Consider the following 144,179-nt stretch of genomic DNA (forward strand, 5'->3'; position numbering starts at 1 on the left):
GTTACTGTAATGCCTATTTCTCTCCTCAAATGTTCTCAGAATCATCTTGTAGTGTACGGTTTAGCTGTAAAATGAGAAAGTTTGTGATCTGGCAGCCATGTTGAGATCTCTTGAGGAAATACCAAGCAACGCCCACCAACCAGAGCACAGCCAATAGGAACGCTCTCTCTCTGAAATGACCTGTGATTGGTCAAAGTCTCCCGTCATGGGCTAGATTTTCTAAAGCGTGAAAACAGAGCCATGAGGAGGTGCAGAAGTTTAGTTTTCTCTCAGAACACTTGAATTACAATATGATGAAAGGTTATTATGGAATTTTTTGCGCAATGATGCCAAATAATTGTTGCCTACTGAAGCTTTAAGTGTGTCATGTAGTCTTTGTTGCTCTGCTTTTATCCTGAAGACTACAGACAGGGACAGGGAGCTGAATAATAATAGACATTTTGCTTGTCCTGATCCCCACATCACCACTACCACCATGTGATGGCAGATTTTCCTCCTCTTTGTTGAAGTAACACCAGGCCTTGTTTGTTTATGTCATTATGTCTGCGGATCATGTGACTGATGGCTTTCTGAGTGGCTCTATGCGTTTGTCCCCAGCACCAGAGTTAGCTGGGCCACTGAGCCCCTGCAGGCCCCTCATTGGCTGTGAAGGAGCCTTTGAGAGGAACAAGGGGCCGGTAGAGGTGAGATGCGAGGAGAGATTGACAGGAGTTGATGGCAGCCCTTGTGGTGGTCACAGCCAGGTGAGAGGGCAGCGTGTGTTCATCCACAACACTTGACTCAGTCACTGAGCAACAACTGTATTACCATGTATGACCATTCTTCTTATCATATTGTAAACAATATGTACAAAACACAATGCAACAAATGCAAACAAATGCATGCAAGCACACATCATCGAGACAAATGCTAAAATAATTGTCATCGTAATGAGTTGTCCTCATTGTGTAATAAAGCACTGTGCAGTGTTATGGTGTCAGAAAAGCCTTCAAACTCATGGATCTGTTACTGAAACGGAACAGCCCTTCTTTGATTGTATTTCATCATCTCACCCATACCTGAAAAAACACGCTCCCACCAATGCAGCCCCTTGTGTTTTTTAACACACTGCTGTTTTTTACCTGAACGCCAGTCAGACCTGTAAGGTCTTCTTGCACTACGATGCCACGATTGGATCCTGGAGGCTGAACTTCAGTCACATTGGAAAAGTTGTGAAGCTTATCATACAAAGATTTTCACATTAAACTTTTGAACAGTTTTTCCTTCATCATGTCCCACCTAACGTCCTGTAACAATCAGAACAAATCCTCAAACCTTAAAAAACCCAAATGACCATTACAAAATTATTCATATGCATTTTTTTTTTCTTTTTTAATCCCCCATCTCCAGATTGAGGTTTGGTTAAGGTAGTGCAACTAAAACTATGTGGCTATGGTTAAGGGAAGATGATGGTCATGGTTAAAAGAAACCAACAATAACTTTTGTGAGAAAATGGGACGCAAACAGCAGTCTGCAATGTCTAAAGCAATATGAACTCCGGACATTGACCAGAGAATCAGGTTGGTGGCTGGTGCGGTGTCGCTGTCGCCACCAAGTTGTAGGGCACCACTTGTCTTGCCGTTGGTCTGGGGGGCTGTTGTGTGGCGGCGGGGGTGGTGGTGAGCTGTGGAGGGTGACAGAAAATAGAAAATGGAAAATTCCTGTGTGAAGTGCAGTCATTGTTGATCAGGTGTGAACTGCAGAGCAGAGATCAGAGCAGGAAGGGGCGGAGGGAGCAGACAGCTGCTGCAGCTCCACATCAAGCCCTTCCACTACAGCACACCAGCTGGAACTGGGGCCCAGCGCTCACTACCGGGGGCCCCGGCTCTAAGCAGACCAGCCAGGGTTGCCATGCTGGGGACTACAGCAATTCACTCGTTTTTAATGATACAACAACCAGATGTTTCATGAGCAACTAAAACAGCCTGAGTGTGAGGAGAAAGTTTTGAAGGAAAGCGTTACAATATCTGAATGTGAAATCAATGAGTCAAACTCTCAAATTTGAAGACCACGTTCTTGAAGAAAGATAGGAAAAAAGTTCCCTAATTGGTATCAGTGTCTCGGTCAAGGACACTTTAACATGCGGACAGGAGAAGCCAGGGATTTAACCGCCAACTTATGATTAAAGGGCAACCCTCTCTACCCCCCTGAGCCACAGCCGTTCTTGATTTTTAATAATCAATTATAATTCAAGTTTGTAAATTGTGAGAATTTGCTGCTCATGTGAAAGTAAACTGTGGTACAGTATCTGTGGGCTTTGGACTGTAGGTCTAACAAAAAAGTCTTATATTTGATAGAGCAGAACTACTAATGTCAACGTAGCTTTGAAGCTTAGGGGGGCTGTCAACCCAAAAATCACTTTCACCAAATTCAGACTAGACAAATTCACCCTGGGATGTAGTATATAAAATGAAATGAAAAGCACGTATTTGTTTTGTGCAGTATGTCTAACGCCGGTATAAAGTTTGATATAACCTTTCACAAGCAGCCATAAAATATGTCTGACGGGGTAAATCTGCACCCAGACATCAGAGCCACTGCCCATTCTGACGGTGGAGCTCAGATGCTGTTTACTCATCATGTTCGCCAATTTATGGCTCTGAGTGACTTTTCATAATAAAAGTGTCAATAAAGAAGCATATTCATGATAAAAAGTTCATTATCCCCCCCCCCCCCTCCCCCCCCAAAAAAGTAGTTTGCGCTGCTAACCTTTCAATTTTGGAGGCCTTCTGTGACATTACCCACCACACGGGTCGGGGTCATCACTCCTCAGCCTCCAGGAATTTTAGTTCAGCAGCCAAATTCTCAATTTTAAAACGTTCACAGATGAAAAGCCAAGTCAGTAATCATGGTCAGTGATGATTAAGTATGGTTGATCAGCACAACTGACAACCTCCAGACATCATAGGCCTAAAGGATGCTGATTAATCACCCCTAGTTCACTTAAAAAGTTGAAACCAGCCAAGGGTGAAAACACCCTTAAATTTAACTTCTTACTAAACAGTCATATGAATAATCAGTTCCCCTTTTTCAGTAAAACGTGTCTGTATGCTAACACGCTGAATTCTGTTTGGTGGTTTATGATGCTTTTCCATCATTTCTATTTCACAATTTCTATTTGATGAAATGGATTCCTGATATGGCACATGTTGTTATAGCTACATGAAACATGAATTTGAAAACATGAATTATTTTGGTAATATGTTTAATTTATTTAATTGTTGTGACACCAACAATAACTTTACTCTACAACATGATAATGCTGATTTTTCAACCAGATGTTAATGCCAGCTTGGTAGAATAAAGCTCTGTCTGTCATGACAGTTAGTAGTACGATACTGAACTGGTGACTCTCTTCACAGCCATCTGATGGCAGCAGGTATCTGTTTCATGAAGTCTCTTACTGGAGTAGTGTTGCACACTGGCAAGTCACATTTACGCAAGGCAGATCCACTGGTTACATTTTGTGCAACCAGCATCAGACTTATCAAACATTGTCATGTTTTGATTAATTATTCTACACAGTTTCTTCTGCACACCAACAAGCGTGTAAGAGACATGGAAAACATTTCACACAGCGCCACGAAAAATTGTGAATCACTTAAAACTTATAACTCTCTCAGGGCCATTCTTTCTGATCCCACCCCGTGCCCAAGTGCACCACAGGCAAGCCAAGGAAGCCTGGCCATGAAACTGACAAAAGTGCTTTTGGCAAGCTCCAGACGCACTGTGCCGGGCACACTTGACTCTCGATCTGGCCGTACCACTGGGTTCATAGGAATAGAGCCTGTGGTGTCCTCTTATAGCAGCAACAAACCATCGACTTGTGGAGGTGAGAGATAAAAACAAATGCTCTGTGCCAGAGAAAGTATAGTGACAGCTCAGCTGCTGATTCTGGGGACAGACAGTATTGTCATCTGAAACATGAGGCATCATTATAATATGAATAAAACACCACAAGCAGTAATCAGCCCGAAGCCTAGTTGTCTTAATGTTTAATAATTTGCTGTAATATTAATTCCACACAAGTTTCAAATTTGTCAGCTGTTTATTCCAAATATTAATGTGGGTGCATGTGAGCTGTCGCATGTACATATCCAGTGTAGATATTGTTAAGTAATCAGTTACACATTTGTTTTTCTCTGTAGCATCCATAAATGTTGCATTACTCAATATTGGAGAGTGATAGGTCTTCCCTGCACTTGTACATTTTGTGTGACACACAACTACATGAGGGGGCTGGAGCTGATCCCAGCTGACATTGGGCGAAGGCAGGTACACCCTGGACAGGTCACCAGCCTATCACAGGGCTGACACATAGAGACAGACAACCATTCACGCTCACATTCACACCTACGGGCAATTTAGAGTCAACAATTAACCTAACCTGCATGTCTTTGGACTGTGGGAGGAAATCGGAGAACCTGGAGAAAACCCACGCTAACGCTGCTGTGAAGCAACAGTGCTAACCACTCCACCACCGTGCCGCCCTGTTTTAACAGCATAGATGGCTCTATCTCTCACTCTGCTGACAATTATTGTTTTTATAGGCATTTATGTTGGAAATCAATTACCATTCCTATTATGGTTGAAAATTATAAACATGGGACTGACATTAGCCCCTGATTTAAAATGAGATATGGTCTAGTCAATGGTATCCAGATGGACAAGATGCAGATTACATAATGTATTTGTTTTTTGTATAACTGAGCAAAATGACACTACTTAAAGACCTCAACCTGAATTGAGCCTAATGAGACATTCTGATCAGATTATTTCGATATTGTTTTTGCAATTTGCGTATCAATGAGCTGTTTCCACAGTGACAAGAATAATATTTAGTAAGAAAAAGGTTTCACCACAAAAATAGTCAAAAACGATTTTGTATATCAGCTATCTTCAATCCCAAAGTATTAATGTTGGCCTAAGGGGACGGTAAAGCTACACTAGATTGTTAACAGAAAGTCATGCACATTTGTAATCTTTTGTGACATTTAAAATGTATGTTTGGTGCCCTTTTATGCCTCACTCTACATAGGATTATCATTACCATCGTGCTGTTGACTACTCCTATGGGGTAAATGGGACTTCAGTCGTAAACATACTTTTTTCCCTTATTTTGAAAGGATTTCTCTGAAGAATTGCTTCGACATGTTTTCACTGCGAGGCCCGGTAACATCAACGACATATGTCTGTATCTTGCCGTCAACTGATGACAGAATAGATCTTGAAAATGGCCATCAATGAGTCCTTGAAATCCCAAACCAGTCAAATATAATAGCCTGATGTGTCCTCTGGGAGCAGGAGGTCACGTGTTTTTCCATCCATAACTAATTTCTAATAAATGGCCAGTTTCCCGATGCTAGTGTTCAGAGGTCAAATTGTTTGCATGCTTTTTTTTCTCTTGCTACAGATTCTCAAGAGTACTCTTTGGCTTTCGTGAGGACATTGTAGGTCGCAACTAATATAGCATATTCAACGTAAAACATGTTTAAATATTGGACCTTTATTTACTTTGATATCTTATAGCTTATTTGTGCAGCAAATAATTCTACATTAGTAATAAATTAGGACATACTATCAGAAACAGAGAGGCATCCAGAGATACATACACCTTTGAAATATTACATTCCGAAATTATAACATCATGTAATTTGTTAAAAATTTACTTTTTAACTTTCAATGCAGGAAAGCTGTTTTACCAAAAAACGGCATAACCAATTCACTTCTTCAAGTCAGTTCATAGTCAGCTCACCAAAATAAATGAAAAAATAAATGTAACTGAACAGTTTGGGAAATACACTTGTTTACTTTCTTCCTAGTGCTTAGATGAGAGGATCGATAGCAATAACTCTTCTAGGCATTCAGTAGAGAGATTGGGTCACATAGTGTTTAGCCTATTTTAGCTAAAAGAATTGGTTTCGAAATTATTTCGAAATGCAAATAGCCAAATAGCCTAATATAAAAATTGTATTTTTTGGTGATTGGATGGCGAACACTTCTGTTATGTAAACTGCCCAGAAACCCCTTTATTATCAACATACCTCAATGCCCTATGTCTCTAGTTTGTTGCTGTAAAATATCATGAGGCTGTGATTATCCTAGAGGTCACCACAGGTCATTTTAAACAATAAGGTAAGGTTTAAAAAATGGTCTCACTAGAATGAAATGGCTACTATGGGGACTAACATCATCACACATGAATACAGTTGGGCTCATTGGATCCACAAGAGCCTCAGCTTTCCAGTCATACCCAATTTATGCAACCGATTTATGTTTAGGGACCCCAGTATGCAGAAATATTCAAATACACCATTTTTAGAATAGGCGAAAATAACTGCATGGTTTTTGCCCAAAACTGCATGTGATTATCATAAAGTGGGCATGTCTGTGAAGGGGAGACTTGTGGATACCTATAGAACCCATTTTCATTCACATATCTGGAGGTCAGAGGTCAAGGGACCCCTTTGAAAATATCCATGCCAGTTTTTCCTCACCAAAATTTAGCCTAACTTTGTCATCCTTCCTGACAAGCTAGCATGACATAGTTAGTTCCAATGGATTCCATCCTAGGTTTTCTAGTTTCATATGATAGCTGTACCTTCACTCTAACTCTAAAACCTGCTGTAGCCTCTGAATGACAGTGAAGTCGGTAGGGATCGTGGGGTCTCAAGAGGTGAGTGTATGGTGTAGTTTGTTAGCTAAAGAACCTAACTACCTGTACATCCTCAAATCACCTCCATTTGTACAAACAAAATTCACGAGTGGTCTAGACCTGCTGTACGAGTCATATACAGACAACCTGCATTTCCCTTAAGAACAAAAACACTTTGACCTGAAATCAACAGACTTAATGCAGCATTAGCATTCTGTTCACCAGATAATCATCATGGCTTGTCAATTTATTGGGAGTTTTTTTGGATTTCATAATTGTTTTTGGCATATTTGGCAGAGCAGCTTATACAGTTCAGTAGCTCACAACAGACATGTACGGATTAATCTCTCTGATGCTTACTCTAACGGAGAAAATAGCGTCCAGAATTTCTCAATGAGGGAGAAAGAATAGATGTGCTCTCACTTTTTTTGTTTACTTTTTATGTAGGAAAACCACGTTAAAAGAAATATATGCTTGTTATCTCTTGCCAGAGTCAAAGTTCCCCAAATCTCTACAACAAAGGTTAACAAGTTATCATGAGCAATAGTCAAAATGGATGAAAAATTGAGAATGACACTCAGGTTAACAAATACCAGAATTAATCTTTAATATATCCTCATAACTTACTGATATCAAAAGCACTGAAAAAAGTGAACTAAAAGACAGCATTAAGGTAAACGGGCTTTGAATATCTGTTGAGTATATCCATGAATATATGATAGAAATAGTTTATTTTTTTCAGCAAACAACTGAGAGAGTGCACATGTGCACATACCAGTGCAATTAATTAAAAGCTAACAATGAATTTCTCAACAGCTTTGGTTACGCCTTCAAAGCAGTAGCATGTGTGTCACTACCATTTACAACAGCGTCTGTCTTCAGAAAGCGATCTGGCTTTGGCGTGACCTTGCATCTAACCCTGTTAGATATGCGCCTTGAGCATGTTCATTGCTCAGTGACATTTTGCTCCTTAAAAATAACACAGATGCTGAGCCCTGTCTGACTCTGCCCCTGTAGCCTCGGTGTAGCTGGACGTCCGGCTATTTTCATTACCACTGCCCCTCGTAACCCCCCCACACACACACCCGACCCTCCCTCTCTCTCAGTGTCAGTGGCTCTGAGAAGGGCAGTTGTGTGAGTCATTTTATTAGTTTTGTAGTCTGACATGTTCCCAGCTTCTTGGCCCGTAGATGAAGCAGTCAGAGCCTGTCGTCTGCAAGTGGCGAGTGTTAATCACGGATCAGCAACTTGGGTTTCACCTGTCGGACATCGCAGCGTTCAGGGACTCGGGGATTTGCACAGTCTGGACACCCTGACAATGTTGTCTGTCACCCATTAGCTCTTTTATATAGTTATTCCCATCTATCAGTCCGACCTGCGATGTTACATTTTAAGACATCACAACACATTTTCACACTCAACGATTTTGCAGATTTGCTTGTGTCTTTCGTCATATAATACAATTTTATTCCATGATAATCACGTTAGGATTGCTGGTATGTGTTCATGAGTGTGTTTGTGTGTGCCTGTTCAAAGGCTTTCCAGGGCAGCACTCATTATGGATAAAGGGGGTGGGGAAACTAGTTCAAATTTATTGCCTGCGTCAGCTGTGTCAAATTTGGCAAGCTCAAATGGTCAGCTTGCAAATGGCAGGGCGATACCTAAGGGTCAGCAGCCTTTGTAATAAGCGCAGAGTTGTACATTTTCACCTCTCAGTGTATAAACCGAGTGTTCATCTGCATAAAAAAAAGTGCCCAAGTACATTCACAGATGACTGTTGTGTTCACATTTTGACATTCCCAGGCTGCTGAATCAGTCAACTGAGGGCGGTGAAGACTGACCTGATTTTGGGTTCGTGTGGCGTGAAGGACAAGAAGAGCCCCGCTGCTGCTGATGAAGAGCAGGCTGCTCGTCCAAGTGAATCCGTCAGTCTTTTTTTTTTTTTTTTTTTTTTTTACTTTTTCTCTTCTTTTGATCATTCATAAAGGGGACCACCCACTTTCTGAACCCTTGCCTCTATTTTTGCAGGGTCAGAAAGAGTGGCCAGTTGCTCTTTATGGCGGAGATTTTTACGATGTGGTCAGAGCTGTTTGGAGACCACCAGTTCTCCTTTCACTTGTCACTGGAGCTACAGTAGCCCCGAGGAAAGCCCGAGCTCTATGGGAAATGGATTTTTGAGCTGTTTTGAAGTCTTGTTTTGAAAATTTGGCAACTGCTCAAAAGTCTGAAAATAATTCTTTTCCCCCCCCTGTATTAAGACTATAATGTATTTGTATAATTGTATCCCTCATATAATTTAATTTCATAAATATTTATTGTGATGAATAGTTTGAAATTGCTATACTGCACTATTTGTTTCCATCAGAACTTGGGATAGCACCCAATATGGTTATCGATATGAAGAAAAATTAATTGCACATCGTAATTTCGTCACATTTTACTACTCACAGTAAATGTAAACTAAGAAATTACTTCAAGAAATGTCAGGTGTATTTGCCTCATGCCACATCTTTCAAGCGAACATAAACTAAAATTAATTCACAAAACTAACTTTAAAGTGATGATGCTTTGAGCCACAAAGAGGCTCTGGGGCAAAAATAAGCTGCAATTTGCAATTAATCAAATAACCACAAAGTTCTGGCCTTATGGACAAACTTGGACATTCAGGAGCAATTTCCTGCTTTGTCTGCTTGGTAATCCATTCTTTCCTTTATCCAGACACCAGTGCAAGGATTTATTTATATCCAAGACGGTTCTGATGTTATGATTCAATATATTGCAATGTAAGCAAGCTGTAAGCAAGGCGATATATTGATATTTTTTAAATCTTATTTTAGGAAAACTGTCAATACAAAGAACACACCCGTATGCATAAAATATGAGTAAAAGAAAGTTTACTTTTTAGTACAATCAGAACACATTGGATCTGCATTTGCATTTATCACAGTCCCTGTAACATCCCACATCACAACACTACTTTTTGAGCAGTCTGAGCTACTGTCTGCCACGTAAACTATTAATTAAAAATATAAACATTTTTGAGAATCGATGCAGGATCACAAAACATAATATTGCGATGCTCAAGTGTATTGGTATTTTCTCACACCCCTATCATAGGCACCACAATCATGGGTAAAAGTGGCTGACATGAGCTATCTTCATATCTGGCATTGAGGAAGCATTAGATCAGGATGTCCCCTGAACGCCTTGATCTGGAGATATTATGAAGGACATCCCGGGGAAGACTCAGAACACCGGAGGGATTACATATTTCATCTGGCCTGATAACTTCTCGGGATCCCCCAGGAGGAGCTGGAGGACATCTAGGCAACCTTGCTGAGCCGGCTGTCAGTATGGATAAGCAGTGGAAAATGGATGGATGGATGGATGGATGCAAAACAACAGAGGGACAATTTGGAGTTTCCAATTCACCTGACCCTTTGGAGTTTAGGCAAAAACAGGAGCACTCAGAGAAAACCCACAGTAAACAAACCCCTGCTCTTGGCTTTAGCTGAAAGACAGGCCTGCAGGTCTGAGTTGTGCGCCTGTTCTCCTGCACCACCTCTGCAACTGAGCTGTCTTGACCTAGCCTGTGCCATTGGGCTTCTCCACTCTGCACTTGTCGAGATGCCTGTACGTGTAAATAAAGGACAGCCATATCCTAATACTGGACACAGATTACAAACAGGGATAAAAAAAAATAAAAGGGCTACAGGAAAATATTCATATGCTAGAAAAGGAAAGTTGATTGGTTTTGCTCCTTGTAAAAGAACAGTATTTCACTCTTGTACCCTAACTGATAAATAAGTGTCTGATCCAGCCCCGGTTGCACGAAAAGGCGTATCAATGACACAATAATTCGCGAGGCATTTAGTGTGCAAAAAGGACGCTTCTTGCTTTCGGCGTGTCATTTGTACGCCATGTAGTCTGTACTTAATGCAATGCCAAAAATATAAATGCTACGCTCAGAGCGAATGAAGTAGAATAAAAATCGAGAAAGATTGCTTCTGGTGGATGGGAGGGGAGGTTGATGGGTTTATGTACTTATTTTAAGCCCAACCACATAAGGGGTTTTGTTGCCTAAACCTAATTGCGGACAAATGACAAACAAAAAGCCTAAAAATGTGTCTTCATGACAGGCGCAACGTCCTTGTAATGTCGTGCTATTTATACGCCTTCCCTTGAGATCGGGTTGGTCTGGTCACAGTGTATTTATGTGCTTGAAGTTGGCGGTAGAAGAGCTAGACAAGCGTCATTTCTTGAGGCCCTATCTCCGCTTATTCTTCTTTCCATATCCCATTACCTAAACATCTTGCTGACAACACAGCACAGCCAGAGATATGTGAATTCCACAGTGATGACAGCAGCTACTGCAAAAGTACTCCACACCCACATCCAACCCTACCCTCAAATAAAAAAAAATATCCTTGTTAGCTCCTGTGACAGCAGGCTGAAGAAGTAATTACCTCTGCAAGGCCAAAGGCCTGGGAAGGAGGTTATGTTTGCACTGGCGTTGGTTTGTTAGTTTGTTGGTTTGTTGGTTTGTTGGTTTGTCCATTTGCAGGATTATTCCAAAAGACCGCGATGGATTTGAATGACATTTTTTGGAGGTGTGGGGTGTGACACAATGAACAATCCAATAGATTTTGGTGGCGATTCGGATCATGATCCGGCTTCGGGAATTTTTTTTAATAACTCCGCTCAGCCTGTGCATTAACACCACAGGCTTTAAGACATGCGCAGTGTAACTGATGACTGATTAAATTCTGTGAAATTACTGTTGAGTTCGACCAAAGCACACTTGGTGATTGTTGGAAAGAGTAATAAAGACGGTTTAGGTGAGTTTTACTTTGCTTCTGTCCAGTTTCAATGAAGTGTTTTACTCTGTTCCGCTACGTACAGCTGATCTCAACATAAACAAAAATGACACGTGGATGATGGCGCAAGCTGCACGGAGAGGGGGGACAATCGTACTCGGGCTGCTTGGCGGAGGTCTGCGCTCTCCGAGTGCCATTTAGCAGAATTCACTCATTATACATCACTGGAGTCTTCCACAAGCTGCTTGACAGCTGTGAGTACTAACAATAGCCATCTTCGCCGTTCACGTTCATCAGTGAGGCTTGAAGTGACGGACTGTCAGTGTTGCCATCTTGGCAACTTTCTCTCTAGATTAAGGGAGTTTTAGTTAGCAGCTAATGCTGCTAGCTACTTTCATAGGAAAAGAGTTGGCAACACTGGGCTCGTTTTTTCGACTGGATAATTTTTAAAAATCTTGTCTACTCTTGCCAGTTGCTCAAAATCACCCACCCTACATTTAATAACATCAATCATGACTGTACTCGGATTAGGTGAGCCAGTTCCAGGACTTTTTAGGTATCCGGGTTCAATGACGGTTACATCGCCTTCGTTAACGAGACCTGTGCTTTTCCTGCTAAGACGTGTTAAAATGTGTGCTGAGGAAAAGGCCTACTGGTGGTGGTGTTGTTCTGAAGTTGCAACTCAGTATGATATACATTAGTGCACACCTTTCATAATTTCCTGTAAGCACAAAGAAATACAATAATATATTGCACACCAGGTGCCAAAATAGTAAAATATGAGGATTAAGATATTGTACATTTTTCAATTTCGTCATTGTTATAATTTCTTTTAATTTCTCTGTTTTCATTATTATTTATTTTAAAGTGTTTGTCAATTCGCCTTTAACTGTGCAGATAGATTACAATGAATCAGATTTGACCATGGTCATCATGTTCTCTTTGGACAGCAAATACTACAGATGATTTTACTGCTTCATCATATAGTGACATATGGATATTGTGGGCCAGCTAATATGCACCCTCATGTAAATAAAAACACAAACACTATGCTGTTAAAGCACGACCTGGCTCTCTCGGTACAGCACAAGAGGGGAACTGGTTGGTGATGTACTGGAAGTGTGTAAGAAGTGACATCAACATGACTGACCCAGTTGCTGTTGCTGCCTCCTGTCAGCCAGTCAAAGGCAGATCAACATGTCAGAAATGCCTAACTGCTGCATTTTACCACTTTATTGCCCTGGAAGGGGGCAATGGTGGCGGTGGTGGGGTCAAGAGAACGTGAGAAGGGTTCGATGGGAAGGCACTTGAAGCTTCAGGTTACACAAAAACTATGCCTCATCTGGACTCAGCAGCTACCACAATAGAGACAGATTTGTGTATAGCCTAATAATATCTATTGTTTCTCTTATAGTATCTTCTTTTCTCTTCACTTCTCTTCTTTTGTTTTCTCTCTGCTTCTGTTCTCTTTTCCTCTCCTCTCCTTGCTTATCTTCTCCTCTCTTCTATGTAAATGAATTGATCTGAGAGGAAAGACAGTATATCCTGCTCATCTTTGGGATGTTGATTGCTTATTAAGTATAGATGAAACAGGCCTTTTGTCTGCATGATTTGTTTTGGCCTCCTTTAACATGAGCTGGAAGTGTGACCAGTTAACATAAGATAAAAGGTGGGGGGTGGGGGGGGTGGAGCAATGGTCTCTTTAACACATCATTGCCACACCCATAAGGTGCCATTAGGAACTCACTTTTAAATACAATGCTGCAGTAATGATCTACATTATAAGGGCAGACAAGAGGGATAGTCTTGAATGAAATTTGAGCTCTCACTTTCGTTTTCTTTTTAACTTTAGGATGTGGAATTTTTTCTTTTGCTAATCTTAAACATATTTTCAGATATCTATTTACTGTCCCACTACAGTAAATCATCATTAGGTGTCCTGTTGCTGTGCCCACCCACAATAGAAAAGATTTCAGGGAGGGACTTTGCCTTTCAACATTTAACCAGTGAGCAGCCTGATCCCGCTGAGACAGAGGGCTTTTCAAAACCTGGATTTAACCCAAGCAGACCTGCTCCGAGCCGAGGATCCCTCACATGTTACCCCCACCACCACCCAGTGATGTCCAGAACAACCTAAAACCAGGAGCGCGTTATAATGGATGGATCCGCTGGTGATACGTTATTGCGCGGATCTTTTGAAGAACTCTCCAACACTCAGTCCGCTGGATCAGGTTTTTGATAAATGTCTGAGGTGAAATAACTCCGAGGTGGTTGTATCACAGAGACTGTTGTTGTTGTGGATGGACAGGTCAGGAGCGCATATGCAACACTGTTGGATGAGCTCTGTTGGATTTATTTACCTCATCCTCCTCCTGGGACGCATCTGATCGGATCTGATCGGATGAAATAAAAAGGAGAATGTATGGAATAAACCAGCGCTGTATTTACATGTAAGACGACAGTATGTAAAGACTATGATTGTAAGATTGCCACATAATGACTTCTTTATTATAACAACTCTTCATTTATTGTTACTTCTGCAGATCATTTCATTTCTTCGTGCTGTGGTGTCATGCTCAGGTAAGCGCACTTTACATTACAATATGAAGAAGTTAACAACAAAAAGTTGTAATAAATCACTTCTAAATATACTTCTGAATATGAATATAACAGATAGGCCTTCATCACTAACCTTCTAATCATAGGGGGAAATTGGATTTGTCCAACCTGTTAAAGTGGTTATACAATTGGCTATATGTCTTTATCCCAGATTCCCCAGATTAGAAAAAAATTATGTATATCCTAATACTGGACACATATTACGAACAGGGATTTCTATCAGATATGTCTTTTTAGCATTTCATGTCTTTCATGTAAATATATCTGAACCATCATGCAGTGGTTTGACAATCATAAAAAGGCTACAGGAAAATATTCACATGCTAGAAAAGGAATATGAATATAACAGATAGGCCTTTATCACTAACCTTCTAATCATACGGGGAAATTAAATTTGTCCAACCTGTTAAAGTGGTTATACAATTGGCTATATATGTCTTTATCCCAGATTCCCCAGATTAGAAAAAATTATGTATTTCATTTTTCCCTTTTACATTAAAAAAGGGGGAGAATCACCCGTCTCCTAATTTTAAGCAGTATGTGAGGACGCAGGGCGCAGTGACGGACCAGCTCAGCCGCAGACAGGTCCGGGTCTACCAGCTCTACAGCCGCACCAGCGGGAAACACGTCCAGATTCAGGGCAAAAGGGTCACCGCCACAGCTGAGGAGGGAAATGTGTACGGTAAGTGCTGACCCGAGACCTGATGGTAACCTTCTAGCACATTTGGATATGTTTTTTTTTTTTGCTATCCAGGGAGGGTTTTCCTTATTTCAACACTGCAGGTCTGCTTCACTTGCATCCTTTACAACCAAAGAAAGACAACAAAAGATACAGTCAGTTTTTTTTTTATTTGGGACAAAAGCATGTTTACACTATCCCTAGATTGTGTCTCTCATGTATTACCATTAAACTGCAGTCACACAGCATCCTATTTTTCTGAATAAATAAATAGGCCTAATTTTGATCTTTGACAAACCTTAAGAGGGTTGTTGCTGCTCTGGAGGTATTTCCAGAATCCTCAAAAGCTCCTGTTTAGCCTTTTAGATTAAACAATATTTTAAAGATTTTTTTAACCTGTTTCTCAAGATGCAACAGCAGGTATAGCTTGATATGGCATGTCCTTGCTCTTTTTCCACAACACAAAAAAAAGGTGAAAATTTTGAATAAAAATAGCCTATAAAATATTGGCAAGTAAAGTCAACATTGTACCAATATAAGTGATAACATACATTGTACATTTTGGTTCACGTCATAGGCCTACAAATTGAGTAAGATGATATGACATTTCCAGCCACTATCTTTGTCTGGATTTGGAAAAAGTTACAATTTAGGGAACTGGTTAAAAAATGTTATATTAAACATGCAGTAAACTCATATTTCTTCATCCTGATAGTTAGAGGAGTATTGTGGAAATGTCTTTAGAACAGTTGTTCTTCAAAAGTTGTTTATTGACCTTCAGAGATTTTTAAAAATCACAGGGTAATTAAAAAATAAATAAAAATCAGAAAATCAGGTGCTTAGCTCTTTGAACCTGCTGCTGGTTTGGACTGATATTTACATTATTGTTTTTATTTTAATCTGCCAGTCAGCACCCTCAGTATAACAAAACTCACAATAATTCAGTCTCAAACTGTCAGCAAGTAAAATCTGCAGGGAAAACTGTCATTTTTTGCCTGACAATACTGATGTGTTTTTGTACAAATATTGGTAAACAAAGATTGGCCTGCTATAAATGGCAAAAACATGTTAACAGATTCTTCACATGACTTAAGTGAAACTCTCTGAAGGATATTTGGTCCCTGACATTAGCATGTAGCCTGAAAGCCCCTGCTGGGGACTGATGTCCTGAGGCAGAAACCAGCAGTTTCTCCTCCAGCCTGCTCGTCCCTCCCTCTGAGATGTGTTTTCAGGCTTATATGTTAATTCAGCCACCCTGCTGTATCCATGAAGCCATCGTCTGACGAATTAGCGGCTGATTAGGACAAGTCCTTTGTCTCTATTGCCCCAATACACAAGGCTGTTGTAATGCCAAATGGCCATAATTGACTGCAGGACGAATTCAATTGAGAATGTATATTCTGCTTCCAATACAGCTCTTTAACGTTGGGTGATAACATTTGTTTAATCATTTGTTCGAGGTATAATTTCAGGAGGGTTACCTGCAGTGGGTGTCTAAAGGATCTTATTGATTCAAGAGTTTCTACTGTTCAACAGAGATATCGTCCACTGAGAAAAAAAAAATCACATATGAAATTATAGCCTACTAGAAAGTAAAAGCAAATTCTTATATTAACAGGTAACATAATGACTCAACTGACAAAAATGTAACATAGACTGCATTGTCTAAATTTTAGATATATTAAATGCAGACCACGAGCTTTAATGAACAAATAGCAGACAATAAATGCTGTTCATCTATGTGTGATATTGCGCAGTAAAGTAGAAATTGCAGTTCTTCATATTTGAGCATCAGTATCAATGCAAAAAGATTTGAGTCTAGTCGGAATAATATTTGCTATTCATCAAGGGACATGCATGGTTGTCTGTGCATGTTTATATGAAAATTATCTTGAAAATACAAAAACATATTTAAAGGACCGGTGTGTGGGATTTAGGGGGATTTATTGGCAGAAACAGAATATAATATTCATAATTATGTTTCATATTTATGTGCTCATTCCTGTGTTTTCGTTAGCTTAGAATGAGCCCATCATATCTACATCGGGAGCGGGTCCTCTTCATAGAGTCTGCCATGTTGCACCGCCATGTTTCTACAGTAGCCCGGAGTGGACAAACCAAACACTGGCTTTAGAGAGAGCTTGCACATTTTGCGTTACCTGAAGGCCACTCTGGGTTTTCCGACCCGCTTGGAAAGGGAAGGGTGAGTGGAGGGGTATTCAGTTGGTTGCAATCTGCAACCTCACTGCTAGATGCCACTAAATCCTACACACTGGTTCTTTCAAAATAAAGCCAAACAAATGAGTCTCTGGGTTGGTTGTGTCACTATGTTCTTGTCTTGTTTGTCCTTGGAGATTTTCTGACTTTCTCCTCTCTTTTTCTGGCAGCTCGTCTTTTCGTGGAGACGGATACCTTTGGCAGTCGAGTGAGAATTAGAGGTGCGGAAAGTGGGCGCTACCTCTGCATGAACCGGAAGGGGAAACTTGTTGGAAAGGTACAATATACATTTCTGGATGTCTTTTATTTGAAAGCAAGGCGAGCGGAATCAGTGCTGTGACAAAATTAAGTAAAAAGCAAATTGAAGTTATAGTATGGTAGTATTAAGCAGACAAATTATAGTTCAACCCAATATCATGCCATAGCGGGTTAGTTTCACGTTTTGACTCGCGGAGACCTGAATATTACATGACTGTATTAACGTGCAGTACCAGCAGGGGGCACCGAAGAGACTTATTTATGATTAGGCAACAAAACCACTTAATTAGGTTAAGGGAAAACATCATGTTTGGGCTTAAAATAAGTATGTAAACAAAGTAAAACACGAACGGTAACAACGTAATGTCAGTACGGAAAACACGTAACAACCGTCAATACAAAACACTTGATAAACGTCGCTGATGTAATTTGCAAAACAAAACTCCGGTCTCGAACACAGGTCTCCTGCTTGAAAGTGCTGTGTTTGTTCGTGTAATATTCACATCTCTGCGACACAAAATATGACACTGACATGCTGTCTTCCAAGGGACAGGCGGGTCTGTTATAGGAATTGCATCAAGTAATCTTCGCATACTAAAGCTGGGGGAGGCAGTTTAATTTTGGCGTTATTGGGCAGAAATTCAATAATAACCTTTCAGCATATTGTGATTCAAGTGGTCGCCCAGGGTAAGCAGTTTCCTGAAATAACCTGTGATTGGCCAAAGTCACGGGCTAGATTTTCTAAAGCTTGAAAAACAGATCCATGAGGAGGTGCAGAAGTATAGTTTTCTCTCAGAACACTTGAATTGCAATACGCAGAAAGGTTATTATGGAATTTTTGCCCAATGAATAAAAATATATTCTGCCTACCCTACTTTAAGGAAACATTTGATTCACAATGTAGCATTTTAAATATGCACTCTTTGCCAAACATACAGTTGAAATGTACTCAGAGGGTGTAAAAATCAGTACAGTGTTTCTGTCAGTCAGTTAATTTAACACATGAGGTAAATTTAAATCCATATATGAGTTTGGTCATCTTACAATCCGTGCCTGGCCTCACCTTATCAGATCTCTCTCACAACACACACTGTAGCTCCAAACACTAAAGCTTCAATCCATTGTCATTGTAGTCTCATAGCTTGTCAGTCAGCCCAGGACATGATGTGCTGGAAAAAAGGAATTCTCAGAGGACCGAGTGATAGTCGCTCAGTCTTATTGGCCGTGGCTGACGGCGATGAGAGGAAAGTACCCTCCCATCATGCACTGCCTGTGAATTTGGTCATAAGTCAACTCTCCACTTCCTTCATGGAAATGGAAAAGATGGATTCACATGTCTGGCTGACATGACAAGTCATAATATTTCTCATCATGGTTCAAAAGTGTAGAAACTGTGGCTGATGTAATGTATGTTTATAGATTTTAAACAGGCTCCCACTGAGGGATAGAGTCAAGATGAAATAAATCATTTTTTAGAAGGACATTAATTTTTTAGCACTTCTGCGCAATAAGAACTAATGAGCCCATTTAAGTTTGCTTTAAAGTTTGCAACTCCAAAACAATGAAATTTGTAGATCCAAATGTGACAAAATTAATCTATCACATTGTCTAAGTTGTAAAAAGAAAAAAAACAGGAAAATTATAAGCCAAACTACTTCCGTTAAACAATTTTTTTCTAAATGCAGCACTTGAAGCAGTTCAGCCTATTTGCTGAACTTGCATGCTTTTTTGCAATTTTGGGGTTTTATCCACATGTTGTAAGTCACTTTGGATAAAAGCCTCAGCTAAATGAATGTAATGTAAAAAAAAATCATATAACGTGTTAGCTAGTGAGTTGTAGACATGCTGGTAGGCAGATTTCACCTCTGGAAAGAGCCAGGCTACTAAGCTAGCTGCGGCTTCATATTTAATGGGCTGAAATGATAGTGTTATCGATCTTCTCATCTAATGCAAAAAAAGCTAATTAATGCATTTTCCAAAATGTGTATTTCCCCCAAAAAATATTCCTTAAACAGAAGTTAACTCAAGAAACAAACAGTTTTATAGTTTGTGTTGCAATAAAAAAGTCCAGATATTTACACAAGTTTAAAACTTTAAAAAACGACCTAAAGGGTCCATTACACTGCAATAGCTATGTTTGCAGGTTTGCTAACGTTAGCTAACATTAGCTTCTGGTCTTACCAGACCAAGTAAGACTGTAGCACCAAAACCCCTGAGGGGGTTATCGCTTATAACTTCAACTACTCATTTGTAACAGAAAACGTGTTATTTCCTCTTTCTAAAGTCACATAGCCTCACTTCCAGAAGGCTTTGATATAAAAAATAAAAAACCCAGTGTGAACTGGCTTATTTGAGATCATATGACTGTTTGATCTAGCAGTTTTCTGTTTGATAAATGAATGAATCAGAATGTATGCAGTCCGTCCAGTTCTAACATAAGAACCCTTTTCTGTCTTCTCACGCAGCCCAACGGCCGGAGCAGGGATTGTATCTTCACAGAGATCGTACTGGAGAACAATTACACGGCCTTCCAGAATGCCAAGTATGAGGGCTGGTATGTGGCTTTCACCAGGAAAGGGAGGCCCATCAAAGCGTCCAGGACGAGGGAGAACCAGAGGGAGGTTCATTTCATCAAGAGGCTACACACGGGCCCGCCTCCCTTCCCCAACACCGACCAAAGCAAACACTTTGAGTTCATCCGATTTCCGGCCACACGTCGAGCGAAGCGAAACAGGAAATCACGTACCTCTTCCTAACACGCAGCAAAAGAAATGGACTGATGACAGTTGTGATATAGGAAGAAACAGATGCAATTTTATTTTTGTATATTTTTGATAGGCAAAAGAAATGGGTAAAATACCATAAATCTAAAGTAATATGGCTGTAAAATGATCATGTGTAAATACTGAAAGAGAGTAAAGAAGATGGATTATATTTAATGGTCCTGTGTGTATGTGTTGACTGGTGGAGAGCTGCGAGGGATGGAGGAACATTTTTAATAGGGTGGGTGGTTTGTAACAAACTTTAGCATGACTTGTTATGATACGGGCCAACTACATTTTCAACTATGTTAAAAAAAACTGCTCAAAAGATTTATCATGCTGCATGAACATAACCAAAATACACTGATAACACAAAACACATCCAATTACATTTAGCTTCATATAATGCTGTATATGCTAAACAGGATTCCCATTATTCCCCTAGTATTTCACATTATTTAATGAAGTGGGTGAACAAAATAATGCTCAAACCTCATGGAAAATTGAAGAAGTGACTTAAAAGCAGTTTGCTACGTTTGTTAAATGCAACATGGAACGACTAAAAGAGCTCCGAAGAGGCCAAATCTTCTGAGCTCAAACTGCAGGAGCATCAGTCAGAGAAATCTACATCAGTGAATTTGTGAAAGGAAAAAGTTTGGAAAATCCTATTACTGTATGTCAAACACATACAACTTGCACTGACAACAAGGGACATGTCTTTGTTCCATCAAGTTTTTACATATGTTAATTTGTCTATGCCCTGTCTAATATTTATGATGACTTAAAATGCCTTATGATAAAGTAGAAAGTAGCGACAAATCTTGAACAGTATCGGGTGCCCAGTAGTAGTAAGAACAGAAGAAACAAATCACAGATAACACGGTCTTTCTTAGTTTATTCTGGGGAAAAAAACAAAAAACTGTTTCAGCGATAAACCTGTCTCCTGATGTGTCTCCAGTGGTGTCTTTGAGGTAAGAAGGAAGCTGATGAATCAATTGTTTGACGTGTAAATCAATAAATTGTGATATAGGTTCTGTAAGGGACTGGTCTCGTGCTACTGCAGGGCGCCCAGGGACTGGCTCAATGGTTGATTTTCTAATTTTAGAGAGTGTGTAAAAAATGGGTCGTATGCTATTGGGTGTTGCTGCAACATATAATCAAAATCATTTTTTGATATCAGTTGATGCTCCAAAGCATTGCTAAGAAAACTTTTAATCTCCTGAGCAAATTGCAGAGTGGGATCACAACAGAATAGTTTCCAAGACAGATCAAAATGTTATTTGGAGTTCAGCCGAACAACGCAGCTCTTTTAATGAACTTGGCAAAGAAGGAAGACATGAGTCTTAGACTGAATTAACATTGATAGTAGAAAATATTGCAGTGTTTATGTAAATGTAATGAGAGCTATTTTTGCAGTGATGATGATAAGAAAACATTTGATAACAGATTGATGGGAGTACACCACTTTCTGCTCTAGCCTTAAAGTATTACATGCCACAGACTCACTGAGACATATTTTCATTTGGGGAAATTTGTTACCCTCGCTTTTGCCAAATTGCTTTTGGTGGGCTTCTTTCTTTCTTTCTTTCTTTATATATATGTGTATCCCATAAGAATACTGTAAAAGTGCTGATGACAGTTTCAACACAATATAAAGTATATATAAAATGTAGTAATAATTATATATTCTTTTTAAGTAGGTAAATAGATACATTAATAAAAAACAACAATAACATATTCTCAAGATGTGTTACATATATTGTCATAGTAACAAATGTGAGTTACATATTAAAAAAACTTCAGAATTATTCTACCCTGAAAAAAACAATTGTGTTTTATCAGCATTACCACAAATCAAGCAGGAGTTATCTACTTCCACACATCTGGAGATGACAGGCTTCAATGGATGGACTTTATATTGAGTTTTGAATTGAACTTCCCTGACATTATCAAGGCCTATTGAGAGCTGGGACACGGTCTTGAACTATGGGGTATGAAACGTGCGCAGTGTAACTACATTGCTATTTGCTCAACTTCGGCGCGTTGATGATGTGCGACATCTCCTCTTTTCACCCTCCTCAGACCTTATTAGCACTGCACAATTTATGAGGCAAAACCCAGGCTCTTTTCTTCTCCTTCTTTCATTCCAAATAAGATAAGATATTCCTTTATTAGTCCCGCAGTGGGGAAATTTGCAGTGTACAGCAGTAAAGGGGATAGTGCAAAAAACAAGAAGCATCATCAAAATATGAACCATTTAAATAGAAGGAAGTATAAAAATAGGAGCAGTATATACAGTATTAACAATAAACAGACTATTATCAAAGGGCCTATTGAAAGCTGGGACATGTGAGTTCCAATAGAAATTGCATTATAGTTTATTTTATTTATTATTTATTTATTTATTTATTTTCCTTTGTTTATGCCATTTAGGCTTCATTTTTGCAAGTATTCTTTATTGCAAAAGTCTCTCCTGCTTTAAACCCCTCTGTGAGGTCAAAGGTTAGGGTTGCCTACAGGGCAGCATCCCCTGACAGTGTGAGTCTCTGAGTCTCTGAGTCTGTGTCGCCCCCCAGTGGCAGCTGCAGCTCACTGAACTGGGATCAGGTGGAGAATCAGCTGACTCCCCCACAAACAGGAAGAGGAACTCACAGCTCAACAACACTAGTCATGTCAAAATAGCATCTGTGCACTTGTTTTATTGAATAAAAAGAGGCTTCAGACTCAGAATATGTTCGCCGGAGACGATGAGGACGGGGACTTCTTGTCTCCATCAGGAGGGTGAGTCTGTCTGTCCCCACTGAGCTAACACTGTTAGCCTGGGAGCTAACTAGCTCAACAGCAGTTAGCCTCGGCTAGCTGCTGTCGTGTATGAGACACATTTCATTAATCTATTGCGACCTTGTTCGTAGGTAATACACCTTTTAGAGAACAGCATGAAGCCGAGGGGATATTTCTAAAAGGTTGTTCTCTTATTCGGCTCACATATTTCACCAGATAAATAACAATACATGTTTATAAATGATGTTTTATTGTGTCTATAATCCTCACCAAGGACATCAGGGTGAGCACCTCAACAACAACATGAATCAAGTTCTTTCACAAGAACATGTGTGTGAAGAATTAGTGAATGACCTCTGATATTCATTAACATCCTGCCACTGATAACGTTTGATATGTGATGAGATGTTTCTATCTACAAATCAGAGAGCTGAACATTCATAAAGCTCAGAGTGACCTCACCAGGTAAAGGTCAGCAGCTACAGAGCATCTTCAACCTGTGGAGAAGTATAAATAATGCACCTGTAACAAACTAATCATGCAGGCCTAGTTCATGGAGAACTATAGCAAGTTATATTACATACTCCTATATTATATATAATATGTATATATAATATAATATGTATAGATAGATAGATAGAGTTAACTTTATTGATCCCGAGGGAAATTCAAGTTTCCAGCATCACAGTTCCATAGTGCAAAACATGTTAGTAAAAAGGCAGTAAAAAAGTAAGTAGTGGAAAGTACAAAGTACAAAACAATATACCAGATATAAAAATACAAGGAGATGAAGAAAACTGTTAAAACTGAATATAGTGCAGGGTAACAGCTGTGATACACGACTATTAAACAAGTGAATATAGTGCAGAAGAGACTGTTAAAAGTGAGTATAGTGCATTATTCGACCACTCGAACATGCAGGCCAAAACTGACAGGCTCAACAACTTTGCCAGACAGGTTGGACTAAACATCAACACCTCCAAAACTCAAGTGATGTGTGTAAACTCCACCCCTGCAGCACCCATTCTTGTAAATGGGGCACCACTTGAGTTTGTGGAAGAGTTCACATACCTGGGCAGCCTCATCAGTAAAGATAGTGCAGTGCAGAAAGACATTAAAACAAGGCTGGGAAAGGCTCAGGGTGCCTTCTCCCAACTCCGTTCCATCTGGAGGTCCAAGCAATACAGCCTTAAAACTAAGATGCTTTTGTACAACAGCAATGTCAAGTCTGTTCTGCTATATGGCTCAGAGAGTTGGCGAGTGATCAAAAGTGATATGAGGAGAGTGGAAGTTTTTCACAATGGATGCCTCCGACGAATATGCCAGATCTTTTGGCTAAACAAAATCTCCAACCACCAACTGTACAAAAAAAACGGTAGCCGTAGCATCATCAAGGAAATTACACACAGACGTCTGAGATGGCTAGGCCATGTGCTGAGAATGGAGCAGGACCGGATCCCGAGAGTCGCCTTAAGATGGACACCACCAGGCAAAAGAAAACCTGGGAGGCCCAAATCCACCTGGCGTAGAACTGTGACACAGGAGCTGGACAAGATGAACCTGTCATGGGGAGAGGCCCAACATGCTGCCAAGGACCGAATACAATGGAGAGAGCTCATTGAAGCCTTATGTCCCATAGGGGATGAAGAGGAATGATGATAGTGCATTATTATCTGTCCTGCAGACCGTCCTCCTTTGTCCACCCCCCTCCCTAGAGAGGTGTTGTACAGTTTGATTTCTCGGGGGACAAAAGGATTTCCTGAGTCTGTCTGTGGAGAACTTGGGGAGCAGCAGCCTGCTGCTAAACGAGCTCCTCTGTTTGGTGATGACGGCGTGCAGAGGATGGCTGGCGTTGTCCAGTATGGCCAGCAGTCTGTTGAGTGTTCTTTCCTCTGCCACCGTCATCAGAGAGTCGAGCTCTATGCCGAACACAGAGCCAGTATATGTATACATATTCCAGTGGTTTCATATTGACTGTATCTCTGGTGGTCCCATTGCTGGTCTGATGATTAATCACATGCCTTTATATCTCCACTGACTTTTGTCGTGTGTTTATTCAGCCAGGTATATATATATATTTTTTTATCATTTGTATGAATGAAGCTTCTCATACTGTCTGGTGTATTCAGGTCTGCGATGACATTTGATTTCCCTGGTTCCTGTTCTGCAGACAATGACTTCTTCATGTTGTGACTTACCAAAGTCATTTTTATAACCTTGTGACTCTCATAAGTCTTTTGAGGTTTGAAATAACTGTCTGATAAACCAAACCCCTATTATCAAACGCAGTGTTTGAGATCTTGCTCAAAGTACTCAAAGAATGAAGAACACGTTTTTACATGTGTAACATTAGATTATGTATTTTCTATGTTTATGTCCACTTATAATGGAGGTTGTGATATTGACAAACAAAATAAATATTTCAGGAATCCAAGCTGTTAACGTTCTGTTAACTAACTTACTATTAATATACCTTGTCTCTCAGTTATGAGGCATTGAGTTACAGCTTTGCCACGTTCTCAAACTGACAACCCTGTTGTGCTTTCTGGCACTGAATGTGTGACCATTGTGTGATAGCGGCACAGTGTGGAGGCACTGGTGGAATAAGCAGCCAGTGTAGGGCATGATCTAGAGGGTTATGGCGGCTAATTCCTATCACATGCTGCTTGTTAGAGGAGTGAGGTGAGGCCTTTTGGCCACAGCCCATCTCAGCTCGGTGGAGACCCAGCACTAAGTCGGAGCTCCTCGGTTTCTTTCTCTGCTATGCTGTTGAATCTGCCACAGTGGTGTGACCGCAACCGGGGAATGAGAGCTTAGGGGTAGCCCGGGACTGGTGCGTTGGAACGTACGCAGGAAGGAGTTTGACTCACACATGCAAACAGGCTGGCCCTTCTCATCCCTGTTCCTTACCATCGGAGATGAGGGCCTCAAGGCTTTCAACATGTCTGCTCGGGGAGATACCAATGATTACCAGTGGAAGGAGTTCCAGGGGTCAGTACGAGTTAGCTGGGCAGTTTTTTCCGAGGCTCGTCTTGTTTTGAAAACACAGAAACTTCGTAGAAGTGTTGGTCTAGTCGAGCAGGTTTGATCCTGACTGTTGGAAATAAGGAGATTGGTGCTTATGATTGAGGTAGTAGTTATAATGATGATGTAATAATATCATTTTTGTGCTACGATTGTTGTTGATTTGTTGATCATCAGAAGATTATCAATTTTGATATCTGATTAATTGTCATTTGTAAACAAAAAATGTCAAACGTTTGCTGTTTTGGTTCCTCAGACATAAGGATTTGCTGCTTCTCTCTTTTTTTTTTTTTTTTAACATCAGTGCACAATGACATCAAAATTTAGGATGACCTGAGAGTCCGTAGTTTGACCAAAAATGTAGTTCCATGCTGCTGAGCAAACTTAATCCGCTGAAGAAGAAAAGATAGTATGTGGACTTTTGCGCACTTGCGTCTCCACAATGGATGTATTCCACTATTCCACCGCTGTCTTCCGGCATCACTTCACCTCGCCAGATTTCAATTCTTGAGCGAGACTCTTTCCATAATGTCAGACACTTATAATAACAATCTGAGCCTGTCGGTGGCAAAAACAAGCACTTTTAGTGGATGTAAATGACGGTGTCAGCTTGCCCCAATAGCACCATATTGCAGCCCGTGAGCAGCTGCCGTCTGCAGCGCTCTCCCTCAATACTGGACCAATTTTAGAAATTGTTATCCCTAGTAGTCAGTTAGACACTAAATCATGAGCAAATAGGTTCCAGGTTGAAAAATACCAAAGTTACCCTTTAAGAGCTGTTGAAGTGTGGCAGCAGGCCGCTAAAGTAACCCCTGAAATGAAGATGAAAGGCTTGTATGAGCAGCTTTACTTGCGCGACTGCACAGTCGGGCCATATCTTATATCTGAGGAAAGGATATTTTATACTATAAGTGTAACCATAGAGCGGATCACACACTTCATGGCAAATATAATCATGTCTAGATGATCTTTACACTTGTTCTCCTTGCAGGGCCAAGTTGGCCTCCCTGTTCGGACTAAACCAGGAAGGCACTCAGGGGAACGAGTCCTTCCAGTACACAGCACCGAAACAGCCCAGAAAGAACTCCAATGCAGGTAAGACGATTAGAAATAGAGACATCAGTGACTTCAGATTCAGCTGGATGTGGAATCTGGAATTAATATGTTTTTTTGTCCGTTCACAGCGTCAGCCACCCAGAAACCAGCTCCACCACCTGGAGCTCCTGCAGTGTTATTCGCCACAGCAGTCCAAGCCTTCAGATAGTGAGGACACAGTTTTTAATATTTTATAACCATTTGAATGTAGCTTGAAGTACTTATGGGAATATTTCTGTTTTTTTTTTCATGTATTTTCTAAACGTAAAAAAGTCTATTCCCACAAGAATTTATTTTTGCAAAACTTAAAAACTGTAACTATAAAATGGATTTCCATAATAAACTGTCAAGTGAAAAGCTTTTCTGCCACTTTTGTCCCATGTGCAGTATTAACGGACAGTATGCGAAGCAGGGGAAGCTGGGAGCAGCCGTACTGGGCAACCACGCAACAAAAGAGGTTGAGCGGTTTGCTAATTGGTCACTTGTTTGAGATTATTGGTGTGACTTTTGATTTTTTATGAATAATGCACCTCTTTTTTTTGCTGCAGTACAAGCTGCTTCTTTACTTGAGCCAACAGAAACAAGTGACCGCTGCCAAGATTCATGTGGGCTTTGTTTTCACAGTAAGTAGAGACGTACAGCATGTTGATTACATATGGACAGATAATGTGATTCATTAGAGGAATATCACACTTTGCACATGGTGGGGAAGTCTAAAAATATATGGAAACACATTTGAATCATTTCTAGGTCTGAAAATGTTTCCTAACTGGTGGAAGTCCAAAGCTTTATCATATACTCTTTTTTAAATTTGTCATAAATAATCTTTAAAATAATGTTACTTATCTGATTGTTGTATTTTGACCTATTGTCAATATACAGTACACTAGGAGAGACACTGATATTTAAAACATATTATAGGGTTAATCCAATGTCTCTCTTCTTTTCTGAGTAACTCATGTACAATACACTATACTGTGATAATATGAATTGGTAAAAGTCAAATAATTACAAATTTGTGTGGGATAAATGTAGGAATCCTTTATCAGAAGTATGTGGGGCATTGTATTGTCAAGACTGCATCAGTCTGGAGTGTTTCACTGGAATATTTACGGAAATCTTTATTGTTTAATTCAAATCAGTTCACAAGATGATGAATTTTAAAAATCTATTATAAATGGATTAAAATGTAATACAGCAACACAGTTCAAAAAATCTCCCAGCCGTCTGCCCCAAAAAAGGGTGTGATGTCACGTTTCCGATGCGGGTAATAAATACTTATTGATAAGAGCGATCACAAACTATTAGCAGCGTATGAGAACGGAGCTTTAGTTTGTAGTCTAGTATAGAGAGACAGAGCGCAATGTAATGTGACCATGCCTTGACTCCTGCCAGCGCATAACAGCTGGCCAATCAGAGTTCCTGTTTCCTGGGTGTGGGTTGGACATGGAAGTGCTTACATGTCTTTGAGTTAAAGTGAAATCGCGAAATGGAAACTGTAGAAATAAAGCAAGAGACAAATGAATTGTAATATAGAATAATGAAATGATATTTCAAATTTATTTTAAGATTCAATTATTCATTCGGACAGAATTACATTATCTGCAAATTTAATGATCATTTTATTATTCTATTGTTGTTTTGAGTTTTTAAATACATCCTTGAAATGCAAATTGGAAGAGTCTAGCAGTTACTTCTTCCCACTGATTCAAAAGTCTTTCAATATTATGTCCATCACAGCTCTGCAAGCTGTTATAAAAATATGAAGTAAATCTTCATTACTGAAGAATTTTTCGGTCAAATTAACAATTAATATTTGATATACTGTATATCAACTGACAAACATTAATAAAGACACCCCAGACTCGATATTAGTCACTATGTAAATAAATAATTGCAAATACAATACAATACATCAAAGTTCATGACACTACGGATTCCCCAGAGTGTGTAACTGTGGAGCAGGTTGCTGCTCAAATGAGCTGATTGTTGATGAAAAATGATGGAAGTGTTCCTCGTCTTGTGCCTGACCACATGTTCTTTCTCTCCTGCAGGTACAGCCAAACAATTACTTCACTTTTTATGACGAGCAGAGGCAGAACTGGTCCCTGATGTTTGAAACAGAGAAAGCTTCATCGGACTTCTGCAAAGAGGTGAGTGACGCAGGAGGAGACCTATTGTTTGACCAACAGAGTGAGTAACTAAGCAGACAGGCTGTGTTGACAGCACAAGATCCACAAGTATCAGGATTGATCTTCAAAACCCCTGTTATATTTCTGCTTTCATTTGATACACGCTTTAGCCAAATCGCACGAGTTATGTTGTTTGTCAGATGATGACTTCTTTCTGTCTATGTACATCAGGTGTGTTTGGCGAAAGCAAACAGCGCAGTCTCCTTAGATGATGTGGTGGTTCAGGATCTGAGTATTGGTGAGGGCCAGGCGGTGGAGAATGGAGACTCTTTGGAGGTGGTGTACACAGGCTGGCTCCTGCAGAACAACGCCATCGGCCAGGTCGCCGCGCACTTCCACCATTATTTAATCAATTGCGTCATTTTGTCTCCAGATCCTGGGGATTTAACTCCTATCATAGCACACTAGTTATTGAATCTTAAATATCATTTCAGATGTTTGACTCCAACCAGAACAAGGACAAGTTGCTACGACTGAAACTTGGAGCTGGAAAAGTGATCAAAGTAAGTCAAAACGTACTGTACAAAATAAGAATAGCAGCTTAAGTTCAATCTCCACAAAAAAAACTTTTAACCACTTTTTTTTTTAGAGATGTAGGGGTGGGGTGGGGAACAGGGGATGTTCAGGGGTAGATCGCAGGTCGACAGTAGATGCCACATAGAAGTGGTGTACATCACCTGAAAGTTGGGAACCTAGATTAGTATTTACTGCAGGAGCATGTAGTGTAAGCCAGCCCGGAGAACGGGTGTTATAAGTATAATGTCTTAGGCACAGTGACAAGTTTAGCTTTAAAAGCCAAGGCCAGCCTAAACTGTGACTGCATCATGTTCGTCATCATATTATCATTTTTTGTTTTATTACATGCATTTGTTGCAATATTATTACTGTGTATCATTACCTTCTCTGTGTTAACAGGGCTGGGAGGAAGGGATGCTTGGGTTGAAGAAGGCAGGCCGTCGTCTCATTATCATCCCAGCCAACCAAGCTTACGGATCCAAGGGAGTCCCCAACCGCGTCCCGGCTAACAGCACTCTTATTTTTGAAGCAGAGATTCGAAGGGTAAATTTTCAACATCATCTGCTCCTGTATTTGACCTTTCCTAACATACCTGATCATTCTAATGTCACATGAATACTAGTTAGGTCTGTGTTTAAGGAGCTGCAACTTCTGATATGACCTCTTTACTAATAGTTGCTTGTAATGTTGGTGAAGTGAAGTGAAGCTTTTTCTGCCTTTTTGCGCCTTAGGTGAAGTTTTCCAAGGACAATGGGTCTGTTAGTGGCAGCTCCAGAGGCTCTGCTGCTCCCTCCCCTGTTCCTTCCTCAGCTTCCAGTGTGGAGAATCTGGCGCCAGAGCACCCAGTTCAAACGACCGCCTCCGGTCCAGGCAGACCAGGGTGAGATTTAAGCCTTGGAAAATAGTTACCAGCACTGTCCTTAACCCTTTTGTCACTTAAAATGATTTATTTCCGACCTTTTCTTTTTTTTATTGCAGGGAGCCACCACTTCGTGCAAAGTCAAACTCCCTCAGTGAACAGTTGGCAGTAAGCACCCTGCTATCACTGCTTCTTTTCTTATTAACAACGTACTGTGATATTGATTGTACTCAGTTATTTTGCAGCTGTATTGATGAAAGCTTTCTTTTTCAAACTTCAGAATCCTGATGCCTCAAAAGCCAAGCTGATCTCTCGCATGGCAAAGATGGGCCAGCCCATGTTGCCCTTTATGACAGGAGGGGCCAGCCAGCCCGAATCCAGTGATTCTGAGCTTGAGGTGGGTCGGCAGAATCTTGGGAGGAAGGTTTTTTCTATGGATGTTAAAGAATAAGTCTGAAGATATTCTGTATTTTTCTTATTGTCAGCAAATTCCATGAAAAGGCCAAGTCCAACAATGAATGTATCCTATTAAATGGATAGTTTGGGTGTTTTGAAGTGGGGTTGTATGAGGTACTTCTCCATAGTCAGTGTATTATCAACAGTAGATGACGGTCGGCACGCCCCTAGTTTGGAGAAACCAACAGGAGTACCAGCACGGGAGCAAAACTATGCACTGCTGTGGACGAGGCCGGCAGAAAAACGTATTTTAGTCACCTAAAAGAAAGGCCCACCTAAAAAAAATCAATATCAGTTTAAGTGTACGCTATATTTAGAATATTTTCACTGGTTTACCATGCCGTGAGACAGCTATAGAGTCTATGTTTCCAACGGGAACTTGAGCAGTTATCTATGCTCTCTTTAAAGCCACCAGACTCCATTAGATATATTGAATGTCAGAAACATGATAAATGATAAATACCCTTCACAAGTTACATGAGCCTGAAGAAATTTCAGTAAAACCAAAAGTTATTCAACTCACAATGACAAAAGCGAGAGAAATGCAGCAACTTGACATGTTTAGGAAGCATTAACTAGTAAATGTTTAATATTTTTACTTGATACTGAAACGGAGAATTGATAATCAAAATTATCATTTTTATACCTCCGCAACAACGTAGTCGGGGGTATATCCGTCCTTCCGTCCATCCCTCCTTCCCTCTGTTCGCGTGTAACACTTTAGTTTCCAGAGCAGAACTCTAAAACTATTTAACTTAGGAACTTCAAATTTGGTATGATGATTGACAGTGTGGTCTAGTTGTGCTCTTTGGGGGTTAGAAATCCAGGGTGCCCAACATTTTTGAAATATTTTCAAAAGGGCAAACACACACACACACACACACACACACACACACACGGGAGAGACGAGACAACAGTCGGAGAAATAAGTGGCGTGCTCTAAAAAGAGAAAAGTAGACAGCGAAAACAGCTTTTTTCCAGAATGGACAGACTCTTACACGTTCATTCTTCCCACAGACAGTTCAAAACCAGTATGTCTCATGTGTTCAGAGACCGTGGCGATTACTAAAAGCGGTAACGTCTTTTTTGAAGTGGAGGCTGGCATCTTCCATCACCTTTTCCGAACTTAACATGTACTGTTTATACTCATTTTGGCGGTTCACTTCCTCTGCTCTCTCCAGGCTCTTTCTCCGTTCCCTACTTCCCTTTATACACAAAAACACATGCCCCATATGCACATCCATGCTCATACACCACACACACTCACCCAGGAGAGTTTGTCTGGGAGGGAGAAGAGAAACACCAAGGCGAGTCTCAATTCTGCCAAATCTGGTGTTATAACTGACTTTCTGCCACTATTGCGTTGATCTCCAGGACACCAGTGGCAGCAGAGCGAAGGATCGGCCTGTGGCTCCATCTCCAGTGCAGATCTCCACTGCTGCTCCAGCTTCAGCATACAGTAAGCTTTTTCCACCTGCTCATATATACTGTATACGTTGCTCCTGCAGCTCAGGACTATAAAGAGCACAATTTTCTATGACGGTGTACAGTATGTTTTACAATTTCTTGGTTAATTCCCTGAATTTTATCTGTTAAATGTATTGTTTTTTTTTTCCTGCAGTACAATCATATCCTCACACCGCTCCACCTTCTGCCTTACTTCCTGTTATGACCACTGTTGCCCCACAGCCGGGGCTGTCTGCCAGCAGCCATGCCTTTCAGGTACTTTGCACTGATTCCTCATCAGTAAGCACATCATGGACAAATCTGGTAATATCAGTGCATTGTGTTGTTTCATAGCCTTACGCCTACCCACCGAACTCCGTGGCTTCATCTCAGCTACAGCCTGTTGGCCATGTCTACCCTGCACAAACTATCCCATACATGGGTAAGAGTGTTCAATTCAATTACAAGAAGCTTTTTGTACACCAGTCAATCCTAAAACTAAATATGGAGCCTAATCCCAGATCAAATGTGCGTTGAAGGGCCCTGAATATCGTCTTCTGTGATTGTAATGTTTAAATGTTTGTATCCTTGTTTCTTGTCTTTGTCCTTTCTGTGATGTTGCAAATGGAGCTGCTGTTATGCAAAACAAATTTCAGACCTGTCTGACAATAAAGCATTATCGTATTATCGTATCGTATCGCTCTCGACACAGGGTCCATTCAGGGTCTGTTTTACTATCATTTCACTATGCAGCCTCATTAATTAATGTAACTACACTTTGATTTAAATGGTGAAACTGTTGCAAATTACAAACCCTGTGATTGTGTTGTTCTCGCCAGGCTCCAACGATGTGACATCCTTCTTGATGACTGAGGCCCGACAACACAACACAGAGATCCGGTTATCAGTCGGAAAAGTAGCAGATAAAGTGGATCAGCTGGCCTCAAAGGTATAAACTCTCTGCAGGACAATACGTTCATTACGAGGTTTTAAAGGACCAGTGTGTAGGATTTAGTGGTATCTAACGGTGAGGTTGTAACCAACTGATTACCCCCACCCCGCCACACCAAGCTTGTAGAAGAACCTACAGTGGCCTTCAGGTGCGTTCACGCCACTACATTCAAGCTGCCACTTCAACGTAAAAAGGCGACTAGAAACACGGCGGCCCCTATGTTGATATGAACATCTCATTCTAAGCCAGAAAATACACAACAGTTCTTTCAGATGGTTATACACTAATGGAAACAAAGTTATGAATGTTGTATTCCATTTCTGACAATAGGTCCCCCTAAATCCTACACTCTGGACCTTTTAATACAAAGCAGATCTGATCTTGTCTTTTTTTTTTACTTCAACAGATAGATGACCTTCAAAGGCAGGGGAGTGTTTCCATGGGTGTTCCTAGTATGTCAATGGAAACCTCCATGATCATGCACAACATCCAAAGAATTGTCCAGGTAAACACCCGAACAGTACGGCGCCTTGTGTTTTACTGGTGTTTTTTTCCTCAGCTCTTTTTTATAAAACAAATATTGATTCTTTTATTACATCTTTTAGTGTCCTGGGACTGGAAAATCAAACTGTGTTCTGAAAACTCTTCATTTTATTTTTTAGGAAAATGAATGTTTCAAAAAGGAAGTCTTTGAGAAAAGCTCTCGCATCGAGGAGCAGAACCATAAGATCGGGGAGCTCATCAACCAGAATCAGAGGTGAGTCTAAAAATGTCAAATAGTCAGTCGCATCATGTCCGACCACTATTTCCACTTGAGTCACTTGCAATAGAAATGTACATGATCTCCCTCTCATGTGGAGCTCTTATGTTTTAAAGTCAAATTCCAAAGTGCCTTTGTATTTCATCTGAGAGATGTGTTTTTTATTTTAGACAGACGTCGTCTAAAATCTTTGTAGTGCTATCCTGCTGCAGTGTGATACTGAAATTAGTGCATTAGAAAAACAATGTAACTAGTAAGAATGATAAAAATGGCATCTGTATGAACTTAAAGATTTGTATGGGCCACGTAGGGGATTACAAACAGTTTTGAAAGGAATAGCGATATCGTCACACTGCTATTTGATCTGGTCGTGCTGTGGTTGTCTAGGTACATGGAGCAGAGTAACCTGCTGCAGGAAAAGAGGAATGACTCCCTCAAGTCATCCAGTGAACAGACCCAGGCCAGATTACTGCTGGCTGAGCAGGACAAGGTGAGAAAAAGTGGTGGTGAAAAGGGGGAACAACTGAGACTGGAAATTGTGCTTTCACACTGCATCAAGCATTACTCTCTTGCAATGCTGACAGACTACACTGGTAGACAAAATATAGTTTATTATGTATGTATTATGTGTATTAACATTTAACACAATTTGCCTGATCATACCTTTGTGGTCAGAGCCTAAAAGCCAAGTAGCTTGCAGTGTATGAATGTACCTTCAGATTGTAGATTTGGTTTTCACAAAGCATGGGGGAAATATGCATTTCTCCACTGAGTCATCCAGCATTTTAGTGACTGATCCTAAGTAGAGCCTAACTGATCCATTGGTGGGACCAGGCGTATATGAGAGAGATGATGATGAGAGACAAGAAATGCCAAAGAGATATAGATGGATAGATATAAATATAGATAGATAGATGGTTAAATCAATGTATTTAGAAAAGAAGTGTGCTGTTAAATTTGGAGACAAACAAAACTGAATTATTCACCCAGAGAAGAGGTGTTTGTCCGGGCTGCAATTTAAGTCCAACTTCATTTAATGTGTATATAAATTGAACTTGCTGTTCAGTTGGATCAATGTGCTGGTCTTGACCCGTCCCTTCTAGATAGAGAGGTGAAGTGTCTGTTTTATGCTGATGACCTGGTTCTACTGTCTCCTACTGAACAAGGACTACAACAACAGCTGGGCATAGAAGAACAGTACTGTCAGAACTGGGGCCATGGCAGTAAAAATGCCCCAGATGTCAGGGGAACAAATCCCAGTTTACCATAAATAACTATATCATTGAACATAGTATGAATTATACCTACCTTGGTATAACCGTAACAGCATCAGGGAGTTTCAACATGGCAGTGAATGCACTAAAATAAAAAGCTCAAAGAGCTCTAAATGTATTTAAGAGAAAATATTATAATTTCCAAATTCCAATTATAATCTTGCTTAAAATATTTGATAGTGTCATCCAGCCCGTTGAGCTGTATGGTAGTGAAGTACGCGGTCCACTCAGTCATTATAACATCCAACAGAACCCTGACATGCAGGGTTTTTTCTGCGGATACATTTTACGCATATACAGAAACACACCGACAAATGCATGTAGAGCAGAATGTGGCTCAGAAAAGAGTCCCTTATGTCAGTTGGTGCTGAGGCTAACTGCCCCCTCTCAGGCACACTCTGGCCAGCCTCACAACAACACCGCTCTCCAAACACCAACCAGAGTAAAACTAATTATAGCGCAATGTAAAGAAAACCATAGAGAACCCTGGAAAAAAAGAAACTAGAATGTTTTCTGGCTCTAAAAAGAGATTATGAATTGTCAGATTATCTCTCTACTGTCTGAGATAGGAAGCACAGATGGATCCTATCCAAGACAGAGATGCACTTCCTCAAAAAATGTAAAACATTCAATGATATAAGGAACAATTATTTTGACAAATTCAACACACACAAATGTTTGTTGAAATGTAATTATAATATTGTAAATATATCATTAATAAATAACAATTGTAACGTTGTTGCCAACATTGTTTTTTTGAAACTCTCATGCCAATGAAGTCTTTGATTTAATAGCGATAGAGAGAGATGGTGAGATAGAAATGATCTAGTTGTGTCTGAGTGTGCAGCTGTTTCTTGCTACAACCTTTAGGATATCTTCCATTTTCAAGGTCTATATTCTCTTGTATGTGCGTTTCACCATTTTTACATTCAATATGTAAAGGTTTCAAATGCCAAAAAAATAAGCAAATCATACAATAAGAGGTCCGTCGATTTTTTTATTTTACATGTGTCCATAACATGTTTTAAACCTCTTTTTTACCTGTTGTTCCTGGTGAAAACTGTAAATCTCCAAATGTGTGTGAATTTTTCAGATACACTGAAGGATCAAGGGTTCCTTTGTGGATTGAGAAAATTCTCTTGCTTCTTTACCTAAATAAACTACTAAGTAAACCATTAAGAACCCCGTTGGATTATCAGAAAAAACTAACTCAACACTGATGGACTTTGTTCTGTAATAGTGGTACATTGGACTAGTTATTTAAGTACATGCATCATTATTTTTCTATTCTACGCTAACTGAATTTCACATTGAGATTTCCCCTTATTTATTGAATCATTTACTGTGTGTTTCTTGTTACAAATCTGATGCTATTAAGTGCTTTGCTCTTTGCCAACTGCTCTCTGCTTGGTTATTTGCGCTGCAGTGCTGCTCTGAGGAAAATCTAGCATTTACTGCTCTCTCTTCTCAGCATGCACTGCCTCGGGACCTGGGCTCCGGCCAGGTGAGCCTGTTTTCTCTGTGTACCGCTACCAGACTGGGGTCAAATAGTATCTGCAAAAGAAGAAAAGAAAATGACAAAGTGATACTGTGTAAGTGCTCCAAAAGTATTTATTTTTTTAACTCAGCAGCTGTTTTGAGCAAACAAAGCAAAGACAGCTCCTCAGTGAGTTTGTCATCGACAGTTTAAACTCAGGAAGACAAACCTTCCTTTTTGCCTGAGCACTTTGCAATGACAAACACACAACAGATACATCCTTGAGACAGAAAATGCAAATCTGGCATTTAATCGCTGATCTGACAATCCGGTTTGCCCTTATCAAGCCCCACTTCCAAACACGCTGCACAAAATATAAAGTATCATGCGGAACTATTTGACCCCGATCTGACCGCTGCCACTGGAATCATCCTTTTTCATACTTCATTGACATTTGGACTAACTTTTCTTTCTTCTTTTTCCCTGCTGTCTCCTTTTCCATCAACCATCACTTACCATTTTTCTCCCACAGGGTCACGCTGCTCTCACACCAATAGCACCAGTAACCACTCATCTAGGCTGTCATTATGTTGTTACACTGTCTCTGTGTGGCCTGGGTTTTCCCTTACTACAGACAGCCACTGCTACATGCCTTCCTCTCCTCTCACCCCTCTCTATGTCCGTCTGCGTCTCCATCAGGTCCGTCTGACGGAGGATCTGGCTTCGTCCGTGTCCCAGCAGTCTCAGCTGCAGCTAGAAGCTACAGCTCACCAGCAGAAGGCCATGGAGATGCAGAGTAAACTGAGCTCAGCGCTGCAGGACAACGAGAGGCACTGCCAACGCGTTGCTGCCCTGGAAACACAGCTGGAAGGTTTGTGCTGTCATTTTTATTGGTTTAGTACAACAGTCCTGCAATAAATCCTACCTGCATGAGTGTTGTAATGTTCAGTTTTTGTTGTAAGTTTTTCACACAGGTGTTCAACTTTATGATCCTTTTTGGAGGCAGATAATGATGCATTAAACCTTCATTGATACAAATGGGGTGGACAAAGTGTTTGCAAAATCTCTCAGTAAAATCAACAATTACAGCCTCCAAAATGACCATGAAGTTTAATTAACACCTCTCTAACAGAGCTTCAATAAACAAACAAACATAATTGTAACTGGCAACGGGAGTGTATGTGGTTGCACTCACTTAGCCAGTTTTTTTCCTGTTTGACATACGTGGTTTAACTAATCCTGACTTAAAGCTACCAGCAATACGCTAGATTCTAAAGAATTCCACAGCCCAGTGTTGCCAACTCTTTTCCAATGAAAGTAGCTGGCAGCACAAGCTCCCAAATTCACTAAATCTAGCGAAAATGTCACCAAGAGCAACACTGACGGTCCACCCCTTCAGGCCTCCCTCGAAAACCGTTCCCCCAAAATGATCCTTATGAACATAAATATATCATAATGAACGTAAACAACGAACACGGCTATTATTAGTACTTGTGGAAGACTTGGACAGGCTAATTACAGTCCTGCGACAGCCACTGATACTGTCTTTTTTCTTTTTTGATTTATTAGGGATGTAATGAGAATTTCAACAAATACAACAAAAACTAGACCCTAGCTTACAAGATTGTTTGAGCCAGCTCAAACAATCGTGTTCACTCTCATCTAGTTAACATGTTTCTTAAACACAGATTTGAAGGATATGGCTAAGTTTTTCTTATTTTCAACAACTGACAAATTAGTGTAAATGTAAATCTTTAAAAATAGGTCTCATATATAGCTTCATTTTCACAAAAGGCTCAGTAATTTCCAGTAACAGCTGGTCACTGTAGTTTTTATTAAATGTTACTTAAACAAGAGGTAATAGTTCATTTGTTGGGGACTATTTTCAGCAGCGGATTAATAAAACCAAAATAGATCAAAATAAACTACAGTGTGTGTGTTCATGTGAATGAAGGAACATGTCACCCAGTGCAACAGTGTGGCTCATTGATGTGTTTTAATAGTTTTTGGACAACAATGGAGCTCTATTACACAGAGGAAGAAGATAGATCAGGCTTTGATACACACACAATACTTGTTAGTAGATGCATTCATTCAGGTTTTGGTCTTTTGTTGAATTTTTTTTTCTGTCGATAAAATGGAAAATAAAGACTATCACCAGACTTATGTGTATCCTTCAATTTTGGATGATTATAAACAAGTGCGCTCTTATTCTGAAAGTCAAAGCCATGATTAGCAATGATACAATTTTCAACAACATTAGTGCCTCTAAGGAATGGAGTCATGTGAATCTGAAAATGAGTTCAAGCATGGGGTTCATCTCAAAATGTCTTGATCATGATCTAGATAACAAGAGTATGATTCAGAATTGTTAATAATTCTGCATTTTAACAGGTTTGAGCACAACAACATGTTGCTTTGTTAGCAGCTCCAGATAGGCCTAAACTTTGAAAAGCTGAAAAATCCTTCCCAGCTTAAAATCAGTAAAAACAAGGTTAGTCCATGTACCAAGAACATGGCCCTGGAGCGCACAAGTAAAGGATGTTAAAAAAAATTAAATAAAGGACGTTACACCCGAACTGACCGAAGGCCGTGTTGGCCTAAGATGATTTTAAAGAAACACTGGTCTAACAATGCTGTGTTTATGTGTTTCAGAGATGAAGGAGGTAGCAGAGAGGGCCCAGGCTCAGTACCGTTCAGAGAAGCAAAGACGCAAAGAGATGGAGCTGAGAGTCAACAACACAGAGGAGGAACTGCAGGACCTAAAGACTGATAAAGAGAGCCTAGAACGAGTACGTATGCTTCATGTTTTTTGTCCTTCTTTCAGTGAAAGGGGACAGACTTTGGTTCTCCGCAGAGGGTATGAACTTAATATCAGTATCGGTACACAGAAGTCACCATGGAAACAAGGATAATATGTTAAAGAACTGTTCAAATTTAGGAAGAATTCATGCAGGAGTTTTTGAAATGTGAAATAGTTGTTGGGTAAATGTTGACAAACGGTTTGTTCCCCTCCCTTTAAGACACTTTCAGAAAGGAAGAAGAAGTGGCAGGCTGAGCGTCAGCGTCGGGATGAGGAGGTGGAGGAGCTCCGTAAGAGCAGCCAGCAGGAGCTGGACAACATCCGAGCTCAACTTCGCAAGGCCAGGACCAGCACTGACAATGCTGCAGCCGAACAGGTTACATCCAATGAAAAGGCTGTACTGTAGGAACATAGACGATAATGTGATTATTTAATAACTTGCAATCGATCTTCTCTTTAAATTCCCTTAAATATATTCTGTTAATAAACCGTGTTTTTTTAAAGTGTCTATCTCAAGTGGCTACATTGTCGACATTGCTTTTCATAGTTCCACTAATGATAAATGCCATGTATGTGTTGCAGTTGTCTCAGCTGCAGTCGGAGCTGGAGGAGGAGTGGAAGGGGAAGTGTGAGCAGATGTTGGCCTCTGCTAAAGAGCAGCACAGTAGAGAGCTGACTGAACTAACAGAGCAGAGAGATGCTCTGCAGGACAAGCTAACCCAGCTACAGGAAAAGGTAGACAAACCATCTAGCCATGATAAAACACAAACGCATACGAGTCCAAGCAATATAATCGCAAAGTTTGTCTCATTGGTTGTTGACTTAATGAAGAACTCCAATTTTGCATGCTATGGCTACTTTATAGACTGCAGATTGGCCCCTTCAGTCTACATGTCCAAGTGTCCTTGGGCAAGATATTGAAACCCAAATTGCTCTAGGTGTTTGTGAGTGTGCGTGTGAATGTTTAAGGTTTATGCTCCTGAAGAACAGGTGGCACCTTGTATGGTAACCTCTGCCACCAGTGTATGAATGTGTGGATGGGTGAATGCTTGCTTGTGTGCTTTGATTGATCACTAAGAACAGCACTATATAAACACAGTCCATTTACATTATGGGAAGTGCAGGCTCATACTAGAGACTAAAACTCATGATATCTCTGCCTCTGCTGCATCGATTCTGACCATTCTTAGCAACTTAATGATGCTGGAGCAACCCTTTAAATGCAATTTAAATAGTAATGTAATTTCTCTACTATTATAATAGTATTATGTTTTATCTTTTCATGTAGGGCGAGGTCATAATACAGAGCAGGCCTAGTACAATATGCCATTGATGTTTTATGTTAATTACATCATCTTTAATCAATTATATTAATAATAATAGGTCCCTAAAATTTAATTTAACAATGATTTAATAATCATGACATAAAACCAAACAACTCGTCAGCTGTTAATACATGTACCAAAACCTCAAAGGCTCAAATAGCTGATGCAAAAGAAAACAAATATAAAAAGTACCTTTTGAATTAAGGTTGTAATTGTTTTGAATTTTCAATTAGTTTTATTTTAGTTTTGACTTTTCAATTTCATTTTTTAGTTTAGTTTTAGGGAGTTTTGAAAGTGCATTTTTCTAGTTTTATTTTAGTTTCAGTTTTTCAGAATGATTTTGTTTTAGTTTTTATATATTTCGTTTTAGCTTGTTTCAGTGTGTACTAACTACATATACAAACAAGATACATGGTTGGGGAACTGTTTAGGAACGGCCATAATGTTTAAATCTTTCTTCAGTACTCTTTCACAACCACACTCGGAAGAAAACTTGTCACCTGCAATTTCATCCCGACCCAAGTTAGTTAACATTAGACCTGAGCTAAAAAGCTCAGTTAAATGGCATTTGATCTACTACAATATTTATATCATGTTCTTGTTATTTAATTCTACAAGACTAGACTCCATGTGAAAAACAACAGGGATTAAATATGAAGCTGTTGCAGCATAGCACCAGCTCCTGGAATGTCAAGTCTGTTAAATTTCTGTGGTTCAGTTAATGGAGATTCTTGCTGTCTCCTTATTTCGGTAGTGATATATTATAGCTAAACTAAAACTGAATTAACCTTCATTTTTATTTCATTTTATTCATTTTTTTAACCAGGGAATATTGTTTCAGTTTAGTTTTCTTAAAATATATCTATCGTTTTTTATTTAGTCGAAGTTTACAGCAATATTTTTCAGTGCTTATTTTTGTTTTGGTTTCAGTTGTAGTTTGACCAAATAATAACCCTCCTTGGAATTTTGTAGGGTAGCTAGTTAACTAAAGCTATCTAATTAGTTATCTACTTTTACTACTGTTATTGTTTACAAAATGAAACCACTAGATGTAGCAAAAACACCAGATAGCTCTCGAAGTAGAAAACAAAACTGATCTTAAAATGAGGTATGTTCAGTCAGAAATACAGTGGTTTAGGCAGCTTTTCGTGTATTCATTTCTTTTTTTATTTGGTCATCAACAACCACGGGGTTTTAGAAATACATTTTTTTTTACATAGATGCACCATAATTTGAAACAAGAAAAAGTGGGTTGCATAGTGTGATGTAAACGTGAATATATGATTTGTGATTGCCTTATTTTTGTCCTCTCTCACCCTCACCAGTTTACGGTTCTGAAGCAGTCAAGAGAGTTAGAAGACCAGTCTTTGCTACAACATCACGGGCAGACTGAAGAGCTGCAAGCCCTTCAGGAAAAAGTAAGATGGATGACTAGTCGTCAGTCAGCTTGTGCATCTAATTACACTAAATGGTCATCCACATTTTTTTGTTGGACATCACGTTGACACCCTATCACCCCCCCTCCCGCCACACACTTATATACACACACAAAAACACTCTTTCACACACAGTCACTGTATGTTGTTTTCTAAGTACACAGCCTTGGAGCAGCAAGGAGTGGCTGTACGGGAGAAACTGGAAAGAAGAGTAGCTGAACTGGAGAAGAACCTGGCAGAGCAGGAGAGTTCAGGAGAGAGTTCAGGAGATACTTCAGGAGATACTTCAGCAGAGGTGAGGAGTCATCCATGAACACACACACACACACACACACACACACACACACACACACACTTGTGCATACATGAAACTATGAAATGAGGTTGCAGCACAATCATTCTCTCCTGTTTTTCATCATTCATGAGAAGACTATAACTTTGTCACCGTGCAAGTCACAGAATTAAAATCATCAACAATAGCTCATTACCACCACCAGATGTCAGCGAAGGATAGCTGAGCCTTCAGTCCCTCCCACTCGTAGTTCCCAGCTTGCTTTTCACCACCTGACAAACAGGAAGTGATAATGCATGAGTGTGGTGTTGTTGTTGTATTGAATAACAGTTTTACCTGATAACTCTCCCGCCCACTACACATACATTATAGCATATAATATCTTACATACTGCACAGTGGGCAGGGCTTAGATTTTTGCTTGAGAGTCGTTCACGTTTTTCAATACGTAATGTGATGCATATTGTAAACCCATGTGAGCTGTGCACCCTTTTGTAGTAGTACTAATATATAAATATAAACTCATAGACAAGTTTCCATTAGACTCAAGTGAAATTGTGTCCCAAACTTGAAGTATTCATGAATATGAACAAGATTCAAGACACATTTAATAAAGCAATAAAGGCTGTGCTTATTGAAGATGTGCAGCCGAAGGTCTTCATGTATTAACAACAGATCATTTTGGCCTTTTTAGCACGTTTCATTAGAAACCTTTCAGTATAACCAATACAAATTGAATCAACACCTTTATGATACAAACATAATCTGAATATGATTATAATATTACTGATATGATAATGTAATAAATATAATGAATCGTCATAAATGTATGTAATGTATTTATGGTATTTTTTCCAGTTAGAGAAATTTAAGATTATGTCATGACGGTACTTCCTATAGGCAGGGTATTCCTTATTGTTATTATTTGTATTATTGGGACAGGCACATAAGCATAGAGTATTCATGTTATTACATGGTTATTGATTAATGCTGATATTTCACAGTTGAGGTACAACTTTTGCTTTGATGTCTGATTTACGTCGAAGTTTGTTTTGTTGTCAAAGGTTTAAGGCGTACGCATGCATGTGACATTACTTACGATTTTTGAGTAATGAAAGTGACGCTGCCTGTGTGTACTTGCAGGTGAAGCGTGTGATGAACGGAGTGTTTCATTCTCTGCGAGGGGAGTTTGACCTCAGTGAATCTTACAGTGGCCAGGCTGTGCTGGGGGTGATTGTCACTACCATTAAGGTAAGTGTATTTTACACAGAAATGCCAAAGCAGCCTTTCCCGTGGCAGTATGGAGGAAAGAAAATACATCTGATTAATGACATGTTTGGCAAATGGACAAAATAAAGGAAACGTATGGATGGAAAAAAGTGTCTTGTACCCACTTCAGACATAACTAGTGGTATTTATTACAATATGTAGTCGTAAACCCAGTGTTGGTCAGCTATAAATAATTTATTGTCTAGATAAATAATAATAATAATAATAATTAATAAATAATAAAATAATAAATACATAATAAATAACTTTATTTATATAGCACCTTTCAAAACAAAATTACAAAGTGCTTTACAATAAAACTAATAATACAAGTAATAAAATACAAACACAAGATAAAAAAATAGTATAAAATAAAAAAGATAAAATATTTGCAACAAATACAATAAAGTTACAATCTCAAAGATCTCTGTTTTGTTCTCATTGGCGGCATCTGTGGTGATAGGCAGTAACTGCAGGTGTGTTTTTGGATCTCACTTCCCACAGATCTAAACAGTGTCGCCTTTTCCCGGTAATATAATACTGTAAATGGAAGGGCTTTCACCAGTGGGCCATAGGCTCAATCACCATTGTGTTACCTTATTCGGCGATAGATAGCGATTTAAAGAGATTTGCTGATTTTCAATGAGCTTTGTATCATTACAATGTGGGTAGTTTATGCAAATGAACAATGTTGAACTTCCCTCTGTGTTGCCAGCACCCAAAGGCCCTTCCTCATTTACCAGCAAATAATCCTTGCTGGCTCTGGGCTATTTGTTTGAACTACAGATTGCATTTTCACATTTGTTTTGTATTTTTTTTTAACATTTATGTAAATGAAAATCTTAGATTATTACTTTAAGAAAAAGAAAAAAGAAGAGATTTAAAAGAGGATACTGAGTTTAGCTGCCTGAGAAGAACCATTAGTAGGGCCCTGCCAGAGGATCCCTGGCAGTGATCATCAGGCGCATAGTGAGCTATCAGATCACAGATATAGGTAAGGGCCTGACTATTCAAGGCTCTAAAAACCATCAGTACAATCTTAAAATCAATTCTAAAACTAACCTGTGAAGGGCTGATGTGGTCTTTTCTCTTAGAACGTGTTAGAAGCCTGGCAGCCGCATTTTGATGGCAATCCTACCCAGCTACTTTATATACCGTATATATACACACATGTGAAACTTCATTCACTATAATGGAGGTGGATGACACTCACTGGCCGATATTTGATTTTGCACAACAAAACACCAGTGCCAAACATCTGTTTTGGTGAAATTTCTTATAGTCATGTGGATATTTTTTTTTCCAGAATGTAACCTTGCAGCTGCTCAGTGGCACAGACAGTTCTTCGCTGAGACCGAGTAAGAAGGAAGAGGAAGAAGAAGAGGAGGAAGAAGAAGAAGAACAAGAAGAACATAATGCACATGTGAATGGTGGCAGAGAGGAAGTCAGAGAGGAATCTGATTCTCACCAAGTCAGTGAGACCCAGACGGATCAGGAAGTAGCAGCAGAGGAGCAGACGGAGACCGCAACTGAGTCAAAGACACAAAGCCAGACAGAGGCACTAGAGGTCACTGATCTCAGTCTTGTTTCTCCCACTGAACCAAAACCTCAAGAGACGGCAGAGTCTGAAGAACAGCAGGAGCAGGCAGAACACCCTGTTCCTGAAATCTCTACAGAGGAAAAAGACACCAACAAGTCTGCAGATCCAGATGATGAACCTGAAGAGAGTTCCCCACCTGAGGAGGACGGACAGGAAACTCTGTCAGAAACAAGCGCTGCAGTGACAAGTGAGGTGGACAAGGAGAGTGTGGACGATGGAGAGCATGTAGAAGAAATACATGCTGCTCCTCAGAAAGCCTTTAGACCCCCAGACAACCCGCCTCCACCACCGAATGCACTACCGAACAGCTCAGGAGAGGACTCAAGGTGAGTCCTGGCACGAACGGCTGCTATATCAGAATATTCTTGGCCAACCACGGTGTATGGCCTCCAGCGATTAACAAGAAGCATCTACTGCTATTTGCAGTTATAAACATTGTTTAAAAAAGCCTGTAGGTAGAATATGAAGGCACCAGGAGGAGCATTTGAGATGTTGCACACTTTCTTCCAAGGTTTTAGTACTTAGTTGATAGAATCAAATTCTGTTGTGCTAATTGAATTAGTTTTAAGTGGATGCAAGGACAATACAGGCCTGATCTGGAGGTACTACTGACAGCTTCTCTAATTTTCAGAATTTTGTCAGTAAAGAAGGAGACAAATTCATTGCATGACACAGGACCCTCCTATCAACTTGTCAACAGTTGCAAATAAGGTGCATGCATGTCAGAGAAGAAGCACTGCCTTTCTGCATTTCTCAGTTCAAAGTCTCTTTATAGATGTCATAATGCACCTGGAGATTAGTTTATCGTCACGTGCGTTCAGCAACTCAGTTTTTTGCCAGCGTGGCATTTCTCCATGGAGACTAACTTTACCTTAGTGGGGGCAATAGCATCAATAACATATTGTAATATTGCAACTGAAATTATCGGTATATATTAACGGTAGATTATGACATTGCTATTGTAACCGGCTCTTCATTGGTTTTATAAGAAAAGAATGAACGCACACGGGCATCCAGTTGAACAGCAGACAACACACTTAACTAACTAAGTAACCAACAAACTAACTAACCAATAGCTATAAGCATAATGTAGAAACGTACAGATAACTTCATCCTCACACCTCATCGGTGCGTTAACTCAGAAACATCCAGCTCCACCAGTCTTCACTTGATTCAATATTCATGAACTGAACATTACTATAGGCTACAGCAACGTAACTTAAATATCAACACTTTTTTTTTTAGGGAGACAGGGTTACCCCCTGTGTTAAGTTCCACTCTGTTACATTAAAATACCAGTTACTGTACTGTAGGCTACTGTACGAGGAGCAGAGATGCAGGGCTCAGTTTTCTCTCACAGCTGTTGCAGTCTGGACTGCTCACATGTGCCACCTGGTGGTTGTTTGTGCACACTGCAGCTAGTGCAGGAAACAACAGAACACAATAGAAGTCCTCCTACCTCCCTTTCTGTCACCTCAGGGCACCTTTACCGCTGCAGGAATCGCATCACATGAAAGGAGTAACATCTGTACATGATCACTGACTGAGACTCAAGAGAGTTTGCTGTGCAAGAGAATGGCTGAATAATTCACTGGTGTTTTCAGTGATGTCCTCTGATTGAACATTTGTCTGCACTGAGGTAGTCATCTCAAAGAGAACACAGGAATGAGCAGAAAGAGCAGCTTCAGTCACCACAAACTTAGAAATGTTAAGACCCTTGGAGGTGATTATGTCCAGAGTGTGGCCTTAATGTGTGTGAGCTCTGTCACATGATGTATGTCAGTCCATAGTTATCCAGAGTATCAGAAAGCAGGTTTAAGAAACTCTGAGCCGAAGACTGAACTCTGAGTTTTCAGTTGCAGAACAGCTGATCAGAGTCAGTTTAATCAACTCTGAGTAGGTTGAACCTGAACATAAAAAGCCATTATCAACGGAGCTCTGATACTACGATTTACCATGGCAACAGGTAAAGAGCCTTCTTTTGAATCCAGTCGACGTAGAGATATTAATACATGTATATGCAGGCTGTGCACATTTATCTTTAAAAAAAAAAAAAACTGTCAGAGCGGGGAAAAGTGTCAATAATATCATAATGTTTTATACAATAATGATGAGTTCCCCTCATCTCAGACTTAACTAACTCAGAGTTTTCACTAATCCTGCTTTCTTAAACAGGCCTCTGCTGTCCTATAGGGGCTGTCAACATGAAACTTCAAATCACTAACAATAAATAAATACTCAGTCAAAGTCAATGGAGAGTCATCAAAAAAGTTTGCACAGTATTTAGGTGGCCTGTAGATGTTTAAGAATACAGCTCAACACGAGGAGTTCAGCTGAAAAGCAACATATTCAAAATGTTCATTTGACTACTTATCGAAACAGGAATAGAAACAGGAAGTCCAGTCACGTTATTATGTAGCACTTTGAAGCAGAGAGCACTTTAAAAACTTGCTGTTGACACATTCAAGAACACCCTGTAACTGCATGAACGGGACAACCTGTTCTTCCATGATAGCATTTGACTCATAATTCTTGTTTGTCAGAGCAGATTTTTGAATGCACCACAAAGTTTTGAAAATGGTTTGCTTCTTCATCATGCAGCACCAAACAACCGTCGGCCAAATATGGAATTTGAAAACTATCCAAGCTGCACTGTCGGCTGGTGGGAATGAAGATGATGCATGTTTGAACCCCCAAAAATAATATCGTGGATAAGAAGTCATTTAGGACTCGGTCACATGTTGTCAGATGCACTTTTGAAGGCCAATAAACTTAATTTTTACTGACCACATTTCATTTAACTTGACTACAGTCGTAACATATTTGTGCCACTTATCTCTACTAATGGATGCATAGATTCCTGCAAACTAACGGCCTGTCTGAACTTTTGTTTCTTGCTTGCTTCATCCCCGTTTTCCTTTTCACTTTCTTCTGTCTCTTTGTACTCCACCCCCCCACCCTCTTCCCACCACCACCACCACCACCCTTTTCTGCTATTCTCTCAGACTGACTGGGGGAATGGCTGAGGAAAATGGAGAGGCAGCGCCATTTTTCCCGATCTCAACTCCTGTCAACCCCCCCACAGCACCCAGTGAGGAGGAAGAGGAGGATGAGATGGTGAGGAAGGATCTGTAGATCCCCTTCCCCCTCCCTGACCCTAACCCTTTCCTTGTTTTTTGTTTCAATGTTAAAGCTGTCAGAGATGTTTTAAAAAGATTACGTTCTGTATTACCACCAATGCGACATTTATGTCATCATCTCTCTCGTTCGTGTCCAGAGCTTGAAGGGCCGTCCCCCCCCTGCCCCTCTCTTTGGTGATGAAGAGGAGGATAATGATCTGGACTGGCTAAACTGAGATGGAACCAGAATAATGCAACTCTATAAACAGGCGCAAGGAGCTTTACCAGCCGTCTCTGCCTGGTGGAGCAGTCAACACAACAAGAGAGACCTCTGCTGATGACCTTGATCGGACGAAGAAGTCAGACCCGCCTGGCTCTTCACCTCCGTGCTGCCCTGCTGACAGACAGCTGCTACCACAGCTACAATTTCAGGCTCTGATTTTGTTTTGAAATAACAATTAAATTTGTAATTCACAGAAGAAGACAATTACAACAAATACGTTTCATCAGTTTATGTGATACCTGTTTGGTGATTTCATTTAATCCCAAATTTTTACATGGCACTGTAGCAGATTAGTCTGTTGAATCAGAAGTAATCCTGTTGTTTTAATTATTAGCTTGCTGCTTTAAGAATAGAACTTTTACACACTTTTGCTAACCTGAAATTCATTCCCAGAAAATAAATGACATATAAAATGCCACGGCTTTATTGCTTCTCTTGGCGTGTTGTTGTTGTGCGGGTCAAATCATTTTATAATTGTTGTTAAAGTTAGCATTTAGTCTCATGGATATTTCAGAAACCTTTGGAAAAAAATAAGTTTTGTGCTTGTGCGTAAAATTGTCGTTTGTCATATAAAATATGCAGTATATTTTTTCATGTTGGGGATGACAGAGACCAGCAAGGGGTGCTCGAGCATCCCGTGTGGTGTGGATTGCTGTATCCCCAGGGTTCAAACAGAATATATAGAGAAAAAAAATACAATTTTAAATATATTTTCTGTTGGAAAAAAAAGGTGATGTCATATACCTCTGCGCACCAGTCAGCATTTAGCAACATTTGAATCAGAATCTGATAACAGTTTTTGGATTGTTTGCCAAAATCTGATAAAACCACGCTCACACAGCCCTGATGAAGTTGGTTGTCTGTGTTTTTGAGTGTTTAACTTATATCATAATATCTGAAATATATATATTTTTTACTTTAAATTTGAGTGTTGTTTATTTAGTCATACAGAAATACTTCAGATTTGAAAATATAGGTTTTCAGGGGCTTTAACGGCTCTAGTGCTTTAAATTGTCTGAGGAACTCCATCAGTTCTTTTGCCATTTTATTTTAAAAGCTTTATTAGTTTGCAGTTTACTTGCAAGACAGATTCATGCCAAACAGTTAAATTTTGATATTTATGTCCACAGATCGTGCTAAATGCAGAAATATAGACCGTATAAATGGAATATGGCAGAGCTAATGTCAGTTCCCGGCATCAACATCCAATGATGGCCATCCTACGAATGATAACTTCAGGTTTTGGTTTTCAACCTGCTTTTGCCAAAACCCTGGGCAACATACACATGTCTATTCCCTTGTGCAAAACCATACATTATTATCAATATTTATAGTATATATGGCTGTTTTTGGTGTTGAGCTAGTGAGTCCTCCTGGCCCTCGTCAACAGAAGCAAACAGAAGTAACAGTTTCACGTGTTTCCCACGTGTTTAAATGTAGAAGCTAAAAGTGATATAGAGCTGCATGGTATAGGGACCATTCCTCCCCAGGCATCAAGTACTGTGACATTAACCAGGTCAATTGCAAATCTCCATCAACACAATCATGTCTTAAAATGTTTTTTTTTTCTAGGAGCCTATTTTCCCACTTAATTTAAAGCCTAAATGCAGGATTAGTAAATCACTCCAAAATGGAGTTTTGCTGTTGACATTCACAACTAATCTTTTTTTCTTTTAAAGTACTTCATGTTTTTTTCTGATTTATCTCTTTATTTGTAGAAACATCTGAGATGTTTGCTAGATGCAGAGCCTGAACGCCAGCAGTCAACTTCCAATCTACCCATTGTCACCTCTGATATTGGTGAAGAGGAGACGGTGAGCAGGTGCAGCATGCCTCATTCAATATTACAGTGATCATATGATGTCATGATATAATGTGTAATAGCTTTGAATGAGCAATACCTCATCAGCGAGGTATCAGGTATCAGCTTCCTGTTGTATAACAAGGTTGGTTTTTGCAGCAGTAGATGTCACCGTAGAGTCACTCATGTTGACTCGTGAACATAAATACTGGACCATGGTGTAAGAAAGACAACTTTCAGAATAAAATTGTTGACTGATTAAATTAGGGTGACATCTTTTTTTGCAACCGTGGCATCAGAATCAGAATCACCTTTATTTGCCAAATATGTGTTATGTACACAATTAGTGAAAAATAGGTATTTATATAAATGTACAGTATATAGAAAGCGCCAATGACCAACAATAAAATAAAAAATAAAACGTCAATATACAAGTCAATTGTTATATATATATAAACATTTAACGCTAACCATATCTTCAAAGTGGGGGCCCACCAGGGGGGCTTCAGCAGATTGAAGAGATGATTAGGGAAAATTACTTTTAAAAAGAAATCTTACTATTCTCTCAGTCATGTGACATCAAGATGTGAATGATGCACACAGGTTCAAATGGCTGCGACTTCCCACTAATCAGAAGAACTGATGAAGCCTGGTGGATGAAACACAGTCCAGTCACCTCTGATTCAGTGCTTTAAATATCCTTCAGTAATCTGCTTAATGTAGCCAGAGAGATTTTAGCTTCTCTTTCTTTAGAAATGCATTTCTTCAGGAACTTTATATGTGGTATTTAGATGCTGGAGAAGTCTAGATTTCAGCTTTGAAGCATATTGTCTGTCAATTCAAGACCCTCCAAGAGTTTCAAAGGGCCCTTTGAATAAGTGACCTCAATCCAGTTGAATATCAGCGCAAACACTCCCGCCTAATTTTAGTCTCCAATAACACAGAATATTTGTCATCGGGTATTAGTGCATGCTGCTCGCTGCTGAGCAAACAAATGATCTCGCCGGTTTGCTGAAGGAAGCGTATTTTGCAATGAGCTACATCAAGGTTGAGTGTAGCCAGGCCTGTTTCTTATACTCACACATACATACAATACCTTCTGTGCTGTCATTTCGTGATCAAACGTGACTTCATTTCCATTTACTGTATGTTGGTTTTCCAGCAGCCCTCGGACTCAGTGAGCTTTATGTGTTTGTGTCCCAGTTCCCGTAGTGGAGCCCTGGAACGGTTTCTGTTTACGGCTTTACTGTGATAACATTTTCCCCTCTGAATCACAGGCAGCGCTGTGTAGTGGTGCCACCTTTCCCCTGCCCACTAAACAGGACACTCTCTGTCAGCTGGCTACACCACCAGCTCCCACACTAAAGTCCCTTTGAAATACCAGTTTGTTTATTCTTGTGTACTAAATATGCAGTGTGCCGTTTAAGAAACCTCAGATTGACTGGAGGGAGAGGCAGCATCTGTGGCTCTGGCCTCTGTCATTTTTAGCTAATTCATGGTGTTTCTTCAATTGTATTAAGTGTGTTTTCCTGCAAACTTACTTTGTGTGTACTGTATCTCCTCATACTGTGTTTACTTCATTTTTAGTCTGGGATGTTATGGAGAATGCCTCCACCCATTGCCCACCTTTTTTATTTCTATTTCTATTACAGGATTCTGTAGAAACAAAGCCCAGGCTTGTCTTCTCTTCGGTTTGTGCATCCAATTTGAACAACAACTATCTAACATTTTGGCTACTAAGTGTTGTAAAAGCTGAGCTGTCGTTGGCGGACAGTAGAAGGCAGCTTTGTTTTGCCCTCCGGGGGGGCGTCGTTCCCATAGGGCCGTGACATCACGTGATAACTATGAATTGGGGTCTATGTAGTTCAGTGTATTTTTGGGCCTACTGGACCACACAGTCCTCAATTGACCCTTCGCTAAGTCCCGCCCTTCAAACGCAGACTGGCCAATCATAGCGTAGCATCACCCAGCTACGACCAGGGTCCGACAACTATACGACTGCTCCAAAGACTCATGCAATCGTTTTAGATTTTTTAATTTTCATAGCTTGTCATAGTTAAACTTTTTGGGAGTGAGAACGGGTTGGACTGTGTTTTAGCTGTGGTTGCTTTGGCATATGTTGATGTTCAAGATTGTTTTTCTAAAATCCGGATTTTCCATGCCATTGTAGCGTGTTTTTGGGCAATGTAGAGAGCATCAAGACAAGCCGACACACGGGAAGGCACGGTGGAGGGGGGTGAGAACGAGGGTGCTGTAATTTATCGATACAATGTTCACGTCCTGCAAAAATAGTAGGTCTGCATAATATTGCCGACGAGAGCGAATCATCTACAGAGCAAACAACAATCATCAAATCAAATCAGTAATGGACTTTCACTTGCGCTTGTATGACAAGAGATGACACTGCGTCTAGGATACGTTGTGAACGTCTCCACGCTGAACAGTCTGTTGTTCATCTCAGTAAATGGACCAGCGGTCGCCTCCTTCCCTGCCCGGAGATTTGCAGAGATGTGGGTGAACGAGGGGCGACACACTGCAGAAGACCCCTCCACAGGAAATCAGAAAAAGAAGACAGAAATCCGTCATCAAAGCAGACTGTTTTTTTTAGTTCTTGCATTTTGTGATTATTTTATATTAAATATTGAGGTTTATAAATAGGCTTACTGTTTTGGCACGCCTGGCCGAGTGGCGCTATCCATGGTACTGAAAGGGGGATTTAATTCTGGCATGTTAAATTAGCGTTTGACCGTTTGTTTTGTTATGTAGTCCCTCGGCAGGCCTATAGCAGCAAAACTAGGGGCTGGTCCAAGGCAGCCTGAGCCAGCCTTGGGCCAGCCCTAACTATAAGCGGTATCAAAGAGGAAAGTCTTAAGCCTACTCTTAAATGTGGAGAGGGTGTCTACCTCCCGCACTGAAACTGGGAGCTGGTTCCACAGAAGAGGAGCTTGATAGCTGAAGGCTCTGGCTCCCATTCTACTTCTGGAGACTCTAGGAACCTCAAGTAACCCTGCTGCATTCTGAGAGCGCAGCGTTCTAGTGGGGTAATAGGGTACTAGGAGCTCTTTAAGATATGATGGTGCCTGATGGATTTATGGCTTTGTAGATGAGGAGGATGATTATTTCTATTCTGGATTCTGGATTCTACAGGGAGCCAGTGCAGAGAAGCTGGTCCAGGAGACATATAATCTCTTTTAGTTATTGTCAGTACACGTGCTGCAGTATTCTGGATCAACTGGAGAGTCTTAAGAGACTTACTGGAGCAGCCTGATAAGAAGGAGCTGCAATAATCTAACAAATGGACTAATTTTTCTGCATCATTTTGAGACAGGATGTGATTTTTGCAATGTTAGTGAGCTGAGATGAACATCAGAGCTGTCACTAACAGGGACAACTTTCACAACATTTGATCCACTGTTAATATAAAAAGCATTCTATTTTGATTCTCTAATGCACCTTAAAATAAAGACAAATTTACTGACTTAAAAAAGCTTCTTGAGTATTGCACACAGAGAAGCTGCACCTTTAAGCACCTTTAAATCCACTTGTTGAATAGGCCTACCTCAACCTCTCTGTGGAAGGGATGTGTCCATCAGTACCTGTAGCACACCTGCTCATGCCAGACACACAATGGCCAGGTTATTGCTAGTATTGCTCTCACTGTGGCCAGTTATTGCTGCTCTGTGCTCCCTGCTGTCATCACTCCTATTAGATGCTGTAGAGGAATGTGCAGGCCACAGCTTCCCTCTGCCCCGCTGCTTGGGCAGCTGCCAGCTCAAATCATGACTCCCTTTTGTATGTGGCTGCAGGACAGCCACACCTGCAGCCCCCACGTGCAGGACTACCCCGCTTTTTCCTTCACTTTTATTCATCCCAAGAGTTTAGGAGTTTGTGGAACTACCTCATCCTGCTAATGAAAACCCATCCAAATAAAGCCTTGTTAAGGGAAGTGAGAATTTTGGAACTAAATCCTCCAAATGGGTGCTTTTTATACACAGTGCTTTGTAGTTTTTATATGAGCAAGTATCAGCAAGTAGTTGACTCCAGGGAAGTGAGGAAGAGTCTGGCTGTAAAGTGAACAGCAGTCAACGAGCTGCAGCCGCTGGGAGCGCAAGCTTGTTCGGAACTGGCCGATTGCTTGAGGGAAATGGTAAATGGACTTGCATTTATAAAGCGCTTTTATAGTCTTCTGATCACTCAAACGCTTTACACTACATGTCAGCATTCACCCATTCACACACACATTCATACACTGATAGCAGAGGCTGCCATGCAAGGTGCCAACCTGCCCACAAGGATCTAATCTAAATTCACACCCCGACGGCACAGCCTTCGGGAGCAATTTGGGGTTAAGTGTCTTGCTCAAGGACACTTCGAGCCGCAGCCGTCCCAAATCGCGGGACAGTGCCCTTTCGGAGCACAGAGCTGTGGTCTCTACGCTGTGGACGACATGCTTGTCTCAGTCTGCAGAGCCCTGAAGCCCCGCCCCCGCTGCAGCACAGAGCGCTGTGTGCTTCTTTATTCAAAGTTTCTTAATATTAAATGTGTCGTGTGTCCAAATTGCAACAAATACGACACTGCGTGTCCTTGGGTCCCCAGCAATACACCCGCCAAGTGTGAAGTCGATCGGATGAACGGTTCTCGAGATATGCAAATAACACACAGAAACACAGACAGAGATTCCTCGCTTTATTATAGTTACATTTTGGATGTGGAACATTTAATTCTTAAATCCAGCGAGGCAGAACATTATAAAGAATACATCGTTGGTACCAGGCTTCTTCGGGACATAATAGCGGTGTATCATCTGCATAGCAATGAAAAACAACGTTATGTCTATGCACAATTTGCCCTAGGGTTAGCATAGTAAATAAGATGGGACCCAGAATAGACTACCCCCTCCCCCTCTCCTCCAAAAAAAAAGAGAGAAGCACAAGAGGATCAGACAGCAGAAGTATAACAGAGAAGGACCTGTTGGTCAGACCAGTCCAGATCCACATTACTGATGCCAACATAGTTTTTCCAACACGTTCTCAACTCAACTCGTCACATACTGGCGCTTTGTCATGCCCCATGGTGTCACTTTAGGTTTAGGCGTCAAAACCACTTAGTTAGGTTAAGGAAAAAAACAACATGGTTGGGCTTAAAACTACAACGTTTGTAACGTGAAAATGAAACTGAATGTTGTGAACACGGGATGTGAACGAACAGCTGATTGTAATGTGAAAGTGAAACTTAACACACAGGACACAAACAGCGGTCTCCTGTCTCCTGTCCAGTCTCCTGGATGAAAGCCCTTTGTCGTTAGGTCCATCCACCTCCCCTTCTGCCCACCTTGCGTGTCTCTCTTTGCTCTTTAAACTACGTAACCACACTCCCGGTGCACATTCTCTGAGCGTTTACTGTTGCCATGGACGGGTTTACAATGTAATTAATGGAAAGCCCGGTGTGTCTCATACAGGTACTAAAGGGTACATTGTGCAGCAGTATCACACGCCGACAGCCGTGACAAAGCCTTGGTATTTGACGTCCTGGGAATGATAATTTTCAGACGGCTGATTAAGACATTGCTATCCGCTGAGGAGAGAGTTGGTGAATTTGTTGTTTAACTTTTAATACAAAGTGATGTAGAGCATTAATTTAGAATATGGAGTAAATCCATGTGCTTCACCTTCTCAGAAAGACCAATGAAAGAAATGCTAAATGAGCGATTGCATTGACTTACAGAAGCTAGTGGAACATTTTATTCTTACATTTAGTGTGAAACTGTGAAAAAAAGTAGGGAAAGGAATACCAGCGATGAACAACCAATATGAAGGAAAGCTTTATATGAAAGGGCTGATGTGCAGATGCCTGCTGCCAGTCATGGGCATCCAAATGCACCACTGCTCATGACATAATCTGCTCACACTCATCTATGAATTCTGATACTCAGCTGGTGATCACTGCGTACAGTATGGACGTATGTGTCTGGAGGGGAAAATGGAACCCATTCGGGATAAGTGGGATGAGTGATGACTGCAGTGTACCAGGAGCTTTTTAAGGACACTAGTATGAGGAATGTGGCGGAGACGTAACTTGTGGAGGTGGTGTCATGGGCTGGGGTGCAGCTTACACACACACACACACACACGCGCTTCACACAGCTGATTCTCCACTGAACATACATATACATTTACCTAATTGCATGTTTTTGACAACTATTGCGCAAAATGTGTTGAGGTGTGCTTAGTTCTTCTTGCATCTACTGTTTACAGACACAACCAGGCTGGAAAAGATAAAAAAAAGACTGTTATGGTATGATGTTAGAAATAAAAAGAGTAAAAGTCTAAAGCCTGTAGAGTCTGCAGTGTTCCTCACACCTGGCAATACAACAAGACAGACAACATACTGATCATTTTGTTATTCTTGTCAGAGACCAATTTGGTGTCCTAGGCAAGGTTTTAGCTGGTAACAGGATTGACATAGCCTCTTAACCTGCTGATCATATTGACCTTGATTGTGAGGCACCCATACTTTTTTGAATTTTGTTTTTGGTTTGAATCAAATCTTGTTTTTATAAAAAAATTCAATCTGACCAGACTGTACCAGTCACAATAACCCTGTTGGAAAAATGAAACAAGATAAGCTGATATATGTCTTTTAAATTAAACTGTCTTGTTTGAATAGTCCAAAAATTAAACTGCAGCCTTCTGGTAGGCCTATTTCTCACATAATTTAACCATCTTAATGTGAAACATAGAACCATTAAGGTTATATTATAATAAGGCTCTGCCTGTCTCAGTGATCACCATGATTTTAAAAATTGAATTATGCTCCTCCTCAGTTCTTGGTTTGCTCGGCCTACTTTTAAAAAATGATGGTGGATTATCTGACTGGTATTAACATTACTGTCTTTTGAATGCTGTTGTAGGTTTGATTTTTTTAAGACAGTGAACATACAGTGGTATCATATGAATGCCTTTACCACGAGGTCTGTGACACCTCAGTGACAAACGGCAGTGTTATGGCCAGGCTGTTTGCCCGGCGCACAGCGCGTGATGCACATGTGCCTTGCGGCAGCAGTGATTCTTAGCATCTCATCAGTGGTGTGGCTAGTTTGTCTACAGTACAGACGTGGACAAAATTGTTGGTACCCTTCCGTAAAAGAAAGAAAAACCCACAATGGTCACTGAAATAACTTGAAACTGACAAAAGTAATAATAAATAAAAATTTACTGAAAATGAACTAATGAAAATCAGACATTGTTTTTGAATTGTGGTTCAACAGAATCATTTTAAAAAACAAACTAATGAAACTGGCCTGGACAAAAATGATGGTACCCTTAACTTAATATTTGGTTGCACAACCTTTTGAGGCAATCACTGCAATCAAGCGATTTCTGTAACTCTCAATGAGACTTCTGCACCTGTCGACAGGTATTTTGGCCCACTCCTCGTGAGCAAACTGCTCCAGCTGTCTCAGGTTTGAAGGGTGCCTTCTCCAGACTGCATGTTTCAGCTCCTTCCACAGATGTTCAATAGGATTTAGATCAGGGCTCATAGAAGGCCACTTCAGAATAGTCCAATGTTTTGTTCTTAGCCATTCTTGGGTGTTTTTAGCTGTGTTTTGGGTCATTATCCTGTTTGAGGACCCATGACCTGCAACTGAGACCAAGCTTTCTGACACTGGGCAGCACATTTCGCTCCAGAATGCCTTGATAGTCTTGAGATTTCATTGTACCCTGCACAGATTCAAGACACCCTGTGCCAGATGCAGCAAAGCAGCCCCATAACATAACCGAGCCTCCTCCATGTTTCACATTAGGTACAGTGTTCTTTCTTTGTATGCTTAATTTTTGCGTCTGTGAACATAGAGCTGATGTGACTTGCCAAAAAGCTCCAGTTTTGTCTCATCTGTCCAAAAGACATTCTCCCAGAAGCTTTGTGGCTTGTCAATATGCATTTTGGAAAATTCCAGTCTCGTTTTTTTATGATTTGGTGTCCTCCTTGGTCGTCTTCCATTAAGTCCACTTTGGCTCAAACAGTGACGGATGGTGCGATCTGACACTGATGTACCTTGACCTTGGAGTTCACCTCTAATCTCTTTGGAAGTTGTTCTGGGCTCTTTGGTTACCATTCGTATTATCCGTCTCTTCAATTTGTCATCAATTTTCCTCTTGCGGCCACGTCCAGGGAGGTTGGCTACAGTCCCGTGGACCATAAACTTCTGAATAATATGTGCAGTTGTAGTCACAGGAACATCAGGCTGCTTGGAGATGGTCTTATAGCCTTTACCTTTAACATGAAGGTCTATAATGTTCTTTCTGATCTCCTGAGACAACTCTCTCCTTAGCTTTCTGTGGTCCATGTTCAGTGTGGTACACACCATGATACCAAACAGCACAGTGACTACTTTTCACCCTTTAAATAGGCAGACTGACTGATTACAAGTTTGAAGACACATGTGATGCTATTTACAGGACACACCTTAGTTTAATATGTCCCTATGGTCACATTATTTTACATCTTTTCTTGGGGTACCATCATTTTTGTCCAGGCCAGTTTCATTAGTTTGTTTTTTAAAATGATTCTGTTGAACCATAATTCAAAAACAATGTCTGATTTTCATTAATTAATTTTCAGTAAATTTTTATTTATTATTACTTTTGTCAGTTTCAAGTTATTTCAGTGACCATTGTGAGTTTTTCTTTCTTTAACGGAAGGGTACCAACAATTTTGTCCACGTGTGTATATGGTGCTGTAGGAACAAGAGGTTATGGTTCATCAGATCATGAATGAATGAATGAATTACTAAGCCTACTGCAAATTAGAATCAGAAGTGCATTTTGTTTTTCTCAAATTCTTAATTTTAGTGTCATATTTACTAAAACAGATGAGCCCAATCAATGTTTGCTGTAGTAGAATTAAAGGGGACGTATCATGCTCAGTTTCAGGTTCATACTTATGGTATTTTGGATTTCTACTATAGAACATGTTCACATGATTTAATGTAAGAAAAACTCCTGGCTGCTAACTCCTAACACCCTGGACTGGACCCGCTGTGAGCCTGTTATCTTTTAGCGTTACAGCACCTCTTCCTGCATGCTGCAAACACTTCTTGTTTACCCTTTGGATTGCTATAAAAGAGAGATTCTGAGTTATTTAGCAGGTTTTGCCATTTTCATTACTACCTCTTCAAGGAAACCTCACAGTTAAAGGAGTGTTGTCGCATCTATGGTTACAAAATGAGAGCAGATTGAAGAAACAACTGTTCTCGGTGAGACAAGTTACCTTGTTGTTTGTGAGAAAAATGTTAAAAACACTTTTTTATCGGACTGACTCTTCAGGCTGGTGGATGGTGTCAGATATCGAGCTGAGAAAACAAACGAGATGGGGGGGGGGGGCAACAGCGTGATGAATAACTCCTGACCTCCATGAGTTTTGGAAATGTTTGCCTGGCTAACAAACAATGGTTGGCACATGGCCAGGCAGGAGGCTGCCAAACTGGCAACCCCTCCACCCCTCCTCGACTCCCTCCTCCTCCATCAGTGTCTGACGCAGCGTGGCCAGTACACACATCCTGCCTTTGTGGGCCAGGAATTTTAAGAATCCAGACTGCTGCCCTCCTCCCCACTCCTGCCCAACAAGGTGCTCTCACCCCCAACCTCCCTCTCATCCCCCCATCTCACCCCGCTCCAGCGTCCCTGGTGGTTTTGCAGCCCAGCCGGCCGGGTGTCTGGGTGGCTGCGTGTGGTTTGATGTTGTGCTCTCTCTGCGCACAGTAACTTCACCGTTTCAGTCTGGAGGTACAACACCTGCTCTCAGGAAGTGAGCCGTGTGTAGTGGGACCAGCTTTCAACATAAAGGCCTCAGGTTTGGTCCCATCAACAAACTGAAGTTTGATGAGGTTTTCAGGGTGGGCTGCGGGGGGGCTGAGGTTAGTCCTTTTTCATCTTCAAATGGGACTTCTTTGATGCCAAAAAATGTGGAAATGCTTTTGAAATACCATGGCATTCAAATTCTTTATTGAAATATACAAAACTATTACTACCTGCAACACATTTTAATGGTAATAATAGTTCTCTCATTACTTCCACACTTTGTGGTTTGTGGCCCCTTAAAGCAGCAGTAGGTGAGATTGGGGCAAATATGACTAAGAAAAAGTTGTTTTTATAAAACAGTCAGCAACACACACAAATGCCAATATTCCATACACATAACGCAAATAGCAATGCTAGTGCGCTCCCATTGTCAACAATATTAAAGTGTGCAGGCAATTTCAGCTCCTCAAACAAAATAATACTATACACCACTTTCTCATGTGCGTCAAACACACACAAACACAAAACATGCGCAAGCATGTTTCATCTGCAACTTAAAGGTACTATATGTAGCTTTCAGAAGATCCTTGTTATTAATGACACCTGTGGCCGCTAAGTGAACTGCAGTCAGCATCCTGTTGCTCTTGCTCGTGCTCGTGTGCATGTCCGCGCACTGTAGGTACGAGCGAGCATCCTGGGCATTGGCCAAAACAGTGACGTGACCTTACATTACAATCATATATCTTAGAATAATGTTCTGTAATGTTCCTATATTTTATTTGGACCATTGGCTCCATGATACTAACTAGCTTGCAGTTTGCAAATTACTTTATCAACTAACTTTACAAAGCAACCAACGGCAGGTCAATATATCTTAACACCTTAAGATCTCAACTTGCTCCTTCAATAGTCTCTTTTTCCGTTCAGATAATTCAAATAATTTCGGTCATTTAGACATGCTTCAGTATTTCCTTATTCTCACATTGCATTTGTTTTGTTTTTTCTCAAAGACAATCAAACTTAGTGTAAGTAGGCCAGGCTATCACTGGCTCATGAGAACTGGAGGCAGGAGGCGTGATAGAGAGGCGGCTGCTGCAGGTGCGGCGTGATTGACATACACAACACATTTGATTATCACGCTACCTTGTGGCTACCTCAGAGTTGTTGTGGTCTTCCCCTCTTTTTTGGATTGTTTCATTTGATGGAAACTTTAGAGAGTATCCCGTATTTTACAAGGGAAAAGCAGTCACAAAAAATAATCATAATTTTGCGATTGAAAATTCATTCTTGACTTTTTTTTCACCACAAAGTCTCGGTTGGACCTTTTTATCTTATCACAAGGTTTTCCCCAATAGATAGAGTGGCCCAAGTGTCATGGTAATGTAGATTTTCAAATTTCCAAAGACTGAAGGACTTCTTGTCTTTCAGTCTCTAAAACAGCTACTGAGCCAACATGGACAAAAAGTCCTTAAAGTGGATAGAAAATTGGAAATTTGAGCATCTACAGTACATTCCCTTGACAACTGCATCAATTCCATCTGCTGAGGAAGATCATGTGATATGATCAAAAGCTCCAGAACAGCTGAGTGGACCTCATTTTTTGTTTTCTTTCTTCGTATGCCTTAATCATCTGGTGCCCTTTTTCAGGCTGGGAATCACTGCTATAGAACGTATTACTGTCCGTCCTGGTATAAGGTCCCACAGAAAGCAGTTCTGTATAATCACCGCATCATATCTCTTATGTAAGTTTCTCTCAGCAGATTGTAGACACCATGTTTTTCAGGGAGCAAGGGGAAGACCTTCGGCAGCCTTATCAAACGCGCCAAATTACATTTCCCATGTTTCATGACAGCGTAAGCCAACGCTTAATGTGAGGACCTTCCTGCTCTCCAACAAAACACTTTTTACGTGCCCCTGGGATGACAATGGGAATGCAGCGTTTTCCTACCAATCATGGGAACCTGAGGACAGGCCTGTATTTCCTGGAAAGCGGCCCATTCGGAAAGAGATGGAGGGAGCGCAGGATGTCCTGAGAACAGTGTCCCACAGCACACTAGCTGCAGCAGAGAGGACAGAGCCCGGCTGGTTGGCCAGAGCTGGTGGAAGTGTTGTTCACAGGGATTTTCTCCACATCACCACTTCCCCTGTTCAAGACTCTTACCATGATGGAGTGGGATTCCCCACTCAGGTTTTCCATTACACCTGTCCTACCATTGTTTTCTTTGTTCTTGCAGACATCTGTCAAATATCCCTGGGTGTGTGTGAGGCTTAGGGTTACCCTTAAAGCCTATGGCACAACATATTTGAATCATTATTTGGTTGCCTGGATAAACCAACTACTATTAATTATTAAAGTTTCTTGCATATATTTTGACTCCCTGAGGTCATATGTCCACAATAATACAGTGATTTGAACACATCTCTGTCAGTATCTCACACCAGCAAACCCGCCACCACCTCCGTCTGGACACTCTCCTGCTGTCTTGAGAGGAGAGTGGATGATATCACAGCGGGGGCGGGGGCATGTGCGTCTATAAGTACAGGCCCTACACAGGGAAACCTCTCTATGAAGTAGAGCTGACCTGTGCTAACAACAAGATAGTGTAGGAGGGAGAGCGAGAAAGAGCAGACGGGCGTACCTCTCGGTGCACAGACTCTTAACTGTGGATACATTTTTTATCCTGGAGCTGACGAATAAGACTTCTTTCCTCTTGGGACTTTTGGATAGTCGATCTAAACAACTTCTTACTTCTACAATTCTTTAATTCCTTTGGAAGGTTTTTTACCAGCTTTTTCTTTTTGGTCATTTGCTGTAATCAGGATGTTTAGCCCAGTTACTTTGCAGCAGATCATTTCCACCTTGTTTGTGCTTGGCAGCGCTGCAGGGATGGTGAGTTGCAGTGACTTGTGGCCACTTGCTTTTAAACCATCTCTGTTATTAATTTCTGTTTGTGAAATTTCACATTGTTCAGTCATTATATCTTGGATGAACTTATTCTTAACTCATTTTATTAGTTTGATTTAGATTTTTAAAATCACACCCACCTATTGTGACACATCCTGACCTGACCTTTGACTCCGTTCCTCAGGCAGACAGTGAGTGCCCGGCTGAGTGCTCGTGCACGCCCTTGCCCCAGCCGTGCCGGCCAGGCGTCAGCTGGGTGACTGACCACTGTGGCTGCTGTAAAGTTTGTGCTCGGCAGTTTAATGAGGACTGCAGCACCACCGAACCTTGCGATCACATCAAGGGGCTACGCTGCCATCTGGGGGCTGGAGGAGACCCTGAGAGAGGACTGTGTCGAGGTGAGTGAAGGCACATTGTTAAACTGAATTAAAAAATGTTATTGACATTTTGTCCAACATTTTGCCATAACATGAAGGTTACTAGACATTTCTTAGGACATTTTCATAATTATAAACACTCCCCCACCCACCCTTTATCTCCACAATAAAGATACTAAGCGGCAGCAGTACAGCACAAAGAGGGGGGTTCGTCAGGAAAAAACAAAGTCATTAAATTGAATTAAATTTAATATATAGAAAAGACAATGGGCTTTATCAGTTGACATTTGTATACTGTATTATCGCCTCAAATGTATTCAAAAACATCTTGTAGTGTACTGTTTAGCTGTAAAATGAGAAAGTTTGTGACCCGGCAGCCATGTTGAGATCTGCTGAGGAAATACCAAGCACCACCCACCAGCTGGAGCACAGCCAATAGGAACGCTCTCTCTCTGAAATGACCTATGATTGGCCAAAGTCTTCCGTCACGGGCTAGATTTTTTAAAGCCCGAAAACAGAGCCATGATGAGGTTCAGAAGTCTAGTTTTCTCTCAGAACACTTGAATTACAATATGATGAAAGGTTATTATGGAATTTTTGCCCAATGATGCCAAAAACATTGTGCCTACTGCAGCTTTAACCAGAGAATCTGTGTCATAAACTGGAGGTATATAAAATTCTAAAGATATAGGCGTTTTCCAGCCAGGGAGGGTCTACTAAAAGGTGCTATGAAGTTGCATCATGGGAAGTGTAGGATCCAGAGTTTTTTGAGATTGACTATAGGGACTGATAGAAAGGATATTTCTGCCTCTGTTGCACAAATTTTGACCATTCTTTTTTATTATTATAGAATTGCAGTACAAAATCATGAAATATTCCCTTTTACAAAATATATTTCTTTGTGCAATTTGATCCTACAGGCTATGATGTATTTGTGGTTGTGTTCGTGTAAACGCAGGTTTTCCGCTGTGTCCTTCTATGAAGTTCAAAGGTCTCTGTTCACAGCTGTGTTTCCTGTTTTGTGTGTGTGTGTGTGTTGACAGCTGAGGCCCAGGGTTTGCCGTGCGAGTTCGGCGGACGGGTGTACCAGCATGGCGAGGACTTCCAGCCCAGCTGCCAGCACCAGTGCATCTGTATGGACAGGGTGGTGGGCTGCATGCCCCTCTGTCCTCGCCAAGTGCCACTGCCCGACTTGCGCTGCTCGCGGCCCCGGCTGGCCAGGCCCGAGGGCGGCTGCTGCGAGGAATGGGTGTGTGACGACGACAACCACATCAGTGAGGAGCCAGACGAGCTGACACACACCTCCCTGCCAGACAGCCAGCCCCTTCCCAACCACATCAGTGCCCTGCTGCAGGTCCAGCCGCAGCCCCGGCACCCAGTTGCTACCGGAGGGGCCACGTTCAGAGGTGAACTTCTTCCTGATGCCCACCACCAACACTTAATGTGGTCTGAAGGAGATTTTCTATTTTGATGTGCAGGACATGGGCAAAACTCAGGGTCATTTTCCACAATATGATACATCTTGAACTGGTTTCAGAGATATTCTTTCTTAGTTTCTGACTTGCATTTGGGTGTAATTCTGTGATATACCAGGCCATTACACTAACATTTCATTAGAAATGTTTTGTATACATTTCAGATTCCAGTTCGGAGATTTTTACGCACATCATTTAAAAAAATATGAAAATGAAAGTTCTCCCCTTTGGAGCGTGAATGTAAAAATCTTTATTAAAAAAAATCATGGCAGTGTTTTTCTGCTAATTAGATGTATTTGTTATCTTGTGAGCAAAGCTGATATTTTATCCTGAGGGTGGCAACTACAAGAAAGCTCATAGTGAGTACAAAATGGAAAGGGTTTAACCTCAGGGGAGCATGAATGTGCTCAGTAAATATAATGGCAACCTTTACATTATAGACTTGGATATTTCTTCTGTAGAAGTGAAGATTTTGACCTGGCTTTAACACTATACAGTAAAGGTCATGGGGTGTGATTCGTCCTATGTGGACCATTAATGTCCACAGCTAATTTCATGAAAATGTGCTCAGGACCCAACAAAACAATCAACTGACTGACATCTCTAGCCTAAAGTTCTTCCATTACTGGGGCAAAAAAGAAAAAAAAACATCCCATTAGCATCATTTAATCCAAAGATTATGAATATATGGATAGATTATAGATGTCATAACGGCTGTTTGCTGGGATTTAATGTTTGATTGTAACTCATTGTTATTTTTTTTGGCATCCCACAGAAATGGTGTCGTTCCCCATGTCTGAGGTGTTACTCAAATCCAGCTGTTTCCCACAAACCACTGAGTGGACCGAGTGTTCCACCACGTGTGGGATGGGCATTTCAAGTCGAGTGACCAACGACAACCCAGACTGTCGGCTGCTCAGAGAAACCAGACTGTGCCAGATCCGGCAATGTGAGCTGCAGCTTCCTGTAGCTAGCAAAGTACGCTACAAAAACACATCTGTTAGGAAATGAAAGAATTGGAGATTAACATAAAATATTACATATTACATTACAACAATAACTCATCTCAATTTCTTTGAATAATACTGGTAGTGAGCTGACTTTGAGATGAGCCTATAGCCTACTAAAGCCTATTTGTCAGTTATAATCCTCTGAGTTAATGTGATTTTCACATTGTATGGGAAATGAATAATGAAATCCATAAATACTACATTGTTCCTTAATGAAAACTCAATAGGGGGTTTCGTGGTGTCATTTTAATGGTGGCTCTGTTTCTGTCATCCAGAAAGGGAAGAAGTGTCAGCGAACTGTCCGCCCCCAGGAACCGGTCACAATCACCTTTGCCGGGTGCTCGACGACACAGCTGTACCGTCCTCGCACCTGTGGGACTTGCACCGACGACCGTTGCTGCACGCCCTCCCTCTCCCGCACCGTGCGGCTCCATTTCCACTGCCCCGACGGAGAGGGCTTCTACAGAAACGTCATGTGGATCCAACGCTGCAGCTGTAACACCAGCTGTCGTATACACGGCGGGCCCTCCAGCCCTTCAGTCAGCCTCCACAACGACATCCACACCTTCAGGCACTGAGGCTGACTCTCCACGCCCAGCCTTGGCCTGGCACACTGGGCAAAGACTGCACCCCCCTCCTCCCCCTAAACCCACCACCTCCCTGTCTGTCAGCTGGGTGTGCTCCTGCCACCCAACTCCCCAGCTAGGCAATACACTCGCTTGCACTTTAAGCTTCCTGCCACAATGACATCAGTTTGTCCACACTAGAGGTGTGTTACTTCTCTTGTACCAGGGCAGCACTGAGGACTCTTCAGTATACTGTATGCTGCTGTGTTAGACTGTCGGCTGAGAGCTTTTTCTGAAATTTCTTTTATTTAATTGTAAATTTGTGTCCTCTCCACAGAGAGCAATGTGACAGTTTGTCATACAGAAAGAAGTTTTTTTTAGATCAGTAACAGAGAACCATCATGAGAAGTGATGGGAATTATGGACATGCATTTTGAATAATGAGGAAGAACTAGGTGACATATTCATTAGTGACTATAGAGGCTATGTGTTCTTTATTACGTGTCCTTCGTGATGTTTCCTACACATGTACTGATTGTGGCATTGATTATCTATGTGTGTGTCTGTGTGTGTGTGTGTGTTCTTGTACAACTATCATTTGAGGACCAATTTGAGTTTTAGACCTTCAGAGTGAGGACATTTTTTGGAAAGTGAGGACATTTTCCTTGCTTTGGGACGGACCTTCAAAGGCCTGTTTGAGGGTTCAAACTTAGTTTTAAGGTCCAGGTTAGAATTAGGTTTAGGTTAAGGTTAGGGTAAGGGGCTAGGGAATGCATTATGTCAACGAGTGTCCTCACAAAGATAGAAGTACACGGCTGTGTGTGTGTGCGCGCGCATGTGCGTGTGTAGGTGAAAGTGTATTGGTTTGTTTGAAGAATGAGAAACTTTCACAAGTGAGAGTATGCTATTACAGTATATCGATTAAAGCGTATAATGTATATGGACTTCACTCTTAGTTGTGGAGTGGTAAATTCTAGGATCACCTCATTTTTCGGGGTGTGATTTTATTTTTTATTTCTTGTTTGTGTCCTTCACAGTGTACATACAATGCTTTATTTTAAGGAATGAAATGATGCTATATATTTAAGACATGTTACACATGTTCATTGGATGTTTTTGTCTGCACATCAAATAAAAACTTATCAACCTGTAATTTGTCTTATTTTTTGGTTAATGTTTGAATTAAATGTATATCAAGAGGCGTCGCAGCTGTTGCACTATTATTATTATCTGTTTTAGTGTTGTAATAACTCATTGGATAGTCCAATTGGGTCGAGGTTAACTGAAACAACCCTAGACTATAAAATATGAGAGTTCTACTTGTTGTTTACGAACCAGTTTCTCTTACCAAAGGCTACTTGAACTAGAGACCATCTTGTGATGGGATCACCCCAACCGCGACGCCAAATCCAACCACGGGCATAAAGTGGGTTGGCCAACCCACTGGCCCCTTCCAAACTTCCTACCCCCGTACTTCCAACACCGTTGCTCAGACTGTGCACATCTTCAAAATCTGCCTTCATTTTGATTGCAGCTACACACCTGTAAAATTTCATGACTGCATCTTGCACGGTTGTGATGCCATCGCGGTGACAAAATCTGTCCACAGACCGACAGAAAGACAAACAGACAGACATATAAACACCTGGCAAAGTACTCAAAACCTCATCTGTGGTAGTTCCAGGACCACATTTTGCTATGCGACATACACACACACACAGTCTCACAATGTGAAAACAATACCAGTGTTGCTGTTGCGGCTAAGTTCATCAGACCTCAAAAGCCAGCATGTACCAACATACTTGCCAATTTTGAGACCTAAAAAATGGTGAGGATTTCAAAACCAAAGCGGGGGGTCTGGGGTTCCTCCACCAGAAAAAATTAAATTTTTCTTTTTTCCCTGCATTCTGGTGATTTTTAAAGAATGTAAATAACAAAATAATAAGTACACTGCAACGGTATTTAAAAAAAAAAAATAGGTCTATATTTAATTTTACTTTTAATTCTCAGGAAAGAAAACTGAACAATTTGCCCCTCTGAATCTCTGGTATAGGCTAATATTCATTAGTTTTCATTCATTCATTCATTTTTTGCTACTGTATTTCTTTCGCTTAGTACTCTCCTGTTCCCTCTCCTTCTCTCACTCACTGAAGGCCCTTTCAGACACAGCGCATCTGCGCTCTGAAACCTGTTATTTCAAATTGCTTGTGCCACGACACGACCAACAACCATCACCCTCACGTCTTTTCCAGGTCTTTTTTGTAACAATGGAACCCTTAACCCTGCGTCATTACCAGACATCCACAGATATTTTCAGTCAGAGCTCTGCGTTCATGATGCCTCATGGCCTTACACAGCGCTCCAGCTGGCTCTGGAGCACAAACATTACGGTGGACTACTAAATTCCTCACCCTGGCCTCTGCCTCCTTCTGAAAGGAGGGCGGAGCACTCCTGACTGCCCCAGTCAGAATTACTGCTGTGGGCCTCATCTCTACCAACTCTCCAGTCTCCAATTACAACTGGACCAGAGATATTTAGTGTGGTGGGATCATACTTGAGGCAGTATCTTAACTGCTCGGTGGGTTCTACACACAGAAAGGGTTCATTCTTTGGGAAGTGTGAATGTGTTCAGTAGATTTAAATTCAATTTATCCATTAGATTTTGATACTTGAGGTACTCAGGTGTAAGTTTTTTACAGTATGGTGGCACTAGAAGTAAGGTTGATATGGGTGATACCAATGATATCTGCAGCTAATGTCATGGTGGTAATCCAATAAGATACTGTATATTGCTTTGAACCATGACGTTTGGTGGATGGAAAATCAGATGAATGGCCTGATACTCTTGGGTTTTAAAGTTAACACTGAACCAATCAATATTTTTTATATTAATAATGGATCAAATGGTGGCGCCCTGGTAGCTCACCAGGTATACCATTAAAGCTGAGTCCTCTCTTGTCTGTCTCTCTCACTATCAAATAAAGCAGAAAAAAACTAAAAAAAGAATGGACCAAATGAATGTGTGTAATGTGAAAAGTGATAGAAAATGTCACTTAACTCTGATGTTCCCCTCAGCTCTACAGAGCTTTTTTTAGCCTCTTTTAGCTCATTGTTTTGATTTTACACCCTACAAACTTAGCTGTCATCAACCTGGTTTCCAGCAGCAGCAGACAGCTGTTTTTAGTGAAAAAGCTCTGATGAATCCACTGTACTCTACATGCCCAGCACCAAACAGCAGACAGACAGATTTATTGACTAGCTGGTGAAAAAAGTAGGATAAAGTAGGACATTTAACAGCTAAAGAGACAGACAGAGTAAATATTGAACTCACGTTCATCAAATGGACACAAACATGTGTGCAATTGTAAGCTTACATGTTCACCAAAACAACTTTATAAAGTGATTATATGTCATATTTTATTTTCAGCTTGTGACCAAAATGTGTTAAGTCATGTTTACAATGACTAGTTCATTAAGTTCTAATGCTGTGCAGGCCCCTACAATAGTGTCTTTATAACTTTGAAAAACATGCTCGTTTGTCCATGAACAAACATAGTGTCTCAGAATACATTAGCTTCCAGTGTGATGTGTGATACAAATTAAACTCTTATGAAAACCTGTCCAGGACATGGCTAAGACAAAAACACACCTCCAGTAGGAGAGCATTGTTCAGATTTGGTTTATGCTAAGGCCTTTGTTTGCACCATCCCCTACACATCCAGTGTTTTGATTACTTTTTATCATGGGTGTTTCTAACTTGAGCTGGATAAAATGTTACTAATATTGGCTAGTTTTGTTACTGGGACTATCAATCATGAATTCAACTGACAACAGATAAAATATTAGTATCCCTCTCTGCATTCTCCTCATTCAAACAAGGCAGAATTCTTTTACCGTACGACCGACAGGCAGGAACCAAAAAGCACACATGGCATAGCATCTCACCATGGAGACCTACCATCTGCTGTCATCACTGATGCTGCCACTGGTTCCCATCTGACTCAGACTGTTCAACATGACCCTCAATGACGGTGTTTGTCTGCTGGGGCTGTTTGGTTGGAGTAACTTCAGGGAAATGATCCTTCCAACAGAGTTGTTGTAAACAAAAGCTGGTGTTCTATGACGACGTTTGACTGCTCATTGTTTAAGAGTCATCCTGGCATCTATCTATCTATCTATCTATCTATCTATCTATCTCTCTATCTATCTATCTATCTATCTATCTATCTATCTATCCATCCATCCATCTTCATCTATCCATCTCTCTATCTGTCATTCTATTCTATCTATCCATCTCGCTATCTTATAGATATCAATCCATCTATCCATCTCTCTATCCATCATTATATCTAAAAAGTCAGAGTATAGTATGTAAAAAAAAGTCATAAAAAGTCATAGTATAGTATGTGGAAAAAGGTCATAAAAGGTCATGTATAGTATGTCAAAAGCAGTCATAAAAAGTCATACTATAATATGTCGAAAAAAGTTTTAAGAAAGTCATACTATAGTATTACTATACTATGACATATTAGGACTTTTTTCCCCATATTATAATATGACTTTTTATGACTTTTTCCACATAGTATACTGTGACTTTTTTTTTTTACTTTTTTGACATACTATAGTATGATTTTTTTAAAAACTTTTTTCAACATACTATAGTACGTCAAAAAAGGTCATACAAAATTATTGCGTAGTATGTTGAAAAAAGTCATATAAAAGTCATACTACAGTATGTCGAAAAAAGTTTTAAAAAGTCATACTATATGACTATAATAGTAAAAAAGGTCATTAAAAAGGCGTCTATCTATCTACAGTATCTGTCTATCTGTCTGTCCGTCCGTCCGTCCATCCGTCCGTCCGTCCATCCATCCATCCATCTATCTATCTATCTGGACCATCCTCTCCAGGCTTGGCTCCTGAGGGGGACAGGCTGAGGAGGGCGGGTCTGTGTGTGCAGGTTGTGCAGACCATCCAGGCGGCAAGAACGGGATCCACCACTGTCTGTTACGAGGCAAAGTGGTTACGGTTCCTACGCTGGTGCAAGGAAAGGAGGATAGATCCCCTGTCCTGTGCAGTCGGGTCTATTCTCTCCTTTATACAGTGTTTAATGGATACAAGCTTCTGTACCGACCTATTGCACATGGACAAGTGAATGTAATTTTGTGGTGTGACTGCAGCTTTAGACTTGCCTACCACAGCCCAATGCCATAACTTGTCTATGACATTCCATAAGTAGCTCTTCCGTGACCTTTTCATTTGATACTATGGACTGCAGTCTATAGTAGAGCGAAAAAAACATTCTTCTGCTACCTTTCATCTACCATCACTATAAAGTATCATACTGATATTCATTGATTTCCACCGCGAAATGACCAATTTGCTGTCTTTTTCTTTCTGCACCGCTTCAAACTCCTTGACAATCCATTACTTGTGGACTAAGGAGTTGTCAAGCATTTAGGATGACTCATTTCTAAACTAATACCACAAAACTCAGCTGACACTGAGGTGCTTTCCCTCAAGAGAGAGAAAATAGAGCCTCAGACTGGAAGGACGACTCCTCACGTCACAGTGAGGGAGCTTCATAAATGTAATTGTCTTGGCAGCCTGTGGTGCCGTGATGCTCCACAGCGAGTTATATTGGCTGGGAACCCAGACTGGAAGTTACAGGTGTTGTCCAGCCTCTCAGAGAGCTGTGACTTTCAGCATGGCCTTGACAGAGGAACAGGAAATATGTCGGAAATCAACGGGGCCTTTTTAGAGAGTGGTGGAAGTTGGCCCGTGCTGCCACACTGACCACAGCAGAGGAACCCCCGCACCCCCATCTCCGCCATTCCCTCTGAAAAAGGATGTGTCAAAGTGGTTAGTTTTCAACACAATGCGGGATAATACCACATGTCTCCATATGACTTGTTATTGGCTTGTTGTGCTGAAAACGAATGTATGGAACATGACGCATCCTCTTTTAAGAGTGGTGCCGCTAACATCTTTTATGGAACTAAAGTCAACATTTCCACAACAGGCTGAGGACTCTCAGTCAACACTGTGACGTCAACACCTCTGCTAATACTACTACTATCATTACTGCTGCTATTACTACTGCTGAAGATGATGATGCTGATACTACTTCTGTTGGCCCCTGAGATCAATTATCTGAACTGCCATTGGCTGATGTGTGTGGATGTATATGATTGGATGTATGTCATATATATATTTTTTTTTACCTCTTTGCATTTTTTTTCTGCTTCATACCTACCCTATTTAAATGTTGTTTGTAATGTGTTTCATGATGACCCCGATGAAGGCCAAAAGCTGAAACGCATTGGTCTCACAATAAAGTTGTTCTTTATACTACTACTAAGTGTTGCTGGAGTTTTGACCTCTTCAGACTTTTTCCCTTCTCCATGTTCCTTGGAAATATGTGAAGTTGTGCCAGAAACCTCCACTCTGCTTAAAAAAGTATATCTCAAAGAACTGGGGTGCAATTGCTGGCAGCAGTACCTCCAGTCTGGTCGTTTTTTCCAACAAATATAACAGTTTGTGGATGGGAAGCCAGCAAAGGTTCTTGACCTTTTCACTGTTTGTGACTTCCACATGTTAGTCGAGACATCGGCACAGTGCTGGCTGGAAACGCAGGGGTCATAAACAGCATTGACAGGTGATAAGGTATTAAACTGGTTCTAGCTTCTCTTCATCTGTTCCCTGTCAGTTAAGGATCTTTTCAGGATCAGGTCTCTCTGTATTTAAATTACTGTATATGGAACTAAAGAAATGACCATGGCCGCAGTCATGGCTAAAGACTGAAGGTGAATGTGCTTTTACTTTTGAATAAACAATACTCAAACAATACTTTTGTGCTTGAAACTTGTTTTAATTATCATATTTCTAAATTAAAGGTTTTATATTTCAGGTATCTGTATTTTACACATTATCTATCTGGTAAATTTATCACTGTCTCTTTGAAAGATCCTTTTATTTCTAACACTTTTTTGGCACTGCTGTTCCTACAACTACTAATAATTAGGGGCTGCTTTCACAGAGTACCTTAAGTTTTCTCCTTAAGTATGATGCTTAAAGCTTACAATCTCCTTAGCTGAGGAACTTACTTAAGGGTGTTGCACAGATTTCCTTATAAGGTTTCCTTAGTTAAGGAAAACATTTAAGGCATTTACTGCATTGAAAGAGATTTTACAGCAGTACAGTTTCCATGGAGACCGTTTGTTAGTACTGCCAGGCCATTGTGCTACAACGTCGGTTATTTTATTTTCATGATTGCAGACTAACTGGACATTGAACGTTGATTTCTTTCTGTTAACAAATTGGTCTTCATATTGTACGGGCGCTTGAACCCTGATGTGGGTCCGTCTATCACCAGTGAGGTGATGGTCAGTGAAATTGTTGTTCTCTTCACAACTTCTAAACAGTCTTTCATCGTTTGAGCCATCACATGCCAAGTGATCCAGTTATCAAAATCTGGTAGACATGCATGTATATTGCATAAATGTCTATCACATGGTGTTACATACTGTGAGGAGGTACAATTAGTTGTTTTTTAACTGAACTACAGCAGCTTCTTTTATTGTTGCAGGGTTTGTTTTATGGCATGGATGTCATTTCGTGGCAAATTTTTTGTTCACTGTATATGACTTTATATGAAAGCTCAAAGGAGAATTTTCTATTTATAATACATGTAACACATTACTACACAAATAATGTTACTGTATAAACACACATGCACATTTCCTGTTTCTGTGTACTACAGTATTGTACAGTATTGACCTTTGTCAATACTATTGTGTTGGGTGAGTTACTACCTTTTGCAAACATGCAATAGAGTTGTGATGTCCTGTGTTACGGCTGTATGTGTTTCCAGTAACAAATGGGGGCTCGTCCGGGATTAGAACATCCGTGAGGTGAAGTAAATGTAAGTTTTTGTGTGTATTTTGTGGCCTTTGAGTGTAGAGTTTAGATCATTTGTGGTTATTGCTGCTTGTTTAGTTGTGCTTTTGACTGGGTAACTGTTTGACCAGCTTGGAATGTTGGTTTAGAGCACCCTGACTCGGTCGTCACTGGGCAGGTTTAAAGAGCCTGCCACTTTGTTATTTTGCCTTTCTTATTTTTGGTGGTAATCCTGAGTGGGGGTACGTTTCAGTGTATTACAGTTGGCTACATCTTTGATCTTCGGTGATACGCTGAGTTCAGCGTTTAAAGTTGCCTCGAGCTCAGCAAGCCACTGAAGACTAGCTAGGTTAATTAGCCATCTCTGTAGGCGGGTTGGGGTGTCTCTCTACAGCTTGTTTCCCCAGTCTGCACTTTGCACAGCTATTTGTTTGTGACTCTACTTTCAGGCCATTTTCTTTTGTGTAGCTGTAATAAATACCTGCGTGCAGTAACTTGTGGTTTGTGACCCTTTTGGTTGTGGTAGCTGCACTACACATTTGTTTAAATGGCAGTGTGAAGTTTGGGGCAACTAGCCTCAAAAGCCAACTGGCATTTTTCGGACCACAAGAATGGTGCTTTAGGGCTTACTAAGCTCGTCAATGGAGCTACTACATCAGAAAAGTTTTTGCAGAACGCACTGTAATAACCAGCCATCCCCAGAAAACGACGGAGTTCACAACACGTTTGTGTAGCTTTGAAATCTACAATTGCCTGCACCTTGACAGCAACCGGGCAGACTTGACCTTGTCCTACCTTTTTACCTAAATAGGTTACAACAGCCTTCCCAAACTCACATTTGGCCAAGTTGAGAGTAAAGGAAGTGGAACACAAACGGGCAAAAATCTCACTGAGGGCTCTCACATGTTCAGTCCAGGTTGATGAATAGGCCACAATATCATCTAAATGAACCTCACAGTTACTAACACCGCACAAAACTGTGTTCCAGCGGCTGGTGCATTTCTCAAACCGAATGGCATGACCTTTTGGTGGGGCGTAACACCTGTCAAACAGTTGTGACAGTTGCACTTACAGTTTAGAGAATGTTAAGATTGAGGAAAAACTGTAAGCGCAGTGGGCTGCTGTAAAGCGCCCAGGGAGCAACTTGGGGTTCAGTGCTGGGGATCAAACTGCCAACCTTGTTGTGGTTAAAGGACGACTAGCTCTATACCCTGAGCCACAGCCGCCCCCAAACAGAATTGTTGCTACTATTTACTGTAATCTATGCAATCCATTTACAGTAAAAGGCCCCATGTGCAAGATAAAAAAAAATGTATAGACTTTGGAGACTCCCAGTGGTAGTATCAAAAAAGACACATTAGCTGTATCTCTGAGCTTTAAGCAACCCATCAATTAATCCAATTTATATAGGATTGTTTTCTACAAATTGTATATATATTGATGACAATACAAAATAATAATAATATATATATATATATATATATATATTTATTATTATTTTTTTTTAATTTGGAGGATTCTCTAATCACATTGATTTTGACCATTTTCACTGGAAATTTAAGTACAGTGTTGACTTGATGCTGGTGGAGTTTCAATCAGTGTCAACAAAAAAAGAAGAACACAGTTTTAACATGTCCAGGGTTGACTGGTTGACATGGTGAAAAAAAACATCTAAACATTTTGATCAGTACGGCTTACATGATGACAAAACCATGACTGATTGACCAATTTACTGACACAATAACTAGGTTTTGAAGCATGTATAAAATGTTTGGGGTGAGTTACTATCTTTTGGAGACATGCAATAGCCTTGTGATGCCCCATGAAACAGTTTTCTGACAATTGCACTCACAGTTTAGAGAAGACTGTTTCAAAAAATGAGCCAAAGAGAGTAGTGGTGATTACTGATCCCTTGAAGAAAACTATTCAGTCACTGTATGCTGTTTTGTTTTTCATTCATTCCATCATATCTAACCTCATATATCAGCACGTACAGTCCAAACTTGCCAGTGTCTGCTCCTTGCAACATTATAAGATGCTGTCCTCTACTGGCACTCAACTGAAAGTACAGCAGAGTGGAAGGTTGACCGACTGAGACCTAATCTGCCCTGCTGTAGTGTCCTTAAGCAACACTGAATCCCTAGCCCATCAACTTCAACAGTGCTATTTTGATCTTCCTGTGAGGTGGGGAAGAGGATTAGAAAAAATAAAAAAATAAATCAAATGTGTCTCCATATATGTTGTATTTTATCAATGAATGCAAGTAAGGTTGTTGGCTTTATTCCTTTATTTGGATATAATACGTACGATTTAAACGACAGTATCAAAAAAATATGGATGGAAGGATGAGTTATTGACTATCAGACACACATTCATTCCTACACTAAGAATGTGTGGCGTGTTGTGGATAAAAGTCTTGACTTGAAATGATACTCTTACTACTGCATATCATTTCTTATCAAATTATTTCTTTACAACATGAGAATAACCCGTGAATGAGGAAATTCCACAACCTTTTACAGTATGCTACTGAAACAAGTTCACATATTCATAAATTGTACACACAACTTCTTAAATCAAATGAACATCATTATGATGGGGAAAGCATGTATATTTAAAGCCATAAAAAGACAGCAATTAAACACTGAACGTTTAAAAATGTTTTTGAAACATCAGTGGGTTCTTGAGAGGGATGTTAATAGAAATAAAGAACAGAATATCATTTCTGAGCGTGAGTGGGATACTTTGAGTCAGGGTGAGGATTGGAGTTAAACAAAATTAATAAATAAATAATGTCAATTAAGATCAACTCAAGGGATGTAGATATGTCCTTTTTTTTGTTTGTATAATAGAATAGATAATTGTGTAAGCGAATGTGTCTCAGTGGATATGTATATGAATGCGCGTGTAGATTTAGACATATGTATATACTGTAAGTATATATATATATATATATATATGAGGTTGGTTGTATGTATATGAATATGAACTTCTCTTGACACTGCACTATTACAATGGGTAGTACTTTTTTATTTATTATTTTCCTTTCCTTGTTTCTTTTTTTGTTGATATATGTTGTTTCTGCTGTCTGTATGTCCCTTTACAAGTATGTGTATGTATTCCTTTAACCTTAAATAAAAGATAATAAAAAAATAAATAGAATTTGCCACAAGACAAGTGAGCAAATTATTTCATGAATTGTATTAGCAATATAAAATGTTCATTCCTAATTAATATAGCTTAGTTTTTGCAAATGTTTTTGAACATGTTTTACAGTTATTCATCAAAGAGGAGGTATATGATCTATATAGATGTAAAATATAAAACAATAATGTAGCCTCCCATAATCTGTTGTTTTGGCTGTTCCCCATGTCAATACTGCACACACACACACACACACAGTGCCACCCCACAGGGAGTGAATGTGCATATTAATAAGCCACTATAAACTCATAAATCATCTTGACTTTGGACACGCCCCCCTGCTCTGCTATTGGCTGCTGCTCGCTGCTCGTCGGTCTCGTTGCCTCTCGGTAATTTAAATAGCCGCTTGCGCAACTTGATGAATAGTGTCGCTGCTGTCAGGAGCGTCAGATGAACACATGAAGGAATGTGGATAGATGGACAGCTGTAACAAAGAGCGGAGCAAGAGAAGCTGCGTCATCATGTCTCCTCCTCACGGTTACAGTATGTACTTCTGTCTCTCCGGAGGTGGACGTCGGTGAGAGTTTGCTCTCAACTATTGACCGTCTCGTCCGTCTCCGTCTCCGTCCCGGGCTAAATGTTCTGTTGCTTTGCGTTTCCTCTGGAGATCTATGGAGACCAGACCGAGTCAAGTCCAAGTGCTACAACTGTGAGCGTGTCGAGGTTCTTGTGAATAGTTTATCCACCTTCTCAAACTTCAACTGCAGGAAGGAAACATTTGGCAACAAGGTAACCTCTTGTTTTGTTTTTCCTCTTTGTTTTTTTGCATTTCTGCAAACAGATATCTTTTAAGATAACATCTCCTGGTTGTAAATATGTAAGTTAAGCTAAAATCATCTAGATACTAGCCTGTATAAAGATAGAACTAGTACATGCAGGATAAAATACTTTTATAATGCTTTTAGTATTAGTGCGACATTTAGTCTGGCAACTCGTCCATTTAGTCCCATTTGGTGACTTTCCCCCTTGTCCCCCCTTTTCATCAAAACAAACGTTGACATCCCCCCTTTTCATCAAAATAAAGGTTGGCATAATGTTAAAGCCTGTAAGTCCCTCCCCCTCAGTCTACTTGTCAAATCAAAATTACGTTATAGAGCTATAATGAACAGAATTCAAATGTATTACATTTCATGTGCTGCTTACTGTGTGCAGAAAAGGAAATATTTCCATCATTCTTCCTTGTGTTACAGTATAGTGTCTCTAGGTCAACCTGTTACAGCTCTTAAAGGGACCATATTAACAATTAGTTGCAGTCAAGCTGAAGCCCTGTCTAGGTTTGCCAGAGCAAGTGGGAATGGGTGATGTGTGTTTAGTGGTAAATACAAAAAAAGGTTGAAAGGCTTATAATTAATTGCAAAATAAATATCCACCAATGGAAATATAAATAAATATAGTTTACACAAAAAAAAGACTATTATTATACCATCATACAAGTATGTCATCTTAAAAAGGGTGGAAAAGTAAACATTGCTGGGTGTAGTCGTTGAACCTGTCTCAGTTGTCAAACCTCTGTTCTTTGTGTGTGTGTGTAGGAGCCTCTGAGGGCCCAACATCAGCATGGTGAACAACCAAGCGTCAGGCGTACCGCCGGCCCCCAGGTCTTGTGCCGGATGCGGGGGGAAGATCGCAGACCGCTTCCTGCTCTTCTCCATGGAGCGCTACTGGCACACTCGTTGCCTCAAGTGCTCTTGCTGCCAAGCCCAGCTGGGGGACATTGGCACCACCTGCTACAGCAAAGGGGGCATGATTCTGTGTCGGAGCGACTACATCAGGTGAGAGGAAGAGGTGGCAGAGGAGGAGGAGGAGGAGGAGGAGAGGAAGCTGCTGGTTTTAGTTTAGTTTGGAAGGCTGTACAGACTGAGCAATCTGATTTTTTTTCGTGTGTTTGCAGACTGTTCGGGCACAGCGGGGCGTGCAGCGCCTGCGGCCAGTCGATCCCAGCCAACGAAATGGTGATGAGGGCGCAGGGAAATGTTTACCACCTCAAGGTAAATCCCCAGCTCTCACATCCTTCGCGCTTTGTCTCCCACTGCTTGTTTGACAGAAACATCTGGGATTTGGTGGGTGAGAGACAGTGAGATGGGAAGGAGAAGAGAAATTAGTCGTGCCCTCCATCCTTTTTTTTAGCTCATGTACTCACTTTTAAACTTTAAAGGTGTTTTTACAACACATTAGACTGCAAAGATTCACATTTTAATATATATATATATATGTTTCAACTCTTGATATCATGCACATAATATGTGAATGTGTTTTAGTGGACTGAATTTGATCCATTTCTGTGTTTTTTCTGCTCCTCTGTAGTGTTTCAGCTGTGCCACCTGTAGAAACAGACTGATCCCTGGCGATCGCTTCCATTACATCAACGGTACAATCTTCTGCGAGCACGACAGACCCGGCGCCGTCTTGCTCAACAGCCACCTGCCTCCACTTCAGAGCAACACTGTGCTGACAGACCAGAAGGTGAATAATATACAGTAGGGGTTGTTGACATGACACTACAGAAGCATCTGCATATTTACAGCCGAGCATACGTTCTCCTTACGTAAATATGCTGTAATGTGAATAATAGAATATGTTGATTCCCCATGGGGAAAATGGAGAAAACAATGCACAAAATGGGTGAAAAAAAATAATAATAATAAAAAAATATATCAGAAATGCTATTTTCATAATGCAATCAACAGTGTTTACAGAGCTCTTGGGAGTATTCCCATGTTATGCTACTTTATACTTCTACTGATTTAATAGGGAAATATTGTACTTTTTACTTTGCTAGATTTATCTGAAAGCCATGTCACTTTACAAATTCATATTTTATATACACAACCATATCATCAGCTTATACATTTAGCTCCACCTTGATCAGCTACAACATTAAGCTAATAGTTACATGTTAATACATCAGTAAATCCAATGTTATAGTATATATATAATAACATAACAGTGAAAGACACTATCCGGCTGCATAATGAGGACTTTCTTTCTTTTTTGATACTCTCAGTACATTTTGCTGTTAATACTTGTTTACTTTTACTTAAATATCATTTTGAAAGTATTTACTTGTAATGACATTTTTTATATATAGTGTGGAATACTTATTCCACCACTGAAAAATGAAATATGATCAAATAGGATTGAAGAACTGTAATGCTATCTGGTAATTGAACTGGGGAAAAAAATCGTAAAATTTACTCTCATAAGCTACTGATTTTGTAATGCTCTTTATGACTAGTGCATTATTATAATTCATCAAATGCTTTTTTGTCATATTGTATTTTGATTTAAGATTAATTAATCCTCAAATTGGTATTATACAATAGATTACATTTTATTTATTATATTAACAGAAACTTGAAAAGAAAAAAAATATATATAATTTGGCTTTGTATTCACACATAAAGATGAACCTGTGTGTTGTGGCCGTGACCCTGACCCATCTCCCTCTCTCTCGTGTTGTCTGCAGGTATGCTGAGTGGAAGAAGAGCTGCGCGTTGCCCTTGCCTTTCCTCCCGAGCTTCACTTCTCTTCGGTGCGCTATTCTTATCCTGCTACTGTCGTCGTTGTTGTGGATTCTGATCACTGCCCCCCGCCTCTCTTCTTCCCCCGGGGAGGACGCTGTTTCCCACCAAGATCCCCGTCCGTCACCGTACCAGAGACTCTATAAACCGCGTACGAAGTCACATTTATGTTGTGTTCAGTGTTAAAGTGGTGTGTGCATCATCAAAGACTTGCAGTATGTGTGGACTGCACTGGGACTAAGAGAAAGAAAGCTGGAGGAAAACAATGAGGATGAAAAGCCTGCGCCAACTGGAAGAGGGAATAAAAGATGCTTGAATGAACGTTTGATGGACTGCTGTAAAATGACTGTCAAAGCTTTGCTTATGCCGCGTGGCATTATTTCCCCTGAGCGTCGGTGTTTTTAACGAACTCTTGATCTCTTTCTTGTATATATTAATCTGAGATCTTACACACTGAGGATTGAATATAAAATTGATGGCAAAAACTCTGTATCTGAAAATGTTCAGTTATAGGAAACCTTGAGATTCAAACCCACACCAGAAACTTTTTAAACACTCAAGGAAAACAAAATGTTGCTGTATGATTACTGATTTTTCAGATGCCCTGCACAAAAAAGATGAAATGATGCAGTGAAGGTTTTTTTTTTCTTTATCAGATTGCCTGTTCAATGTGTGAAAAACAAATTGTGGAGTTAAAAACAAAAAATCCTATTAAAACGATTTTCCCCGTAACATGTCACGAGCTGAGCTGAGGTCATTTCAAGCCCTTTAGTGGCATTAGAGTGGCATTGTATTGCATGGTACCTAGCAGGGTGGATGTGACTGTCTCTCTCACTCTCTTTAGCCCTGTATGGTGAAAACATGCCTGATTACCCTGAGGAATGGAATTAGGGGGCTTGAGCTCTGACCATTTACAGAGGCAATTAAACATGAGCCCTGTATCTGTGCTGCTGGAGCTCTTGGGAGGCTGAACTCGGGGCATATCCCGTGGCTGCCTGGCTCGGTGGCTGCCTGCCTCTAATAAAGCCTAATCTGAAAGCAGGCTAATTAAAGGGGAGTGGCCCCCTCTACATCCATTTGAAACAATCTGATGTATTTACTGTTTACCATGTTCCAATTAAAGCTCCAACACAGACTGGTTTGTTTCCCGTCGCAGCTCTTTGTTCTCCGCCACTCTCCGCATGGCTTCTGAAAATTATTTTCCTGACCTGCATCTAATTTGTTCTAACTCTTGTGTGCCTTTTTTAATGCTATGTAAAAACTTCTAGTCTCAGCATACCATCTGAGGTTGTGGAGTTAATCTTAGTGTGATAGCAGCGGTAGGGAGCAGAAGATAGGATCTGCTCCACTTTCACACCTTGCCTGGGAGCATGGCAGCCATCAAACTCACACCTTAATGCGCTTAGCTATTTCAAAACATCCCACTTGTCATGGTAGGTGCTGATACTGCATCAATTATTTATTCCACGTCTGATCAAGGAGCGTCACGCAAATTCATTAACGTATGCAAATGATCACAATTACAATTATCTTTGTATCGTGATGGCGAAGAAAATAAAACCTCGGCACATTCCCGAGTCCCACCGCGCCACAAGTTACACTTTCCATTCAAACTAATCAAGCCTCATCTGCCTTTTCCTAATTAGCCGGAACATTTTCAGATGCCAATTAGCAGGTCTCATGAAAAGGCTCTTTGCCATGAGGCGTTGTCTTTTATCAGAGCTTCTGCAGGTGTGTGGCTCACCATGTAGCCTGTGTCATAGGAAAGTGTTTATTCCTGCTAATTAATCATATTAACACATGCAGATGAGTGTAATTGCCCAAGCTCCTCCACCTCACACTGTGTGAAGACACAAGGTGATGCCAGGGTATTTTTACACGCTCATGATGAAGAGGAAGAGGGCCGACGAAGCCCTCCTTCTTGCCCAGACACTCCTGTGATATAGATCCAAGATGGCTGCCCTCCTTTAGCCCCGTTCCCTTCTGATGCTGATCTGCTGGTCTGTCAGCCAGAAGCTCTGTTCGAATGAGTCGCCAGACGGCGGGTTTGGAATGGGACGATGTGCTGGCGTTAGCTGACACGTCTCTGTGGCGGTCCAGTCTGCTTTGTGTTGCCAGATGTAAACTAAAGTCTGAACAGCATGAGAACACAGGGGCTCGGTTCTCACGTTGGTTAATAACTGTTGTTAGGATGTGAATTATTGAACTCTCACTTTATTTTCACTTTAATGTCGACTCAGTCCTTAAAGCTGAATGCTCATTACTTTGGTGTTTTTGAGCTGCACGTCTGTAGATTACTCTTCAACTGCTGCGATACCGTTAGCTTGTATGCTAATGGGGCATCAACAGTCATATGCACTGGAGTGGTTATTCTCCTTTTCTATATAATGTGGAATTTACTAAACAATTCATTGCTCGCATTGTTAACCGCTCTCTTTAACAGTGTCTTACTGCTACCACAAACCACCACTGAATTAGCAAACATTAGCCTTGTTACAGTTGAGGGGAAATGTCACTGTTTCTAGCTCCTTTGTCATTTTTTGTCGTCATGTTTTGGTGTTACATGATGAATAAATTTGTTGAAACCACGGATGTATTAAGAGAACTGGATACAGTGTTGGAGGCGGGGCCCCCGTTCATTCCTATGAAAGTTGCTCAGTGGCGCATGATGCCAAAATGGCTCAACTTCCAATTTGGAAAAGTACCCGGATATTCCCGGCGATCTTCCGCATCCGTTGGGCCCATGGAGCAGGCGCAGTAGCGTCCACTCGGTCACATGGCTCGGTCAAGGGGTCACAGTCGTCACGCTGTCGTCACGTTTTGCTAACTCCGCCTCCCAGCCCTCGTTCTGGGTCTTATTCACATGAATGGAGGAAGGGAAATAACTCTGGATTCAGCTATTTTACAACTTTTAGGACCTAATGGTTTAAACAAGGGCTATTAAAGTGTTCATACTGAGAAGTTGATTCACATAAAAAAAACAATATCCGCTGAGTTACAGGCGTCTCTTTCCTACGACGGAGTATTAGTGCCACATTGAGGAAAACAAAAATCTGAGATTTCGAGAATAAAGTCATAACTTTACGAGAAAAAAGTTGTGAGTTTACGAGAAAAAAATTGTAATATTACGAGAATATAGTCGTAATTTTACAAGAAAAAAGCCGTAATATAACGAGAATAAAGTCGTAATTTTACGAGAATTTAGTAGTAATATTACAAGAATAAAGTCAGAATTTTACAAGAAAAAAAGGTCGTAATATTACGAGAATAAAGTCGTAATTTTACGTGTTATTTTAGAGGGGAAATAGAGCAGCGTGTAAAGGTTACTTCAGTAAAGGTTTCACAAATAAGGAAATACTTTTGGTACATCAGCACCACATTATCATCAGTAACATGACCTTGAAAAGATTGTGCAAGAAACTGCGTTTATTCCGAAGAAATAAACCGAGACAAACAGCTGCTACCCGTCCAGAAGCAGGATCACGGCTGCTATGTCCTCTCGCCCGTTTTGTTGGTTGCTGTTAATATGTTTTTCTAATATCACGACTTTTTTTCTCGTAAAGTTATGACTTTATTCTCGTAATAAAATCTCAGATTTTCTTTTTCCCTCAATGTGGCCCTAATACTCCGTCGTACTTTCCCAATGTAAGTCTATGGGAAAAAGTATTTTTGGGAACAATGACATCACGTGACGTTCACGGAAGTTGCAGTAACACCGTTTGGCCACTACGAAAATTGGCATCGATGACTGGCGCTCTTCCTGGGGGGCTTGGATGAAACCTTCAAAATCTAAAGACAAAAAGAAAAGAAAAACTCAGCTCGAAATGTTTTGGTGAATCAACACTGCAGTAACCATGGAAATGTCTGCATATATTAAAGGGTCAGTTTAGCAAAATTATTAAAAAAAACAAAAACAAAAAAAAACACAGGGACTATTTCTTTGGTAGAAAGAAATTTTCCAGTAAAAACTGTTTACAGTGAGGTCTTTGGAAAATCCAGAGTACATTAGTTCTCGTTGTCTTTGGCCTAAATCTAGACACAGACAACACAGATCTGCATCTTGCCATTGTTAAGTGAGAAAAATATGTTTGGGTAAACTGATCCTTTAAGTGACTTTTGCCCTTTTTAATCACAGTGCAATATGTGCAGGGCTCATCAGTTCATTTGGGCTCTGCGTGCAGAGATTCGTGGCCAGCACCATCATCTTTATGAACTAAATTGGTCTTGGTTCTGTATCATGTTGATGAAGTTTGACTTTCTGTCTGTTAAGCTATGATACTTATCATTACTCATTCCCTATACAATCCAAACAAACTAGAAATGTTAAGTACATTGCTTCCCGTCAGAGGGTTTCTCCCAGAAAAGGCTCACAATGGGTGGTTATAGAACAGCAATGTAAAAGTAGTGTAGTAGTGTAATGTACACCGTTACCTCCATCATCAAATAATGAATATAAAAACAGATATTACTTTGAGCCAAAGCTTTGTATTTAACTTGGATCCAACCTGTTTTAGCATGAGCTTCCTAGTGTTTAGATATAAATGATTCTACATTACTGAAAAAGTAGCTGACAATGAAGGATGCCAGAGAGGTAGTGTGTGCTGTAGATGAATGCTGATAGACAGGTCTTGTCCACCCTTAGGCATTGAGCTCAACGTTTGCTTTAAAACCGCCATCTGGTTGTCACCATTTTCAAAACTCAAGCATGTAAATGCTAGTGTGTTGAAAGATGTCTATGGCATTTAGCTGTGCTGACAATCCTTCTGAAAGCTGCTCAGGCTGCCAAAGCTATTTATGGTAGCTCCAGTCCCTGAGCACCAGATGACTGTAGCTACAACAACTACCAACACGCACCTAATTTGTCATAACCATAGTGTGTTAAATGTTCTGACTGATTTCTGAATTCTCTTTGAATTCGCTGTGGTCCTCCAGCGCTGCATGCGCTTGCATACCCCCGCATTGTAAGGGAGTTGAAACATGAGACACTGCTGGAACATGTAGGAAGCAAGGCATGTTGCAACCATAACTCACCGCCTTCAGCATGGGAGTAGAGGAGCATAATGACAAAGAGAGCGACTTTACAACTCTGAACCTCATACAGGAATGTCAGGGAGGGGAGAGGGAGAAAAGTTCTCCTGGCCAATCGGAACGCTTTGAATAATTAAAGTGATCGGCTTAATTAGCTCAATTACGTTAATTTGACCACGGAACACGGCCATATGGTGAAAGGAAACAAAAGAGGGGGGAACTAATTAAAAGTAAAATAATGAGGATTTTAATTAACTGGCTCCCCAGACAGCGGAGCGCAGGGATCAGGAGCCTGCTACCATAATTAAAGTGCTGTAACGCTGGCAACATCTCTCCTCTCTTTCTTATATCTGTGAGGGCTCTATCCATCTAATTAAATCTGTAAATAAATTAGCAACATTGAGGGTTCCTGCTTGACTTAACACCGCCTGCAATCCACCCCCCACCTTCCCAATAACACGCTCACCTTACTTTCAGCATACTGCGCCACCCATATGTAGGCAAAGGTTGGGCTAAGGTCAATCATTAACAGGGGGATGTAGTTAGAGGATTGTGTATGTGTGTGTTTCACTCTATCATGTTTGTGCAGGCTGATGCTCGTGTTTGCTCCCTTTCATAACCCCAAATTCAGTTTTGAAGCTCTATCTGCTGGGAACACCGGTTGACACAGATCGGAGGAGGCCAAAGCGGAGGTGACAGCAGCATCACCTCCATGTGTTACACATGTTCAGGCACCGCCATCGCGTGTTCAATATGTGCCATCTGGGCTTTCATTCTCTGTGCCCAATACATTGTACCTCAGTGTCTTACTGCTATCCTTCAGCCACGCTCTCTGTTCAACCTGCCCCTGGCCTTTTTTTCCTTTCTCCCCTGCACACACAGCCACAGTCAACCTGCAGCAGCCCCAGCCCGTGGAAGCAGCAGCTTTTTCATTAAAATGCGTTCAGATTGACAAGAGACTTATTTGCATATTAAATTAACAAGCACTTAAGAGTTCTGAGCGAACTGTTACACTGCCAGCTCCGAGTAAATGAGGAGCGAGCGAGCGTTCGACTGTCATTACCCACGGCTGTCACCGTTGGACACGGTTGAGGAATGGTGTATTCAGAGATAGAGACACACACACACGGAGACAGATAAATGAGACGGAGTCAACACTTGTATCGCCTCTCCCACCTCTACTGTCCCAACTCTGGTTAGAATGATGCATCGGTTTGACGATAATAAGGATGATAGAGTTTTTTCATTCCAATCAGTCAGTGTCGTCCATGTGATGGAGTTATAATTGATCAGTGCTACACTGATAGTCTTTGGAAACACCCTAACCTGATAATAATGAGTCACTTAGATCCACACATGTACGGAAGAGTATATTCTATTAGCAGTGGGAGTCGTGGTAGTAATATCTTGAAGTGAATAAACAAGATGTAGCTCTTCTAATCAGTCCTGATCTACATTCCAGTCCAAGAAATTTGTAAATAAAAAAAGACTATAGCTTCAAGCACAGTTGCAAATAAACTGCCTTGATAAATATGGTGTCACACACTGTAAAACCAACACAGCAAATTTAATTTATACAAGGAAACGTCCCTGAATTACCACATCGCTCTCCCTTTAAAGCTGCTCTCTCTCTCTATCTCTGTTACTGTGTTTTAGAATGTTGAATGCTTTTCTTCAAACGTTCCTGGCAGCCATTGAGTTCCATTCATTTCTGTTTGGTATGAAAATCAATTAGCAGACTCTTTACTCTGTACGCGATAATAACACGTTAACGCAAATTCGTTTTAACGTCATTCATTTTCTTTAACGCATTAACGCAATCAATCGATCAGGCTCATTTCTAAAGCTAGAGTGAAGATACTGGTATCATATGAAACTAGAAAACCTGAGGAATCCATTCACTTGTCGCCAAGGTGTTTAAATAATGCTCCAAACACTACATTTTGGCGATGAAACACTGTCATGGTCATTTTCAAAGGGGTACCTTGACCTCTGACCTCAACATAGGTGAATGAAAATGGGTTCTATGGGTACCCATGAGTCTCCCCTTTCCAGACTTGCCCACTTTATGATAATCACATGCAGTTTGGGGCAAGTCATAGTCAAGTCAGCACACTGACACACTGACAGCTGTTGTTGCCTTTTGGGCTGCAGTTTGCCATGGTATGATTTGAGCTTTTTTTATGCTAAATGCAGTACCTGCAGTATTTAATACTTGACAAATCTCTCTTTAAGGTACAATTTGAACAGATAAAAAATATGTGATTAATTTGCATTAATCACGATTAACTATGTGTGTGTGTGTGTGTGTGTGTGTGTGTGTGTGTGTGATTGTGATGATGATGTTCCCAGCTGTGCCTTGTGTCAGGTGAGCACACAGGGGTGTTGTATCGATACTAACCTTAGCAGGCTGTGGGAGACACCTGAGGGAGGGCTTCTCACCGCAGAGACTCACAGACGGCAGAAGGTTGTTTGCGAAGTGATTGAAACCTCCAGTTTACACCTTCTTTTTTTCCCTGAAGTGTTCCGCTGATAGTAAAAACACACCATCAGCTCAGTCTGCCAGGCTTGATAATGGTACATTTGCTTTGTCCTCCTGTATAATTTCACAGCAATGATAACAGTTTGGAGAGGACTACTTGAGTTTATCTATCTCTAAATGAATATTGAAATAAAGGAGACCATCGTCACTTAATAAGAAAATAAATCTCAAAACAACTCGGTTTACAATACAAACAAGTGCTTAATAAAGCGGGCCTCCTCAGCAGGGCACCAGTTCTGTGTGAGATGCTTTACCAAACTTTTTCAGTCACTTCCTGCAAATCACTCCAGAAACTTTTACAAGCTTGCCTCTTCTTTGTTTTTTGATCGATTGCTATCGTCTCTCTGATTGTCATTCTATTATGTGGTCATTTTATTACTGTTCTCTGTGATTTATAATCTGTTCATGTTATCATTGCAGTTGTATCACTTTTTCATTTTGGTTTATTGCTTTTTACTCTTGCGGCACTTTGTAACTTTGTCTCAAAAGCGCTTTATAAATAAAGTTATTCTTCAGTCTGATGTGGTGTAAAACTGAACCTACAGAACATAATTGTAATGTATTGTATTGTATTTATGCAGTATCTCTCTTTAAAAAAAGAAAATGTTTATCTCAATGAGCCAGTTGAGAAATCTAACCTTTATTAAGAGTTGGAACAATCAAGGGAAAGAGAAGAAATTAAATGCAGGACTTGTTTAAAATTCTCATTCAGCCATTATTCTTTAGGAGGAAAGAGACAGGAAGTAGACTGATTCATCAGACTGAGAGAATTCTGGACTGATACTTAGCTTTTGCAAAGCCAGAAAACATCTTGTAAACATGCCATGAGATTATAATCTGAGAAGCATCCACTGACAACCAAATGAGCCTAGCAGACAGCTGTTGGACCTATCAGAGAACTTTGGGTAGCATTTTGCGTCGCCACCTCACACCAAAAAAAACAAACAAAACTGTCGTTAGTTAAAATGCCTAATACTACATATTTCAATGTTTCCCTGACAATGACTTCTAGCAGCTGTTCCAACTCTTTGTCTATCAGGACCAGGTTGACGTCATTATACACCCTGAGAACTTCGTAGGAAGGTTGTAGGGGTGGATAGGTAGGTCGACAAAAAGTCTAACTTTGACACATGAGACTACTGTTTGTTTCCAATTTCCTATCCACAGTCAACGTTTCTCTTACTGATGGCCACGATTGTTTCCTAACTCAAGCCAAATTCCATTCACATCCATTATTTTGGCGAGGATGCAGATATCTCGAGGACAAGTATCTCGAAACCTGGACAAATAAAAGCAAAACTATCTACATGTCTAGATACGTGTAAGTGAGACGTTATGATTTCTTTTGTAATTTGTGTGAAATGACCCTTTAACGATCGTAAGCTTATTCATCCATAATAGTAATAATAATAATAATAATAATAAGAACAAGAAGAAGAAGAAGAAGAAGAAGAATTGAACATAAAAACATAATAAAAACATTAAGATGGAAAATAAAACCAGAAAAAAACATTGTAAAATTTAAAATATAAAATTAGTGACCTAAATAATCTGTTAAAGCTTCAGTAGGCAACAATGTTTTGGCATCATTGGGCAAAAATTCCATAATAACCTTTCAGCATATTGTAATTCAGGTGTTCTGAGAGAAAACCAGACTTCTGCATCTCCTCATGGCTCTGTTTTCAGGCTTTAAAAAATCTAGCCTGTGATGGAAGACTTTGACCAATCACAGGTCATTTCAGAAAGAGAGCGTTCCTATTGGCTGCGCTCAAGCTGGTGGCGGGTGCTTGGTATTTCCTCAAGAGATCTCAACATATCTGCCGGGTCACAAACTTTCTCATTCTCGGTACACTACAAGATGATTCTGAAAACATTTGAGGTGAGAAATAGGCATTACAGTAACAGAATATTAATTCATATTTGATCAGCGCTGCCTAGTTTGACCGTTTGGTCCGAGTTCGCCAGTGATTGACAGCCGGCTCTTATAGACGGCAGCTGGACGGCAGACTCCAGATCAGCTCTGACTGCTTGTTTTCCTCCGGTCTGTGAAATCTTGCAGATGCCGTTAGGAGCACCGGAGGACACAGAGGTACATGATTTTTTTCAGATTACCTATCGTTTTTATAAAAATAACCTTTTTAAATCATATCTGCTCCATTTCTACCCACTGCTGCTTTAAACAGCAAACTGTGGGTTTCTCACTCTAATGACCTTTAATGACCTAAATAATGTGGTTCAAGAGTTCATATCCTGAACACATTGTATACTGGCACAGTCTATCCAAAAACATCAGTATTAGCGTTCAAAAGATGAATAGAAACGGTAAGTGCAGTTCCCGTAGAATCTTGTTTTGTTTTTTTCCAGGTAGAGTCACAGTTCTGCCTAGCAGGGCCAAGCATCACTTTCATCATTAGAGGAGGAACTGCCAAACTGTTGTCAGATGAGCGTCTGGGGATCGAGCTCCCCTGTTTGTCTTGAGACAGTTTTTACGATAGCAGAGCTGGGAAAGGCCAGGCCCTCATCAACCCCCCACTCCACCAAACCAGGTGGAACACACATGCGTTCATTAGCGCCCTTTAATGAGGAGCAGATGCAACAATGCAGCCTCTCACTCCCTTGCTCTCACACACAAAGAACTGTGCATAAAGACACACACACACACACACACACACACTCTGAAAATACAGATACTAATGCTATGGAAGGTCATGAAAGCAGTGATAATGTGTATTTATATTCATACACACACACACAGACGCACACTTACTGGCAGGAATTCACAAAGACAGACTTTCTCACATTAAAATAAATAGATTCTCACACATGAAAATCCATACTAAATGTGTGCGTGCATGTACTCCACACGCACCACCTCCCATACATTGGCCCATTCATTCAGTCCTATCGAGGGAGGGGGCTTTCACAGCTCCGACGTGTGGGCCTCATTTGTCCAATTTAGATGAATGACTGAGATCATATATCATTCCCCTTATGTCAGACTATTTTTATCTTGGAGGAAGTCGATGCAAGCGAGCTGCAGGAGCCAGAAAAATGCCCCATCTGTGGATCTGGGTTGAGCTTTTACTGGTGCGAGAGGCTGATCTTCTCGTCATTGACAACAGAAGCAGATGGGGGGGGGGGGGTTCAGTGTCTTGCCGAAGAAAACACACACACAACAACTGATGATTGACATATTGGCTGTTCCTGTTACCACTTTGTGTTAGAGCAGCCTCTTTAAGTCAGTGGGGTTAATTCACGTAATCCCTAAATTGTGAAAAAGTCAATGCTTTGAATGTTTACCAAAACCAATAAATCTAGGTTAATATATTTTAGATGAAAAAGCAAACTAGTAGCAGTAAATATTATTATAATCTGATTGCTTATTAGACACCAAACTTAAAGAAACAGTTCAACATTTTCAGATGTATTTAATCTCTTTCTGAGAGTGAGATGAGAAGGTTCATATCAATCTCTGAAAGCAGTCTGAGGCTGTATTTAGGCACAATAGTGCTTTGAGCTAAACGCTAACATGCTAATGTTTACCATATTCAATATCTTAGTTTAGCATGCTAACACTAGCTAATTTGTACAGGTAAAACACAGTAAAAACATTACAGCTGAGGCTGATGACCTCATTATTTCTGAAGCTTTTTGGTCTTAAACAAAAGTATTGGACACATTAAAGGTTCTCTATATGATATCGAGAGCATTAATAAAGCCGAAAAAAAATATTTGCTATGTAAATATATAGTGGAGTAATGTCTACTCAAGCAGAGAATGAAGTCCCTCTGTATGTGTTGTAATCCGAGTTTCTCTGTGCTTTGTTGACATAGCCAGGCCGGCCACGCGTGCCTTCAAGTCCATGTTTCTGCATGTGAGCTTTACCCACTGCCTATGCTGCACATAAGTACTGGGTGGTTAGATAAGCTATTGTTTGTCAAGAAATAGTTCCAGCACTCAGTGACAAATTTTGTTTGTGTTAAACAAATGAGCTGAGTTTTGAGGTTTTAGATTGAGCCAGGCTAACTGCTTCCAGTCGTTATGCCAAGCTAGGCTAAACCAGCTTTGTAACACAGACACATGAGATCAATCTTCTTGTTTCAATCTTGGAAAGAAAGCAAATAATCACATTTCCCACAATGTTGAAATATTTCTTTATAGGTAACACTGGTCAAATTGTAGATTTTGATTTCTAATGGCAAAATCTTTCCTTTCCTACTACAGTGAGAAAATCCCACCAGTTATATTTAGCTCTTCTCTCTCCAATGAAAACCTTCCATCTCCAAATGCTAACTTTTCAGAGGCTAACTAAATTATGATTTGCATTATAGAGGTTATCCTACAGCCCAACATTTGAAAAAGTTTCATGGCAGATGGTTATCTCTAGTCTATAGACCAGCTTGTATCTGGAAAATAGAAATCAATATACGGCAAATGCAGTAACCGCACTGTTACGGACATAAACGTTCTCTAAACACATCTGTTTTCTAAACTAGTCGGTTGTTTTGTTTAGAATTCCCCCGCCATGTGAGTTTTCCAACCCTGACTGCTTTCTAGAGGGCCAGGCTTTAAAGCCACAATCCCCTTATTGCCCATTAAAGTTAACTCACAACATTCCAGCCTTGTTCCCTAATTGAGGCCTCTGAACTGGGGGAGCAGGTGGGGTTCGGACTGCCACGTTGGGTTTACACTCAGCACCCCTGGCCTGAGCGAAGGTAGCCGAAGCATCGGCAAAATGCAGACTGGTAAAATAATATATGAGATGCACACATTACAAACTTTAACACACGCAGAACCAGCGTCAAGAGACTCAGAAGTGACATCAACAGAAATAATTTGTGTGATAAGCTTAGCGCCTGCATTTTGAGTCCATGTTTATATCATTGTTCAAGCAAATATGTTCAAAGATTTTAAATACAGTTACCTTCATCTGAATAGAATGGACCTTTATTATGTATTCCATGACATCCTCGTCAACCTGAAAAAACATGAAATAAAGTTGAGCTTTGGAGATGACTTCCCTTGTTATTTCTATGCAATCATTCTGATATCTGGCCATGAATTCTCAGACAACGAGCATGTGAATGAAGGTGTAACCCCGAGTAGCTTTAACATTCACAATGAATTTCATAACTTTACACCATCTCATCAACTGGGGACCAGTTAGTAAGCTGACACTCACTGGTGTTTTATGATTAGCAAGCATGGAAATCACATTTACCAATGTGCTTCATTATATTACAAATAGTGTATGGGCTGAAAATAGAATCGTGATGACAATTACCATAATAGTCTAGACAAGAGGTAGCCAACATGGTAAATATATATATACTCATATTATTTTATATATATTTACATCCCAATGCTTCATCAAAAAATTGTTTAGGCGGCTGCATCAGGAACAATTGAAAAAAGACGCTGGCACTCAGAAAAAAAAGTTATACGGACACACTATGGCCTAATATTGGTGCCAAATGTGACATTGTATGACTTCAGCTGTTGAAACAGATTAGGCTAATTGTTGAAATTAACAGAGAAACCATTAAAGGTGCAAAATGAGAGATTAGGAGCATTTCTATTGCCTCCACACGGCTCTCAACATGGCGACGGCTGTGCCGGGTCGCAGCGTACAGTGAAAACAATGGCAACAATGCTGTCAGAGCTAACAGTGTTAACCTGGGGTGAATATGCTCTGGATATCTTATCGTATAGAGCACCTTTAAACTTAAGAAAACGGAAATCTCGTGGGATCACTCGCAATCAAAGGTAACTTTAGTGTAAACTGACATGGCGGACGACAGGCAGGAGGAATTAGCGATGTTAGTTTTTGCACTATTTTGTACAAAAAATTCATGAAGGATGGATTGATGAAGTCATGGATGGAGACAGGTTAAATAAACACTCGCGTTGTTGCCACAAATCAACGAGTCGGTCCTCCATTTCTGAGCTCCATCTTACTACTACTTTATGCTTCACGTTTTTGCATTAGCTCATGCATTAGCCGCGGCCGCAATGACGGCGGTGGTTCCTTCTTCAGTCAGTTTGGTTTCCAATTTGGCTGACGTTCTTTCACACGTGACTGCGTCATCGGCTGTCCTAGGGCTTCCCCACACACAACAGGATATCCAATCGTAAATGTTGAACATGTGAACATTTTTACGATTTGAGATCTGTGCGGCCCGGATGGACTTCTTGGCGATAGCAATAACTATCTAGCGCGCTAGTTGGTTGAAAAGTTGTCTACTTCCACTTAAAGGATGAAAAACCACTGTAAGGTGATCATTTAGGATGTTTTTTAACATTTTATTTACAAACAGCATGGTAAACATGTAAGAAATATATAATGGCAGGTAACATAATGACAGATCACTGGTGGAGAAGGTTCATAAAATGGACATATGTCACACTACGTTGTGCAAGTAGAGAATAGTTGCATACAAAAAGACGTAGTGCAGGCTTTTATCTACAGCGTTACCCAAAATTTGTGTCTACATTTATATGCATGAACTCACATCTTTCCATTGACTTTGTATGCAATAATGCCACCTTCTCTGTGTGCAGTCTGACCAAAAAGTTAGAACGCTTTTGTTATATGAACACAATTTCATATCGTTCATTTCACTCTATCTACATCTAACACATACCTTGACAGAAGTGGACCACTTCTCCACAAACACTGATAAAAGCTGGAGTTGTCAGATTGCATTTTGGCCTTTATGAAATAAATACAACTTAAAAATGTCCTTTTGTTGACGACCCCATTCTTTTGATTACACATTTGATGTAAGGATAACTAAACACTTCCCCTATAACCACTCAAGAGTATGCTGATCATAAGAAGTGCAGCTGAAATGTCAGTGTGTGTGTGTGTGAGGTTTGGCATTTCAGACAGAGATATCATAGCAGAACAGGGTGAGAGGTGTCCAGCCCTGATTCACCACCCTGAGATTGGTGGACTGTGGTTTTCCCTCACACAAGCAGGGCCCTGCTGCCAGACAACATTGGGTGGGATGCTGGGATGCAAGGCTAGGAGTTCAAGTCCCCGTGGCTCTGCCGGGCGCCTGGTCCTCAGTCCCCGGCTTGATAAGCGGCATCGCTTCTGCCCTCCTCGGTAGATCCTCTCCCGGTTGGAAATGCCAATGCGGGGCCAAGGGCAGAGTTCGACCGACGCTGCCTCACCTTGATGAACCATGGGGCACCTATGCTTCTTATCAGCACCCACACACCTGCACAGCTACTACAATAGGGGGGCCATACATGGATGTGTGTCTGTGTGGTGGTAGTTGGGGGGAAAAGGCAAACAGATGGACGGCCTAGTAGACAAGGTGGCCTCTTTCTGGTTTGTTGAACTCCTTGTAGCAGTGAAGCAGTAGGCTCCCACATCTTTTCCACACAAAAAAAGCATACAGGACTGACAGTTTGAGGTTTAGTCAAGTCACTGTGCCTCTGACTGTATCTGCTGTTGAGCTGAACTTTCTATTCGCAGTGGAGGTTAGCAAAAGGTGCTGCTAGATAAGAGATCAAAACCGACAGCCCTCCACCAATCTCTGGCCCCCATCTTTTGCTCTGTTTGCTTATTCTGCTGGTCGTGACCTCAGAAAATAGGAGGGAGTGAAACAGAGCACCGTTTCTGGGCTGGTAGGTGAACGCTATGATGGATTATTTGTAATAAAACAAGTTGTCGCTGTCTGTTAGGGGCTATAAGACTTATACGCCGTAATGGTCTGTGCAACCACTCTGCTGCCTCGAGGAGGTTAAGTTGATCTATTTTGGATTTATGTGGGCTGCTAAATGCCTCTTTGCATATGTGCGTATGTGCGCACACAAGCAAGACTTGGAGTGTATGCATGGCTACACACTTTTGTGTGTGTTTTCTATAATTGCGTAAGCCAATGAGGAACTGATAAGCCTAGTGGAGCCAGACGGCAGACACTGATGTCTGCATTGATAATGAACAGGGAGTTTAGTAAAGGCAACCTCTCCTCCAAACACACACACAAAACACTCACCGTATCATTTTGAACTTCCTATGTTGAACTGTATACACAGTTTGAATGCGTCTGAATAAACGTTCCTTTAAAGACAGCAGGTAAACAGGTTGATCTCATCACTGTTGAAGCTCAGGTTGAATCCTGGTGCCGTGTGATGCTATCAGGACGCCATTTGTTGTCATAACCATCTGAGGAACCGTGGCGCTGCATTCTTGCGCTCCGACGACGGCAGACTGAAGAGGGAAATTTAGCTCTTTCTTTCGAGTTGAATGTAACTCTCCATATTGGGAGAGGAAATCTAAACACGTGAATGTCTGGCAGTGGGAGATCAAAGCACGGGACGGGCAAATGTTGAAGTGGGCTTATCTAACCACTGTGGCAGGGGGTCAGCGAGCTATGAGCTCAGTGCTCATTGAGATGAATCCTCCATGGCCTCACTCGTGTGCGACTGTGGCCTTGAAAGAAACTGGCTGCAGAGAAATAGGTTAAAAGCTAATTGATTGCATGTTGTCGGAGTGCATGAATCGTGTCCCCGCCTGTGCACGTGAACGCACTCTGTGCACAAGGACATTACAAGTGCCTGTGAGAGTGCGCTCGCCCCCATCCCTCCTGTCTGTGTTTTTGAACTTGGAGATGAAGCCATCTGCACTGCTCTCTGGAGACACCAGGCTCCCTCGTCTCCCCTCCATTTCTGCTCCCACTGTAATGGGAAAATTGCTCTGTCTTTCTGCTCTAGTTGGGATTGGCAGCGTTGATAAGCATTGCAGGGACAATTAGAGGTAGGAGTTTTTCATTGAGAGGCTTTCAAACGACGCCGAGCTGTCATTGGCGGCTGATACCCCTCGGGACCTATACCATTGCGCTGAACACGACTCCCTCCTCAGTGAGAGAACAACCCTGCTTATAGAGGTAAAGTCCAGTGTTTGGGGCGCAGCAGCATCAACCTTCTCAAAGAACCAGTCTTTTTCTTGTGATTGCATTGATCTGAACACCCTCAGTTTATACCCAGACAATAGATGTGTGCAGCAGCTGGTTTGATTCCTTTTTTGTTCCTTTTCATGTAGTTCTCTTGTGGCGCCGGTTGCACACAATAAAGACGGCAAAGAGCTTTTTTTTTTTTTATCCACGAAGTCTTGGCTTTGTTTGGATGTGTATGATGAGCCTGTCATTATCTCAGCAGGCTCCTACCAACACACAGCTTTACCTTACCTTTCTCCTTCTTCCAGAGATGGCGATGAATTAGGGAAATATCTCGCTGTGCTGCAGTCCCTCAACTAATTACTGTTAAAAGGTCTGATATGACTCGGAGGTAGGCAAGGCGGTGAGAGAGGCTGCAGCTTGTACGCAGGCAGAAATATGAAGGTGTGGAAGGGGCTGGGGGCATTGTTTATGAGCTAAGTGAAGTGGACCATCACAGAGGGAGTCAAGCAAAGGCCAAATAAGTGATGGAGAGAACGATTAGAGGAGAGTGAGAGGGTTGGGGGGGGGGTGAAAGCGGGGGGGAGGCGAGAGCAACATTCCTGCATAGGACTCGATCCCCCCTTTCAGTAACAGGACACTCTTGTCTCTGCAGTGGGGGGGCGTTGTATGAGAAAAAGCCCAGAGCGAGTTAGAAGCAACCCTGCTACCTCTTCTTCTGTTGTTTTCCTGTTAAAGCTGAAAGTGCTGAGTTTTCAGATTTGCTACAAGTGTGTGTAGTTTTCAATCCCTTTATCTAAATCTAAAGAATCATACGGCACAGCGCAGATAATCGTCAACATTCCCCGAGCTATTCATCACGGCCTCCCTCTCTTTCTAATTCTCAGGACCAGGTCTCCAATTTCCTCACGCATCTGGGGGTCAAACATGCATCAAAACCCCAACTTAGTAGCTGCCAGCCTTTTTTTTTTTCTTGAGCTCAGATAAAAGCCGTAATAATAACAACGCTAGGTGAGTCAGTGGCGCTCCATTCACAGCACACTGCTAATTGGCCATAAATGAGCCCATCTGGTTTGATTTGCTGTTCGGTGAGGCAGCAGGATAGCAGCTCCCTCCCAGCCATAAGCTCCCCTAGCTGCCTGCTCAGCCCACGGCCCCGCTAACACCCGAGACCACCTAAGCTGAACTCATAACTTGAAACCTAAACTACACCTCTCTACACCAGCACATAAAAAACTATAAGTACGGCTTATTCCTAAGCTTTACCCTTAATGACTGTAAACCCAATTTGAGAAGTTCTGTGCAACGTTCGTGCCTAAGATTAGGAAAATGACAGACTGAAGTTCAACTTCACACAGAGCCTGAAGAAACAAGTGTAGTATAGGAAGGTTTTGTTGTTGATCAGTGACTGCTCCGCCAGGTGTTGACATTTGGCTTATATAGCTGGAAATTGTGGGTGCGATGTGTGTAGTGGGGCTGAATCAGAGACGTTTACAGGACATGTTTGCAACAGCATTGCAATTAATAGTTACTGATAGATGTCAATTAAAGGGCCATATCACCCAATTCACAAAAGAAACATTTTTTTCTCACTTACCTCTTATGGTGTCTATATAGCAATGCAGATAGTTTTGTTTTAAATTATTCAGGTTTCGAGATATCTGTCTCTGATATTTTGGTCTCCACTCCAATAAAATGTAGGTTTGAGATGCTCAAAGTTTTGAAAAAGTATATTTAAACCTGCATTACCTGCATCAACAGTTTTTATTTGGCCATTTGGAGCAGCACAACAAGCTGTAAACACAACATTGACATATTATCATCACCTTATGTAGTTGGGCACGCTCACATGCACTAAAAGCATGCATGGCCTGCCGGCTATGTAAACAAAGCACAGAGAAGCTCTGATTACAACACACAAACAAAGGGAGAGCGACTTCATTCTTTACTCAGACATTACTCTACATTATCTTTAAATAGTAAATGGTTGTTTGAAGCAATATTATATTATATATATTATATGCTCTGGCTATCGAATTTAGCACCTTTAATCTCACATACATTTAATGTTTATCACTTCAACACATCACTAGAGCTGTGTCCAAAATCACTCCCTATTCACTAGTGTGTCAGAATTCTTTGTGTGAAATATATACACTATATATTGTACTAAAAAATTCAGGCCATTTTCACTGAAGAGGTTTTAAGATGTCACAGTAGGAAAAGCACAGGTGTAAATATTGAAATGATGACACGTGTGCAATACTAGGACCCTGAAACTTCAGTTCACATGCTGACTCACTGTCATGTCTTACTGGGAGACCGAATAGAACAGTTGTAACACATGTGCTTATCCTACTGTGACACGTGACAAAATGTTTACCTAGCCTATGGAACACATACAACATACAGTATGTCCTTGACATTACTCTTCACTAACAATCCCACAATGCTCACACAATTGAGAATGAGAGGTAAAAATTGCAGTCGTGAGACACTACATCTGTCAGTGATGATGTGAAATGATGATGATTCATGGATGTCTGAAATCTCAATTTACTGCTCACTGTTGTGAAAACTATTGCAACTCTTATGTAAGAGATAATGTACAGCGAGCTGAGTAATAAGCGGGATAATGTACAACTAGCGGGTCATGGTTGTGAAAGAATCCCCTTCTGGGCGATGAGAGACCCCTTCTCTTCGCGTCGGGGTGCAGCATCGCCCTGTCAGGTATTATTTCGAAACAATGACCCGCTAGCTGTACATTATCCCACTTATTAGACAGCTACTTACTGAAGAAATCAATATTTTGACACAAAAACGGTCCGCCAGAGTCCGACATCAGAGCTGCGCCCATAGCAACGGTCTGTTATACAGAGATTATAGACCGCAGAACGTTGTGACTGACCAATCAGAATCGAGTATTCAACACAGTCGTGTAATAAATACGGTTGTAGTTTTCTTCAGCCAGTGACTCCAGGATAAATATGTTCCGTTAACGTCTCTTGTCTGAAAAATGGCATTTTACTATTTGTCTGGTATAAATACGGTGATGTGGTGACAGATAATTTAACTTGGTTATTGATTTGGACATGGATAGTAAATGATACAATAATGGTGTTTGCCAGCCAACAAACTTCCATGTATCAAATTGGATTAGAACGCTGGGGAGGATGAATGCAACAATAAAGTATAGGCCTATAGGCATAGCTTAAAAACAGTTACAGTCGCTACAGGCAGAATGCAGCAGTTACTACATCTTTCCAACAATAAATTCTCCCTTTACCATCTAACATAACAATAAAGTTACGTTCCCAAAGTCACGAACTCTATTAACCTTTGCTTTAGTTTAAACTCAAATAATGACAAATTTGACTGGTTCCACTCTGTGGGGTCCAGACCTGTTGGCACCACTTCCCCACCTTTAGCCTCAGATCAATCCCCGCACATCCTGCCGGCTCTGTTTGCACAGCTTGCTGCCCAATGCTCATACTAATACAATACATTACCTCAAAGCAGAACAAACTATCGCAACCTGTCATAATGTGAAGTGGCTGCAGCTGGGGAACCTGCCGGCTCTATGATTCTCAGGACTGGGCTTTGAAGCGACTTTGAAATCTGGATTAACTAACTGATGTTACGAAAGTTTACTGACAGGGTGGCCAACACTAGACGCTTACAGTACAGTTTTATTTATGATATCATTACATCATCAGCACCACAAAGATTTATTTTCAATTCAATTAAAACATTTGTTATATAGTGTCAAATCATAACAATTTATCTCAAGACACTTTTCATATAGAGCAGGTCTAGACTGTACTCTATAATTGGGTTGTATTGAGCACGGCCAGATTAACTTAATGGGCCCTGTGGCAAAAATTATCCCGTTTCTTCCGGTCTCTGTGCATTCTGTGCAGGATTTCTATGTTGGAATACTATCCGGCCCAAGGTTTGCTGTGTGATAAAAATGAATGAAAACAAATGAATTTAGAAATATGCTAAATGTAACCACAAAACTGAAATAATGAAGGTCCTGGAACTTTAGGCACAGGGACCCAAGACAAGATCTCTCTTTCAATCACGTAATAAAACAGGGCCCAATTCAAGTTTTTGATCAAGCCATTTGTACTTTAGTGGTATTTATTTATAGCCAGTTAGCTAACCACTGGTAAGTGAATATTCAGGAACCAACTTTGTTTTGTTCAAACTTGGAGGTTGTTTGAACCCTACTACTTCACTGTGAAGACAGGACTTCTGGAGAGCTGGATGCAGTTACCCGCACTAAGCTACTGATGGTCCAAACCATACCACATTGTCTTGTTTTCAAGTTCTACATGTGATAAAGAATGTGATGTGTGGATGTGTAGGCTTTGGGCTTATGGGAAGGCATCTTTTACAAAGCAGAGCAGAGTACTCAAAGTAATATACAAACTATTATTTCTGCTGTTAAAGGGACTGTTTGTAAGAATCAGAATTGCTTGTTAACAGCGACACCTGTGGCCGTTAAGTCAATGAAAGTCAGCATCGGGTTCGCGCTTGTCCTCGCTCTACATAGACACGAACGAGCATCACTCAAAACAGTGAGGTGACACACGTCAGCTAAAATCACAATATCACTCTATATTTCAGCTGCTTGGCAGTAATGTTAGCTGACCAGACGGAGGTCTCTCCATGAATCAATGCTGATCGTAGTGTTGGCTTTTCCTGCCTCAGCCTACCAACCGCGGTCGGAGGGAACAGGGGAGACACCGGAGTTTTGGTCGGAGACGATAACATTTTTCGCTGCGGAGCCCCGTCTCTTCACAAGACACGGGAAACCTCTGTTGGTCTGGAGGAGCTGCAGCAGTTATTTCTGCACAAACGTCCACTGTACATTCACTAGATTTTCTCAGAGCTAAACTAACTCTCCTGCAGTGTGTAGTGTGCGCGCATGCACGTGAGAGTGGAGCGAAATAGCGAGAACGAGTGCGCTGTGTGAGTGAAGGCAAGCAGGCAGAGGAGCAGAGTACAGCAGAGACTCCGGCCCTGGAGAACAAAGCTACGGTCTCCCCCCGCGTCCTCTGACCGCGGCCAACACTGTTTTGCAAGACGGGCTTCACTAAATATAACTTTGCGGTTTTGGTGCTTCCGTGTAGTTTGTGTTGGAGTCTTGTCTGCACAGCGTAGCCACACGCGAGCATGCATGGGACACCGACCCGGTTTGATTTATACGTGTAAGAAGTTACAAACAGTCCCTTTAAGTAATTAGTCAGTTATGTAACTACTTTTTCAATGAGTAACATGTAATGATAAACTTTTTCAACAACTTTTTTCAAACACTGGTGTTTAATTATGTAACTGTAGGATACTTTAAATAAAAAATGATATTCATTGTAATACATCATTATATTTTAAACCCCCGTGATGAGCATTTACATGAGAGGCTTTCAAACTCTTGAGTAAATCCTCCTCCACATCACACAAGAATGAAATGTAAGCTTAATGTGAATAAAACATATTCACTGGCTGTAGTTGTGTTAACATTCATCATATAATAGGTAGATTACACTGAATCACTGATGCCATATTTTTGACTTTAGCATGGTTACAAATACATGCTGTGTTTAGCATTCACAAACTGTACACTAATTCTAACCATGTTTTGGGAGAGCTGTATGTTCACACTTGTAAAAGTGACAATATATGAAGTACGCTTGTATACCTGTACTCTGCCAGGATTCATTTAAAAATCACTTGATTTTTTTAGTGTTGGTGCTGATGAACACTGTTGTCCCACAATAACATCACAGAAGTGGAAGAAGAGCCTCTCATGGCTGCAGAAAAGGGAAAAACAACAAGTTCTATGTGATGTGCACACTTTACTTCATTGTGCACACTTTGATTTATTTCTGCTGCATTTTAACTATCAACACTGGTGCAGGGCATTATTTATAGGATGAAACTGGCACACACACACATTGGTTTCCTGTTCCAGATTTGCCACTCCTGAGGGGGTTAGTTAAGCTCATGGTCACAATTTAGACTGAATTAGGTGCTTGTTAGGAAAAGATTGGTTTGCACCAATACAAACAAGACAGCTGTATACTCAATACTCATTCACACACCGATGGCACAGCCCTTTGGGAGCAATTTGAGGTTAAGTGTCTTGCTCAAGGACACTTTGACATGTGGACTGCAGGAGCCGGGGATCGAACCGCTGACCTCCTGATTGGCAGGCTGTAGTGGTTGTGGTTGAAGATGCATACCACTATTCATTCATTTCATTTCAAAATGTATTTTGAACATGTAGAATACAAAAAAATAAAATAAAAAATAGTGAAAAAGAGAATGATCATACCAACAAGTGGACATCCAGAAAGAAGTAGTATTTACATACAATGAAAAGCATAAGAAAAATAAATTGTCAAACACTTGATGCCTTGATTTACATATTCAAAAAGGAGTGAGCAGAATTTATTTAATCCCACCCCTTCTCCATAAGTCATTTATTAATAATTAACCAGCTTCCTTATTGAGCAGTACATATACTCTAATTAAAATTTCCTAAATTTGTCTAACTATAATTACTACCTTTTATCCCTGTCATACAGAAATATAAATTAATTACTGATATAATTATCCTTGTCAAAATATAAATTTGTTATCATTCCAGAATACCAATTCATTACTTATAATATAACGTAATAACAATACCAATTCATTACTTACATATTTAACTTAATCATAGTGACTAGTTGACTATTGGGATTGCAATGGCCCCGTTTTGATTCCAGCTGGGGACTTCACCTAAAACTAGCCCTCTATCTCTACTGGGACCAGATTACAGGGTGATATTCATGATGGTCAGCACTAATTGTGTATGTATAAGGAAAGGTGGTGAGTTGATGTTTGATACAAACCTAAATTATCAACAAAGAACACAAAAAAATAGAGTGTGTAGAGCCTTATGTTAAGCACAATATAACCTGTGTGCACAGTTACATCCGGGTACACTCCAGGCAGGTTTCATTTTATTCTTATTTATTTAATCTCTATTTAATTAGGCAGTCTCATTGAGATTAACATCTCTTTTCTAGGAGAGACCTGAGAACAAGAGACACATTCACAAGAACACAATAAGCAAAACAGAAACAACACAACACAATAAACAGGAGACAGTTACAAGAATCATAAAAAAAATCATCAGATATTAAAGCTTTAAAATCTCAGAGGGAAATGCAAGACTCTGGTGTGAGGATAGTTTGCAGTTCATTCCATTTAAAAAGTCCATAGTACCCGAAACCAATTCTACCAACATTAGTGCGTACATGGGGGATACCTAAGGTTAAGTATAGTCACTGGGTCGTGTGCTGTACTTTCCAGATTTAAATGACAGAAAAGATGTGAAGCTAGTTTGGAAGAAGTAGAGCTTCAAAAATGAATAATGAAATGGAAATGAAATGGCTATTAATCATCTCCCTAAAGAGGAATGATTTTGTATCATTTGTTTTATCATTCCAACTTCTTTAACTTCTTTAGGTTTAAGGAAAAGTTGGTTAAGTTTAGGGGAAATAAATAACTACGAACACAAAGACAACTACACGTTGTTGGTTTCACAAAAACCAACCCGGTTTTGTGACCCATCCATTGTCCCCGTTCTCCACTCCTTATGTAATTTTACACTGTCCATACTACAGCGCCTGACTTCCACTTCTGCTCCTGTCATAATTACTACAGTCGCTGTTGTGTTCTTTCATACTTTCTGTCGGTGATCTACCATGTGAATAGATGATAAAACCCACTAACGGGTGTAGTAGGCTCCTACTGACCCACATCTATGGTGCTTATCGCAACTGATAACGCCTATTTAATAGCCTGACAACAGACTAATCGGCTGGCATATGACACAATAAATAACATAACCTAACTAATAAATATGCTGTTCTTAACAGCAATATACTGTTATTATTGTATTATTTAAATACATATTTTTAGCTTTCCAGTCCAGCTAATGTGTTTGAAAAAAAAGAAAAAAAGATTTGGTTCAGTAAGAATCTAGGATTCACCGAATGAGTGTACACCACAGTAGTGTGTTTTTCCCCCACCCACTCCACCCTCTTTATGTCTAAGTACATACTTGTGAACGCTGCAGAACTGTAGTGTTAGAGTGCTTCTAATTTATGTAATCTCAACCATGAGTGACACGCCATTACCCCTCCGAGTTCCCGAGGTCGAGACTCGTGCTGCAATAATGTAAAAACAAATAATGCCAGGTGAGTGAGATAAGCCTCTGCTAACAACTCTGTGAGTGTGACAGGGTGTTGAAGTGAGAAAATGGGGGAAAAGCAATTTCATTCCCATTCATTTTAGTAATAGCCGTAGTGTTACGGAATTTTTCCGCTAATGCATCACTCGCAGGTAACTGACTGACAAAAATAGAGTTTTAATCTCATTATCTCCAAAACAGCTATGCGGGAAGAGAAACAGAGCTGGAGAGCTGAGAGTGTGTGTATGTGTGTGTGTGACTGTTCATAAGTGAGTTTGAGAGGAAGAGAAGGTAGACATGGGAGGGGGGGTACAGATATGCACCCTCGCTTCCTCCCACCCAGGTGCTCTAATTGAGAGGAGGCCTTTGTTATATAAACAAGAGGTACACCTCAAGTTGAAAATTGAATATTTGGAGAGCAGGCGTCATGCTTTTGAAAGTGATATATATTCCAGCGTGTGAACGCTGGTGTCAAAGGGGTGCTGATGAAGAGGTGGCTATTGGCATGAAGAGCCTGCTCCCTGCGCTGGAGAGTCAATTCTCACCTCGCGCTCTCCTTCACAGCAATGAACACAACAGCCTCTAAAGCTAGCTATTTCTGTATGCTCCAATTGGATCACGCTGCAGCAGATTGTTTCTACATCTCAATAGGCTGTTAAAGTGGTAATCTGCAAGTTCCTTGTTATTTTCCTTTTTTTTTTTTGACTTTGTCTCCATGTTTGGTGCTAAGCGCTCATTACTGCAGTTTTGCTCTGCACATCCCGGAGATCAATCAGCGTGTCTGGTACTCCAACGTCTTTTTCCATGTATTTTTGAAGTTTTTGAGTTTCTGTAAGTAGCACACTTTCGTGTTCTTCAGCTGTGTTGGCTGCTGCTCGTGCTAATCTGTGTTTCAGACATGGCAGAAAGTCTGACCGCATATATGAGAAAGTGTAGAGGTGCAGCAAGTCAGAATTTAAGTAGTGAGGATGGGCAATATTTCCTCAAAAAAGATAAAACTCCACCCAGCGAAATGTAAGTGATTTAAACATACTGCAAAATGAGATTTGAGCACGGAGGGTTCATTCTGGAATTTAGCAACAGTTTGTGTGGCAAAATAATCTCAACTCAAAGCTCTTTCCGAGCTTTAGACATCTCGGGTCACAGTTCAATTTGATGATGAATACCAAGAAATGTAGCTGAAAGCTCTGAAAAAAAGAAGATACATTGTGACACACAATGAGATTTTTAACACGATTGACTGGACGGTGAGCGTGAGCTGCGCTGACCTTTTTGAGTGCTATACCAGCAGCTGATGGCCACTGTTTGTGTTGCGATTAAAGATGGAGACTACGTTAATAAGGAGTGTTCCTGGATCGAACTATGCAGTAAATCATCATTATAACCAAACTGAAAACATTCACCGGGAAAAAATATCAACCTTCAGATTTGACGACCAAGTTTGTTACAAAAGTGCTGTTTGAATCTCAGTAGTGATCTAACTATTGTCAGTCTTATGCATATAGCCACACCTATCTCCACAGTGCTGTGTCAGCGCTAATGAAAGGTCTGGCTCCACACATCATCACACATCATTCTGGTATAGGGGATAAACAACGCTCTGGCTTGTTTGTATTTCTTTAAACCAATCACAATCATCTTGGGCAGCGCTAAGCCCACGATGCAGTGACGGTGCCCTTGCAAAAATAGATAGCGGATAGCGGAAGGGGAGGAGAATGCTTCGTGAAATATGTGGCGGTCAATGGTAAACTGTGCCACAGTCTACATCCGGTGAGTCAGACTAATCTACTGTTAACAATATCCACATTGTAGCCTGCAAGTCTTTGTAGCCTTGACTGCAAACAAGTGCAATTAAAATACCATTTTAAAACTATTCCACTGACCTTAAATTGTAGAATAATGATATATATAACAGCAGCAACCACGGATGTTTATGCCACCAAAACCACCATGTGGGGTCGTGCCCCGGTTGCCTTAAATGACCTGTCGCTTCTAATTACAATGCACAAATACGTGTTATTTTCTAGATCCAATTGCACACAACCACAATGAAGGAAGTCAAAGGTAATGATGGATGGTGGTGTAAGCTGTTGTGTTATAAAGAAAGACGGAGGTTGTATATTTACTATTATAACAGATGCTGCAATTAATGTGAGTCATTTGAAAGTAGAGCAGCTTTAATTTTATAGATGCTGAAAGACCACCGCATTTCCTCCTGTCCTCATTGATCAGCCATGCACACACAAGAAGAAAATGTGTGCTTAAAGCATCGGTAGAACGGAATAATACCTCTTAACAATAGGTGCCTCTGCAGATACAGCCGCTATATCTAAAAAGCTTCTCGGCGGCGTATAGCAGAGGGTAAATGGGAGCTGGAGAGTCTGGTGTGAATCAATAAAAGCCATCAAACACCTGAGGGGTCCCCCAATTTTCCCACAAACCACTCCACCCCCTGGGCAGGCGGAAACAATGGCGGGGCATCAATACCTGCAATTGGGAGAAGGTGGGGCAGGAGACAGCGAGGCAAACCATACAAGTGGGTCACCTCTCCTCCAGACAGCAAATGGGTGCACAATCGTTTGCATCAATTCAGTCCAGTGGGAGATGGAAGGGGGTACCATTAGGAGTGTATTGGTATAAGGTGGGCGCCGGGGGAGGAAGAAGGGGTGTGGAGGTTTTTAAAGCAGGTAGAGATGGAGACACAGGGGGATATAGGTGTTTTCAATTACCCACAAATTCAGAGCAATTTCCTCCTCTTTCTGACCACACCTCCCACTGCGAGGCTGATGGGAGTCCTGAACAAGAGGCGTGGAGATCGCGATTGTTTGACTGCGGGGTTGGTGGGGAGGAGCAGTAGGAGGTCGGTTTTCATCCGCTTGCTTTGTTCAACCTTTCTCTGTCACCTTGCAGCTTTTATTGGAGCCTTCTTTTTTAGTTTTTTGCAATGGGTAGGAACTTCAAAGTGCATTTCAACTTCTGTGTAGATGTTGATAAGCCACTTCCTGAGAGCGAGAGATACTCTTATGCTGCTTAAAGATAACACACACACACACACACACACACACACACACACGCACTGCATTGTTCCAGTCAGCACAACAAGGCCGTGCCGTTTCTGTTTTGCAAAGTAGTTGAATTTGCTCCGTAGTGACGCACCGCCTCATCTCACTGATCACTGTTGCCTTCAGTTAAATTCTCCTCTTGCAACTATGCCATTTGCATTGTGTTCCTCTATTAGCAAAGAGGGGTAGGTAATGCTTTGGATTAAATTATTGCAGATACTCTGTGTGTGTGGTGTCCTGGAGCAGATATCTACGGACAAAAACACCTCAGCGGGAATGAAAATGACAGAAATGGAACCATTGTGTTCATTAGAGAGGAGGGGGTGTGAACAGCATCCACCCATATAGGCTCTTATCAACTCATCCTTTTGTTATGAGAAACTCTTCTCGCCTGACCCAAGGTTAAAGCTATGCAGTTTAATTATTGTTGATGATACACTCTAATTGATTTTTCTTTTTTTCCCCCCTCTGGTAAATTTAAAGTAATCATTAGGAGAAATAAAATGGTAAAATAAAAAGGAAGAGAGAAGTAGATCAGAAAAAAGAGTTGTAAGTGCCATTCAAAATTCCACAAAACCCAAGTTAACATATTCAAACAGCTTGTTTTTGTCCAACACAACAGTCCAAAACCCAAAGATATTCAGTTTACTATCATAGAAGACAAAGAAAACCAGCCAGATGATTACTCCTATACTGGCTTTGGTGATCCCCTGAATTGTCCTCTGGCGCCATGTTGAGGTTGATATTGTGGGTTTGAGTCCAATGTCTCAACAACTATTGGATGAAATTTGGTACACACATGTATGTCCCCCTAATCTAGTGCCGTTATCAGTCAAATTTCAATTTGTCCTTTGGTTTGTGACTATAATCTGTCTCCTCAGCTGTACTTTGCGCTTTGCTCATTAGCAAATATTAGCATGCAAACACGTCAAACTAAGATGGTGAACATGGTAAACATTATAGCTGCTAAACCTCACCATGTTAGCATTGCTTTCCTTTTTTGATACTTTATTTTTTCCCTTTTTTCAAGGTTGTTTTGCAATTTACAGTTCGTAATAACAATAGTTTATAAACCAATTGTTTTAAGTAGTTGAGCTTATAGACAAACTCATTAAGTACACTAGAGAAAACAACTTCAACATTCAAAATTGAAATAAAATTAAGAAAAGAAATAATAATAATAATAATAATAATAATAATAATGATAATGATAATAATAATAATAATAATAAAAAGAAAGAATAAAATTTAAAAACAAACAAGAAAAACAACAATAATAATACAAAAATAAGAGAGTAATAATAATAAAATTAAATAAACAAATAAATTAATAGAAAACAAAAGGGGTTTGGGGAGCGCAAATACATAGTAATATCATTTACATGGGCACACATATGCATCCTCCTTCACGTCAGGTCACCTCCTCCAAGCATATGTATATGTGCATGCGTGTTAACCCATGTAGCTATATTTTCCCTTCTGTTAGACTCCATCTCTTCTCAAAAACATCCTCCATATTCCTTATTTTGTGAGTTCCCTTTTCCATAACTTTTACTTCTTGAAGCATTGCCTTTGTGAGCATCCTGATGTTTAGCATTTAGCTACAGCCTCAGAGCTGCTAGTGTAGCAGTAGACTCTTAGTCTGAAAAAAAAAATGCTCCATGGAGTCTAGTGGCCAATGCAAGTTAGATCATGCATCCTATTAATCTCGTACCTTCCTTTCCAATGCAACCTTCCACACATCAAAAACCTCTCTACAGGAGACAGGAAGTTTACCCGGCTTGCAGATGTTGCCACATGAACATGTGAGAGGCCTGATAGGAGCCTCTATCAGCCATGTCACTTCCTCTGCTCCCTGGCTCAGCAATGAGGAACAAGAAGGTAGCCATTTTACACACACACACACACACACACACACACACGCACACTCTCTGATAGTACATCGGAAGGTGTGTGTGTGTGTGTGTGTGTGTGTGCGCAGTGGGTGGGTTAGGGTTCTTTCTGGATGGTTAGCCTTATCTTCCCTCCCATGCACATTCACAGTGTATGCTGCGCCAGATGGCTAGAGAACACAGAGCTGCTAATGGTACCACTTGATCATGTATTCGCTCTGCTATAAATCAGTATATTAACAACTTACCTAAATGCCATACACAGAGCATTTTGATTGATCCCCATGTGACGCATAAAGCCATTTCGTAAAAGCAGAGTAAACACTTAAAGGGGACAGTGTAGATTTAGCCATGTGTGTCTGAGTGTTAATCCTGGGAGAGATCTCACAGACAGTATATCCACAAACAATTTACTTGAATCTCATTAGAATGCTTTTTCATGTTTTGCATTCACATATATTTCTTAGTTTATAGAGAGGTAAGTATTGCTGATTAACATGTGGTTTACTGTAAACAAGTGGTTATGAGTTCAAATCCAAGGGAGAGCTATCAAATTCCATATACACTGTATATATACAGTATACAGACACAGGCACTCACACACACACACACACACACACTGGTAAATGAGAGGTAGTGTGTCTCCAGTAATACGTTACTGCTCCCATGTGGTGAAATCCAAGTTTGCAAGTTTGGCTGCACCTTTGTTGTCAAATCTCTTTATTGTTTTTTTTGCACAGATATTAATAACATAAATAGTAGGCAGTAGTGTTAGCAATGGTCTGTGATTATCACGCATAAATCCCCACTTCAACCTATTCCCCTCTACACCAATCCCTGGTCCCTCCACGGTCCTCATCCCACCCACCTATACCCAGGAGTTCCATTCACACACACACTGCTGGCTGCACTTTTAAAGGATCAGTTCACCCAAAGAAAAGAACATACTTTCTCACCTCAGGTATCTCTCCACGCAAGGCAAGGCAAGGCAAGGCAAGGCAAGGTAAGGCAAGGCAAGGCAAGGCAAGGCAGCTTTATTTGTATAGCACATTTCAGCAATAGGGCAATTCAAAGTGTTTTACATAAACGTTCAAGAACATTGCGACCAAGTGTAAAAGAACATTAAGACATAATTAGAACAGTTGTAAAAACATAAAAAAACATTAAAGATTAGAAAATAAAAACAAGCTAAAAATAAAAGCTAGGATCGAAGCTAAAATAGAATATAACACACAAGAGTAAAAGCTCTAGTGCAGTATATAAGATCATTATCTGGCTTAATAAAAAGGCAGCAGCAAACAGGAACGTTTTAAGCTTTGATTTAAAAGAACTCAGAGTTGGAGTTGGTCCTGCAGGTTTCTGGGAGCTCGTTCCAAATATCTAGTGCATAAAAACTGAACGCTGCTTCTGCATGTTTAGTTCGGACACTAAGCAGACCTGATCCAGATGACCTGAGAGGTCTGGATGGCTCAGAACATAGCAGAAGATCAAAAATGTATTTTGGCCCTAAACCATTTAGTGCTATGTAAACCAGCAGGTGTATTTTGAAATCGAGATAGTTTTGGTTTCATAGAATCTTTTACAGCCGATGTAAAACAAAAGGAAAGAGTGGAGGCAAAACACAAATCAAGTCAAAGTAGTAAGCTAAAGATACACATTAAAAAATGCCGTCTTGCTGTGTTGTTGTATGCTGTGATTTCGAGGCTCTAGCGAAATACATTATCAGCAAAGTGTTTCAGAGATGGAGAGAGAACGTCACTAATAGTTTAGCTTAGCCTTCTGCCGACCATAATTAGCCGTCACAGCTGCTGCACGCAGAAGGCTAAACTATTAGAGAGATGGAGAAAAAGAAAATGTTGCTCATTGACTAGAGTATTAGAGAGATGGAGAGAAAATGTGATGTTGCTAATAGGAGTCTGGGATTGCGACGTAAACGGTAGTGAGCGATGCATGAGAAAAAATGAGAACGTTTGCTTCGGCTGGTGGGCGGTGCTTTGGTATTTCCTCAACTGATCTCAACACGGTCACAAACTTTCTCATTTTACAGCTAAGAAGCTAGCAAGATGTTTCTGAAAACATTTTATGCAAGAAATAGGCATTACAGTAACAGAATCTTGATTCATATTTGATCAGCGCTGCCTAGTTTGACCGTTTGATCGGAGTTTGCCAGTGATTGACAGCCAGCTCCAGCTCTGATTGGTTGTTTACCTCCCGTCTGTGAAATCTTGCAGATGCCTTTAGGAGCACTTGAGGACACAGAGTCACATGAAGTTTTTCAGATTGCCTGTCTCATGCACCGTTTTATAAAAATAACTTTTTTTAATCATAACTGCTCCAATTTTACCCACTGCAGCTTTAATAATAATAATAAAAAAATCAATATCAATAGATTTCATAGAGGCTATGTCTTTCCAAACCAAAACGATCTGCATGACTATACCACTAGAGGTAAGAGAGACTTCTTTATATTGGTGAACTGATCCTTTACAGCTCACAAATGCAAATATGACATCAGCTAAATGCTCAAAAATACAAATAAAACAGAAAAGAAGATTTTAGTTTGGGAAAAGTAAACAAGTCCTATTCCTGTCCATTCATCATGTTCATGACTCACTGAAAGCTCAGCTGTAACCGATCAACACAGGCGTAGGCTACGAGGTTGGAGATCAGTGTCAGTTTGCAAGGACTCTATATATAGCTGGTGAGGGGACTGGGTGACCCAGTCTGACTGCAACACATACAGACACACTTCTCTGGACCCCAAACACTCTTTCACCTGCTGGCTGTTTCCTTTTTATCGGTGTACGGTGCAGAGGAGGTGAGTTATGAATACTTTAACTGGAAATGACACTGCAGTATGCATGTTTATTACCCTCTTCTCTATACCGTGATTGTTTTTAAATTTCACTTTTACAGCATCACCACACCCTCCATGACACGCTGATGTGACTTAAAGAATGGCTATGCTGCTTGGCAATGGGAGCTGTTGTCTGTGTCCTATACTGACAGTCCATCTTGGTGAATATAGAAGTGGCAATTAAAGGCGACCATGTGTCAGTCGGAGGTGCCAGAGGCCAGATTGGGCCTGAACAGTCCTGATCCGCTGGTGAGAGAGGCTTTCCTGATGGCCCACGACTACATAGACTATGTAACCACAGGGGGGGCAGATGGCAACATGGGCCCCGCCCCTACAGCCTGCACCGCAGCCCTGCGCCACGCCGGAGACGAGCTCCTCACGCGCTTCCCCATCTTCTTCCGGCGCTGGCCTCGTGTCTTCCAGGACGTGAAGGAGAACACGGCCTGCACCATGCTCACGAGCATCCTGGACGAGCACTTCTTTGCCCCCGTCCCTGGCGGGCGACGCAGGGACCTGGCCTGGAGCGCCGTGCTGTCGGTGTATGTGCTGGCTGGCCAGATGGCTCAGCATTGCAATGAGAGGGACATGGTGGAGGTCCTGCCACAGCTGAAGGAGTGTGTGGGGGCCTATGTGGAGAGGGTCATCTGCCCTGAGCTACGAGACAAGGGAGGATGGGTAAGATAAAACAAGATGATTCTCTTAACTTTATATATAGCACTCACCTACTGTAATATGCAACCATAATACCATTGTACTTTATAGATTTTTAAAGAACTAACTCAAACCACTGCCACCCTGCTCCATCATGTAAAACAGAGAAAACCCAGTTCCCTTAAAAGGGCACTACAGTGATGTAGTATTGCACTTCCAAAATACCAGGGACATGGGAGAGACAGATTTTAAAGGCCCTGACACACCAAGCCAACGGTCAGCCGTCGGACAGTTTATGGCCGTCGGTGAGCGTCTATCGGCCAAGTTTTTCTGGTGCGTCTCGCACCGTCGGCTCTAGATCTGAGTTTTTTCCGGCCGATTCAGCACGTTGAATCGACGGCGGAGATCAATGGTGAGAGAAATCACTCTGACTGGCTGTTCAGCTTAAACAAATCAGTGCACGAGAAGAGAAACGGATTTGAGGAAATCAAGCAAACGAGTAAAGTCGAGAGGAAAAACACAAAAGGCTCTCCTTATTTTTCATCTTCAGCTCATCTGATCATTCCAACACACGGAAAATTTCACAACGACATGGCTGTCTGGAGTGAAGCTAAGTGGTGAGTGAGAGTGGTGTGAAAATGGTCGGCAAACGGCTTGTATATCCGTAGTCCTGGGACTTCCAGTTTCCCTTTTTGAATGACGAATACAGACTACTGCTGTCTGCTGGTGTGGAGAGTTATTTCCTCTCACGCAGGAGAAGAACTTACGTGCTAACCGTCCGTCAGCTGTAGTCTTCGCGGTGTGTTCAAATGCAACTTGTCGGCCAAGACAAAGGCGACGTGAGGCGACGCAGCGATCGTCCTTTATCGCCGCTAGTTCTTTAATGTCAGCTTGGTGTGGCTGGGCCTTTAAGTCTTTAGTATGGGCCAAGATCCAAAAATGCTGCATCCTACAGTTCCCATAATGCAACTTGATAGCGTCTTTCATTAGAGCCTGGTTACAGCCCATTTCTTTTAAGCAACCCAAGTTTATCAAAATTGATCTATATTTTTACAAGATACTAAAAAAAAACCTTTAATGCTGAATTGGAAACTTAAAATTAACAACTCCAACCAAATTAACCCACATTTCTCTTTAAATGCTGCTTTTCTCTCCTAAATATGTGAATGCTAACGGTGTATCCTTTGAACAGGACATCTTATTATCACAGTATATTGTGCTGGAATGTAATTTCATTTGAAACTTTCATCTCCTTATTTGTTTACGACAGAGTGGTTTTATGTCACGCTTCGGAGAGAAGCAGGGCTTGGAGGGCCAGGTGAAGAAAGTGTGCTGTTGGACATTGCTGGCATTGGCCATAAGCATCCTCACCTACTTCTTGTGGAAAAGAATGGTTTAGCCAACATTGCCACCTAGTGACCACAATCAGAAACTCTCCAAGTGAGCTACCGACTATATATCAAGATGTGGGTGTCTTTTAATTCTGGAAACTTGTCACTCATCAGTATAATTTACGTCATTGACGTCATACCAAATGTTCTGGTGATAACAGATGTACTAACCTGTGGTGTAAGAAGCATTAAGCCATTACAGTAATGGCATGTTGGTGTTAAATGAGCCAATGTTGTTTGTGCTGACAAGAGCGGACTGGGATGTCCTGAATTTCTGGTTTATTTGTACTTTTATTAAAGACACTTGAGATCAGTTAACCACTTTTTTGTTTGTGTCATTTACCAGGTGTTCTCACGCAATAATCAACATTGAAAACATAGTGGCCTCAATACTTATTTCTTTTCAACTTTGCTAGAACTATGACTATCTGTAAAAACTGCTTGAACATATCAGATATGCAGCTACACTTTATGTACAGTGTAGTGCATCTCCTTAACGACTATTAGCTTTACCTATTCATTTCAAAGTCATTTAAGAGTATAATCATATACCAAGTCATTAAAAACCAGGAGGGCAAAGTTCAAATACGCAGAAGAACTTTATTACATTAACAGCAGACAGAACACTGAAAACTGGAAAGGACTTTGAACATTACATTTCACAGAAGCTCTTTCAGAAACTGTCTGCGACAATTTTGACAGCAGAGCTTTGGAAATAAAAAGTGTAAAGGACTTTGAACATTAAATTTCACTGCCGAGATTTGGCAGCATTGTTTTGAAAGTGACATTTAGGCAAGCTCTTCCTCTCCTTCCTCCTCAAACTCTCCCTCCTCCTCAGCAGTGGCGTCCTGGTACTGCTGGTACTCGGACACCAGGTCGTTCATGTTGCTCTCTGCCTCGGTGAACTCCATCTCATCCATACCCTCGCCGGTGTACCAATGGAGGAAAGCCTTGCGCCTGAACATGGCTGTGAACTGCTCGGAGATGCGCTTGAACAGCTCTTGGATGGCGGTGCTGTTGCCGATGAAAGTGGCGGCCATCTTGAGGCCACGGGGAGGAATGTCGCACACGGCGGTCTTGACATTGTTGGGAATCCATTCAACGAAGTAGCTGCTGTTCTTGTTCTGCACGTTCAGCATCTGCTCGTCAACCTCCTTCATTGACATGCGGCCACGGAAGATGGCAGCCACTGTCAGGTAGCGGCCGTGACGTGGGTCGCAGGCAGCCATCATGTTCTTGGCGTCGAACATCTGCTGGGTGAGCTCTGGCACGGTGAGCGACCTGTACTGCTGGCTGCCTCGGCTTGTGAGGGGAGCGAAGCCGGGCATGAAGAAATGCAGACGGGGGAATGGCACCATGTTAACAGCGAGCTTCCGCAGGTCAGCGTTCAGCTGTCCGGGGAACCTGAGGCAGGTGGTGACGCCACTCATGGTGGCAGACACCAAGTGGTTGAGATCACCGTATGAGGGGGTTGTGAGTTTGAGGGTGCGGAAACAGATGTCATACAGGGCCTCGTTGTCAATGCAGTAGGTCTCGTCTGTGTTTTCTACAAGCTGGTGGACTGATAGTGTGGCGTTGTAGGGCTCAACGACTGTGTCTGACACTTTTGGGGAAGGCACCACGCTGAATGTGTTCATGATGCGGTCGGGGTACTCTTCACGGATCTTGCTGATTAGCAATGTGCCCATGCCGGAGCCTGTACCGCCACCCAAGGAGTGTGTGAGCTGGAAGCCCTGAAGGCAGTCGCAGCTCTCTGCCTCCTTCCTCACCACATCCAGGACAGAGTCCACCAGCTCCGCACCCTCTGTGTAGTGACCCTTGGCCCAGTTGTTGCCAGCACCGCTCTGGCCTGTAAGACGAAGAGTCAAGATTAAGCTTCACACTCAAGGTGCACAATGAGTAATGGCTGAAATTGAAAGTGAAGAACTAAAAAAAAAAAAATTACCGAACACAAAGTTGTCTGGTCTGAAGACCTGGCCGAAAGGTCCAGACCTCACAGAGTCCATGGTGCCTGGCTCCAGATCAACCAGCACAGCACGGGGCACATATTTACCACCTACAAAAAAACAACAACAGTCAGAGGTGAGGGAACAATGGAAAATAGACTGAGTAGTTTATGCAATTAAAAAATAAATAAAAATCAGTGCAGCTTAAATTTACCTGATGCTTCATTGTAGTAGACATTGATCCTGTCCAGCTGCAGGTCACTGTCACCGTGGTATGTGCCAGTTGGGTCAATGCCGTGCTCGTCACTGATCACCTCCCAAAACTGTAAGATAAATATGAACACAAACCTTTGTTAGCACTTACATAATAATAAAAAAATGGACTTATATAGCACCTTTCAGAAAACCAAGGATGCTTTACAAAGGGGGAACACAAAGTCCTACTAATAAATAACACAGGAGCAACTATAGCTAAGTAATTAAAAGAGTGATGTGTAGGAACAGTTAGAGGTCATAGGCCTCGATGAACAGGTTTGGGGTGTTTTTTGAAAATGTCCAGGGATGAAGCATTTATTATGGGGGCAGGGGCCGCAAAGCTGAAGGCTCTGTCGCCGAATGTTCTCAGCCGGCTGTCAGGATTGTAGTTTCCGTGATGGAGAAGGTCGGTTGGGTACTGAGGGGAAAGGGCATGGAGGGATTTGTATGTGAGAATGACCAGTGAAGGTGGATGGGGTGATGTACATGACTTAAGAACATCCATCCATTAATCACAGAAGTCTAGCACTTCACATTCATTGTATCTATTTAACAGGAAGTATTAATGCATGTTATATAAGCTTGAAGCTTTCCCGCCTTGCAGGCTAAGGCGCGCGCGGCTTGAAATCCCCCTCCCCATTGGCTCATGGAGTCATGGGTATGAATTTGAAAATGTCTATGACGTCACACGCCGCCAACACCGCCTTCTTCCAGCAGCAGCCGGGCTCAGCTCAGACGGCACCGCCAAGTAGGCCTCAATGAGGTTATAAAAATCTATTTGTGTCTACCTTGAAAAATGGGTGAAACAATGTTGCATTTACACAAATATCATTACACTATTCACATAACGCTACAATATGTCGATGCTCGTTTTCCTTTCATCGAAAGGGCTGGTCCATTTTTCGCAATGCAGCAACGCTACAATGGCGACACTAAGGCAACATTGTAACTAGTTCAGTCAACGTAAAGCCAGTTTTTAGTGTTTAAACAGATAGTTGACGGTTTCACCATTGTGTTACTCTACAACAGACGGCCTGATGTTAATTCATTTAAATAGATAACACTTTACAACATGCCAAAAATACGTTTTAATTGTTTTATTTGTCTTTATATATATATATATATTTCAACACATTGTGTCCCTAAAGACGCCCGAAAAAGGCGTCCGTTTAAATTCAACAAAAACCGCAGTTTCCTCCCAGTAGGACACAATGCTACTCTCAGGGTGTGGTTCCCGGGACGGGCACAAAGCACCGGCTCCTGCACCAGAAAACTCGGTGTTTCTGAATAAAATCACCTAGATAACAAGTCAAAATGTGAAAAACAGTTTTACTAACCTTGGCACCAATCTGGTTTCCGCACTGTCCGGCCTGAAGATGCACGATTTCCCTCATTTTGGCTTTCTTGGAGGACGAAGGGTTAGACCTAACAATGACTGACTGTGCTGTTCTTTATGTGCCGGCACAACGGAGCTACTCTCCTTTATACTTTCAGATAGTCCCGCCCTTTACGTCTCAGCTCGACTGAGGATTGGCTGAATTGCGCAAGCGTAATTTACAGACAGACGTATAAGCCAATCAAATGTTCAAATGCTTATCAGCCATTGGTCTAATCCTCCTGCCAATCATATTCATCTCAAACGTGTGACTAACGTCTGATCCGTGGACGCTGGCCTACTTCCCTCATGATGGCGGAGGAAAAATACGACACAGACAACAGATTTTAGTCTGCATTTCACAGCCCGCACCTTTTGCGTCTTTAAAAAGACTGCGAGACATTTATTTCGTCGATCCAGGGACATATTGTTGATTTGATCAGTTATCAGACAGTGATCCTGGTTGACTGCTGGTTATAGCCGCAGTCCACGTGGCTGATTAACAGAATACAATGGACCAGTTTAGCAGAAGTCTGGCTGGCGGAAACGCAACTGGACATGATGTCTGGCGTGGCTACAACCATGATTTTCAGTCATGTGCCTCTTTAAGGCCAAAGGAGTCTACCGGTTTTTCACTGCAGCTAAGCAAAACAGCAGCTGATTTCACAGATCAGTTCTCCTTTCTCTGGTTCAGTTTGTTTGTGATGAAAATAAGCTGCATTCTGGGCTTTGATGGTGCATGACTGAAACCACTATGGGCAATGACATCATAATTACAGAAACTGTCTTAATGGATACATTTGTGTGGAGTTATGTCAAAGTAAAGGAAATAATAGACACATTTGTTACATTTGGGTGTGAACACAGTGAACAGTATAGGCATATAAGATTAGCAACAAAGCAGGCAACCAAAAAGCAAAACAGCTGCTGATTTCACAGATCAGTTCTCCTTTCTCGGGTTCAGTGTATGGTAATGAGATGACGATGTACGGTTTGTTTGTGATGAAAAGCTGCATTCTGGGCTTTGATGGTGCATGACTGAAACTGATTTTTTAATATAATTTATAAAGCTATTAGAATTCAGCATCAATGTAAGGGTTAAACATAATGTACAGAAGCTGGCTGGCTCTGGAGAAAATAAAAGTCTGATACGTGTTTGTAGTGTATTGTCTGCTGTAAAGCAGAGTTTTTCAATGAGGGCTGATGGGTTTATTAATAGTTAATCTGAATGCCAAGCGAGAATGTGGCTGTGACGCCTGCATGGGCCACAGACGGCCATGTCTTTATAACAACTGGGGAGGGGGGGGGAATCACTCCCAGATTGTCGCCACGATTAAGGCTCTCCTACTGGGTGCTGTGGACTTCTGTACTTTAGTACAGAGCTTTATATAAGCTTTCCATGGACCTACCCAGCCTTTAGCACAGTATGTATGCATACCGTACATTTTTATGTAGATTAGCTCTGTGCGGACTTGTAAAGATTTTCTGGGGGTGTATGAATGGTAATTCTTTGTGTCAGTCTCATTAAATCTAGCTATTATCATGAATTTGCATTCACACAGCAGGGGCCTAGATGCTTTTACAGGAACGCCACTGCTATGCTTATCATATCATATAGTAGGTCACACCCATAATCTCTTCTGAATTGTAATCTGACACACAAAGGCCTCCTCTGTTTGCTCCATGACAGTGCTACTGTATACCACAGAGAGTCGGGATACAAGCAAATATGACCATCTGGCTTGTACTGTAGCACTATATGGCCTTCTCTAAATCGGGCCTTGTTGTTTTCAGGTGCTTGCTGTAACTGTAAGGTGTAAGCTGACATGCAGACATTTTTGTGCAGACTGACCCACGGTGTTCAGCGCATACTGTAATGTGCACTGTAATCAGTTATCCTCATGCTTTTGGACTATTTTGGCAAAATGATTCTGCAACGATAAGGTGACAAGTTAGAACCCGGAGATATATAGTGGGTCTGCAGACTCTTTTAGGGAAGGATGTTCACAGCCCCACGCTGCTGAGGTCAGTGAATTCCCCACTAGCTCGAGGGGTGCTGTTCTGTCGTTGGAGCTAGAGAAAGGATGTGCTATATTCACACCCCGAACCGTCTTCTACAAAGTAATTCCTCAAGTCAGCACAGACAAATCAAATGTAATAGCCTACATTGTCAGTGAATGTTTTGCATATACATTCACTATAAATCATTTGACATATACTGTAGGCTACATCATAACCGAGAGAGGACATTTTCAAAAGAAAAAGAAAACAAACTAAAACACTAAAATGATCTGCTGGTATTTTGTAACAATAGATGAGCAGAGCCACCAAGACCTAAAACAAGGACCAGCTGGATTGAAGGGCAACATCCACTACCAGCATTGTCAATCATGTTAGCTATAATATACTTAGTGGCAGGATACTTTATATCTACCAACTCTAAAAATGTAGCCTATACACAGTACACTGAATATTTATACTGTCTGCTGTCTAACATCACACGTCTTCAGCTGGTTAACACTGTCACCGTTTCAATTTATTAGGTGAAAATGATTGTTTTTCTACTTAGTGTAGCTGCTGAAGCCTTTCATTTGGACCTTTCTTGGTAATCTGAGCTCTGCTCCTATATCCTAACAATGTCAAAAGATAGTTTTGGCATGTATTTTAATTCATTTAGTTCACGGATTGAGTTTTCTGCTTATGACTCACTCTACATGTGGACAGTATGTGGACGCTCAGATATTACACCTATGTGATTGTGAACATCTCCATATAGCCATGGGCATTAATATGCTGCTTATACTGTACTTGGCGTTCCAGTTCATCCCAAAGGTGTTGGATGGGGTTGTGAGATCAGGGCTCTGTGTAAGCCAGTCACTTTCTTCCACACCAAACTGGGAAAACCATTTCTTTATGGACCTGGCCCCCAAACTGCTAATGGAAGCACACTACTTCACCACTCAAGCACACATTGGTGGGAATGAAACCTAAACCATGAAACACATCCCACGTACTTTTGTGGACATATAGTATATCAAATGTGTTGCAGTCAGTTAAGTCAGCCTCTTTGTCTTTTGTATTGCAGAAACATTATATCACAACATCGATCGGCCCCATTCAGTTTGTATAGTGTGAATCTGAGCGTCTTGTGCTGCACCATTGAGGACACAGAGGTCATGCTTTCAAAGGAGAACATAATGGCTGTATATCATTGTTGTCGGAGAAGCCAGTATTTCAATTTAGCATGTTTCCATAATCTCTAATGACATATTGTGGTCATTCTATGATTTATTACAGTAAATATATTACATATTGGTCCTTTATTTAAATCTGATTCTGATATATTTAACTATGCTAGCAATGTTGCTCTAAGGATAACAGTGTCGGTCCGTTGGTTGGTCCTCTACTTTGGTCCAGACTTAAATAATAGGAACTACTGGAGAGATTGTCATGACATTTTAGTATATTGTTATGGTTCTCAGAAGATGAATCCTAGTGATTTTTTTGGGATCCACTGACTTTTCCTCTCGTGCCACCAAGAGGTTGACATTTTTTGCCATGGTATTTGGTAAACATATTCATGTTCCCCTCAGGATGAATTATATCTATGTTAAAAAGCTAAAGAAAGATAGTGAACATGGTAAACATTATGGCTGCTAAACATTAGCATTGTCACTGTGGGCATATTAGTGTGCTGATGTTAGCATTAAGCTCAAAGGACTGCTGTGCCGTGCAGCCTCACAGAGCTGCTAGCGTGTATGACTGCGTGATTCTTGGGCCCTGTTCAGACCTGGCATTAACATGCGTCTTGGGTGATCCGATCACAGGTGGACGGCTCTTAGTACGTCTGTGCACCCTGGCATTAGAATGAGTCTCCACATGCGTGTCGAGTGACCACTTGTGATCGTATCTCACTTCCCCGCTCTACATGCAAATAAACACATGGCTAATACAGCAGACATTGTGGGGTAAATTTACAGGAAGGTCAGTAGTAATATCCTCCATGTTCATGAATTTGGTTACATTTAATTATACAAATATAAGGTTACTGTTCCCGGGAACAAAAGAAAAACCCCAACACATCACCGACAGCATGATAATAATGCACTTCCCATGCCTAGTCAGATAGTCTGTAGATATGTAGCCTATAGATGAGATATGTTTTAATCAAATACAGACAGGATACAGTAGTGCACAGAAGCCGTTTCCATGCTGCGAGGCAGACAAGCCTGAGACCCCCGCGGATCCCAGCAGGATGTCAGTTGAGTAGGCGGTCCTTGATGTGGCCCAGGACACATTTGCGTATACACACTGCTAAAAGAGTGTGGCCATATGTGGCCCAGATCACCTCCAAATGTGATCGAATCTCATTGCGTCTTGAGTGCGTTCACACACTTGTACTTAGCGCAGTCCACTTGTGATTGAATCACCCAGGATGCACCTTAATGCTAGGTCTGAACAGGGCCTTATAAGTCTTGTTTAAATTGTTGTAAATTTGACTGTTTTAAGCAAATAATAATATTATAATATTAAATATTAAATTTAATAAATTAAAATAAAATGAAAGGAATTTTAAATGTTTAAGTTTTCTTCTGCAGAGGGAGACTATGAGATAATAAATAAATAAATGTTAAATATATAAATAAAATTGAATTTGACTAGTCAAAACATTGTTGGGTGGGTAGGACTCTGCTGGGGGGAATTAGGACCCATCACCTCAGTACTGATAAAGTCCTAGTTACAGCCCTGCAAACATCGACTACCTTGACTGTACTGTGTAACAACTAACAATCATATTTCAGTAATAACACTGAGCCAGACAGTACAGACGGCCGCAGGGCTTTGTGGATACTGTCTTTGATTCTAGTCAGTTTTTATTCCTCTTCAGTCTGTTGCCTTTGTGCTATTCAATTATTCATTGATCTCTTTCTTTGGGACGATGAAGTGCATTGAGTGGTTTGGGGGTGACAGCTCAGCTGGAGCTTAATGCATTAAAAACCCTTTCAGTGCATTGGATGGAGATTTTGCTGTTTGATGCTTTTTATGAGTAGTATACCTCATGATGAAGCCCTTCCCACAGTGTGCTTATGCAGTGTGTGTCTCTGTGAAGCCCTGTTGAACCAGTGCTGCTTCCCATGACTCAGCAACTCTCAGAACACTGCAGCATTCAGCACTCAGCCTCCAGCAGCATAGATCAATATTACAGAAAGGAAACAGATGCCGCATCAGAGGTTATAGTGCTTTAACTAGATTACCTGTGATGTCATTCAATCATTAATCATGTTCACTTACCAGAAACAGAAACTATCACATGTCTGTCTAAGAGGGAGGAAATGTGGTACTCTTTGGAATTAATTTGAATATTTTCAAGATAAAGTGGATTGAATGTCAGGATGTTGAACTTAAACTTCAATCCAAAAATATTGAATATTTCATAATTTCATTGGGAATATTTCTTAAATAGAAAGTAGTTCCAAAGGAAACTGATAGTGTGTACTGTAGATTATCCAATAGGCCTATACATTGTTTCTGCAAAGAAATGCTGCTGTTGTTTTTATAAATATATTTTTTTTGGGTGTTCTAATGCTTAAAATAAACATATTTGCTGAATCCCAGTTGACATATATGTGTTGGATCTTCATCACTGTTTTGAATGTAAAACAAAGGTTATCTCATATTTCCAAGGCACAGCTTCGGACCCAGCTGAAGGGGGAATGGTCTTCCAGTGTGTGTGACTGGTTATATTGTGGGGGAATGGGTTATCATGGGAGGACAGGTGTTAGACAGGAACAGCTGGGCTCATGTACAGCGTGTCTGAGAACCACTGATTCACTCTCATATCAGGTTACTGACTTCCCACTGCCGCAGCATTCAGCAGTCTCACATTCTGCTGCAAAACCACAGCACTTTCAGGCCATAGACACATTAGACACAATCAAAGTGTGTCAGGGTAACCTGTGGTTGTTTGACTGCAGGTTACACCCAGAACTGGTTTGTAAAAGATGCTGCAAAATACAATGTCTCAGCTGAGAAAGAGGCAGAATGAAAAGACTTTTAACAGATATGTATGATTGAAGCTTGTTCTGGATTTAGGCCACTGGTAGCATCATTTTTGAAAGAATTCAAATTTCATAAAAATCTAATTTTAGGAAAACTGACATAGTATAAAAAACACCGCCATATGCATAAAATCTGAAAGAAAAGTTTACTTTTTTACGCAAACAGAATTGTAGGATCTTCATTTGCATTTATCTAAGACGGCGCATATCTTTGCAAATAAAATAAAGTATTGACTGAGTTAATCTTTGCATGTAAAACTATTAATTAGAATTCAATACAGAGTTTTTGAGAATTGATAGATACAGTATCACAAAACATAATATTGCAATACTCAATATTTTCATCCACCCCTAGTAAACACTGAGTCAGTGGTAACAGACAGTAGAAATATGGATCATGTAACCTTAATCCCTTACTATTTTTAATTTAGGAATTTCTTTTTATAAATAATATTTCTTAATATAAGGAATCTGCCATCGTGGCAGGTGGCCTGAAATTTTTACCTGCCACAGCCAACATTGACCCTGTATTTGGCAGGTGGCAGGTGCTAATTTCATTCCCTGTGTATGAACATCTTGTAGTTAGACCATAGAAATAGAAAAGGAGTAGAACAGACATACATGATGTGTACTCCATACAGATCAATGTAGCAGGAAGGTCAGAGTGGCGGCTTTTTTTATGTGTATCGTTGCCATTGCGATGTTGTAGCGGGCTAACATCCGTACAAACTTCCGAACCAACGTCTCATAATATATTTTGTTATTCCATATACATAAATGAGACAGTAGCCCAGTCATGACATAACCCCAGCTAATCTCTTTCTAAAGTTAACAATAGCCCAGCAGAGTATCAGCAACTGCCAACTCAGCCTCGGACTTTTAGAGGAAATCATACAAGCCAACGTCAAATTTGAAACTTAAAATGCATTTAAATGTATCATATTGTAGATTAATTTATCATATTGATTTGATCTTTATAGATAAACACTAGCAGACAGAAACACAGCAACACAGTTATATAGGCTACATATTGACAGTCTATATAAAGAGTCAAAAATAATAATAAGATTAAGGCATGGAAACCTTTCTATCTGTTACACAACACTTTTTTCCCCCTCAACCTCACTGCTTCTGTAGTTATGTGCCTTTGTAGGGCGGAATATATGAATAAGAAATGAGAGCCTCCCATTGACAACAGGAAATGTAGATGAATATGATAAACCGGTGTCGTACTAACTGCATTGCTGGAGCAAAATGGTAGGCATAAAGCCACATTAGCCAGATAAATGCATATTGGTAGTGTTAGAAAAAAAACTGTATAGGCTATATGTGCCTACAGGAGGAGAAATCCATCTCTACATTGATTTTCCCTAGCATTTACCGCATGTGTCTTTAAGAGAGCTGCGTCTGTTTGGCTGCTCTCCAGAGGGTTGAGCCAGGAAGTCCATTTGATGCTAATACAGCCAGACAGTCACCGGCAGGCTATGCACAGCCACAGCCCCACAGTGTACTGAGCATGATGGTCAGCGTGGTCCAGGGGAAGTCCACGATGCATCTGCCCACCCTGTTAACACACAATATCATTTTACAGAAATACATCAGTGTCATAATGTTGAGGGATTGCTGCAGGCCCAGCTGGCTGGAGGAGGAGGAGAGTCATACTGGGCGTGTCCAGCTACATCTTTGAGATTTGATTGTGTTTTTTTTTTACAGGATTCTGTTAACTTCACTGTATACTTGTGCTACTGAGTGTATTAACACAATCTGTAGTGATGAATGATGTGCTACATAGCACGATGGCGTTATCATATTATATTCAACACCAGCAAAAAGACTGTCTGCCTCTAATGGCCTTGGGACTGCATTGCAGAGCTCCCAGTGGCTGACAGAAAAATCACTTCCATCATGAGAAGAGAGAATGGTACGGAACCCCTTAAGGTTCCCGGCAAGAATTTATTTTGAATACTACTTTTGCGTTCATTGGCAGTATATTTTGGGTTCCCTTACAATAGTTTTGCGTTACCTCGCAATACATGTTGCATTCCTTTGCAATAGTTTTTTTGTTCTTTAGGCGGCTCCGTAGTTTGGCACTATGCAAACCAACACAATGGAGCGCATGCAAAGGTGGGAGAGGTTCATTTTATAAAGGATTTTTTATTTTAAGATTGGCCTTAAATATAAAGACATTAAGACATCAGTGGCACCGTTTTGACATAAGTGAGATACATCTGAAGCTTCGGAGACAGACCTCACCTTGGGTTAGTTGCTGTATGGTGACTCGAATTCAGCCAGTGCAAACCCTGCCGGGGGTCTGATCCAATCTACTGTAGCTGTCATATTTTCGCAAAATGTATGCAAAAGCATGCATTGCACCCTCAGTTTAATATTTTGCACCCTCAGTTGAAATTTGACATCAGTCAGGCGCAACGCATGGTGCTTATTTTGCACGCTCAAATCCATTGTTGTCAATGTAAATGCGCAGCAGGCGTGCTCAAATGCGGGTTCGACGCCGTCGCGACGCGCAAGCATTCCCAACACCTATTTTTTAAGAGAGCTTCTCAAATCCCGAAAACGTCAATACATTTTCGTAAAAATTGACAATTTTCAAAATCTCGCCTCAAAATTCTCAGAAGTGATTTTAATGCTGAAAAATCATATCGTTGTTCAGCAGGTATCCTGCCTTCAGAGTTGTCGTGGGTGAGGCACTCTCCTCAGCCACAGCAGTTCCAAAGCTCCGGTTAGCGTCGTAGCTAGGCTACCTACCGTTAGCGTTTAGGTTTAGAAACCAGTAGCCAATAGAGGCAGAGTAGGGGCGGGTCTTCCTGTAAGGTATACCGGGTATAGGCGTGCCCGCACATGCACAGAACGGATCGGGCAGCTGGGACCATCGGGCACTGAGCTCACTGAGCTCCATTGTCAGGACAAGAATTTATTTTTTTTAACTTCTTGGTTGTTTTCGCTACTCTACACTTGCGAGTGACTACGGCAGGTGACTGATTTGCATTATCCAAAGTTTAAATGCATAAATCTTGCATATCTTCGCTGTCAAAAGAGCTATCGCTATCAAGTGTAGATTTAAATCACGCAAATGACTTATTGTTACAGATGTGTGTAGGCTATTTTGTCATTTTAAAGGTAGTTATGCCTAGCGTTATCTCCTGAAGTTTTATGTTAGTATTAGCTTTTTTTCTGTGGATAACGTAAGCTAACTGTTTATAAAACAGTGTGTTCGGCTTTATTAAACGTTTTTGTAAAGAGTTTACCGAGGGTATAGGGTATAGAATAAATTGTGTGTAAATAAGATACTATTTCTAGTAGAACTATCGCATCAATGTAGGCTAAGTTATGTTACTAATTGTTACACTGGCATAGATGCCCACATTACATGCTCTGTAGACAGAATAGGCAAAATGAATGTTATATAATGTAACTGTAGAGTGGTCTTTGTGGTTCTAATCCACTTTTCCCTTCTCGGACCGTCTTGGCAACGCTGTTAGCTGAATAAATGTCAGAGATCATAATCCTTTGTCTAAGACCACTAGCTTCAGCGCCCCCAGTGGTAGTAAGCAGTGATCCATGTTAGTGACCATGGTCAGTGGACAGACCATTGAATTGGCTACAACCCCCTCTCGTGGAGCTGCCATGAGAGCGGAGCCTGCACCGGAAACAACTCCACAGAGGAGGAGGCCTGCAGGCAGATCGTCATGTGATGAGATACCAGCAAAAGGGGGGGGGATCAGGAAGCAGCAGGGTTTATGGGAAATGTGATTTTAATTAGAGACCGAACATTCAGAGAGAGGAAATATATTCACTTTGAATCACTGGGAGCTCAGTTGCTTTGGACTTTTGTTGTCCCTCTTCTCTGATCTGTCACATCTGTGTTTAAAAGCAAACTGAAAATCTTCTCAGGCTTATCATTAGCTACCGCATGTCTGTGTCTGTAGGGTAGATGTGGTGGTTGTCAATGTCTTTTGGGTTGTTGGTTTGTAAGTCATTCTTTGTGTAATCATTAGATTTCCAGTTTTTGTGCAGGTTCTGTTTTTCAATATGCAACATGCACAGCAAAGATGCACCTTCTGTTGTGTTACGCTGCCACATGGTGGTGCCTTTTGGAATTATTATTTTCACAGTATGCCAAAGTTTTTTGATCAACGGCCTAAAGTTACCTGTTTGTTTTTGTACATGAAATTAGCAATTGTTTATTTTGAAATGAACAAAACATCATTCTTGATATTAATTCAAACTAAGTCAATAATTAATAGGAATGATCACACTTTTTAACATTCTTTATAATGCACAGGCCTATATGATGACCCTGTAAAGGATAAGCGCTTACAGATAATGGATAGATGATTTTGCAATTTTTGCAGCCTTCTCATTAGTTTTAATGAACGATAAATGACAAGACTACTTATTACTGTGTTAGTAAGATGTTGAGCCTTCAGAACAATTTCACATAGCTTCTTCAAGTGTGTGGAACTTAGTGTGTTTTGATGGTGGAGAGCACTGTCTAAAGACATACTGTCAAATGGTTGAGATCTGGGCTCATATTTATCAAACTAATAAGAATACATTGCATTGAAGAATACTCTTAAGAGCCAACTTGCAAAAACTGAAGAATTTTCACGAATAACAGTTTTTAAGTCACATTTATCAGGTGATTTTAAGAGCAGCTCTCAACTGATGATTAATCCCATTTGCTCAGAGAAGGAACAGCCAATCAGACACGAGGAATTACCCTACACCTGCCCCGGTGTCCATTCTTTAAACAAATCCTTACATTTTCACAGTGTTTTGCAAATGACTATATATTTTTATCATTTAAATGTTTAGAAAATGTTCATTTCATTTTTGTGAAATCTTGCAAATGTACAGTAGCAATTAAGACTTTTGCTTTATGTAATCCAAGACTGTTTAGGGACCCCAGTATGCAGAAATATTCAAATACAGTACACCATTTTAGTGTAGGTGAAAATAACACATTTATATTGCATTAAAAAAAAACTGCATGTGATTATCATAAAGTGGGCATGTCTGTAGAGGGGAGACTCGTGGGTACCCATAGAACCCATTTATATTCACATATCTTGAGGTGAGAGGTCAAGGGACCCCTTTGAAAATGGCCATGCCAGTTTTTCCGCGCCAACATTTAGCGTAACTTTTCAGCGTTATTTAGCAATCTTCCCGACAAGCTAGCATGACACGATTGGTAACAATGGATTCACTAGGTTTTCTCAAAACTCAGCCCGCAATAAACTCCGAAATACAGAATAGCGGCTGGGCCCGCCGGCGGGCAGTTGGAGTTTTAAGGGGTTAAGGGAAAACTTAATGGTCGGGCTTCAAATAAGTAAGTAAACTAAGTAAAACACATACGGAAACGATGTAAAGTCAGTACGGGAAACACATGACAAACATCACGTGTCAAACGTTACTAACATAACTTCAAAACAAAACACCGGTCTCGAACACGGTCTCCCCATTGACATACAAATGGTGCCTTCAAATGAAACTCGTGAGCTCGTGTTTACAAAATGGGAAGTCGTGTACATAATATGCTTGGCGTTCAAGTGGTTAATTTGTGAAGAACGCCGCTGCTAAGCAACGGCAATATTAAGGTTACTGTCGGCGTCTAAAGCCACAGAGGCTAACAACTTAGCATGTGGGTAATATAATGCAGGAAATGCAAAGGTATAATGACAGAGGAAAAAGATGAGGCAGTTGGGAATATCAACATTTTCCTCAGACATATTATACAATTACAAAGAATTACAATATACGACTAAAATTACAATATATTCACTTATTATGTCCCGAAAAATTTACTTCCATGGCCTCGGCCATTTCTGACAACGTCAAACAAACACGTCACAAGTCGTGAACTCTGAGCTTTCACAAACTTTCCACTTACGAGGTCGTGAATACCTCAAGAGGGGGGCGTTCATATGGACTCTTCTTGTGAACACCAGAAGAGCACCAACAATATGCTGTTCGAAAAATAGGTTTTTATAGTCATATTGCAGAGCCACAACGACACAATGTTACCACAACGCCATCTTCTTTTCTGACATACTTTGTAACACTCTGTATATAATGTATAAACTGAAAAAGCCAATTGCACATTCATATTGAATACAATTAGTACAATTACTCAATACAATAAAAAGCATTATGAATCAAGACAATTTTATACGACATGTTTAATTTGATGTTTTTTTACTTATTCTCAACATGGAACATTTAGCAACAGTGTGTTGGAGGTTGCAGGGGGATGGTCGTAGTCATCTACAGCAGTGTGCAAGTTTTCCTTGGGTTCACTCCACCTTCCTCTCTGGAGGTGTTTTCTGCTCCACCTACCTCTCCTCCAGCTGTAAGATGCACAGCCTTTACGCTGGAAAGTGACAGTAAACACTGGTGGTGAGGCATGCATCTGAGGCATATTTAAAAAAGCTTCCCCTCGGCGGTCACCGCATGCACCCCAGAGAATGAAATCAGGTATATAGAAAGTTTGGCACACACGAATCTGGTTAGTTATGACATAAAAGTTTTTGTTAACTGTGAACAGTGCACTGTAAGTGGTACTGTGGTATTTGCATTCTAAAACCAAAGCAGCCAAAGGTCGTCATTTACAAGGCACTTAAAGTGTCAGTATATTAAAAATTAGTGCATTTACAATATCACCTATGGACCATTAGAATGATCCACAAAATGTACTTCAAGTATCGAAATTAAAAACACTCTTTATGCTTGCCCCTTTCAGAGAGTGCATGCACACTATAATATAGTGTTCTATTACTACTATATAACAGTATTTATAATGTTGTAGTTGTTGTTCTATTCAAATTGGAGCTCATTTGAACTATTTCATATATTATTTGGATGTTTAGGAACAGTTCGCATCCTATTTATAGGAGTAGATCTTAATCTTCAAAGTAACTAGTAGCTATAACTGTCAATTAATTGTAGTGAAGTATAAAGTAGCATCAAATAGAAGTCCTAAAGTAAAATGCAATTACCTCAAAAGTACAGTACTCGAGTAAATGTAATGAGTTACTTTCCACCACTGGTCTTTGGTGGGATGTATTCCTAATTTGGACAAAACCATAACTTTAAGGCAAAATTATGTTTCATTTAAAAGATGTCTGGGCAATGAAATTCTCAAAGGTTAAACAGATTGTTCTCGTTTCCCTCTGGAGCTTCAAACTTGTAAAGTTGACTTCTGCAGCCTTGCAGCCTTGTGAGGTAATCTCCTACTCAGACAGTACTGTATGCAAACTTGTGGTAATACGTTACCTGATGGGAGGACGTTTTTCGGGAAGTCTGGCGATATGTTGCCTCCTGGCCGGTAATGCCCAACCACATAGGAATTTTCGCCATCGGTGGCCATACCCACGCCCAGTTCAGTGTTGTCTTTCCACACCACCTGAGTAAAATGGCCTGCGGGAGGAAACACAGCAATGTAGTAAAATATGGTGCTAGGTTTCTAATTTACAAAAGAAGATGCTATCTCCCAATGTTGTATTAAATGCATACTATAACCTACATCTAAAACTACATACAACTTACATTCATAAAAACTACAACATAAGGTTGGTTTCTGCAAGAATTGCATTTTTCGGCAAATTGGATGGCAAGCACTTATGCATGGTTACTACTTTATACTTCTACTCAACTACTTCTACTACAATGTTGATCTTTTTACACCACTGTATTTTTGATAGCTGTAGTTATTATTTACTTTGCTGATTCAGATTTTGACCGGCAAACATAATTGCTGTTTAACTACCCGACAGTATATCAAATACACTTCAAATTAGCCGCACCTTGACCAGCTACAACATTAACTTACTGATAGTGTCACATAAAATATTCTGCATAATAAGTGCTTTTACTTTCAAAAAGCTCATTTCGCTCTATACGCAGTATACCTATACCTATACCCGCTCTGCAGGTGGCCACTTTGTAGGGCTAAAGATGCCAGAGAAAGCCAGGAAGCAATGGAGACCTTTGGAGAAACACCTCCACTAATAACACCGTCGGTATGAGACACAGTATCATAATTAGGTTTTTAGAACCACAGAGCAAAAGTAAATCATTTAAACTGACAACAGTAATCGTGAAGACACACTGACAGCCGGATGTCCCAGCATTCACTGTCAGACAACCAGCCACCCCTCTGAGAGTCCAGCAGCACAGAGCTGAAGAGATCAGGGTGAGGAGACTGACTAGCCTTTAGCCTTTACCAAGCCACAGAAAATCTAAACAATACAATAATGGATAGATGCACATTTTTGTGACCCGGATTCAAAGTAGATGTAAAAAATGTGGGACAATATGAATACAGGAGACAAGCAAAACCCACAGTTGACGCTAGGAAAAAACATGGTATTCAGTAAAAAAAGAAAATAAATAATCCAATAATGCAAACCAGCATTGCATGACTACTTCAAAAACTGTTATTACCACTAAAATGTAATGCTCTTTTGGTTGTGGTAGGCTGACACTGAGTAATTCCTTGTGTGATTTTCCAACCCGGTCTCACTCCCAACTCGTCAAATACCGCAGATTGGGCAGCGCCCCTCAGCCCGTCGGATACCGACGCACGGAGGCACCCTTTAGCGACGGTATTTGACAAACCAGGCTTTCAGCTAACAGATAATGTATCATTACGAAATTACGAAATACGAAATGTGTGTAGCTGCTGCCTCTGCTGGTCACTCCTAACTGACTGAGGAGACCTCTGGTGCAGTATTCATGTTAAATGATGTTTTGGGTATCGGGCTTTGTTGTCATGAATCTACGGAACCTTCTGACAGGCGACAGCCTTCCCTAACTCTGGCCTAACATACCTTTGAACTGTCTTTGAATCCTAATTTCACACAAGAAAAGAGTAGATACTCTGTGGCTTGAGCCGGCCTTATACATTCTATATGGTCAGGCTAACATTGACTGGCCCCACAAGGCTTGGTAGTTTAATCTGAATGCCATGGCCAGCTCAGAAGTCCGGTTGTCATCCCTGCTTTTTTTTTTTTTTTATCTCCACTAACCTCACAAAAAGCCAGTAGAGAAGTCTCAACAGTGTGTTCCAGCATCCCAGAACCATCCCCTCTTTACCTGCACCCCACATCAACACAGCCCTCTGAAACAAGCTGTCTATATCATCACCAGCTAACATCATGAAATGAGCTGAGACCCAGTCTCAAGATGGCATGGCACTTATTCTTAATTCTAAGAATAAAAGCAAAATTACATCATGCTTAGATTTTGTACAGGGCTTGAGAGAGCCCTCATGCCTGAGGCATCTGCATTTTCCAATTATTTATTCAGGTATGTGCGTCAATCTGCTACTTGTCTGTGGATCTATTGAAATGAAGGGAATCAGAGATGTTTGGTGCATATTAATGTGTTTATTGCTCAGCGCTGATTGCATTTGCATTTATTTTATGAGATTTTCTGACATACTTTGTAACACTCTGTATATATACATTTAAAAAGCCAATTCCACATTAATATTGAACCTCAATACAATTAAAAGCATTATGAATCATGTTTAATTTGTATTTTTCTTAATTTCAACATGGAACATTTAGCAACAGTGCGTTGGGGATGCAGGGGGATGGTCGTAGTCATCTACAGCAGTGTGCAAGTTGTCCTTGGGTTCACTCCACCTTCGTCTCTGGAGGTGTTTTCTGCTCCATCCAACTCTCCTCCAGCTGTAAGATGCACAGCCTTTACGCTGGAAAGTGACAGTAAACACTGGTATGCATCTGAGGCATATTTGAAAAAGCTTCCCCTCGGCGGTCACCGCATGCACCCCAGAGAATGAAATCAGGTATATATAAAGTTTGACATAAAAGTTTTTGTTAACTGTGAACAGTACACTGTAAGTGGTACTGTGGTATTTGCATTCTAAAACCAAAGCAGCCAAAGGTCGTCATTTACAAGGCACTTAAAGTGTCAGTTTAAATATATAAAAAATTAGTGCACTTACAATATCACCTATGGACCATTAGAATGAGCCGCAAAATGTACTTCAAGTATCAAAAGTAAAAACACTCTTTATGCTTGCCCCTTTCAGAGAGTGCATGCACACTATATATAGTGTTCTATTACTACTATATAACAGTATTTATAATGTTGTAGTTGTTTTTCTATTCAAATTGGAGCTCATTTGAACTATTTCATATATTATTTGGATGTTTGGATTTGGATAACCTGCCATGGTGACTGTGGTTGTGAAGGCTCAAATTAAATAACTACACAGTTAAAACGATCGCCAAAAATACACTCAAACAAATAAAAAAATAAAATAAATGAATAAATATAATCTAATAAATGAGTGCAAATTCCATTACAATTAAAGCTGCAAGCAGCGATGATTGGGCCCTTGCACATTGGCGCACGTCGGGGGGTACTGGCGGGACATAGGTTGAAGCAAATTTGCTTATCGTGACCATCGGACACTGCACGCACAAGTTAGACGTTATTTCCTGCCTGGATTGAGTGGCACAGGAAATGAAGGTTTGCAGATTTTGCACCTCTTCCTGTGTCTACTATATGGCGCTAGAGAACACCCGCTAAACATGCATTATGTTGCTCATTATCAAGTGTAGATTACACAATGTAAATTTCATGTAAATCAGATGATGTCTGTCACATAACGCTGACTTACTGTTGCCGGTAGTTGACACTATGACTATGAGTCAATATTGCCATTTAGATGTCCTCAGGCCTGGACTGCTATGAGGTAGGTCAAGTTTGGGGCAGATTTGACCAAGACAATGACATGACAGTCGAGTTACAACAGTTTGTCATTCAATGGCGAATTATGTAAATTCTCCGCCACGCCACGTCAACGTTGTTTCATAAAAACTCAAGATTTTAACAACTTTTCATCACAAAGGTCTTAAGATTGTTCCGACCAAATTTGAAATCGATCGTGTTAAGTCTCTAGGAGGAGTTTGTTAAAGTACAGAGCCTGGAAATGGCCAAAAATACACACAAAATTCAAAACAGATGACTTCCTGTTGGGTTTAGAGTATGGTGTTAAGAGCCTTTTTTCTAAAGTATAGTACATCTGCCTTACAAATTCCGTACATCTAGGTGAAATGTACCACGAGGGCCGCTTTGTTGAAATTTTGTAGGGGGCGCTATTGAGCCCCCTTGCCACACCTAAGCACAAGAATCATATGAGATAACATATTTTAGCACTTTTAATGCTTGTGCCAAGTTTCGTTCATTTGCAAGCATCTGTAGCCCTTCAAAAACAACTTCCTGTTTCATGGCGAATGATGCGTCGCCACGGCAAGCGCGTTCAACTAAAGCTAAAAAGTTTTTCGGTTTGGCATCAGGAACTTCTTAACACCACGTTGACCAAATTTGAGGTGGATCTGGTTAACCTGCTAAGAGTAGTATGCCAAAATATAGCGACTGTAACTTCCTGTTGCCAGTAGGTGATACTATAAGTATGATTAAAAATTGGCCTGTAGATGTCTTCAGGGCATGACTCCCATCAAACGGGATTAATTTGGAAAAAGATCTGACCATCTGGAGTTGAGTTACAACAGTTTTTTGTTCATTGCGGGTCATCAAAATTCGCCATGCTGCCACGGCGCCGCCGTTTGACAAAAACTGCCAATTTTCACAAGGAATCATCATCCAGGTCTTAAAGCTTTTCTGACAAATTTTGAGATGGATCTCAATAATCTGTGAGGAGTATGTTTTAAAAGTACACAACCTGTAACTTTCTGTTGCCAGTAGGGGGCGCAATGACTGGGAGCCCAAATTTACATGTGGATGTCGTCAGGCAAGGACTCTTATCACACATGAGAAATTTGGAGCAGATTGGAAATTGTATGCCAAAGTTACAACAACTTCCTGTTTTTTGCCGAAAGGCGCTTTTTCGCTGCCGCGCCACGGCAACATAGTTCCATAAAAACTCAAGATTTTAACAAGTCTTGATCACAAAGGTCTTATGATACTGCTTACCAAATTTGAAGTTGATCGGATAAAATCTCCAAGAGGAGTTCGTTAAAGTACAACATCTTGAAATGGTTAAAAAAACGACCTAAAATTTAAATTGCTGACTTCCTGTTGGGTTTATGGTATACCTCCAAGAACCTTTTTTTTTTACGTCTCAACATGTTACATATACCTACCAGATTTCATACATCTAGGTGAAACCCCACGCAAGGGCTACTCAATAGGGGGCGCTATCGAGCCATTTTGTCACACCCATACGCGAGACCCATAAAACCCACTTCTGATTCATGTGCAAATTGTCATTCCTCTCTGAGCATGTTTAGCGCTTCAAAACTGCAATTAATTTCGGAGAATAATAATAAACATATCGATTTCAAAAGGGCCTCGCTGTCCCCGCGGTGCTCGGGCCCTAAATATTATAATAAAAACATTAGCCAGCTGCTCAGGCTTGGTGTGATGGTGATGAAAGGAGTAATTTCATACAGTCTAGGTTTTGTCTAACAACAATCTTCTACTCAGACAATACTGTATGCAAACTTGTGGTAATATGTTACCTAGTGGGAGGACGTTTTTCTCGAAGTATCTCGATACATTGCCTCTTTGCCGGTACTGCCCAACCACAAAGACCCTTTTGCCGTCGGTGGCCAGACCCACGCCCAGTTCAGTGCTGTCTTTCCACACCACCTGAGTAAAATGGCCTGCGGGAGGAAACACAGCAATGTAGTAAAATGTGGTGCTAGGTTTCTAATTTACAAAAGAAGATGCCACCTCCCAATGTTGTATTAAATGCATAATATAACCTACATCTAAAACTACATACATTCATAGAAACTTAAGGTTGATGTAAAACTTGATTTTTCTGCCCACTTAACGTAATAAATTATTACAGAGCAACATAACAAGTAGTAACTTCATTTGTTCTTGTGGCTTAATCTTCAAGTGATGCATATTTTAGGGAGGCAGATATATACATGTAACATTAACTTTTTTACTGATCTACACATTACAAATTTATCTCTATTCATGGACCTCCTATGGAAGCCACCACGCGGGTTGTGTTTTACCAGTATTGCTGCTGAATCCAGGGTTGCTCCAGTTGTAATCCTTGATCTCATTGTACCAAGAATCTACAGCTTCTTTCCCTAAAACATGAAAAAAGAAGAACAAAAGAAATTTACATAATATGAATATTTGACTTGGCAGTTGAAGTTTGAATTTGATAGTCTAAACAGAGCTGTTTTGGAGGCAGAGGTCAAAGTCAGAAAAAGACAGTTTAGCTAACCACCAAAAAGAGTGATAGAAATTACTAAATTATTTCTTCAAAGTATGCCCATGAAAGTGTAAGTTTAAATTCTAAGTGGGTGGTAACTGGTAAAACATAACGTAACAGAGGAGGAATATTTTAACATTAGCCACCATGAGCTACTGGTCATACCAGAACCAGTAAGGCTGAAGCAGTAAAACCCCTGAGTAAGCTAGAGAGTGTTTTAATGCTTATACTATTTATTTGTAAGTGGAGAACAGTGACACTTAAGATATAATCTTACCTTAGCAGGTGAACAAATAAGTCTATCTGCTTGAAATGAAGGCAAGAATGTGGTTTGTACAGTTGGATTGAATAACTAGGCTGATGACATGATAAACATGCTAAATCTACCTGTCAGTTTAATCTTTGCTGTGCTGCTCATGAAGTAGATGTTCTCCCCGTCCTGACCGTCACTGTGCTGCAGGGCGTTGATTTGCAGCAGGTGATCGGCCCATTTCTGAGCTGCAGCAGTCAGCTCCTTGCTAAGGGTCATCGGTGGCGTGTTGTGCATTGACCTGTAGCTGTTGTGGGTTACCAGGAACTCCTTCTGAAAGCTTGCATCTGTAGATTAAAAAGACATTATCGATCCATGAGTTTTTAGTGCCTTGAGGAAACACATCTTGTGCAATCACTGAGGCTGGAATTTCCAAACATTGTGGGTGTAGACAGGATGAATCCTGCCCTGTGATAATAGAAACCTCCTCAATGATATTTCCTTGTTGTGTTGTGATGTGTGTTCCTGTTGTGGAAAACAATTCATGAGCATTGCACTAACCTGCCATGGTGGCTGTGGTTGTGGAGGCTGAAATTAAATAACAACACAGTTAAAATTATCAACAAAAATACACTCAAACAAATTAAAAAAAATAAATTAATAAATAAAATTGAATAAAGGATTGCAAATTCAATTACAAATATTATAATAAGAACATTATCCAGGTGCTCAGGTATAGAGTGGTGGTGATGAAAGGAGTCATTTCATACAGTCTAGGTCTTATCTAGCGACAGTAAATACCCTTCTGTGACTGCAGTGATCTCCAGCACTTACCTGGTTCAAGGTCTGGAGGGATGTCCTGGAAAAACACAGATACTTTTGCTGTTTTGAAGTTGGTATTTATATACGTGAGCCGGTCCTCTCCCTCCGACATGTAGGAGGAGTCAGACACCCAGCATTTCCCTGTAATTATTTAAATGAGCCACTCATCCTTGTTGAAAATGACTCATAGAGCTCAGTGTTTGTTGTTTGCAGGATATTCCACATTCTTCACGTGCAGATTTAACGTCTTACCATTCCGCCCTCCTACTTTAGAGGGGACAGTGGACAGGGGATGTTCAGGGGGAGATAAAAAGTCAACAGTAGATGTCACATAAAAGTGGTTTACATCATCTGAAAGCGGGGAACCTGAAGGTTAATTTGAGGTGCAGCACTGTGTCTATAAAAAATATGAATTAATAAATTAATTAATGAATTAAAATAAATTGCGAAAGGGCTTTGAACATCATGATATAAGTATACGATGGTAATTCCCATGCTATTATATCTCAGCAGTTGCAGCAATGTTTGGGTTGATACCTACTGTTACACAGATTTGATGCTAAATTTAACCTTTTTTTACTACTCAAGAATTGATCAAAATGATCAAAAATCACTCCAAAATACCACATTAAGACACCAAGACCATGAGGAACACCATAGAAAAAGCCATGCTGTGATTGGTTATCAAAAACTTTTGACATTTGGAGATTTCTGCAAGAATTGCATTTTTCAGCAATTGGATGGCGAGCACTTATGTTCTGGAAACTGCCCAGAAACCCCTGTATTATCAATAGAAAAGCCATCCATCCTCTGCATGCTCTAGGTCTCTAGTTTGTGGCTGTGAAGTTTCATGCGGCTGTAATTATCCTAGAGGTCACCAAAGGTCATTTCATACAGTGACGTCAAGTTTCAAAAAATGGTCTCACTAAAATTAAGTAACTACTATGGAGACTAACGTCATCACACATGAATGCAGTTAGGCTCATTGGATCCACAAGAGTCTCAGCTTTACAGTGATGCCAAATTTATGTAATTCCAAGACTGTTTAGGGACCCCAGTATGTAGAAATATTAAAATATACCATTTTAGTATAGGCTGAAATATCACATTCATACTGCATGCAAAAAACTGCATGGTTCTTGCCCCAGACTTCATGGGATTAGCATAAAATGGGCATGTCTGTAAAGGGGAGACTCGTGGGTAACCATAGAACCCATTTTCATTCAGATATCTTGAGGTCAGAGGTCAAGGGACCCCTTTGAAAATTGTTTTTCTCAACAAAATTTAGTGTAACTTTGTAGCGTTATTTAGCTTCCCCACAAGATAGCATGACATGGTTGGTATTAATGGATTTTTTAGGTGTTCTAGTGTCATATGATACCAGTATCTTCACTAACTGAGCCTGCTACAACCTCTGAAAGACAGAATAGCGACCGTGATACTTGTGCAAAGTGTTTTTTTTTATTTTTGTCTCCTCATTTGTTCCTCAGATATATTAAGTCATATTAGACCGCAGATAAAAACATTTTTCTTTTGTGAAAGGTAATCAAGCATGTGATAATAAGTAGGTTTTTTTCTGGTTTCTTGGTATTTCTTTGTTTAGGGTTTGCTCAATCCACAGATAATAACCTGGTGCACTGCTTAGTCTGGGTTACCATCCTGTAGGTACAGTAGGTGTTTCTCAACTACAACCTATAAGTAAGGCAATTATAGAGCAGCAGACATAACAACATATTTGCCAAAAATAATAAACAGACAGCACATGGGTGAATGTTAGGTGCTGTCAAACCGGCAACCTCCCCTCCGGTAAAGAGCGGATTCTTTCCTGCCACCCGACAGCAATTGTCTACAGTTGACAAGTTGAGGCCTGAATTAAGCACAGACAAAAACAGAAGACTTCAAACGCACATGGATCTCATTAGCTTACTATAAAACACTGTGCTCCTGGGCCCCGTGGTTATGTTTACCACAAATCCAGCAAATGGCGTCCTGATCAGTGACATGATGACAAGATGAGTTGATTGCTCCAAAGCTTTACTGTGGACTCCCATTCTGAAACAGCAGTGTTCTTGGCGACGCTTTATATTAAATTCCTTGTAATAAGCTTTAATTAATAGGTAATAAGGCCCGTATACATCCTTATAGGATACTTATTAACATTATTATGTGTTAATAAGACTATATGAGTTTTAATAATAGCATCATTAGATTATAAGGCGTTTATAAACACTTATAAGACACTTGTTATAAGAAACAGTTTAAAGACTGCTTAAGAACATTAATAAAAGCGTGAGTTTGTTATAACTGTTGATAATAGCATTACAACCTCATTTATTGAGTTTATAACTAACTTGTCATTACTAAACCTTTACTAAGCTTTTTTATGGCATTATTAGGATTAACTACATATTAATAGTTAACTATGCTTTTTGCAATAATGGATCTAAAGCAAGAACAAGGCATTGTTAGGGTTATACATCCTTTATTATGCACTTATTAACAGTTCAATTATATGCTTTTTGCAGCTACCGGATCTAAAGTGAGAACAAGGCCTTGTTAGGGTTAATACATCCTTTATTATGCACTTATTAACGGTTAAATATGCTTTTTGCAGCTACCGAATCAAAAGCAAGAACGATGCCTTGTTAGAGTTAATGCAAAATTATAAATTTAGTTTAAGAATCATCAGTAGAATCATCAGTTAACTCAGTCGTTAAGGTGTAAACCTCAAATTTGAGATTCTCACAAAGATACACAGTCGGAACACACACACACACACACACACACAAACACACACGCACACACACCTACACTCTTCTCATGTTTGTGGTTTGATGTCTGTGGGCAGATTAAAATGTCTGGATTCATGGATAATTAATGGCGTGTGAACCCACAACAGCTACTTTAACAGCTACTTTGTGGATAATTTAATGCCAAATGTACAGTAGAAAGCTTTAATGATCCATTTGACTCATCCCAATGCCATGGCCAACAGTAACACAAACAACATGATTAGGTTAAGCAGTCTTTACAGAATGTCTAATCCAGGAGGCAGAGGCAACAAAACCAAAGCAGTCCTGGAATTATTAAGCAGACATACTGTATCCCGAGCCAGAGAAAAGTCAAGTGAAACATATTTCCATACTTGTCTCTACTAGCCATGCACGTTATGATATTTTAACCCTTTTAAAGGCTTTTGGTTTTTATTTGATAGTATAGCGGATAGGACAGGAAACGGGGAAAGAGAGAGGGGGTGACATGCAGCACAGAGCCGTGGGTCGTCTTCAAACCCAGACCGCTGCAGTAAGGACTCAGCCTTGGTACATGTGCGCCCGCTCTACCAGGTGAGCTACCGGGGCATCCATGATGTTTTTTTACTAAACCTAACTCAGTGGTTTTGTTGCCCAAAACCTAACAAAGCTTAAAACTGCGACTGTAATCCGGTAGAAAATATTCTTCCCTCAAAATGTAATTGAGAATGCAGTTTAGTTGTATGGGAACGGAATTGTATAGGAGACAGAGTAATTACATGCATTACTAATTGAACAGGTCTGCTTTACTCTTATTCCTGGTGTCAGAGTGTCTGAAATGATGTGACTGTAACACGAAAAGACAACATAGCACAGCAACATAATAGTTATATCATAGAATCAAAGTACAAGTAAATCTATTTAGTTTTTTCTATTAAACACTGTTTCAGTACAGCTTCTCTACTCATACATAATTCAGCTCTATAATCAGTGTTTATTGTTTGTTTAGAGCTGATATAAGTAATCTGTACTCCCATCCAGCAGACCAACATGCGAGAACTAATACATCCAGCCATTGTCCCCACCACAGAGAATCAAAGAAGAGTTTTGCCCTCATTCTGTTCAAAGTATCCCAATTTTGCACAGAAAACCCAGCCTTGTCTCTACACTCATATGTATCCCATTTCTAAGACAGCACATTTTCGAACAGCTTAGTCATTGCCCTCAAACACAGAAACATTTGTGAATCCTTGAGGTAGATTAGTAGTTTTTCCCACAAAAAAGCATCCCACAAAATATGGTGAAATTGGACACATCTGGAGCCTGAAATT

General features: G+C 40.7%; 7 protein-coding genes across 10 annotated transcripts; 5 read left to right on the forward strand and 2 right to left on the reverse strand.

Moving 5' to 3' along the window:
- Positions 1 to 13,619: 13,619 nt before the first annotated feature.
- fgf17 (fibroblast growth factor 17) lies at positions 13,620 to 20,185 on the forward strand. The gene is made up of 5 exons (XM_037778380.1): positions 13,620 to 13,961; positions 14,055 to 14,091; positions 14,635 to 14,812; positions 17,197 to 17,303; positions 19,750 to 20,185. The coding sequence occupies exons 1-5, from the start codon at positions 13,930 to 13,932 to the stop codon at positions 20,038 to 20,040; spliced, it is 645 nt and encodes a 214-aa protein (XP_037634308.1). The 5' UTR covers positions 13,620 to 13,929; the 3' UTR covers positions 20,041 to 20,185.
- Positions 20,186 to 22,631: 2,446 nt separating this feature from the next.
- fkbp15b (FKBP prolyl isomerase family member 15b) lies at positions 22,632 to 49,422 on the forward strand. 2 transcript variants are annotated; one of them, XM_037778213.1, is made up of 29 exons: positions 22,632 to 22,827; positions 26,843 to 26,946; positions 27,036 to 27,114; positions 27,334 to 27,403; positions 27,495 to 27,569; positions 29,001 to 29,099; positions 29,310 to 29,459; positions 29,573 to 29,641; positions 30,054 to 30,197; positions 30,386 to 30,534; positions 30,633 to 30,681; positions 30,794 to 30,910; positions 32,344 to 32,428; positions 32,591 to 32,691; positions 32,770 to 32,857; positions 33,255 to 33,364; positions 33,774 to 33,872; positions 34,030 to 34,124; positions 34,515 to 34,617; positions 37,578 to 37,749; positions 39,534 to 39,670; positions 39,902 to 40,057; positions 40,264 to 40,416; positions 42,332 to 42,424; positions 42,600 to 42,711; positions 43,875 to 43,984; positions 45,309 to 45,928; positions 48,608 to 48,719; positions 48,880 to 49,422. In XM_037778213.1, the coding sequence occupies exons 1-29, from the start codon at positions 22,778 to 22,780 to the stop codon at positions 48,955 to 48,957; spliced, it is 3,579 nt and encodes a 1,192-aa protein (XP_037634141.1). In that variant the 5' UTR covers positions 22,632 to 22,777; the 3' UTR covers positions 48,958 to 49,422. The 2 variants fall into 2 exon arrangements, with proteins under 2 accessions (XP_037634141.1, XP_037634140.1); XM_037778212.1 differs by having other exon boundaries at positions 22,634 to 22,827; positions 42,600 to 42,737; positions 43,877 to 43,984.
- Positions 49,423 to 63,163: 13,741 nt separating this feature from the next.
- ccn1l2 (cellular communication network factor 1, like 2) lies at positions 63,164 to 67,608 on the forward strand. The gene is made up of 5 exons (XM_037776591.1): positions 63,164 to 63,495; positions 63,695 to 63,908; positions 64,931 to 65,293; positions 66,138 to 66,340; positions 66,648 to 67,608. The coding sequence occupies exons 1-5, from the start codon at positions 63,427 to 63,429 to the stop codon at positions 66,948 to 66,950; spliced, it is 1,152 nt and encodes a 383-aa protein (XP_037632519.1). The 5' UTR covers positions 63,164 to 63,426; the 3' UTR covers positions 66,951 to 67,608.
- Positions 67,609 to 78,393: 10,785 nt separating this feature from the next.
- On the forward strand, positions 78,394 to 82,700 carry si:dkey-90l8.3 (LIM domain transcription factor LMO4-B). The gene is made up of 5 exons (XM_037779080.1): positions 78,394 to 78,770; positions 79,574 to 79,813; positions 79,933 to 80,029; positions 80,346 to 80,504; positions 81,508 to 82,700. The coding sequence occupies exons 2-5, from the start codon at positions 79,599 to 79,601 to the stop codon at positions 81,514 to 81,516; spliced, it is 480 nt and encodes a 159-aa protein (XP_037635008.1). The 5' UTR covers positions 78,394 to 78,770; positions 79,574 to 79,598; the 3' UTR covers positions 81,517 to 82,700.
- A 31,216-nt stretch (positions 82,701 to 113,916) lies between these two features.
- Positions 113,917 to 116,463, forward strand: bcl2l16 (BCL2 like 16). Its single transcript, XM_037777455.1, has 3 exons — positions 113,917 to 114,061; positions 114,160 to 114,775; positions 116,022 to 116,463. Exons 2-3 carry the CDS (start codon positions 114,293 to 114,295, stop codon positions 116,148 to 116,150), a joined length of 612 nt encoding a protein of 203 aa, XP_037633383.1. The 5' UTR covers positions 113,917 to 114,061; positions 114,160 to 114,292; the 3' UTR covers positions 116,151 to 116,463.
- Positions 116,464 to 116,722: 259 nt separating this feature from the next.
- On the reverse strand, positions 116,723 to 119,815 carry tubb2b (tubulin, beta 2b). The gene is made up of 4 exons (XM_037777454.1): positions 119,681 to 119,815; positions 118,303 to 118,411; positions 118,088 to 118,198; positions 116,723 to 117,991 (listed from the first exon to the last, which is right to left on the reverse strand). The coding sequence occupies exons 1-4, from the start codon at positions 119,735 to 119,737 to the stop codon at positions 116,931 to 116,933; spliced, it is 1,338 nt and encodes a 445-aa protein (XP_037633382.1). The 5' UTR covers positions 119,738 to 119,815; the 3' UTR covers positions 116,723 to 116,930.
- A 12,141-nt stretch (positions 119,816 to 131,956) lies between these two features.
- On the reverse strand, positions 131,957 to 140,244 carry LOC119492354 (Golgi-associated plant pathogenesis-related protein 1-like). Of its 3 annotated transcripts, none has more exons than XM_037776730.1 (6): positions 140,111 to 140,244; positions 139,838 to 139,864; positions 139,414 to 139,623; positions 138,821 to 138,898; positions 133,068 to 133,211; positions 131,957 to 132,165 (listed from the first exon to the last, which is right to left on the reverse strand). In XM_037776730.1, the coding sequence occupies exons 1-6, from the start codon at positions 140,208 to 140,210 to the stop codon at positions 132,161 to 132,163; spliced, it is 564 nt and encodes a 187-aa protein (XP_037632658.1). In that variant the 5' UTR covers positions 140,211 to 140,244; the 3' UTR covers positions 131,957 to 132,160. The 3 variants fall into 3 exon arrangements, with proteins under 3 accessions (XP_037632658.1, XP_037632656.1, XP_037632657.1); XM_037776728.1 differs by lacking the exons at positions 131,957 to 132,165; positions 133,068 to 133,211 and adding exons at positions 135,167 to 135,487; positions 138,311 to 138,454; XM_037776729.1 differs by lacking the exons at positions 131,957 to 132,165; positions 133,068 to 133,211 and adding exons at positions 135,167 to 135,510; positions 138,311 to 138,454.
- Between the last annotated feature and the right edge of the window lie 3,935 nt (positions 140,245 to 144,179).

This window comes from Sebastes umbrosus, chromosome 8, assembly GCF_015220745.1.
Source record: "Sebastes umbrosus isolate fSebUmb1 chromosome 8, fSebUmb1.pri, whole genome shotgun sequence".
In the NCBI taxonomy this organism is placed as follows: Eukaryota; Metazoa; Chordata; class Actinopteri; order Perciformes; family Sebastidae; genus Sebastes; species Sebastes umbrosus.

What these genes read in the sequence shown, in the direction of transcription:
- fgf17 (XM_037778380.1), top strand. Translation starts at nt 13,930, where the DNA reads ATGTATGGAATAAACCAGCGCTGTATTTACAT. An exon ending in AACCAGCGCTGTATTTACAT is followed by an intron (nt 13,962 to 14,054) that starts GTAAGACGACAG and finishes TTACTTCTGCAG; the next exon opens with ATCATTTCATTTCTTCGTGC. An exon ending in TGCTGTGGTGTCATGCTCAG is followed by an intron (nt 14,092 to 14,634) that starts GTAAGCGCACTT and finishes ACATTAAAAAAG; the next exon opens with GGGGAGAATCACCCGTCTCC.
- fkbp15b (XM_037778212.1), top strand. Translation starts at nt 22,778, where the DNA reads ATGTTCGCCGGAGACGATGAGGACGGGGACTTCTTGTCTCCATCAGGA. An exon ending in TGGATCAGCTGGCCTCAAAG is followed by an intron (nt 33,365 to 33,773) that starts GTATAAACTCTC and finishes TTACTTCAACAG; the next exon opens with ATAGATGACCTTCAAAGGCA. An exon ending in CAGGAGATACTTCAGCAGAG is followed by an intron (nt 42,738 to 43,876) that starts GTGAGGAGTCAT and finishes GTGTACTTGCAG; the next exon opens with GTGAAGCGTGTGATGAACGG.
- ccn1l2 (XM_037776591.1), top strand. Translation starts at nt 63,427, where the DNA reads ATGTTTAGCCCAGTTACTTTGCAGCAGATCATTTCCACCTTGTTTGTG. An exon ending in TTGGCAGCGCTGCAGGGATG is followed by an intron (nt 63,496 to 63,694) that starts GTGAGTTGCAGT and finishes TCCGTTCCTCAG; the next exon opens with GCAGACAGTGAGTGCCCGGC. An exon ending in CGGAGGGGCCACGTTCAGAG is followed by an intron (nt 65,294 to 66,137) that starts GTGAACTTCTTC and finishes GGCATCCCACAG; the next exon opens with AAATGGTGTCGTTCCCCATG.
- si:dkey-90l8.3 (XM_037779080.1), top strand. Translation starts at nt 79,599, where the DNA reads ATGGTGAACAACCAAGCGTCAGGCGTACCGCCGGCCCCCAGGTCTTGT. An exon ending in TGTCGGAGCGACTACATCAG is followed by an intron (nt 79,814 to 79,932) that starts GTGAGAGGAAGA and finishes GTGTGTTTGCAG; the next exon opens with ACTGTTCGGGCACAGCGGGG. An exon ending in GAAATGTTTACCACCTCAAG is followed by an intron (nt 80,030 to 80,345) that starts GTAAATCCCCAG and finishes GCTCCTCTGTAG; the next exon opens with TGTTTCAGCTGTGCCACCTG.
- bcl2l16 (XM_037777455.1), top strand. Translation starts at nt 114,293, where the DNA reads ATGTGTCAGTCGGAGGTGCCAGAGGCCAGATTGGGCCTGAACAGTCCT. An exon ending in TACGAGACAAGGGAGGATGG is followed by an intron (nt 114,776 to 116,021) that starts GTAAGATAAAAC and finishes TGTTTACGACAG; the next exon opens with AGTGGTTTTATGTCACGCTT.
- tubb2b (XM_037777454.1), bottom strand. Translation starts at nt 119,737, where the DNA reads ATGAGGGAAATCGTGCATCTTCAGGCCGGACAGTGCGGAAACCAGATT. An exon ending in GAAACCAGATTGGTGCCAAG is followed by an intron (nt 118,412 to 119,680) that starts GTTAGTAAAACT and finishes TTTATCTTACAG; the next exon opens with TTTTGGGAGGTGATCAGTGA. An exon ending in ACCAGACAACTTTGTGTTCG is followed by an intron (nt 117,992 to 118,087) that starts GTAATTTTTTTT and finishes TTCGTCTTACAG; the next exon opens with GCCAGAGCGGTGCTGGCAAC.
- LOC119492354 (XM_037776728.1), bottom strand. Translation starts at nt 140,210, where the DNA reads ATGTCGGAGGGAGAGGACCGGCTCACGTATATAAATACCAACTTCAAA. An exon ending in CCCTCCAGACCTTGAACCAG is followed by an intron (nt 139,865 to 140,110) that starts GTAAGTGCTGGA and finishes ATTTAATTTCAG; the next exon opens with CCTCCACAACCACAGCCACC. An exon ending in AGCAAAGATTAAACTGACAG is followed by an intron (nt 138,899 to 139,413) that starts GTAGATTTAGCA and finishes TTCATGTTTTAG; the next exon opens with GGAAAGAAGCTGTAGATTCT.